Below are 122,142 nucleotides of genomic sequence, written 5' to 3' on the forward strand. Positions count from 1 at the left end.
GCTGGAAGCACAAGCAAAACCTATCAGCTGCAACATGGCAAAGATGACAGTCTAAGTGACGTGGCTCTAGAGAACACAGACATCATGAGGTAGCTGCACAAAAGCCTCTGTATCAGACAGGGTTGAGAGGAGCAAGCTGATCAGGAAAACGAAAATGCCTTGTGACTTGGCAACTGCACTTCGTAACATTTATGCTCTAAACTGTCCGCCTGTTTGCCAAAAATCCATCTAAGAAAAAACACACACTGGCTGTTTTCCCTTCCTGATGATCTGTTCTCTGATGGATATCTGTTGTGGGGAGAGAGATGGCTGCTGGAATGTGAGATCCATTTAAGGAGTGAATTGTGCAAAGAATATGCATTGGAAAGAGCAAACGGAAGCTATGCTCTGAGTATGGGGATGCACTGGTCCCTACTGGTCCTGTGTTTAAAGCAGCAATGGCCAAGGTAGTTTTGTGTTGCATAAACCAAAGCTACTTAAAGCATGAGCATAACTTCAACCACTGGAAGATGTTAGTGCAGTGACTATACCTGTAATGAGTGAGGCTGACTATTAGAGGAAAGAAATAGTTCTCCAGATGAATTTGTCATTTTACCTGTGTGCTGGTTTTGGCTAGGATAGAGTTTATTTCCTTCACCACAGCTAGTATCGGGTTGTGCTTTGTATTTGGGCTGGAAACAGTGTTGATAGCACAGGGATGTTTTAGTTATCACTGAGCAGTGCTCACACAGTCAAGGTCTGTTCTGCTTCTCACAGCACCCCACCAGCGAGTGGGCTGGGGGTGCACAAGAAGCTGGGAGGGGACACAGCTGGGACAGCTGACCCCAACTGACCAAAGGGATATTCCACACCATATGACATCATGCTCAGCATATGAAGCTGGAGGAAGAAGAAGGAAGGGGGGATGTTTGGAGTTATGGCATTTGACTTCCCCAGTAACCATTATGTGTGTTGGAGCCCTCCTGTCCTGGAGATGGCTGAACACCTCCCTGTCCATAGGAAGTGGTGAATGAATGCCTTGTTTGGCTTTGCTTATTTATTAAACTGTCATTATCTCAACACAATAATTTTATCACTTTTACTCTTCTGGTTCTCTCCCTCATTCCTCTGGGGGGAAGTGAGCAGGCAGCTGTGTGGGGCTTAGTTGCCAGCTGGGGTGAAAACCCAACAACCTGTCATATTTTCTCTATTCAAATGTTCTGCCAAACAAAGCATATGAGGATGTCTGCTAGTACTGTTTGAGGACGTGTGGGTTACTCTGCCATCTTAAAAGCCAAAGCCATTAAATGGATAATGTCTGTTTATTGTGCAGAAAAACAGGGTAGTTCATTGAGGAAAATACCTGGAATTCTGTGCCTTGCAATGCAGCAGTCTTAGCTTCAGACAAGAAATAACTGACTAGACATGATCATGTAATTCTAAATTTCCTTTTTTCTTCTTTTTATTTAAAAAATTTTATGGAAACTTGTTGGCACAGCTTTTCAGTCTGTAATGCATACCACCTCTAATGAGCACAACTGCAGTGGGCTGTAAATAAAGAATCACATTTGGAAAATAAATGCAAACAGACACACTCTTCCTTCCTCCCTTAAAACCACAAAGTAGAACTGGACCCCAAAGCCACTGCCATTCCCATTGATTCATCTGCAAGTGGCTTTGTGTTGATGGCAATAAACACAGCAGCACTGGATGGAGATGAAAGCATGCGTATTAAAAGAAGTGGATGTGCGCAGCTCCTCAATAAACAGAGAGGGCATGCTGTTTGCCTCACAATTTTTTCTCCTAAGGCATATTCAACTCTCAGGTTTTTTGAAAGCCTCTTTCTTGTGTTTAACTGCCATGTTGGTGGACTCCTCCTTAGGTGTAGTGATGGAGCTGTATCTTTTCCAGCATTGCAGGGTTCTTTTATGATACCAAAAAGATGTTTTTGTTGCCACGGCATATTTTTTTCAAGTAATTGTAAATAGTTACATCTATTATTTAAAATTAAATCCCTCAGAAAACCATGAATAAAAGGATTACAGAAATTTATTGATGCTTTTTCACTATATGTAGATATAGATCCATCACTAAAATCAGATTTAAAGATTATATTAATTCTGAGTCGTCACACTGTGACACTTTCAAGATTGTTTATTAGATGCTGCCTTAAAATATCCTTTATTTAAACTGCCTCCTGTTGATAATATGCAGGAGCTACAGCATCAAAATTGCTGAGTATTTTTTGAAATCCTGACTTTAAAACATCTGTTTTTCTTTTATTTCTAGAATATCATTAGCCAGTTCTTAAATATTAATACCCGTAATGTTCAGGGTTTTTTAAAGCATGTATCCAATTGATTTGTCCTGTTACTAATATTGTAATTAATCAAGAGACACAGTTGTAGAAGATTCTGGATATATTTTGATGTCAGCTGTAAAAGGCAACTATAAAGGCAAGATTATTACTGATCAAGTAAGTGACCTCGACATAGATTCTGTGACAGTGCTACTCAAATAGGAAAGAGTATCAGATTAAAAAGTGTAACCTAGCTCAAGCTAAAATAATTTTTATGATCCTAAGAATATGTAGCTTTACATTTCAGGAAAAAATAGACCAAGAATTGCTTCTTTAATGACTTCTGTCACTTTTGCAAGGTCTGTAAGACTGCTTCGAAGTTGCAAGATAAGAAAGCTGCATTGCTTCATTCATATTCATTAAGAGACAAAAATGAAAGCAAGCAAGGTAAGTAAGTGGAAATATAGGCACTTACAGTCACATGCAGCCTGGGTAAGAGACTGAAGGTCTACCACGGGTTGGGAACCCAAATTCGGCACTGCAGCACACATAATTCAAGTCCCTGGTACAACACTGCTCCAACTGGCAGTGGCCACCAGCTCAGAGTGTCTGGAATTTCAGTACACATAATAAAATTTACCTATTGCCCATCTCCTCATTCAAGTTTTTTCCAAACTGCTTGGATACATCTGTGCTGCTAATTGTGTGACAATCTTTGGTGTCCCGTTTTCAAGTCTACCATATTCAAGTGTCTTAATTTACAACAGTACAGGATGGCAAGCCAATATAGGATCACATAGTTAACATAACCTCACTTGCACCTACTCACATTACAAGAAATTTAGGAGACTTTGTTCAAGATTGTTAAAACACAGTAGGTAGATTATTCTTCCTTTTCAAACGCATTTAATAGGAAAGGCAAGCTTCATTCTGCAGGTAGGCACAGGTGTCAGTTAAAAATTTGTGTAAATAGTATTTTAACTAAACTTCTTCTAATTAACTCCATGCAAATAAGGACCTTGTGCCAAAAAAAACTAAATGTAGCTGACAAAGTTTCCATAGACAATCTGCATTTACCATAATATGATCAGATTTTCACTCATACAGAGCCCCTGCTGCTCTACCTCGTTACAGATCCTCAAACATCCCTGAAAATGACGCTGCACTTCTCTAGGTGGGTGAATACAAATGTGGTCACGTAAACTGATACACCTTGTATGTCCTAATACTCGAGGACATTTCACTACCTACAAAGCCCATAAAATTGCATTTACCAGTATTTTCTAACTTATTGTTACATAATTAGGAGGATGAATTTTCCTTTTAGCTTGAATCTCATATGTATCAAACTGACAGTAAAGTCTTCTGACAAACCAAAGCCTAACAGAAAGCATTGAACTTTCTTCACACAGGTAACCACCACGAACTATAAATATCCATAAAAGGGACTTAGAGAATAATGATAGTGTTGGTATACTGATACTAAGATGTGAGTGAAAATACACAGGCACTTTCAGTGCATATTCAGAATTAAAATACCAGAGGCATCTTCCTCCAGAAAGTAACAGCTGTAAGTTGTTTTAGATCTTGGAGGGATTAACTGAATTTCATCCATTAATGTCTAAAGAAAATGTTAACTTTTTTTTTTTTTTAATGTTCCATCTAACTTAACATGTGTTACTTATCTGTTTCTCTTCCACGAACCTCATTCTCCGAGTGCTGAGATCCACGTCCCAACCACTGGAACCAGAAACCTACAACAACTGTTTAGTCACAAGCTCTTCTCTACAATTGTATGCTTCGTTTTACCTACAGATATGAAAGGGCTTGGAAAGTCTCAGCTCTCTTGTAGAATTGCAGCAATGCTCGGGTACAAATGTGCTCTCAGCTACCAGAGAGGGTGTTAAAACAAGAGAAAAATGGTTGAGTTCTCTTCCACCACTGCTAACTGAAAAAACACTGCTCCTTTTCTTAAAGGCTGCAGATGTAGATGTCAAGCAGTGGACATGGTGAAACAGTAGAAGCTACTTCACACTGATCTATGCTAAGGGATACATAGAAAAACCATATGTAGTAGACATCAGCTTTCCTCCTCTATTTAAGAGAAATATTCTGCACCATCAGAGCTGTCAGAACTTCCAGGGGCATGGGACAAGCCAGCTGCCAGAGGACCCAAGAAAGTAAGCAAACTGAGCAAAAGCAATGGGGCCAGTCCCCATGTCACAGAGGTATTCTGTTGAAGAATTTATTGGAGGCTTAAACTTTCAGGAGGGTTGAAGTCAAGCTGGAAAAGCCAGTCATGGTTGTGTTTTAGAGCCAGGTCTTATCAGGACATTGGGTAGTGATTAAGGAGAAGGGCTGGGCCAGTGGTTAATCCTATGGAAAGATCAAGGTAAGGTTAAGACCTGGAATAAGTTTATGGAAAACTATTATCCAAAAGTTTGTTATCCCAGGCAATAGTGAAGAAATCCTAAAAAACTTGCCTCTTGGATACTGAGACCATAGGGGCTATGCCACCACTTGTACCGCAAGTATATATGCATTGTACGTAAGAAGTACATGCATTATACCAACCTTCATTTCCTTATTACCAGTCAAATCCCTCACACTGTTATTCATACATAAACCCACATGCAATAATAGGCACAATAGGACATATTTATACAATTTGGAAATCTTTATCTGAAGATACCCAAGAGATCAAGTGATGGCTTTCTCTATACACTTCAATGTAACTAAAACAGGACTTGCTTGATTAAAAACAACTAGGTTGTGCAATCACTTGGCTCCATTGCTTTTGAAACACAGGATGCTGAGCTACATGAGGGGCAGGATGATTTTAAGCTCCAACTTGTCAAATTAAGGAACATCATTTGCTGTTACAAGAGCACCTTCTACTGCCTGTGTAATAGCATTGTGTTAGGAATGCTGCGTCTTAAAGGACAGGTCTCTCTGAACCTTCAGTCTCATCAGTGCCTTCCTAAGAACTTTTGAAGGATGATCTCATGTACATTGTGGCAAAGAACTTTATGTAGATTTCAAAGTACATTGATTCTTTGAGCTTCAATTCAAAATCCCTTATATTTCCCTTCTTACACTCTCTGATCCATACAGATGCTTTTGCCACTTTGTCATAAATCTATGACTTACGTAGGTGGAATTTCTATGTCACATTTCAGTTCACCAAGTATGGTTGTTAGTACTATTTCCAGTTTGGTGGAGTGGGGTATCACAAACCACATAGCAATAAAGCAGTAGTTTTAATTGCAATATATTTCCAAAAATTTAGGCATATGAATTTTACTTTCTCAAGGAACAGGTGTCCTGCCAAACTGTGCACTAAAGGAACTCTAAACATTTAGCAAAATGCTACTAAAACCATCAGATACATTTTTGCCATCACAGATATTTATTCACCAGAGAAGGCTGGAGCTTTTATTTTTTTCTGGCCCCGTGTCCTCTTGATTAATATTCCCAAGCTAATATTGAGTATCCTCACCTAAATATGTCTTTCAGGGGAAAAAATATCCATTCATGGGCTGCACGTTAACTACTACATTAAGCAATTCAGTTGTAATATGACACCAGAAAGAAGCTCTGACCTTAATAAACCTCACGGACACTACAAAGGATGATTCAGCAATTCAATGCAAAACAATAGGCTACAGAAATTGTCCATTAAATCACTCAGTGGTGACAATCTTTTGTGTCTTGAAAAAGACTTGTGTACATCATGTTATTTCCAGCCTTTCCATGAGTTAGTTACCTATTTCTCCACTAATACCAGGGAACATTGCTACAAAAAACAGCATACTGTATGCACTTGTGCTAATGGTTAACACACTCACTGCTCCCTTAATTACTAAATGATTGCCATTAGGTAAAAGAGAGGTTGTACCCTCTTCAAAATCTATTCAAGTTTTCTACTGTACCTCACAACCCACTTCAATTTCATTCTGATGTATTTCCACCTCTGCTCTTGACATTTCCTCTGCAAGATCTCTCACACACAAAAAACAATTTTCCCCAATTGCACCTGCATTTCCCTTGTAATCTGTTCCTTCAGTGTCCCCTCACCCACACACTGTGACATTTAATCCCCAGGAAATTTAGGGGATGACTTGGTAAATCTACAGAGCCTGGGCTATTTTCTTCCAGCTGACATCACTGAGCAGCAACTATAGGAAGAACAAGAGGATGCTGACATTTCGAAGAAGGGCCCATCATCCTGAATTGGTAGAAGAATTTATGGGTCACTTCTTGAAGAGAGACTTCCACTTACTGGAAATAATACTTTTAAAGACACTTAATTCCAAACGTTTCTTAAAAAAATCCCACTCAATTTCAGATCCCCCTCTCTGCCAGTTTATATGTAGATAACATACTTTTTTTTTTAAAGGAGAAATTTAAGGAATCTTGAAAAGTCTAACCCAGGACTCTGTTCCAAACAGTTCATATTTCAGACACGCTATGCAAAAAACAGCCTACACAAAAACTCAAAGAGCTCAGAACCTAATATGCATGGCCACCTGCAAACAAGCAAAGAGATTTTTGTTCTCTTAGATAACCAGCCTGGGACTGGCACTGCAATATATCTACCTAATTCTGGTTTTATTCTGTCTTCTTTGAAGGAAAGGCTCCCAGGAACTGTTCCATGAGTATTCTCTCTAAAGATGTGCATAAGCACTTAGAGTTTATTGTACTGTTCAATTAAGAAGCAACAAGATAACTTTGTGTATATATTGCTGTCATCCCTTTGCATGACTGTCTCAGCGCACCTAAGCACTGAGTGAGAAGGCCAATGAAATCATTTTCACAGATGAATATTCAGTAGAAATCTTAGCATCTCATTTTTGCATAATATTTTCCCTAACAAAAATTCAGCTCAGTTTAGCTTTTCTCCCTTTTCTAAGACTGTCTGGATAATATCAAATGTTTGCAGTTAGGATAATTCTGCTCTTGTGTGAGTGAATTCATTTTGACTTCCATGCTAGACTTGGCACCATTTGGGGGTACATACCACTGAGGACAGGTGAAATTTCAATAATAACTCTTGTATCCTTGGTTGTGTTATAAAGATAATATATGGAATCCAAGCAGACGAAGCAAAAGTGTGCTGAGGTAAACTGTATTTTATAGAGACTGAACTTTTTTATTACTGAGCGTGTATCTTAAATCCTATAGACAACACTAGTTTTATCACTTTTTACATCATGAATCATACAGAATAGTGATTTGTTTTTATAACACTTATATCCTTTGCCAACTTCTACAGTTATTTTATAAGAGTCCGGATATAACAAGAGGTTTACAGAACATTTGTGGGACAAAAAATTTGAGGAATTACTGCTGTTTGTTTATTTCTTTAAAATGAACTGCAGTATAAAGCTAGTTACACTGTGCTTAAAATATTTTGCCATATGCTTTTAATAAGTAGTGCCACTGCATTGGTATGAAATGGATGAGGGTGACCATCTGGGGCCATTTCCCACACAAAGGGAAATAGCTAAATAATTTTGTTATTTAACATGACTGCCATAATTAGCCAAGATGTAACATAGTCATATAATTAATCCAAATATAGACTTTCTGAGATTTCTAACAGTTTGGCTGGCTGTTCATAAAAATTGTTTCATTCCCCCCTCCCAAAAGCAGTTTAGCAATATGGGCTCATGGCTGCTCCACTCAGTCTATTTTTGCCCCCGTGTGTTTGTGCATTGTGTGTTGACAACTGTAGCATGTTTGTACTACAAACTGTGCTTTGAATGAGAGCTTAAATCTGTTCAGGTTTTCTAATGTGAAAGGAATGTTGGCACAGCTAGAGAGAAAAAGAAATCTTTTCAAAAATCTTCCTGCATGAAGAAAGAAACGTTTTCTCCGCAGTAAATGTGATGTGAATAGAACAGGACTAATTGTTTTCCTCTTGTTCTAGCTCTTACATTGTGAACCGGGTGTGACCATATTTAACTGCAGCGTCTATTCAAATTGGTAGCAAATAATTAAGCACTAAATAATAGTTTTATTTGGGAAGGAACTTTTGTGCAGCCCTTGTTGTAGATTTCGACACGTACTCCTCGAGTGGAACATTTATTCAGTCATTATGCCTCAAAAGACATAATATCTTTAGAAATACACACACACATACACGTTGAGCAGAGAACTCAAAGGTAGATACCCTACGTGACAGACGTGATAACAATCTTTCACAGCAGGTCACTGCAAGGAGAAATTTTTTTCTTCTGTCTTTGGTGGAAACAAGAAGTCACAAGCTTAAACTGAAATGGAAGCTATTTAGGATAGGCAGTCCTTTCTAAAACTAAGGAAAACGTAAAAGTGTAATAGATTGCCTAGAAAACTATGGAGCCTGCATCATGCATATCTCTAAGGACACACCATGAAGGTACCTGTCAGGAATGATCAAAATGCTGTTGATCTCACCTTGGACAGGGGGATGGAATGCCTAATGACCGTCTGCACATTTAGGTGCGTGGGAGTCATGGAGGGTAGAAGCAATAGTAAGGACAGTCATCCAGAAAGAGCCCAAAGCTGTCCTCCTCTGTGCCACAGTGGTGATAGACCTGCACCCCAACCATCAGGAGGGGAAGGCTGAGGTACCTATTCTGGAGGGATGCAACTCAGGCCTTTGGCAGGTAGTTTTGGGCAAGAGTTGCTGATCAGAAAATAAAACACTTCCTTGAATCTCTTGTATGAGCTGGAAGACAAGGCAGTGTATTAGTAATATCCCCACATATCTGTCCTGTCCTTATGTTCTTGTTCCGGCATCCACTCTTGTCCACAGCCGGAGAGAGGGATTTGATCCAGGGAGCTGACAGTGCCTTTAAGCAAGGCCAGGGGCCTTAATTGGCTGTTTGTCTAAACAGCGCTTCATTTCTAGAAGTCTTTTCAAGATAGCTGCTACTAATCAATAACCAAATATTTGAGAATGTTGGCTTCAGGTACAGGATATTGAGACAGAGTTGGAAAAGGGCTGAAAGGGTGACAAACCATGTATAATTTTCTACTTTTAGTTAAATCATTAATATTTATTACCTGTATTGCTGATATTTTTAAAAAATCACTCATATTCCAACATCAGTGTTTCATTAAAATAAAATTTGAAAAAACTATTTTTAGTTAAACATCATGTTAGTGAAATGTCATAAGGTCAAAAGAGACATGCAGAAAAAAACAAAACATTTCTGTTCATGTCATGGACTGTCCGAAACAATGAAGTTCTGTTATTCCACATTTTCTTATTAAGTTCTTTCAGTGTCCTTAAAAATAAATAAAAATCTGCATCTTATTTGGTAATCCAAAACGTACATCAAGCTGCTTGGTACACTAAAATGCTGTTGCTGGCTATTTGACACGAAGACTGCCTATTCCTTCCTTCATTATTCATCCACTCACTCTTCCCAGCAGCCAGACTGGCTGACCCCCCAAAATCTTCAGCCTCTTGCCCCTTGTTATGGCAACCAGCTGCTACCTCCAGCATCCACTGCTGTCCCCAGAAAACAAGTCCTTAGCTGAATTCAGCTGTTCTTCTCAACATCTTGCTGCCAACTGAAGATTTCTTGTCTTTAGCTCATCAGGCTTCATGAGATAAACTCCCTATTTTTTCCTGACCTTTTCTCTTCCTTCTTCCCCTCCATTACAAGATACTACATTTGCACTAAAAACAGACTTTTGAGTAACTTTGTTACTTCTTCTGGTTTTATCTCAGTAAAATCCTCTTAAACCTACAGAAAAGTCCAATTTTTTGTACTTCTGTCTTATGAAAATATAACAGAGACACGTTCAATAAAATGTCAACTTCTTAAAAAGTTTAGTGAATTTCTCAATGCAGCTTATGTTGCATGCAAACAGTTCAAGGGGAGGATTTATAAAGTTATATATAGTGTATGAAGAAAGATGATTCTTCTCGCTAAAAAGGCTTTTGCCATGACAACAGTCCTTATAAAGTAATTTCACTTCGATGCTTTGCTTCTCTTGGGAAAACTGCTCCTTTGCTTGCCCTGTCCACATCTGCACAAAGCTAGAAATTACACTGGAAATAAAGCATTTATAGCTGTTTTATTTCTGTTCCTGGAGGGTTTTTTGTCTCTCAGACTGGCAGACCTGGGAATTCTGGGAAGACTTTGAGATCAATTGTTTACAGGAAAAAGAAAACGCCTTACATCTTTCACTGATTATCTTTCTAGTCGGTTAAAATACAGCAATTTCACAGCTTCTCATGCAATTTTCGTTAGCCAGAACAGTGCTGGTAGGAAATGCAGGGCCTAGGCTGGAAGAAAACTGAAATGAGAAAGTCACAAAGGATGGAAGATGATGGAGGATGCTATGCAATTTTAAATTAAATAAGAACTTGTCACCTTAGCAAAACCATCTACAAACGTGTCAGTAATGACTAAGTGTCAAGAACACAATGGAGTTTTCTGGGGTTGGGATTTTTTTTCCCCATTCTAATGTGTTTCCCATTGTCTCTGAGGGAAGAGAAGCCACCTTCAAAAGACCTGCAGGAAGCCTGTCACTGTCCCAGGTGGAACAGGGGCTCCACAGTGAGGCAAATCATGTCAGGCCTGGCCTTCTGCCTGCTGCCAGCATGATGCAGAGCCAGGCTGACATTATTCAGCCTGCTGATGGCTGGGGAATTAGTTTTTCCCTACTCCCCCTGACAGATTAAATGCCACAGCAGTAGTTTTTCCTTGTTTAAATTTCATGCAGGTGGCTGTTTAGGTTCACACTTCAGTATTGTAAAACAGAAAGTTCAAAAGAGTTGGAGATTTCAAAATACATTTCAAATAACTAAAGAATAGTTCTGTGACCTTCAGAACTATTGAATTGTCTTTCGAATTGGTCTGTGCCTAGTGGGTGACTGAGTTCGAAATCTACGATGTTTCAAGCTTTGTTCTTTTGAATATTGCAATGAGATTCATTATTTCCTGGTTTGGGGGCATTTATGTGGCCTTTCTTGTGGACACTCTAGCGTCAGGCTGCCCTGGGATGTTGGTTGAGGTGTTAAAAAGACACATGTACGAGGTTCTTAGCAACGTGGTTTAGAGGTGCACTTTGCAGTGCTAGGTTAACGGTTGGACTCGATGATCTTAAAGGTCTTTTCCAACCAAAATGGTTGTATGACTCTATGTTCTCTACACCTCGTTTAGGTTACATAGCTTCTGTTCTACAGGATGGTGGTCTGCACTATAATAATTATCCTTCTCTGCCTCTAAAGCCATTAATTTGCAAAGGAAAGTGTTTTGCTTGAATAAATCCTAGAGACATTAACCTGCATGGCTAAAGTATTCTACAATGTCTTTCTACTCAAACTCCTGGCTTCTTGTTTGTTCATTATTGGAAGGAAAAGGAAGTTCAATTAGATTCAAATTTAACAGTAAGACCTTTGACACCAGACGTATTTACGTCTGATTTCAGTCTTCAGTTTTGTGTTGTTTCTTTGTTAGTTTTTTTTGTCAGAACTGACATTTCAAACAGCTGATGAAAGGAGCATCATCTTCCCTAATTTTTTGCCTATTTGTTCCTGTATCTGGAAGTCTGATGAAGTTCTTAGTGCTAGGAAAGGCAACTCTGGTTGATATACTGCCATCAGGTGTATAAAGGTCACATTCCTAGTGCAGACAGAGAAGGAAAAGGGTCTTCAGGAAAGAACATTAACTTTAGCATTAACTAGCAAAATCTCCTATAACTCCATACATGGCTATTTGTAGGGTCTTAGGCAATTCACATCTTTCTGCCTCGTAATCTTCATCTATAAACTGTAGCTCAGTGCAAGAGTTAACTATGTGACAGGTGGGAAGGGAAAAATAATTGATGAGCAAAAACCTCCCCACTCATATCTTCATAAAAGCAGTGTTCTGATTTGCACCATTTCTAGTGAAAGGAAAACGAATGGTATTTTGAAGAATTACATCAAGGGAAAATATTGTATTTGGCATTTAAATTCAAAGCTGATAGCTGGTTAAAAATGCCTAAAACAGATAGCCAATGCTAAATGCTATGATTTTTCATATGTTGTAATATTCTTCAATAATTGCCCCAAGACTCACGCAAAGAAAACAGCATACAACGAAAGCTGTTGCTGATACTTTCATCAAAGTCATATGATTTGCCTGATATTTTAAATTTTCAAAGCTATTTTTCCTTTGTTTTCTGTTGCAGGAGTTGTTGAAGTACCACTTACATATTCACCACAGATACTGAGGTTTGTACATGGGCTATGTAAGTAATAACAATTAAGGTGCAGTAAATATCCTGAGGATTAATGACCAGCTGGGGGAGATGAAGGTCAGCAGCACAGCCAAGGATCATTAACCCAACCTGGTCATTAATCTTGAGAATTTGCCTCATGCCAAGGTCAGCATTGTTATTTTAAGCTGGAAATTAGAAAAACATGGCCATATTAATTTTTATTTGATAGGCTTAACTGTAACATCTAATATATTTTAGAAAAAAGTAATTTTGTTTGGGAGAGTTACATTAGCTCATCAGACCACCAGCCCACCTTTCAGTGTTTGATTAGTTTTGCTTTCTCTAACATATGAACGGGACTTTGACAGGCATAAAAGATTAATAACATTTTTCTTCCATGTGCAATTGCTGTGGACCTATTAAGTAGTGGCCTTGTTTAGGTACCTATTTACAAGTTTTGATTTCCATCCTAAATTTTATCTCTCATTAAATATGTTTGACTGAACCTGTGTTCAAGTTATTAGAGGTTTGAAAGCGATGTTTCAAAATATTGTTTTTGTTAAGTGAGGGTATTACAGATAACTAGAGGGTATCTACAATTTGGGGAACATTTACTCCCTTTAGAAAGCAACACTCTCTTTAGAAGAAAAATAAAACGGCAATTTGGATATTCACATTTGCACTTATGGTCATCTAGTATGCAAATTAATCCATTTCGTAGCTATTCATCCTATTTCCATGGAAATACACATATGCTTGTGGGGTTTTTAGAAGACCAAGGACATGTAGTGAGCAATCCAGACACTTTAGATATGAACTTGATTAGCCTGTAAAGTGCAGGCCTCAAAGATTCAGCAAGATAAATCAAGGTTGAAGAAATGCTGATACAAGCTTATGCAGCAGAAAAATGAGGAAGAAAGGCAAGTGTACGTGGCCAACCCCTGTCTGAAAAAAACAGGATGCCATGGGGGGAGTTGGTGGTCGCAGACCAAAAAGGACTGAGCTAGCAGAAATGGTTTAAGGGTACGCGAACAGCTCATTAACAGTGCATGCAACCAATCAGATTTTAGCTATTGCATAATAAGGGAGCCAATAACATATATAAGTCTGATGATTCTGCTAATAACGTGACTACTGTCTGATCATATTGATCGTGTGACTAGTCCGTGACTTCCGCGTTGACATATGCTGGGCTTAAACGACTTTAGAATCTCCTTGATTAAGAAGGATCCAGCCCTCAGCTCAACTGCATGGTTCATGGGGGCACACTCATCCCCTCTCCCCCATCCTTTCCTGAATGAAGAACCCAAAAACATAAGTGCTGTCAGCCCTTGTGTCTAGGTACCAAAGGTGCGCCAGAAGACCAAACGTCCCCCAACTCTTCTGGCACATTCCAGTTTGTCACTGGTACAGGTGACAGTTGAAAACTCATACAGACTCGGCAAAAGGAAAACAAACTGGAACTTATCTTCTACAATACAAGAAATATTTAGATCTAAAGCAAATAACATTTTCCTTGTTTCAAGGTGGAGCTTGTCTTTTGTATTATAATGTTTCTTGCTAAGAGATTTGCCCCTGTGAGTTCCTCCTCAACTTCTCAGCCTTTGCAGCTTTAAATCTCCACTCTTTCCTTTCTCTCTTTGCTCCCAGCTGGGGATTTGCTGCTTAAATGGATCAAATGGATCTTTGAGTTCAGTCCTCCAAGTTTGCAAGCAACTGTGCAATGGATGCAGATCTACAGAGTTTTGACTACATTTGATCCAACTCACCGCAGATCGCAAAATATTTTCCAACATTTCTGACAAACTTTAGTTCTACACTAAGAGACCAAAGGGAGAGCGTAATGTGCTACACAAAGAGAGCAGGAGTGACAAGGATCCACTGCAGCAATTTTACTTGCTCAGCTATATCCTGTATCCAGCTGAGGTCAATCTGCAATGCCTTGAGTGTGGCTCACCAACCAGGCACCTTGAAGATTTTAATACAATTCTAAATCACCTCATTTATTCTTACTGACACATGTTATGTCTCAACATATTTTTAGTATTTCCTTTAAAATATATTAACAGGTGTGCATGTGAAAAATGGACAGCTTAAGGAGGTTGTTGTTGCTGGACAATGACTCAGTTTGAGTGCAGTCCAATGAAAATGTTACATTATGTAGCCGTACAAGCCAAAAAAAAAAAAAGATCCCCAAATCTCAAATTCTGATTGCAAATTGCAAATCAGCCTAACTCAGCCAGAAATAAGATAATCTTCAGTCCCCTTCTCAAAATATATTTAGTTTCTTCTTTCAGTCAGGCTTTTTTGGTATCTTCTCCTTCTACTTTTCTTTAAAAACACTAGGAAACATATTTAAAGAAAAATCTTAATGTAAGGTTATTTGAAAACCTGCATAACCCATGAAATACAGGATTGCTTCATTACTTATTAAGTGCCAGCAAATGTGCTTTGCTATGGAAAGCCATAGCAAATATGGACTCTCATCTATAGTCCACAGCATTAAGGTAGACTATTTTGGTGGTAGTCTTATCTTAGCTGTCTTGTACTGTGACAAAGTTCTTCATTATGGGCCTACTATTTATTTTTTTTTAGACTGAACAACGTATGATTTCAGAAATTATTCTATTCAAATAGCCTTACATGAATACCCATGCCAAGAACAATGTATACTTATCAATCATCTGCAATATCTACAGCTATAGACAACATATATTTTGCATAGCATTAGTGTATTTTTCCTAAGTCTGTCAAGATGCTTTGTTTACATAACCATCAAGAAAATCCTCTGAGGTGTCTGATGATATGTTCTATCCAGTACCCGCTAAGCTTGCTATAATACATCAACGCCCACTGTTTTGGTAGACAGCTGCCTAAACCCCCTGGCTTTTGAGGCATGACTGCAATGGTATATCAAATGTCATTATGAAAGACATTTCAAGGTTGTTTTGAAATGAAAATCCTTTTTAATATCTCTTTATTAGATTTTCATACTAAAATACACACAGGGAAAACTGCCATCCAAAACATAACTACATACAGAGTTTATTTAGTTTCTTAATAGTCACTCTATCCTTTACTGACTATATGAACACATTAAAATTGTCCAGAAAATAGGATAAGAACAAGCTAGCAAAATGTCCATAATATATCCAAACAAAAATGAGAAAGAGAGACATAATATTTACAAATGCAAGAACCAAGCCTGCCTGAGTATCAGTGTCAGTGTAATCGGTATCAGCAGTGTCAGTCTTCCCCAGGGTGGGTGGGTGTTTTCCCTGACATTTTTACAAGCAGGTTGTATAATAAAGGACTCCCAAGCAAGTTTTCAGATGACAACCAGTTTTGGGGCACCCCAATAGAAGAAAGACATCAAATTACTAGACTCTGTCCAGAGGAGGGTGACCAAGATGGTGAAGGGTCTTGAGGGCAAAACTTAAGAGTAGCATCTGAGGTCATGTGGCTTTATCAGCTTGGAGGAGGCTGAGGGGGGACCTCATCACAGTCTACAGCTTCCTCAAGGTGGGCAGTGGAGGGAAAGGTGCTCATCTCCTCTCTGGTGACCAGTAATAGGACACAAGGAAATGGTATGAAGCTGCGTGAGGAGAAGGTCAGATTGGACATTAGGAAAATTTTCTTCACTGGGAGGGTGGTCACTCACTACAACAGGCTCCCCACAGCAACAAGCCTGTCAAAGTTCAGGGAGCACCATATGATTTATTTTTTATAGAGTTCTGCAAGGAGCAGGGAGTTGGACTCAATGATCTTTATGGGTCCCTTCCAATTTGAGATATTCTAGAATTCTGTGATTCTATGCCCTGGCAGAAGGACAAGAACCAATGGGCACAAGTTGAAAGAAGAGGGGTTCAGGCTGGATATAAAGAAAAAGATTCTTGCCCTGCAGACAGTCAAGCAGTGGAAACATGGAGGTTGTGCAGGCTCTGTCTTTGGAATGTTCCACGACCTGCCTGGAGAAAGCCCCAAGGATCCCAGAGCTGGCCCTGCTTTGGGCAGGGGGTTGGACCAGGGACCTCCTGAAGCCCCTTCCTGCCTGAGTGACTTCTTGATCCTGTAGTTAGAAGCCTTTTAATCGAAATAATAAGACAGAAAAAAAATCAGCTCAAACCTTTTCACAATGTTTGGTTGTTCTTAGGGAACAGTCCTTATAAAGATGACTCCATTCCAAATGAATCACTTTGCTTAGTGAGTTTCTCCTGGTACTCCTGGTATAACCTGCTTCAGCAAGTCAACAGAAAATGACATTTTTTTTACTAACAGCTCTCAGTAATCACTCTTAATGTAGCGTAACCCCATCAGAATTAAACCTCAGTGCATAATGTTTGAATAACTTTACCATTTCAGAAATCCTATTCTAAATTCCCATTTGTGAACAGCTGCTTTTTATTTGAAGCAAAAGGGTTCGTGAATTTACTGCCTGTTCCTTAAATAGTTTCAAACTGTTGGTTTCATTTACATATTTTGAAAATTAGTTCTATTACTTAATTATATACTATGAAAAAATATATTTCTTGCCTTTAAGTTTTATGGGTTCCTGAGAACTCAAAGTTCCAATGTATTCAGCTCATACAATGTAGTTTTCAGCATCTACTGCTTTAAAAGCTTCAATCACATTTTATTCTTCTCTTCCCTTCTCTAGCATCTAATCTATTCTCCAGAAAGTCAGTTTTTCCCTGGCTTCAACAGCTTTCCCTCATCCATTTATGAGCTTCTTTACGAAACTGATACACGATTATATATGTATATAAACATATATATACATCATCTTGTAACATACATTAGATATATGCAGTACCATTTTGATATTGCATTATATATATATATGTATGCTTATTAAAATATTTTTATTTTTATTTTCTCTCCTATTCTGACCTAAGCTATTCCTATGCTACTGTTGCATTTGTTAAACAGAAGTTCACTTATTTGCCATTACAGTAATCAATTTTCTGAAGAGTGACAACAAATTTACTCTGAAATTTACACGGGAAATTGTAATTGTTCTGTCCAGTTTGTCTGTCTTTTCTTGTAATGAACACTAGTGTAGCTATGACTCTGCTGAAGCAAATAAAGTTAAATTCATTTAAAATGGGTAAAGACTTAATCTGCTGTATTGATACCTACTCGGTTGCCTATGATAAGATTGGTATTAAAGTTTTCTCTAACTGACTAATTCAGATACCGACTGACTGTAGCGTTACTGCTTCTCTATGAAGTCCTGTACAATGATGTCAGAACTATTTCGGATAATTTGAGCAATCTGTCAACCTGTTTTTATCCCGGAAATGGAGCACATTTTCTTTGATTTCTTTGCTAAACCTTCTCTAAACCAAAATGGAAGGTGTTATTTCTGGCTGGTTCATAGACTCCAATGTTGTATCAGACGAAGAGAGAAAGATTTAGCAACCAAAGAGCTTTCTTCGGGAGACGCAGAAAAAAACTGGCCCTCCTAGGATAACTTCTGAATTTATTCAGTCACTTCTGCTTAGCTGTTCAGTAAGTTCTATTTCACTATAGTGCCACTGGTCTGACACATATAGAAACTGTGCATCGTTCATGTAATGAAAATGTCAGTTCAGCCCAAGTTCTGAAACAGGAGACTTTTTGTCCTTTTTAGAATGTGTTTGCTGAACATGTGTCCTAGATTTCTTTTTCTATTGTATGCAGCCTCGAGAGAGATGTCCTTCTATCCAGTATATTTTTTTCCTGTGTCACATTGCTCCCTGCAGACACATACATTTCATTAATAATGTAATTAAAAAACAACAGAAGTCTCTGTATTACATATGCGTACATTCAAAACAGCTGTTTCTTTAGTAAATTCCTTTATGTGATCCTACTGAGCCTGACTATACTACAATTCTGTTATTTTTAAGTGATTCCAAATCAATCCCTTACACCTGCCTGTAGGTGAAGGTTCCACCTGAAGCGTGCAATGAATACAGCCACATTTTCGACTCAACTAGTTGCTGACAGACTAACATGAAGATCAAAGTAATCCACATCATTTTTAACCTTTTTAAAAAGGATTCCTGATCCCTTATAATTGTCAAGAAGGAATATTGCATTGTGACTGCATGTCATTTTCCTGTTTTCTCTCTTTCTCTGTGAATTCTTCATTTAAAGTCTTTGGAGACAAAATAGGACTGTACACTCAAAAGTAGCAGTCATGATAGAGACTTCTCTTCAGTATTTGGGCAGTCAGGAAGCAAGAGAATCTCTTCTCTTACTAGTTTGTCATAAACCAATGCAATAAAACCTTTTTTGTCTTATTTACCTCTAAAAACTAACAGTTTATAATGGCAAAAAAAGCAGAAATGCCCTGAAAACAGGTGAAGGAGCCAATCTGCCCTCAGGCACATTGTTGTAGGTTCTTGAGTAAATCAGACATCATTCCTACTCACTGCAGAAGGCAATGTTGGTAACCGAGTTACAATAAGAAAGCTCTGCTGCAACTCTGCTGCTTGAGGTGTTGCAAAATGTAAACCAAAGGGCTTGATAATTTGTGGCTTAAAAATCCTGATTCAATTTCTTTGCATGAGCAATAGGTTTCTCCTATATTTCTGGCCTACATCCAGTTAGAAAAACTATACATGACTCCTTACCTAAACATTCTCTTTCTGCTTAGCTGATTGTGGTATTATTCATTTTCTCTCCTGAAGTGTTGAAATACTTTTGTACGCTATTAAAAAGTTCCTTGTCTTCTCCCTGAGGTAGCTACATTTCAGTGATGAGTGATGTAATTCCTTCAACAGAACAGTTGGTAATTGGTTTGTAAAGTTTAGCATGCACTCTGGGATCTTTTCAGGAAGGGCTATAAACAACTATCCATCATTCTTACTCTCTAATATGTCATTCCTGGATTTTTCCTTAGCAGGTCTAAAAATTCCACAGCTGTGATTAAACGTTACCATGCCACGGTGTATTGAAGCAATGTTGTGATGTAAGTGCAAGAATTCTCATCAGTCAGTAGGCAAGAAAGGAAGTAAAAAAAAAAAAAGATTGAAGCTATTCACCTTAGAAATAACAAAAGAAAGAGCAGCATGTAAAAAACAGCCTTCACTCATCTGATAGCATCTATGGAGAACAGGGAGTAGAAAAGTTTTCTTGGAGTATAAACTCCAAGGTTTGGCTTTTGGTATGGTTAGGGAACTCAATCATATTATTAGAGAGGGAAATGTAATTGGGAAATGTGACACTTGGAAAAAGAAGTTAATTGTTCAAAGAATAGAAATGAGTAAGGTCCAAGTGTTCATCACATCAATAGTAGCTGATCATAGTTTTTCACTTACAGTCAGGGAAGTAGTAAAAAGATGATACTACTTTTGACTTTGCTAAGTAATGAGTATGGTGCTTCAAAGATGTCAAGGAAAATAACCTTACATGATCGACCATATGGCATGGTCCATTCGGTGATGGACTCGTGACGGTTCATTTACCGTGATCTCGAAGCGCAAAATTAAGGCAACCAAAATGCCAAGGGGTTATAATTCAACCAAACAGTGTTACTTTATTATTTTGCCCGTAAAGCGGTGTGCAATAGAGAGAGAGAGTAGAGAAAAAGGGGAAAGGAAAAAGAAAAAGGGAAAGAAAAGAAAGAGGTGGGAATGAGGATTTGATTACCACCAGACAAGTTCCAAAGGCGTCCCTCTGGTCTCTGGTCCCGTAGAGTCCTGCCGGTCTTGCATCATGATCCAAGATCCTCTGGTGGGAAGATCTTAACGATGTCCATTTGGGAGTCATCTTTTATGCTTCTTCACGCCCCCTCACTCCCATTGTTTGAGGCCAATCTCCGCCTTCGTTTTGCAATTCAGGCTTAACTCGCAGGGCCGACAAATCTCCACTCCGCATGCCAGGACCCATCCACACACGCATGGTCTCACATTCAGGGGTCTCTTTCTGGTCCATTGGGTGACCTCAGGTCCCTTGGCAAGCTTCTGAGCATGCTCTTCTTCATCGGCCTTTGTTTCAGGGAGGAGGTGGGGGGCAGGTGTGACTGAGGTAGCAGGTGAGAATCCATCTTCTGGACAGCAGTTATTGTCCCCAGGTTGGAGAGACCCGTATAACAATTCCTTTTAGGAGACAGGGGCTAGTTTGGCTGAGGCAGCAGGAGAAGTCCATACAGCAGCCATTGCTACCGGTAGCCCGCCGGCTTGGAGAGACCTGTGCAACACAATTCTTCTCCTCAGGCCTCTCTCCAAGTCATTGTCCATCTGTTCTTTCTGTCAGGGCCTCAGTTCTCGTAGTCCCTGATGACGATGTTTCAGGCAAATGCTGTTCCATCTTCAGACCAGCTCTTACACCATAGAATAATTAAATATAATTAAACAAAGGATAAACAAAAGTAGATCTCTAACGAAAACTCCCTACTCTAAAATGACAAGCTTTAATAATTAAGATAATAATTGAATGAAATAAATCAAACTATGGAAGGGATTTCAGGATGTGAATGTGAAAGAGGTCTTAATTGCTTCAGGTCAAAAGGGGATGAAAATATTTGATTGTAGTTAAAGGTGGCAGCATGGAAATTAATGTGTGTGGGAACAGGGTTCAAACCTAATTGGTTAAATAACTGTCTCACTGAGACATTATGAATATGCAGAGTGTCAAAAAGTAATAGAAAAAAAGCCTGATCAGTGAAAAAGCTATGTCTTAGAAGCTATAAAATATAATGTAAAATAAGAATTGTTAAAATCAAACATAGAGCAAAAAGGTTTGCACACATGTTCAAAAAGACAAGAAGGGAAGCAGCAGAACCTCCATACCGTTAAGCTGGGATAATGACTAAGAACAACAGACAGATGATGATTTTGGCCATGATGGCAAAGGCATTACATCTTGCTACATTACTGCAGCATCTGTCTCCGTTTTTAAACAAGAAAAATGAAGCACAGTGAATCTACTTAGACTCCCATGCAGCTTTTGATGTGATGTTACATGGAAAAGTATGAACTAAGGTGGAGATAATGGAATTGGCAGAGGGAACAGGAGGTGAACAAGAAACTGAATAAAGGTTAGATAGTCATACATCATATTGAAATACAATAGTATCAGGTTAAAAGCCACTAATGGTGACTTCCTGAAACATCAGTCTTGGGGCTGATTTTATTTAGTTTTTATCAATATCCTTGTCATCACTCTGATGACAGCATAAAGTCAGGAGACATGACACAGGGGGAACAAAATGATCAGAACATGAGAAACAGGCATGCAAAGTGGACTAGTAAAAGTAATAAAACACTACCGAATTCTCACTTTACAGTCAGTTATTTGGAAACCATTGAGGAAAAACTGAGGAAAAACAACCGATTACAAAATGGTAAGAAAACATTTCTACAAGGAAAACGCAACCGTTCCAGGGCAGATAATGAAGCCAGTAAATACTGTAAAGCATCAGTAAGGCGTTACCTGGAGTATTTCGTACAAGTCACATTCAGGGTGAAGTCAGACTTGAATCCATATTCAGAAAGTCTAAAAGAGTGGTAAGAGAAATGAAAATAATGTCTTATGACAGGACACTTTTAAAAGCACATATTATTTAGTCAAACAAAACAAAGGCTGATAAAACCCCTTCTTTGTCTACAAACCCATCACGCAAAAACTATGAAAAGAACCGCTTAAGCTTACAGACTTGCCAGACGAATTAGTATAAAACCTATCACCACTGCATTTAGGTTGGGAATTTCAAAGTTTCAAATCATTAGAGCAGTGCAGTGTTAAAATTGCTTTTCATTAGAAATACTGATGACAAGAATCCGAGCTACTTTAAGGAAGATACTTCCTCAGTTTAAGAAAGAGATTATATGATGTTGTTGCCTGCTGGACTACATAGATAAAGAGATTACTTTCAGACCTCTCTTAGCAGTTCTGTCTTTGCACTGATCCTAGTGGTCCAACTTCCTCAAATGCACCGAAAACAGAGGTATTCATGGGTGCAGCACAAGCACCCATGTCTTTTGGGATGTAGAGGGTCAGATGCAGTCGTGACATGTTTGAGAAGTTTGAGAAGTTTACAATGGAGACCTCTGAGGGCTGAGAGGCAACCAGGAAGTTATGGGTTAAGCGTCGCTGTATGAGAGGAATGGTACTGAATTCCAAATGGGATAGAGCCATACAGCTTAGTCAGTGTAAACAAATGGTTATGATTCCTGTCAAGAACAATTTTTCATCTCCATAAAGCCTAGTCTAATAACATGGCACAGGCACCACTGAAAACGGGAATATTAGCTTTCCAACAATTTCCCAAAATTGAAATAGAATCTGTTTTGGCAAAAACAATACAATCGTCTACCAAGAAAAACACTTTAGGTAGTTATATAAGCAATAAAAATAAATGTTTTATAAAATTCACTTAGAAGGACTTATAAGTATTAAAAAACCCAATAATAATTAAGCAGATTTCACAAAGTATGAAACTGCCAAAAATCACAACCAATACAGCTGAAGATGGTGAAGTCATTTCTTCTACTGCACTCCAAAGCCTGACCACCTGTAGAGATTAGAAAAATATATCCAAAGAATTAATTCTCCTAATATGGACACAGTGCAAAATTCTGTCTCTTAACATGACTTCATTTTGCCAAAGTAATGGAATTTTATGCAAGCTTAATATGTTTTACAAGTACTTGCTCCTCTGGCACAGCAGCAAATCATTGGGAAGGCAGATAAAATGAAGGAGTATCTACTGGGATTCCATTTGCATTTAAAAAAACTGGTATGGTCTCCAGACAGGCTATTGCTCACTGCTGCCCACTGAAGCAGCTTATTGTGCTCCACTGATGATTAAGGTAATTTAGGAAGAGCAGACAGATTAATGTTCACCTCTGTCAGAATCTGCCATTCTGACACAAATGTGATAATCTTACTCTGCATCAGCCAAGGGACTTCCAGTAAAGGAAGTCATTAGTACCATATCACAGGGTGAGATCTTGTTTAGTCTGTTTGCGAACACCATGCTTAAAGACAGAATAGCTCCTATCAGAACAGGTTCATGGAAGAGCATGTTCAGGACATAAATTAGGAGGCAACAACAGTTAATTTTGTTGACAAAATGGAGGTGGACAGAGGATATGACAACATTTCATATGGGGGAATAAATCAAGAGGAGAACACATTTTAAACTAAAAGGTAATACAAGATCAGGTCAAAGAACAAATTCACTCTGGAATTTGAAGTTTTCTGAACTTATGAGTTTCTAGAATTCCGTTACAAGCTAGACAGTGGAGCAAGGATAAACCTCGATGGTTTCATTCCTGTGATGGGACAAAAATGATCCTTTAGTTAAAACTTCATATTTAGATCTCTGATTATTAGTTTCTGGATATCTGTTTCCACTGGCTTACCCCAAAATACCAGACATAAAGGAGGACACTTGCTTACTACTGGCTGATCATAAATCTTTTCATGTACTTCTCGTATATTAATTATGATTCCCCATAATTTCCGTTGGTTACATGAAAAAGCATTGGCTTTGAGGTTAAAAAGTAGCATGTTGATTTTACTTGGAAATGTCAAAAGAGGGTCACAGTATGGGCAGATGTAAAGCAGGATGCACCAATACTGAATTTTCAGCTACATCTTCCTGATACCTGACTGGTGAGCTGGTGTCCAGCACTTGGGCCAAGTAACAGCACTCACCACCTCTGCTGGGAGAATGGAATTGTCCCCTGCTATAAGAATCCCAGAGATTCAGCATCTGCTGATCTTCTTTTTTTTGTTTTTTAATATATATGTATTTTTATGTGTGTGGATCTCCAGTGTGCAGACATAGGCCTTCCTCTGAGAAAATTCACCTGAACAAATTTCTTGCTACTGCAAGGACTGAGTATATTGATAACATTATTTTTTCCTCAAGGGTATGTGGAATAGATGAACTATGAACTTTCAGGACAAAGTATCTATTTCACAGTTCTTTGCAATGGAGGGTAAAGGAGACCCTCCCATAAAGCACTTTCTGTGTGTTCCTATATTCCTATGCAAAGCTGGCCCAAGGTGGATACGGAACTAAACAGAATAAACCTAGTAAAAAATGAGTTAGCTGCATTTATGAATTATGAGCTGCTCGAAAATCAAGTTCTTCTGCATGAATGGAAGACACCCTCTGTTTTACAGAAGTTACATAGAGCTGCAAGTGAAAAATGGAAATTGGATATCTTTCCTTTGTTCCAGAGCCAAAAATGGAGACTAGCAAACAAAACCCACCTAAACCCTTAAATCTACTTAAGATAATAAAGCTTAATCTACTGGATTAGTCATGTTCTTTTTGTTTGGTTGTTTTCATATTTTCCCAAAACTGATGATCTCCAAAATTATTGCAAAAATAATGTTTTAAGATTCAGGCCTGTTTATTAGCATCGCCCTTTTCCTTTATTGACCTAGGCATTCATCTCACTCTCAGCGAGTGTTCAGTGCATTAATAATTGAACACTGACGTTTCTCTCTCCTACATCTAAAATAAATGTTTGCTCACTTGTGTTTTGTTGTGTAGAGCAAATTATTAATCTGATCTATACCCTGAAATTTCCACTCAGTTCTTGGTTTTGCAGAGCCTCGTTTTTCTTTGAATTCTGGAGCTCATAGGGTTGGAGCTAAGGATCTATTGAGTGTTGCTGGCAAAGAATCATATGTACGTATTGTTTCATAACTGGAAAAAAAGAACTTCATTTAAGTTGAATATCAATGTAACTCTTTTTCCTGTGTGCTTCGCTGTAGAATTTCCATGTACAAACTTCCTCAACACCTGTTTTGTTTGGCTTCCTGCTAACTTGCTGGCCACACAAACCTGGTACGTCGTAATTAAAGCAATTATTTTGGGAACGAAAGGCAAAAGTAATAAGTAGTAAGCTCCTCTCGCATCAGTCTTCATGGATGGCCAGGTCACCTGATGTGGGGATCCCTATGCACACTGACAGTGACTTAGTGAAGATTTTTAGTGTTGGGGATCAGTTGAATCAGTATGGTGAAACCTGACGTTGGAGTTTCATGAGAACGGCAGTTTTCACGGAAAGTCAACGCCGTAGCTTCACTTACACCCACGCCAAAACTCCACCGCTACCACCCACAGCCGCCAACGGCCGTTAGACCCGCGCTAGGGGCGGGGCCAAGCCGGCGCCCTCCCACTGACGATGTCTGTGGCACGGGAGCCCCGCCCAGGCACCAGCCTGACTCTCGCGACGTCAGCGCGCCGGCCGCGCAGCGCCCTTGAGTCAGGCCAGGCCGGATGGGCCCGCCTGCGCATGCGCGCCGCGGAGAGGAGCGGAACGGAACGCGGACGGGATGGCGGCCTCTGCGCTGCCGACCCCGCGGTACGACCACGTGGGGCCGGAAGGGCCCTTCGGCGATGTGTACGAGCCAGCCGAGGACACCTTCCTGCTGCTGGATGCCTTGGAGCAGGACGCGGACCCGCTGCGGGAGGCTCGGTAGGCGCGTCGGGGAGGAGAGGGGCGGGAGCTGTCCTCGGGGGCGGCCAATTGGGGGGGAGGGGGCGGGGCCATCGCGTGCCGCCGGCGGAGGGAGGGCGGTGCTAGCGGCTCCCGTGCGGGGCGGGGAGCGGGAGCAGCCGCAGACGCGTCGCTCGGGCCCGGGGTGTTCGAACGCCGGGAAGGGGCCGTCGAGCCCCGCAGCCGCTTGTCCCCAGGGTGTATTGCTCACAGCTGCTCATCGGGTCGCAGCCCATGCGAGGAAGTGGTGACGTCTTCCCGCTGTGAGCAGAGCGGGGGGTAGAACGGGGCATCCTGGGGTGAAGGGGGGTGGTTAGTAGGTCGAGAGATGTTCTCCTTCCCCTGGTGAGACCGCATCTGGAATAATGTGTCCAGTTCTGGGCCCCTCAGTTCAAGAAGGACAGGGAACTGCTGGAGAGAGTCCAGCACAGGGCAACAAAGATGATTAAGGGAGTGGAGCATCTCCTTTATGAGGAAAGGCTGAGGGAGCTGGGTCTCTTGAGCTTGGAGAAGAGGAGGCTGAGGGGTGACCTTATTAATGTTTATAAATATGTAAAGGGTGAGTGTCATGAGGATGGAGCCAGACTCTTCTCAGTGACAGCCAATGATAGGACAAGGGGCAATGGGTACAAACTGGAACACAGGAGGTTCCACTTAAATATGAGAAGAAACTTCTCCTTAGTGAGGGTGGCAGACACTGGAACAGGCTGCACAGGGAGGTTGTGGAGTCTCCTTCTCTGGAGACATTCAAAACCTGCCTGGACACATTCTTGTGTAACCTCATCTCAGTATTCCTGCTCCAGCAGGGGGATTGGACTAGGTGATTTTTTGAGGTCCCTTCCAATCCTTAACATTCTCTGATTCTGTTATTTTGGTGGCAGCTGCACGTATTTGCGGTAAAATGTCAAGGCTGCAGAATCTGTAGGATTTGTATATCTGCTCAGGTTGCTGCCCAGTGCCAGTCATCTCCACAGCTGAAATGTGTCCGCACAACTGTAACCGGTATACTTGGTGTTTCAAAAACATGGAAAAGCAGAATATATTTCAAATAAGGTCCATCTTTTTGAAACACGCTGTAGAAATCACCGAAGGAGTCATATCTTATGAGTGATTATTTTAAAACTGCCTCCCACTGCTGTTTGTCCAGGGCTGGCTGAAACTCCCCTGAGGTACTCTGTGTTTAAGACTTGCTTTCGTTGGTGTGGCTTCACAGTGATCTTCTGTAACTTCTGTTGGAGTTCAGTCCTGCTGCAATAAATGTGTAATAAATGCTTTAGAACTGTAGCCTGTACTGTTGAGATTGTGTAGTTAATGGAAACTTTAATGTTAGACGGGGGAAAATACATGTGTTTTCCAAACTGGCTTGTGATAACCAGGAACTGTGTATGGGCACAAGTAGGCCTGGCAGCTGTTATGAAACAGGCAATGTAATGTGGGCTTTGAAGGTCGTATGATCAGCAAGCATTTCAGCATTTTTGGAAGAGGGGCAGCAGGTTTCATAACACTGTCTTGACTAATTCTGCATCTGTTGCAGGTGCTCTTACATGTTACAAATAAAAGTGATCCAGAGTTTTCTCTCTTTAGAGTTGAGATCTGCCTTGAAATAGGTTGTGGATCTGGTGTGGTTTCAACTTTTCTAGCTTCTTCCATTATTGGATCCAGTGCACTGTACATGTAAGTATAGCAGAACCTCCTTAAACTTTGCATGTGATGATAAAGAATACATAGTTCTCACATATATACTTTTCCACATTTTAAAAGCTAGTCTTTCCACAAAGAAATCATAGAATCATTTCGTTTGGAAGAGACCCTCAGGATCATCAAGTCCAACCATAACCTAACTCTAGCACTAAACCATGTCCCTAAGAACCTCATCTACGCGTCTTTTAAACACCTCCAGGGATGGTGACTCCACCACTTCCCTGGGCAGCCTGTTCCAATGCCTGACAACCCTTTCCATGAAGAATATTTTCCTAATATCCAATCTAAACCTCGCTTTATGCAACTTGAGGTAATTTCCTCTTGTCCTATCACTTATTAATTGGGAGAAGAAACAAACACCCTCCATGCTACAATCTCCTTTTGGGTAGTTGTAGACTCAATTCTACAGATATGAAAATCATAGCAAAGAGAGCCTAAACTATTTCCTTCAGGTTCTGTAACAATTTAGTGGTGCAACTAGAATTCCATTTTCCCACTTCTTAAAGAAATTGCTAAGCTTACACTTTTGTTTGCTGGGTTGAAGCCTAAATTTTAGCCATTGGCTAGCCTTACTGAGGTCTGATGACATAATGCGAGTTACCTGAATGTTGGTAGTAACTGAATTTTATTAGACTTGTATGCATATTTATTTATGCAGAGCATTGAAAAAGAGATCCTGTACTTCACCTTTGAGACAGTCATTAAAACTTCCAGTATAGTGTCGTTTAGCTGCTGATACATTGTTTTTATTGTACTGGCTTTTTTTTTTTTTTTTTTAATTTACTTGCAAAGCAAAGAATGCTGGAAAAGATATTTTCATTGAACATGAATTAGTTTGAAGCTCACAGGGTTAAACTTGTAGATACAGTAGGCAGCAATTTATATTTCATAATATTTTGGTTGTAGATGTACAGATATCAACCCGATGGCAGCTTACTGTACACTGGAGACAGCTCTGCTTAACAACGTTCACCTTCAGCCAGTCATTACTGACTTGGTAAGGTAGATGTTTCAATGATATCTTCTTTATAGTTTTTGTAATTTTTAATACTTATTAGAGATACTGAAAATTAACCATGAAGTCCAGAACAAACATTGTCTTAATAAGCATGGATGAAAAAAAGGTAACAACAAAATGTCAAAGTGCTTCTAAAAGAGGGAAAAACGAACTACTTAAGCTCTAAAATTCAAATTTAAGCTTTAAAAATACACAGAATAGTTTTAAAAATAAATTATTTATAGATAGTTTGGAAAATGCTGCACAAGGAACTCTACAATGACCTGACATTATCATAACCCTTGGTCTAATGCTCTACAGTTCTTGGTTCTCAGCTCTTTCTGATTAGGAGCTGTGTATGTTGTTACTTTTTGTTTTTTACAAAATTTGATAGGGAGAAAAGCTAAGTTTCTCATATCTTTAGCACAATCTTTGTTTAAAATACCATGATTATATGTGTTTATAAAAGATGAAGATCAGCAACAATAGATGTGATCTAAAATGAGTGAACAGCTGCTCATACTTGAGAACTAAACTTCAGTTGTCACAAATTGGTCATTTTGGGTAACAAATGTTAACCGGTGATAAATTCAAAATTCTTTCATATCTAACCTGAATTCTGAACTGAACAAGAATAAAGTACTGTCTTTGTGTCTGCATATGTGTCTCTTGTTCTTCTACATCCCATATATAAAACAATCTTAAGATTATTGAAATTGTTCTGCTACGCACAGGTCCTTCTCAATGCTGCTCTTGCACATAGAATGTAAAATTTAGTATTCTTGAGTCAGTCTGAAATGCTTGGAATATCCAGCACTATGTAATTGTATTTTTACAAAATGTTTGCATTCTTTCTGTCTAAAAAATGAAAAATTATAAAAGGGTCATCACCTTAATCTATAGGTCGAAGGTCTGTCTCCAAGATTAAATGGGAAGGTTGATCTACTGGTATTTAATCCACCATACGTGGTAACACCTTCTGAAGAGGTAGGCAAAGTTTTAAATGCACAATAAAAATGGTATTTCTCTGTCAGAGGACAGATGCCAGGGTTTTTTTTTAAGGATGTTGTAGGACCAGCACTGTTGTAACACTGTTACAGTGAAAATTATTTACTAGAGTAGCCTGTAAAGACTATGGGGGAATAAGGACTACTAGCTGCTGTTTCTCGATACCCAGTTTCTCCATCAAGTATAAACCATGTAAGGCTTCTGTTAGGCATGCTAAGGTATTCTTATAGGAGACTTTCAATGGAAAATGCATTTGTTTCCTGCAAAATAAATAGCCTCTGGGGCAGTCAACATGGCTTCACCAAGGGGAAGTTGTGCTTGACCAACCTCATCGCCTTTTATGAGGACATAAGGAGGTGGAGAGATGATGGCAGAGCAGTAGATGTCGTCTACCTTGATTTCAGTAAAGCATTTGACACAGTCTCCCACAGCATCTTCACAGCATTTGACATTTGGTCTAGATGATCGAGTAGTGAGGTGGACTATGATCTGGCTGAAGGAAAGAAGCCAGAGAGTTGTGGCCAATGGGGCAGAATCTAGTTGGAGGCCTGTATTTAGAGGAGTGCCTCAATGGTCAGTGCTGGGACCAGTACTATTCAATATATTCATCAACAACTTGGGTGAGGCAATAGAGTGCACTGTCAGCAAGTTTGCTGATGACACTAAGCTGGGAGGAGTGGCTGACTTGTCAGAAGGCTGTGCTGCCATCCAGCGGGACCTGGACAGGCTGGAGAGTTGGGCAGGGAAAAATTGAATGAAATATAACAAGGGCAAGTGTAGAGTCTTGCATCTGGGCAGGAACAACCCCAGGTTCCAGTATAAGTTGGGGAATGACCTGTTGGAGAGCAACGTAGGGGAAAGTGACCTGGGGATCCTGGTGGACAGCAGGATGACCGTGAGCCAGCACTGTGCCCTTGTGGCCAGGAAGGCCAGTGGCATCCTAGGGTGTATTAGAAGGGGGTGGTTAGCAGGTCAAGGGAGGTTCTCCTGCCCTTCTACTCTGCCCTGGTGAGACTGCATCTGCAATATTGTGTCCAGTTCTGGGCCCCTCAGTTCAAGAAGGACAGGGAACTGCTGGAGAGAGTCCAGTGCAGAGCAACAAAGATGACTAAGGGAGTGGAGCATAAAACATAAAACATTACAAGAAAATATATACAAAGCATGTGACAAAATATAGTTCTTTTAATTTAGTTTAAGAATGGAACTTGAAACAGAAGGAAGATGTTCATCATGTGGGAAATAGTTTTGAAGTAATTTTGCTGCGTGAACTAATCTGCTGAATCAAAGTCATCAGATTTCTAATGGCAGACACCTAAAACTAGATGTTATGGTGATGTTTCTCTTATAAGTACCACTGACGCCTCTGCTATTCTGTGTTAAGACAATCTTTGCTTTCATTCTTCCTAGGTAGAAAGCCACGGTATAGAGGCATCCTGGGCTGGTGGTAAAAAGGGCAGAGAAGTAATGGATAGAGTTTTTCCATTAGTACCAGACCTACTTTCAGCAGGAGGATTATTCTATTTGGTCACAATTAAAGAAAATAATCCAGGTGATCATTTTCCTTGGACCCTTAAATATGCCAGATCACATTTAACATGGTATTGATCAAAATGTTGATTGTAGCAGTGCTTCTAGGTTATTAGACTTCAGTAAAGAAGTAATGCATAACATCAGCTGAATCCAACATGTGGTGACAGCAGCCAGTTGAAGATTGACAGCATTTACTGAAATTCATGTAGGTGTCCTAGGTCATTACTTAGAAATCCTGTAGCTGGCCAGGGCGTATCTGCAGGCTTCATACAAACTGTGGCATCCCTGTGGACTCTTCTGCTTCTCATCTTTCAAGTTTGTGTGGGTGTCTAATCTGCAGAGGGACTTTTACATAACCTGATGCTTTTTGGATTTTTTTCTCTGAATTCATGCCTTGTGCAGCCAGTGTGTGGTGAGGTAGACCAAAAATATAAGCAAATTTACCAAAACTAAGAACTCCCTACAGTCATTTGGAAAACGGTAATTTGCAGGTCCTGAGTCCAGCAGCTCTGCAAGACTGAAAGGTGACTGTAAATCTTCTCAACTAAGTAATGAAGCAAAACCAACCCTTTCTCATTAAAGTGAATGGTGGTGTAAACTTAAAGGGAAAAAGCTTTTAGTTAGAAGTGTTATGTCTTTGCTTTTGACATGCATAGAGAAAAGATTGGGACTTGCTGCTTCTGATCTAATGCTTAATGGCTATACATTATCAAGTAGTTTCAAGAAGATTGTTTTTTCACGTGTGATTGATTAGGCAGCTTTTGGGAGAAGGCACTACAAACTTCAGCTTCTCCTACAAATCAGCTTTATAACTGAATGGTTAATTGCTATTAATAATAACTACACACAGAACTTAAGTTAGTAAATTGTAAACTTTATTTGTCCCTGCTGGAAGACTGCTTTGCATTAAAAGTACGGTCTGAAAGAATAAGAAGACACAGTTTATAATCTTTGCTTTACCACTTATATTTGCCAGATGCATGAGCACCACCTTTTGTAGCTGACTTCTGTATAAACTCAGTTATAACATTGTACTTTCAATTACAGATGAAATTCTGGACACAATGAAGAAATGTGGCTTAGAAGGCACACGGGTACTTTCCAGGCAAGCAGGACAAGAGATACTTACCATCCTCAAATTCAAGAAGTCTTGATAACTGCTCTTAACCTTCCAGATACTAGCCATGGAGAAAGTTGAACACAGAGTCGTCAAATGAATTGTTAATCCAGGATTTTCACCCTCTTAAGGTGTATCCTCACTTCTTGATTACTGCAGTGAAACTGATCAAGACTCTGTATTTATTTTTATTCTGGGTGTTAACCTGCTGTTACCTGCTGTCAGAGGTGCAGTTGTCCTCTGACTATCCACAGGACTGTTGAGGGGGAACTGTGAAATGCCACACCTTGTTGCATTTGCACTTAAGCACTGAAGACTTTTTCTTCTATAAACAGGTATTTGTATATTTTTTTCATTGTGGCTTATTAAAAATGAGGTACTTGATATAATTCATCTGTTTCAAGAGATAGTCTATACCTGTACAGAGTTTAAATGAATATTTGGAAGCAGTGTTACTCATTGTGACGTAGTATTGGGCACTTTTGCACAATTACTCTCTAATGCAGAATTACAGAGTTTGTTTCTGTAGTAAGGACAAAGGCAAGCTCTTACTCTGTGGTCTTCTGGGCAAAATACTGTAGTGATTGTGCTCCCTTTTATGCCATTTTACAAGGAGGGTACTACGATGGAGATCACAGAATGTTAAGGATTGGAAGGGAGCTCGAAAGATCATCTACTCCAGTCCCCCTGCCGGAGCAGGAACACCTAGATGAGGTTACACAGGAAGGTGTCCAGGCAGGTTTTGAATGCCTCCAGAGACAGAAACCCCACAGCCTCCCTGGGCAGCCTGTTCCAGTGTTCTGTTACCCTCAATGAGAAGTTTCTTCTCAACTTTCCCCTCAGTCTCTTCTTCTCCGAGCTCAAGAGACCCAGCTCCCTCAGCCTTTCCTCATAAAGGAGATGCTCCATTCCCTTAATCATCTTTGTTGCCCTGCGCTGGACTCTCTCCAGCAGTTCCCTGTCCTTCTTGAACTGAGAGGCCCAGAACTGGACACAATATTGCAGATGCAGTCTCACCAGGGCAGAGTAGAGAGAGAGGACAACCTCCCTTGACCTGCTAACCACCCCCGTTTCTAATACACTCCAGGATGCCACTGGCCTTCCTGGCCACAAGGGCACAGTGCTGGCTCATGGTCGTCCTGCTGTCCACCAGGACCCCCAGGTCCCTTTCCCCTACGCTGCTCTCTAATAGGTTGTTCCCCAACTTATACTGGAACCTGGGGTTGTTCCTGCCCAGATGCAAGACTCTACTCTTGCCCTTGTTATATTTCACTAAATTATAGAATCACAGAGATGTGGATTAGATGAAGAGTTCTTATCCATGAAATGATATTATGGAGGAAAAAAAAAGCATACGGTATTAAGAAGGCTAGGTAGCTGAAAACAATTACTGTGAGTAGAGAAGTGGAACAGAAGTCCTCTCTCAAAAGTGCTATCCAATAGAGGAAGCGATTTCCTGACCCCCACACCCTGATGAAGATCTTTCCTCTGCAGCTTCCTTCCCCTCCCACTGCCCACAGAAGGGTCTATTACAGCATTGCCCCAGCGGCATTAGGAGATATGCAGTGGGCAGAGTCCTATGAGGAAGATGTTTTGCTCACATGTAGCAGAAAGGTAGAGACGATTCGGGTATGTATGCAGCACCACTAGTGCTGTCTGGGAGAACTGCTTTCAAAGAACTGACCTTTAACGGTTTGTGTAAACAGAAACTTTACCTGATGTTATGATAAATGGTTAGCTGGTTCTCCTATGGCGACTCAGGTCCAAGGATTTTTTTGTTAAGATGCTGAGGCATTGAAAAGACTATGCCATTTCAGACTTCAGAACTAAACTTACAGCACTGTACTTACCCAGCTTGTACAAACATTACAAGTTCTTCCATGTTTTCATCTGACCACCCAAAAAATTTCTCCAGGAGACTGAAAACAGGAGGCTTTGGACATGCAGAATAACGCATAAGAAGGGTAGGAACTGTTCGCCGAACATGTGACTGCAAACCTGGCTAGACCATTTGAGGTATTTTTACCACAATGGAATGAGCAGCTGCTTTTGACTGATACAGGTCAAAAGTCAACTTACAGTGCTCTGGCATAAAAGTTGTTCCTTATACCATCCTGAAGAAGATGTAAAAAGGACTGGATAACAGGAAGCGTGCAGTCTGACATATCATAAGAGTCACCATTCCCCAGCTTAGAAGACTACTGAAGAGCAACACTGCAATACAACAACTCAAACACAGCTAATAGATCCCTTTCAGTAACTTTTCTGTCAAATTGTTTTTATAAACATAAGCATGAATGTGAACACACACAGGAGGAGGATTTAGCAGGAAGACTCTCAGTCAGTGTTAAGGATGCTACTCAACATTTATGCTATATACAATAAATTCTGGTACTTGAAACTACCGAGTCTAAAAAAATGTGTTTCATTGACCAAAGTGAGGCAAGACTCAGGACTTTGTTGATTCTTCCTTTTGGAATAACTGCTCCCCCAGACCCCTGGGCACTGCTCTGTCAGCAAGTACCAGTGTCAAAAGATATGTTTGCTGCTGCTTTGCAAGTGCCCACACTTCTTTGTTCCAGCAGAACCAAGACAAGCTCTCCACAACTCTGTTCCAGGTAGACAGTTTGCAAGTTAGTGCCTGCTGGAAGATTTTAAGATGTCTCTTTACAAGTAATACCTGGTTAACCACAACTAGTCTTCAAATTATTTACTGAACTTGCAAAAAAAATCGTTTAGAACAACCAGCCTTGTCTGAAACAAAGTGCAGCAATAGAGATATTCCTGGAGGTTTAGTATCGGTAATTATGAAAACAGTACACCTTGCTCCTTAATCTGTGTTTTCAGTTAAGACCTTTTCAATACCACTTCTAAATTCTTTCCATTTTCTCTCAAAAAATGTCAGGAAATTTCTCTTCTGGAAGGCCAGTGCTATCAGTTAATGCAGACTTATCAACACCTAAAATAATTTCTAGAGCTGTCACCTTGAAAGAGACCAACTTTGAAAAAAAAAAAAAAGAATCTAAAAAAACCAACCAAACAAACAAAAAAACCCAAACACACACACACACAAACAAACAAATAAAACAAAGCCAGCTATCGAGGTACAGCCAATTGAGTACACTATAAACTTGGCATCTGGGAATTTATAGTATTGATTTCTGAGAGTTTATCACACACAGACAGCAATCCAGAGACTACAGAGATTGATCAAAGTAATTTATTCCTCTCATTTTATTGACTTCTCAAATTTGCCACAAATGCCACCCAAGTTGGAATATATTAGTATGCTACTGCTGTTAAAAAAAAGCCTGAAAAAATGTATTGTTTAAGACAATATTATATTCTGATGCATCTGTCACGTTCAGAGTCATTATTATGGGGCAGTGGAAAGACAGCGTACATTCAGCGATAGGTAATTTGCCACCCAATTAAAATATTAACTGAAGTAATGAAAAGAATTGATCAGTGTGTACACTTTCTCTTAATTTAAAAGCCAATGGTCACTAAATAGGTAGTGCTTGTCATGCAGGAATGATTGTACTCATTCTACTTACTTGGGCTTCCAAGTTTTCATGTTTTTAGGGTGCTGGATGTCTGAGGTTTTTTGGGAAAACAAGACTATTAAAGGTGAAAGCTCACCTTATAAACATGTTAAAGTATACTATGTTTAAATTTTATGCCTTAACAGAAGGTTATCACCCTAGTTCCATGCCTTAATGTCTAACAGCAACAACATTTTTTCCCATAAGAAGAACTATTATGAATGCACTATAATAAAAAAACCTGAGACTTTGCACCACCTATGTTAAATTCACCTGTTACATTAAGAGGCAGGATCTGGGTTAAGTGCATAACACCATGTTAGAATATAACTAAAATAAGAGGTTTTCATCAGCTATGCTGTGGATTAAACACCACTTTTCTGACATAACTCTGCATTATTTCTGAATTTTTAACATATCTGAATACCTTAAAAATATACAAATGAAAATAAATTATTCTTCTATATTTATTTATATCAAAGAAGAATCTTCAAACTTACAAAAAACAGTCCAGAGGTAAGTATGTGTCGTCATCCTACTAGCCAAGAATTTAAAGTAACTGACATTATTCCAAGTTAGCTTCTTTCAACATACAGTTTATTGCCTCCTCTTAATTTATTACTTAGCCCACAGGAAGAAGAAAGACCGTTTTATTTCAGAAAAATGTCTCTCGACAGAGTGGACAGGTGGATTTGTTGCTGGATGTGAACCATTTGTACTGAAAGAGAAATACAACTGTTTAATACGTGGATGCAAGCTGCATATCAAAGAATGCTGGTTTATCACCAGTAACGAACATTATTTGCCAATGAATACAACTATCAAAATATTAACTATGCTTAAAAAAAGGTAAAAACACACCTTTCCACTTGTATATGTATGCATGTATATATATGCATATGTATATACACATATTACACACACACACATAATACTGCAGTTTTATTCTAAAAAACCTGACACAAATGAACTCTTGTCTAGTCTCATTTTAGAATAAAAAGATAATGGTTTTAGAGCAGCAATATTTCCTCTATTGTCTGGCCATACAGATGCCAACCTGTTCCAGTATACTCTGTAACCATACAACCAATGCCTATGATGACTTGGATTTAGTTAAATGTTAACTATCCAGATCAGCATAGTTTACTAAAGAGTGTGCTGCATAAATTTAAATTTAACCTTTTATATTCCCATAGCTGAGGTGTTAGCAACAGCATCTTGTTGCTATACCCTAGGTACATGCAATGGTTTATGTCTTAGTGAACACAAACCAGAGAGTTATTATCTGTGAAGTGTAGCAACCCCTCTCTTATTACATGCCCTTACAGCTTAGTAAAAATCCATACAAATAATGTATTAGTTCAGTTAATCCCAGGTACTCCAATGACGTAATGGAGAATTGGTGGTATTACAATAGAAATTCCTGGTTCAACCTATAAATGGATACTTTGCCTATTAAAAACCAAAACATCTAGGTACTTACCAAGCAAGCTGAATGAAACTTTTTCTTGCATGTTCTGCAAGCTTTTTTGGGAAGAGAGTAGTTGGAACTATGAATGACTGAATAACAGATCATGCAATCTTCAACGCCCTCAAAACGTTTATCCACGTTGTTTTTCCACAAAGATAAGCCTTCCATAATACTTCCATTCTAACAGAGGGAAAAGAGCTGTTAATACCGTAGAATTCCTTCAGAATATTCTTACTGTTAATATGTAAGCACATGAAGGAAACAAACCCAAAGACTATAATCTGAGATAATACACAATATATGCAATGAGCAAGTTATGAACCCAACATAGGAAATACAGACAATACTCTATAGAAATGCAAGCATTCATCACAACAAAAAGAATGCACTTAGAAGCACTTAAAAGAGGATTTAAAAATTTTCAGTCACTGTTTTTTTTTTTTGTTCTAACCACAGATGATGCAATTTCAGCAACCACCAATCTTAGAGAATTTAATGTACTGGGTTTCTTTGGTCTTTGGTTTTTTTTTCAAATTATAGTTGAGATGGTATTGCCATATGGGGCAAACACTGGCCCATGTCTTAAAAGATATCTAAATTTTCAGCTTTGACTATGGATTTAGCAGGACTTGTTAGGCAGATAATTCTACCTCTCTGTTTCAGCATCTGGAGAAAAGCAGATGGTAAGAGTCACCAATCCTGTGAAGTCCTTTGAGATCTAAATAATATTACATTACTAGGTATACTTTATTATCAGGACTGTTACATTTTCAAAACTACAGGCTTTCTCTAAACTCACCTGATGTGTAAGATACGTGCTTAACTGTAGCATCCAATTACGCCATTGCTGTACAGCCACACCAACCCTCTTTCCACTCTCCACTGTTATGGATCCCAGTGGGTAATTTGATGGAAGCTGTATTATTAGTTCAATAAATATGTCATCAACTGAATAGGTAGCAATCACTTCCCGTGTGGCGGACCGAGCTTTTACCTATGAAAAAAATGCACTTATTAAAAAGCTCCACAGAGAGATACCATCTCTAGTCTCTTTATATATATAAGCCATAAATACTTTACCACAGACATTAAATAGTTTTCTTAGACCAGGAAACATTTTCTCAAAGAAAATAAAAACCCACTCATATCTTGGCAAACCAAAAAAAAAAAATTACCAGCCATTTTTCAATCTATTGATTGATATGTTTTTTAATAAACCAAAAAGAAGTATATTGATAGCAGCACCTTGCACTGACCTCCTCAACTACTCCAACACAGTAAACCTCATTCTTTTCTATTTTTTTCCAAAGAGAGCATTAATAAACTTCAATTTAATGCATCAATACCAAGCTAAATGATGTTTTCATCAGTCGTTTAGAACAAAAAAACCAAAGTCACATAAAACACCGTAGTACAATCTAGTTCTGAAAAGTAACATTTCTTGAACCGTTTGCAAAAACACTGAAGTGAATCAAGAAAAGGACATAAGGTCTTACTAACCGTCATGCTGTTAAATAACTGCGTGCTAGTCTGAACAGCAGATATTTCCTGTGCTGAAAGCACATTGCTGACATATTTGCTTGTGAATTTATCTACAATGTTGAAGACTCGTTTCTCGCAGCTGTTCCACCAGAGCCTGACCATGGCCGGCAAGTCTTTCAGTGTTGTACAGTACACGGAGCAGGCCAAGTGTGGAATCTGGGATGACAGGACTCCTGTCCCTGGGAGGTAAAGGAAGGATGTTGAAACACATCAGTCACATATGTTGGTTCGTCCACACCATGCACAGAAATTTTGTTACCAACATGACTGTGGTAACCAGAATTTCACGTACATGCTCCTTCTATATTTGCTACTGTACTTAGCACTGGTCAGGCCACACCTTGAATACTGTGTTCAGTTTTGGGCCCCTCATCATAACAAAGACACTGAGGTGCTGGAAATTGTTCAGAGAAGGGTGACGAAGCTGGTGAGGGGTCTGGAGCACAAGTCTGATGAGGAGCAGCTGAGGGAACTGGGGCTGTTCAGCCTGGAGAAAAGGATGCTGATGGGAGACCTTATCGCTGTCTACAACTACCTGAAAGGAGGCTGTAGCATGGAGGGTGTTGGTCTCTTCTCCCAAGTAGCAAGTGATAGGACAAGAGGAAATGGCCTCAAGTTGAGCCAGGAGGTTTAGATTGGATATTAGGAAAAATTTCTTCACAAAAAGGGTTGTCAGGCATTGGAACAGGCTGCCCAGGGAAGTGGTGGAGTCACCATCCTTGGAGGTGCTTAAAACACGTGTGGATGAGGTTCTGAGGGACATGGTTTAGTGCTAGAGTTAGGTTATGGTTGGACTCGATGATCTTAAGTATCTCTTCCAATCAAAATTATTCTACCATTCTATACTGTAAGCATCTGCTTGATTCTGCCTTTCTACATCAGTCTGGTTTCTTTGTTGCTCAGGCTAACACTTCATAACTGGGAATTCATCTTCTAATTTAGAGATGAACTCCAGATGGGCAAGCAGAAGTCAATAATTTCATATTCTAGAAATGACAAAAAGGTCACTTCAGAGTGAACAAACAATACGATGTTTCAAACATATTTGAGGTTTGCAGCATTCCATAGAAATGCATAAAGAGATAAGGGAAGTCTTTGTCTTGGGATGTCATGTTAGTCATTCTTTCTTACTGTCATCTAGATAAATTGTGCTACAACATAGTGATGTTCAAGCAAAAAATTAAGACATGAAAACTCAGTATCTTTGCTTACATCTATACAGATACATAAAATAACAGTTTCAATGAAGTAACTTTCAAAACTAATTCTCATTTTCACATTTCTCAGCTAAAAAAACTAACGTTCTCTTATCACAACTGATTAAATCTTAGTCTTCTGAACAGCATGGCAAAAACAACACACAATTTAATTTCTCAAACATTAAAAAAATACATCTTAAGGTATTTTTAATTTATTTATAAAAATAAAAAACAGAAATTCCATTTACAATTTAAAAAGTATCTAGAAGCAATGGAGAAGTCCCAGAGTACATCACACATATTTAGTATTTTGAAATCTCTGCATACATTCAGGATTCCAATAGTAGCCATGTATTACTTCTGTCCTAAGTGGATAATCTAAGCATTTCCTGGGATTTTTTTCCTTGATTTTCTAATAAACATCTCAGTTTTCGTTAAGCTTCAAATGAGGAGTGTTAGCCAAAGATTTTCTAAATCTCTATTTTAAGCACAAAAGCATATTTAAACTTCAGCTACATCAAAGCTCTCTCAAATGCACAAATACAATTTTTACTAACCTTTAACATCTAAATGTAGCTCTTCAGTAAAGAAAGTTTTTGTGTCCTTATTTGGAACTTCTGAAGTTGGCCCAGACAAGCCAGGGTTTTCAGGCATAAGCCTGAACAAGTGATAAAGCAGCTTATTCAAGCTTTTAGTTTTTCTGAAGTATTGTGAGTAGAGAACTCGCAGCTGATAGTGTTAAAAAACAAAACAAACAAAAATATACAGGTGAGACTTAACAAATATAGCTTACTCTGTAAATAGTATCTTTCCGTAGGGAGGAAAGGCAAGACTGTGATTCAGAACAAGTGAATAATTATTTAGTTCTCTGCACCATTTTTAATGATAAGGTGTTAAAATGTAACAAGCTTGTTTGAAAATGCCAGAAAAGATCATGTATTAATCCTAATTCTTTGTACTCTAACATTACCATCCTTGACTATTGCAGTGCAGAAACCTAAGTCTACTGATGCTTTCAGAATTTCACTAATTCCACAAAAATCAGAGGTAGGAAGATACATAACTAAAAGAATACAAAGGCTGGATGAAACTTCAAGATTCAAACCAAATAAGCACATTAAGAAATTCAGTTAAAAGGAAAAGACTCTGAACATATACCTGAGAAGAAGCTGCTTTGAAGAAAGCTAAGGTTAACTTCCAAGTGAGAAGATATCCTAGAACAAGGCAGAACTCATCACTCAGGGGATGAATTACTGCAGATTCTCCAACTGGAATGCATTCCAGGATGTCTTCTAGCAAGCGTTCTTGAGTGGCCAGGACAGACATAAGAACTGCTGGAGGTGATCTACGGAAAAATGTTATCTGGCATGGTAAACTCAAATCTTGAGCAAAGCATTAACTGCATTTATATTCACAGCTTTCCAGAAACCTGAGTAAAGTCAGGAATGTATAACATAAAAGGGGTGTTTTATTACAGGAAAAGTTACTTTCAGATCCACACATTAGTACTAGATGTAATTTTTTTTTTTTCCCTGAAATGGACAGTTTGTGTTTTTACCTCTTGCAAGACAAATATAAACTGAATCCTGCACTTAATCTGAAAGTGGTCTGTGGATGAGCTGATGTAACCAGCATCATGGTCAGCTGGTTTGCTTGCTTGTTTCGAAGCAACTGAACAATGGATCGCCTCATCACTGAATGTGTTGGGTTTGGGCTTTGGCATTGGATTAAAAAGCCTTTTGCAGCTCCATAGCAAGGAAAGGTATTAATCATTGGGCTAAGGTTAAATCATTTACCACAGGCTCTCTTCAAAACATTGACTTTATCAGATTTAAACTATAAAACACTCAGGTCACTTCTGGAGGTTAAAGAAACTGAAGTTACCTGTGCAGCTGAACACATGCTAAATAGATCAGACCAGTAAAATTCTGTAAAGATTTTACAATGTAGAGCATATATGTTACACTTTAGCAACTGTACCAAGAAAGCAGTTGCAAATATTGTTTCCAGTTTTAGCACAGAGGCAGACTTAGCCAATTATATTGAGTATTTTCAAAATTTATGGCCCTATTGTCATAGCCACATATTTTTTTTTCTTTTAACATCTCATTTTAACTCATCTGCTGCAAATCTCAACTCTTGTAACACATTTTAAAAATACTGAAAAACAACCATTAAAAAAAAAAAAAAGTGAGGAAAAAATACACACAATGCCAATTCCTCCTCTTCATCTCCATAAGATTTGAGATCTTCATCATCAAATTTAGGCAATTCAGGCATTAATCTATAGAAACATGGAAAAGAAATCAGATTCAATTTTAACTGTTTTAAATATATGCAATGCATACTTCTTTGCTCAATGTCAACATTAATGATAGGCAATAAAACAACGGTAATTATTCCTTAATAACAACACAGAATCTTTAAAAGACGTGTCACCATTGCAAATTTGGTTTCTGAATGACAACTGTAGCTTCGCTCTGTTTTTTTCCAGGCCTTTTCCACTTCCCAAATCATGATAAAATAAACTTTTCTATCTCCAAATAAATCTATTGCAAGATTATGCCTCAGTATAAGTGAAAGGGTAACTTATGCTTAAGCCATCTGCCTCACTATCTGCATTTTGAGCAGACAAATGCACATACTATTTGTCAAATTCTGCATTCTCTCTTTTGGTATTAGAGATATTCAAAAAGTCCACAAGAATACTACACATTTTTAGTCAGTTCCTTCATTTTCTTATCTAAATTAGTAAAAATAAAAAAGTTATACTATTTAATGATTCTGTCAGACCCAGATCCAACCTGAAATATTTCAGTTTACATTTTAGGATTCTCTGAGCATTTAAATAGAGGCTAAATATAAAATGCTTTGTAGTTATGGTACTGATATCTATGTAACTGTGGTACAGAAAATAAAATTGTATCTTCATGTACTGCAGTAACGCAGTATATATATATTCTACCTTTACAATTAAATTTAGCATTTCAAATACAGAACAGAAATTAACCACTTAAGGATTTTTCTCTCATAACAGAACATGATTTTGCTAAACACATCTATAAATGGATGTTCTACAGCACACTTAATAATAATAGGCAGTTGCAGGGGAGGTGGGGGAAGTGGAAAATTTGTTGATTCTTACTTATACAACATATGGTAGACAGAAATCTGTACAGGTCTAGCTGGGAAAAGCAACATTGGACATAACGTATTTAGTAGAGTCTGAAGTTCATCTGGAAGATTTGTTTTCTGGCCTGCAACAAACTTTGCTGGCAATTTATGGTTTAACAACTGGTCCTTCGAGATGTACGTTAGAGCTTCACCCAAAGACGTTAACACAGAGTTCTGAAAGGAGCCTTCAGATGCATTTTTGGTTTCTCCTATTTAAAAGGGAGAAAGACAAGTTGTGATACAGAATGTATGGGTGTTATCGTAAACATGCATTACTAGAAACAACTCAGACTCCTCTTATCAGAATCCATCTAATCTTAAATCACAATGTTAAGTGCAATGTTATTTTATTAATTAGCATATAAGTGTCCAAAAAAGTGAGGTTTTATAAGCCATAATATTCCTATATTTATATATATATTTATAAGCCATAGTATTCCTATAAGACATATATAAGACATACATTCCTATAAATTCAAAATATGACCCATCAAGTTCTATTTCAGAATAGCTTGACAGCTATTACCCTCCTTGCCATATACTTGCCTGTGACTTTCACCAACAAAGGTAAGAGCAAATTGTGAATTCCCTCAGAAAAGAACTCCTTCCATTCACTGATCAAGTTCTCAGGAAGGTTGGCAGTAGTTTCAGGAGCTGCCACTTCAAAGAAAGCGCTAAGGGCAGATGCCAAGTCACAACTGACACAAGCAAAAATCTGCACAAGTGGGACATGATAAAGCGAACGGTTTTCACTTGTAGTCTAGGAACAAAAAGAATAAGAGGGAGATTTCTTAACTATAAGTTTGTTTTAAAGTATCACATTCCCTGTCTACACCAGAAAGCGTAATTTCAAAGACTAATCAATTGCAAAAACCATTTTTAAATGATTTGGCAGCAAAATGACAAGTTTAAGAATATAACCTGTATTTTAGTAAAACTTGCTGCAAATTATTTCCAAGTCTCCTCAGCATTTAGAATTCTGGATTCCTTCCCTTATATGACCTTTATAATGGCAGAAATAAACTGCCACCAAGTGGACTCAAACAGAAATGTAGCTTATCTGAAACACTTGTGCAGCCAAGCCAGCCAAAATTGACATTTGAAGCACTCTCACTTTTCTCTCCCAAACACAGAAGCCATACCAATACCATGCTTGTATTTCCAAACTGCAGAAGGAAATTGGTGACACACTATTGTAAACTGGAAATTATTGAAGTGGCAATCAGAAGAGTATTTACTCTTCCCCAACATAGCTCCTTCTTTTTATTCTTATGAGTTTTCTCCCAAAAGAAATATCAGTAAATATTAAAAAATATTCCCAAGCACTTAATCTATGTTGTAAGTTTTTCACACGACTTTGTTGGTTTGTGGGTTTTCTGCTGTTGTTGTTTTGGATTGGTTTTGTTTGTTTTTATTTAAAAAAATATAGTTTTGAGGGACATACAGTATAGGTAAGATTAATCCTGAGACCAAGAAAGGCCACATGGAAGTTCCCAGCCTGCCCTTCAAACAGTGCAGTGACAAAGGGCAATACAATTATTAAAAAAAAAAAAAGCTAGTGGTTGAGAGATTCTATCTTTATTTGATTAATAAAGTAGTCAGCTGTTTGCTCTGACTTGTTAGAACATAATTTTGATGTTTCATGTGATTATTTAGATATTGAAATACAGATGCTGCTTTTCATTCAGTTGATTTTTTCTATGTCATATTAGACTTCGGTCTTAAAGGGATATTATTTTTCAACACAGAGACCTATAGCAGACACATTTCAAAATTATTCTCCAATTAACTAATGACATCACTAAACATTGTAACATATTACTTAAAGGGGGAGGTAATTTCATATCTATACACAAAAAGAAACCAGAGACACAGTATTACTTATGCTTTTAAGCCACACATGACCTATGTCAAACTTCAGTGAAAAAGGATTTTGTGCAATTCTTTTTAACATTGTGTCAAATGTTTGCTAAACTGAGAGCACTATGTCCCTGCATATCCAGAGAATAATATAAAAGGTAAGGACATCAAAAGTGGAGATGCAACATTAGCACTCACACAGTAGGTAAAGTTAATTTTTTTTTTTTACTTTGACATTTGATAGAAATGCTTTTTAAAATAAGTTATCTTTGCAATGCTGAGTACCCAGCTATTAATATTCATAACTACTCTAAAGTACTAGAAAGTTAACACACATATTAGACAAAACAAAGTCAAATTTGTTAAGACCATTGTGTTCTAAACTCTAAGTAAGAATGGTTAGGAGCACTCTGATTTCCATTCATCTTGGAAATCCTCATGCATTTTTGTTCAAATTTAATTGCTGTGTGGCACAGCTTCTACAAGGTTTTACTCTACCATCCTGATACTCAACTCTTCCACTTTGTAAACAGATGTGTGAACTTCTAACATAGAGCTTTCAAAGATTTAGGATGAAATGTCAATCAGGAAGATTATAAAAACGTAGTTATTCTGTAGTCTATTTTTTTAGCTGCTCCCCATCCCCTGCATCAGTCCAGTAGGTTCAGGAGGATCCTGTTGGAAGCTGCAGTGCCATGATTAGCAACAGTATCTCCCGTATTACCTCTAACCAAGCCAGCATGGAGCACAGGATAAAGTCCCATTCATTATCGGCCAAAGGAGCCGTGTGATACTTCAGCAGCAAGGGAAGGAAACGCATCACCTCGATGTTGAAAGCAAGCAACTGAGCATTCGTTTCTTTCAGACTGCTGCAATAAAAATACAACTACAGCTTACATATCTTCATGGTGTAGACATGAGTATTTATATTCTCGCTTTCACTCCTCCTCTTAGGACAAATTAGTTGTGCACCAGGCTCTGCCCTGTGTGCTTTTGATACTCTTGTCTTTCACAGTTAGAATAGTACATTAGCTGCCAAGTCTAAATAAGTCAATCAACAGGTACAAAACAGATTATCAGAGCTACTTGCTCATTTGCAACTTAATTCCTAAAATTGGACAATTTACATATTCACTCAAGTAATACACTTAGATAAATTATGAAATTTAGCAATTTTAATTAATTCAATGCAAGAAAAATAATCAGTTCTTTTTAAAAATGGTAACTTAAAATACAAGCCCTCAAGTGTCCGAATAGTGTACATTATTTCAAGACTTTGTTGCCTGGATTTTTCTCACTATACTCAAGACAAATGAACCTCAGTATATTTCCACTCCTTGCTGGAAGCTTTCCAAGTTACATTTTCAGGTCCAGAATTCTAAAAACCAGACACCTAAGTCTGGTATCCAAGTTTTTGTTCTGCTACCTAAACAAGCAATCAGAATTTGGAACTCAATATCCAGCAACACCTACAAAGGATGGTCAGTTCTGAATGCTTTTGAAAACAGTTGGCATCCAGGTGCACTATAAAAGCTCCAAGTTTCCCAGATTCCAACCGCCTGGATAATTTTCTTCAGTATGAGTTACTGGATATTTAAAGACAAGTATATTAAACCAAGAGATACAGTTCTACAAAGGCTTATAAAAGTACCATTAGAGCAGTGGATGGTGGTTATAATTCAAAATCAATTTGTAAGTTAACAACCACTTTGTATTTTTTAAACTGTTGATCTAGAAATTTTAAGTCAAATTATCCCAAAGATGCACCCACCAGCTAAAGAGAAAGCTGTCCTCGTTATCATTTTTCCAAGACATTATGATATTTAGAATTCCAGGCAGTACATCATCAGCAACAATAGTTCTGTCATTCAAGCAGGAGTTCAAAATGGAAAGACACCCAAATGGCCCTGTAACATAACAATAATATCATCCTCAATACATCTTAATTATCAAGATAAAACAAACATTAGAATGTGTGTCAGTTGACTGGACAGTTTTATCTGAACGTTAAGATCACAAGATAGATTGGACAATACCTCACCTTTTTTGTTTGAACACTTAATCCAGAAATGCTATTGCTAATTCAAAAATACCATACCCAACACAAACTTCAAAAAAACCCAAAACAAAACAAAAACCCTTGAACCAGTTAAAAACTCCTGTAAGATTGTTGGTTTATACAATTAACAAAAAAAAGGAAAATACCTGCTCAGATTTAAATCTATTCATGCTACTAGAACATATGGTAAGCAATAATTTGGACAGATGATTAAGTAAATGTAGTTGTGAATTCCAAGATTGTTGCAAGACTGTTAATTTTTATTTTCAGAGTGAAGTACTACCATTGCATTAGTACTGTTTTCCATTTTTAAGGAAAAATGTATTCCTTGGAAAACACTTCTTCCAAGTATGATAACAAAAAACTGAGCTAAAGTACCATTTATGCACAGCAAAACCAACCAAACAAAAAACTCACTTCACTTAAGCAGTAGCACAATGATTTACAAGAACTTTATCAGCATTTTGTTGACCTGAAAAAAAAATTAAAACCTGAATAGTAAAACCACAACCTACACCACACTTAATGGGAAAATCTGGGTATATATTGTCCATTCAGGAACACCTAGGAAAATGAGAAGCAGCAGAAAGGAAAATGCAGACCAGTGTTACAAACGAGCGCACTCCACAGCAGAAGAGGGGTGAGCATTCTTTTTTGCATTTTCTGTTTAAAGTTTCACAGACACATTCAGTTGGTTCACTAGTTTGCTCAGAAAGCCAGGTAGGCCTAAGTCCAAAGAGTAAGGAGTTAGGGAAACTACCACAGTGGAAAGAGTCAGGATTCCTCTCAATTGCTGCACAACATTAACAACGCGAATTTTCACACTTTGAGGACATCCATTTGAAGAACTCATCTGAAAACCTGGACACTGCCAAGGCATATAACTTCACAGTTTAAAATCCAAGATATTTTTTTCAAGATAAGTAAGCACAGTTCTTTTAAAAAATAGAAAAACAGAAAAATCAACTTTCAAGCTTTAATATAGACCGATCAATACAAACAGGCACAAGAAAGCACGAAAGCAGTACTTAGAGAAAAAGCTCTTTAAGTGATGTCTAATTCAAACATGTAGAAGGACTGTGTATAACTACTTCCAAAAAGTTTTCTTGAAAAGTAACAAGTCTGTGAAAACGGAAAGGTCTGCTAAGGAATGTTCAAAACAATATTGCAACACATCTCAATCACCTCTAAGTAAAGTTTAAAAAACTGCTAAAAGTGTATGTACAATATTTCTGATTCAGCACACTATATCTCATGCACTGGAAGAACTACTCAAAAATTATATATAAACTGTGAAAGAGTTCTTGCTAAAACATCTTGAGACAATCATGGCACTACCAGTTGACAACAGTAATATTCTGCATGCTGTATAAAGCCTAAATGACTAATTGAAAGCTTCAATATTTACAGACGTGTTTAAATCAGATAGACCAAACAAAGAGTAATATAAAAATTCTTTTAACAATATCAGCCTGAGTCCTTTAGTTCTAATTTTGAACCAGGCAGTATAGCTTATACTTCCATAAGGCAGAAAACTACTATGCCAAACAGTCTGCAAGGAATATGCAAAATGAGAAGACATTTCTTTCTAGGAAAAATGATATCATTATAGTTCAAACGTTTTATCTAAAAGCAAAATTATTGCAAAATAATATTATTAAATTCTAATGAATTGGACTGAGGTAAGAACGTACCATCAGTATTGGAAAGCTCTGTCTGTGGGCACGTCAAAAGTTTGCTCACACAGTGTAAGACAAGTGTTTTGTTTTCTTCTACAGTCAAAAGAGGTGATAGACACTGAAGTGTATGCAATCTGCCCTCTGTTAACGGCGGAAACCTATTCGCACAAGCAAAAAAAAAAACAAGAATGAGACAAACCCAAAACTTTACCTGCTAAACAAAATGTCAATTGGTTCATAATGATCTAGTATCCTATGATGTAATCCCCCACACTAAACTAAGCTCCACTTGTACATACCACATCCATCTACTACCAAATTTTCAGTCTTCAGATGTCACTCATCAGAATCAGTATCATGTAACATCATTAACATTTGCAACATAAACTAAAAGGTTATAGGCAGCAGTGTTAAGATACCTTTCTGTTGTCTCAAAAGGTTTCTTCAACTCAGAGGATCCAATTTTTTCCACACTAATCACTTTAGCCATGGTTAATGACCAGAGTCTTCCATGTTCCTCTGATCTTCAAAGAAGAAGACAGACCCTGGTTAATACATATAGATGCACAGTTGACAACAAAAGCATTTGGATGAAGTTTGAATCAATATACATAGGGAAATATGGTGGCCCTTAATACTCTTTACAATGCGAAATATGAAGACAGAGTTAAGGCTTGTTTTACTTGTTCTTACATACCTATCTAATATGGTTTGCTGAAGGCTGGTTGTATTACTAAGTGTACTGAACTTCTCATATGTGATGTGCATTTCTTCTAACATATGAAGATATTCCAGAAGCAGATAAGGAGGATTCTCCAATTCTTCAATCCATTGTAATGAGTACAACAGCTCTGCAACTAATTAAACAAAAAGTCATTGTTTACAAACAGCTGCTGAATATATTCAGTGCATTAGCAAGAAGTTTCAGGTCAAGGTTGTTTGGGTGTTTTTAAAGTATGTTTTTAACATATTTAAAAGATGCCATTTACACGTAATCCCAGGTGCTTCAAAGCATTAACTGGATATTCGCCATTGCATCATAAAATACAAGAAGAGAAAAGGCTGCAAAAATCTACTCTAGATGTTGAGGAAATTTTAAAGCAAATCAAGGATGACAAAAACTCTAACAGCTCTCTATTATTTTTTCAATTTTTTTTTAAATACAAGGCAATCAAGATCTAAGTCCAGAAAGAAAAAAAAAAAAAAAACAAAACACCAAATTGATGCTAAAAGTTAGCATATGGTTTCCTCATTAACTTACAAGGATCCACCCTGAACAATTACGCTTCTCATCATGGTGAGACCTTCAGAGATAGAATTGTTAATTTGATAATGCTGGCTCTCATTTGAACATTCCATAAATAAAAAGAAACAAGATTCTACCTGGTGGAATTAACAAAAACTGCTGCCTCAAAATATCTTTACACCATGACTAAACACCCAGGGTATTTATTTCATGGCATGGATACAGTTCCTATTGCCTGCTCATGCCAAACCATCATGTGTTTTGGCAATGAACAACTTCGAAAGTCATTGTAAATTCAAACTTCTCCAAATTCAAAGTTCTGTTGAGACAGCATGTATATAATCACAAAAGGTCCTAGAAATATAAACACTATGCTTATGCATACTTATACTTTTAAAGGTGAACTCAAGAGAAGAAAAGGAAACCAAAATAATATAAAAGAATGATTTCTCATACCTATATGCCAAACCTTCACTACTTATTTCCTAATTCATTATCAGTTCAGGTTACAACTACTATAAAATCAAATTCCTTTAAGTTTTACCATTGTAACTTACTTATATTGTCAATTTTCTTTCTCTCTGTATCAACATTTCCGTGGACTAAGCCATTTTCCAATACAAGTAGCACCATTTTACTTAATAAGGCTGAAGTACACAGATGGCCTGGAAGTTTAGTTGTGCCACACAGCTTGACACATGATCCCAAAGGTTCACAATTCATACTAAGTCGTCCTTCCAAAAGAGGTTTGCGTATCCACTGTAATATGTGTACAAAAAGAGTATGAACAAATGACATTTTAATGGTGCATAGAAGAGCTATGATCTGTTTAACCTTGAAAATTCAGAATTACTAAAAAATAACTATGAAATATATGAATTAACACCAGAAGCACAAGGGTTAGGATGACACACTCCAGCATATTAAAAAAAAAAACAAACACACAGCAGTAACTTGAAGCTGCATTGCTGACTCAGAAATAAATACGTATCTATAGAACTCCATATATTTTACAGAAAATACTGGGGTTACTGAAGGTTGGTGGTTGGACAGGAAATGTATGCCCTTCCCTACTTCCACGCTATGTATATTAGCTTTCTGCTGATAGTCAGTACACCATGTTTCTCTGCAGATATTTCTGCCTTTCACAAAATTAATCTTACAGAAGAACTAACTTAAAAACACCTTCATGATGCACACTCTGTCAGACAAAATTCCTGTATTGTAAAGTAAGTTCTTAGTGTTCCATGCAGTAAAGGGTATTTTCATAGATTTTTGTTTTCTTTAGTAGTACTGGATGGAGCCATAAATATACAGATTTTGTCCTCTGCCATGGACAGAGGCTGAAAAGAACCTTTACACAGACATACGTGTATTCATAACAGCAGTGCCATGTCAAAATAAAGAACGTTTATCATCCTGAGGGACAGAGACATGAGGTAAACTACCATGTGCAATTCCATTAGTGTTTTCATACCTCAGTGGAGAGAGACTCGTGCAATTTCCCCCACTCAGTTTTGTTTGGTGTGATGTGCTCAACATAAGCTCCCACAAGATATCCAGACTGTCCATCCTCTTCCATAAGCTTAGACAACAAATCACTAACTGCAGAGATCAAAACCTGAAGGCTTAAAAGAGGAAAAAAAACACTGGAAACAAGTTTCTATCAATGTAAAATAAAGCAGTTTGCTTTTACTGGACAGTGCCAATGCTATATACCTTGTATCAATGCTATATACATGCTATACCAATGGCATTTTAAATCATGGTCTATGCCACAGTTCTCACCTCTGGCAGGCTGAAAAAACCCTCAGTAACACAGATGCCAATTAAATCAAGAAAAGTATAGCACTGATCCTACCTTGTTTTGGAGAACAATGTATTACGAAACGGACATACACATTACAATTACCTTTTAACATCCAAAGAGGAAGACTGAATTTGATTCTTGACCCACAGTGCAGATTTATGCAAAAAGATACTCTGTTTCTGCATACTCCGAAGCTGACGCACAAGTGAACTTACACCAGACATCCAAGTGTGTTTTAATTTACATACAAGTAAATCTATTGTAGGAAAAAAAAAAAAAAAGACAAGCAAAACCATCCCAAACAGGTAAACTAAAATTGCAACCTGCAGTAACAAACACGTGTAAAGGTCCTAGAGTAGGAAAAGCATTCTCTTTTCCATGTGGTTACATGCAAGAACTATTAAGAGCAAATATACACATTTCTTATTGTAGAGCAATTTTAAATTAACTCTGACACACAGGTAATATTTTGAGGGTAAAAGTGATGTTCCTGTTATCTACTACAACATGTTCATATGATCTTCAAAACCAGAGATTTCTCTAGTACTGAAATACTGAACATTCACACCATCAATACTCATTTGCAAAGCAGCAAGGGATTTCAGGTTAGTCTTGTCCACTTCTATGACAATACTGCAACATTTCCTTTGTATCTATGTCAGTAAATGCATATACCAATTTAACACTCTCAAATTCTGCACTCAAAGAACATAAATCAGTATCTCAGTCTGAAAAATGAGATGCTGGTGGAGACAGAAATGGATCATAATTTGCCAGAGCAACTTGACCAATATAAATGGCTTCGGAATAAATATTTGTATCTTCAATGAAGTGATCGCACGCATTTGTTCATAGGAACCACACACTGTAGAATGAGCAAAAAAATGCTCATTCTTTGTAGTTCACAGACCTTAAATAATTTTTGTAACACTCTAGAAAGTGTGGAATATCACAGCTATAAAGATAGGTGAAGCACAGGGATACTAACATCAAAAAAGTTGAAAATCCTTGTAAAGATGTACAGGACTTGATGTGTGGTAGTAACTACCAGCATTGTAAATTACAGTACAAAATTTGATGTCAGTTACAGCTGGAAGTGCTCATTGTGAACTCTATATTCTACTAGATACTTGAATCTGTTTCATGAAAAAGAAGAATCTAGATTTAACTTCAACCAAACTTTTTTGTAGTTGATGATTGTTTTTCAAAATTACCTGTTAAGTGTGTAGCATCCTGCCTCTGAGCACACAATTGGAAGATGGTAAGCAGCAAGTCTTCAGAGGATGGCATCAGTAAACACCCTTTAACTGAGCTGAAAAAGCTTGAAGCTACGTCACAGATGAAAGATACTGATGGTTCAGTATTTCCAGCTTCAGAAAGATCCTTAGCTTTCGACAGAGCTGCTTGAAGTTTATCAATAATCCTTTCAACAAAAGTTTCACCAATCAAAGATTCTATTGGGGAGAGAAAAAAGACAGCATGCTTTGATTAGATTATAAACATCATTCAAATACATCATATTCATATGTACTAATTTGTTTTTATTTATTAATTTTGAATGCAAAATAAAGTGCAAAGCAGTTTCAGTGTAATGCATACCTAAACTCTGTAGAATAAGAACGAAAAGTTTTTAAGGTAAATTTCAGATATTTTACAGCACAACAGCTAACAAATCAAATTTACTTAAATTTTTCTGAAGTTTTCCAGACTCACAAATCTGAATCTGTTCTTTAAACACTGAATTTTGTTTAGCAAAGCAGATCAAACAAACTGCAATGTCACTGCTGCAAGTCAGTATTTACAAAGTTAAACTGAATACCGTTAATTGGCTCAGAAAAAAAAAAAAAGAAAGAAAAAAAAAGCCAACCACACAACACAAACCCAGAAACATAAGAAAGCCTACATGTCACAAATTAAGTATTCTGGAAGATCTGAAATTCCTTTCAGCCTTCTACAAAGCGTAAGTGAGGTATTTACACTTCATGAACTCCAAAGAATAAATATGCTTACCATTTTTTATGTGTTGTGACAACACTAAACTCAGGAGGGTCCACCTTTCTGAAGAGGATGATTCCGATGAAGCTGCTATAGGTTTTAAACCCAGGTGACAGAGATCATCTGCCAGCATTACAAGTTTTTCTCCAAGTGCATCTCCTTTCAGCCAGTCAGAGACTAAGGAAAGTTTTGGTGTGCTTGAGCATGCCTGAATCACAAGAAAATAATTCTAATAATCTTTTGAGGGTTTTAACTTTTATTACTAACTAAACATAAGATTAATACGTCAAACTTGCACACACAGAGTAGGAACCATATAATCTGTCATAAACAAGAAGTCTCTAGGTGTTTACATCTGCAACAATCCTGCCAACTTTCTTGTTGGTCAGGGACAGCAACTTATGGCTAGGTCAGACCTCTACGCTAGAGTGAAAGAAGTCACCTTCTGAAAGCTCTTTTTCCTTTTCTCCAACTATAGAGCCCAGGGAATGCCTACATTGGAGTTACAAAGACAACTTCTGGATAACCAGGTTGATTCGAAATAAAATCTATTTACAACATAAAATCTTTTACAGCATCTGAATTTCTCTAAAAAGAAATGCAAGGTCACAAACCAGAAAAACATTATTTTGGTGATAAGCCATCATAAGTTATGAAATCATAAAAACGGAGGATTCCTAAAATATACAGTATATGTGAGGAAAGATATTACAGTCAATGCACTGGATCATAAATCAAGTGCTGGGAGTTCTTGTCCAAAAATCTGTAATAAAACTTTATATTTCAACCCAGGCAATCACTTAAATGTCAATGTCTCAGCATCCCACGTGAAAAAATGCCATACTATCTTTTCTTTGTAAGCATGATGTAAGGGCAATGATAGAAATAATCATTTAAATTATTGGTTTGATACCCAATTCCATTCCCTCCAGCTTAGAAAGGATGACCAGAAACAAATCAGGAATCCCCCTGTCTCAAAGGGCAATCTGACCAAAAATTGAACGGACAAAGATGCCTTTGTTTTGGTATCATTATTTCATTTCTAAGACTGTCTCCAGATTGAAATGCAGTTAAAACAAACAAGACTCTGAAACTATTATTACAAGATTTCAAACAATGGAAATTATTACTACTTAAATTTTTAAAAAGTCATTGAGAGACATGTAACTCTCAAAGCTAATGAAACATTCAAAGCTACGCAAAACAAGAACAGAGAAGTCTTAAGAAGCACCTTTTGAATTAACTGGAGAAAAATAATCCATTGCAGATCCATCTGAAAAGAAAAACAAAATTCCACAATATTTAACAAATTCTTTGCTGAATAGGAAGAATTTAATATCATTTTAAGTGTTTGGTTTACAACTTTCTTACTGAAACAACAACTTCTGCTTAACCCCTGCAGAAAATAAAGTTACTGATTATACTATTTTTGGCTTCCAAGTCTTTACCACACAGATCATCAATAAGGGACTATAAGAAAAGCCACTGATGACTAGTATGAAAGCACAGCATATAAAAAAGAACAGAGAAATTCTGATGTACTTTTTTTTAAAAGACTTATACCACATGCAAATGGTCATATGTCATAACCTTTCACCCCAATGCTGACATGTCAACCTTTCCTAAATCTACCTTCCTTACACTGAACATTCAAGTTCACATAGAATGTCTTCCATTCCACAATCCCAAAATAAAATGATTAACCAACCACAGCCCACAAGAAGAGTACTCACTCTGATAAAAACTAGTAACAAAATGTACAAGAGTCATACCTTCGTTAAATCATCAAGAATGATTTTCCTTTCATCATTACTGTTGCAACAATTAAGCACACTGTACAAAATATCAACCAGAAAATGGGTGTCTTTCCTCCAGTCTTCTTTCAACCAAGTTATTAAATTCATATGCAGAAATTGTACAGATGGACTTTCACAAGTTTCAGTTTCATTTTGGAATTCAGCTTGAGCAGAGCTTGTATCATTTCCCTGCTCTAAAAGTACTTGAAAAACTCTGTTTGAAGAAAATGAGTTGAGCAGGGCAGAGAGAAATTTCAAATGCTGTTCTGACTTCTGTTCATTGACATACACAATACTCAGTTCAGCAAGGCTGCAGACTAAGTTCTCTAAAGGTTCTTTCCTTAGAAGTGAACTATGTTGCAAATCAGCCTGTATTTCAGAGTCACTCTTTCTCACTTCTGTGAGCTTTCCATTCTCTGTGTCCCTTTCAGATTCATCCTCATCTGTAAATCTGATTTTTAGAGATTTTCTGTTGTTTGGTTTTGTAGGACTCTTTGGATTCCGAAGAATTTCTAGCATTCCAGATAGAGCAAACAATGATTTCTCATCAGCATCCAACGTATCAACATGAAGTACACACATTTTTAAAAGACGGTCCCAAAAATCTGACAACAGTTTCTGGAAAACTTCATCTGTGCCATCATCATTGGAGATTTCTGCTTTAGCTTCCCAGGAGCTCAGCGTTTCTGCTATTTGATAAAATAATGGTCCATTCTGTAACCTGGGCTCCTTAAGTACAGCATCAGTAAGAGGAATTAGCTATAAAGACAAAAAGATTATTAAAGAAGAGTGATCTAACTAGATGATTGTTTTATTCTTTATAATACCACGAAATTTTATAATTTTGAAGAATGTTCTGGAAGCAATTTCAAAGACATCAGAATTACTCATGCTTGAACACAATAAAAATATATAGGGCGAGGCGCTTCGTTTTTTTTTATATACAATTTGAATTGCATAGTAAAAGCCATGATTTTATAGGAAGGAAAAACAGAATGTCCTGGTTTCAGCTGGGATGGAGTTAATTTTCTTTCTAGTAGCTGGTATAATGCTGTGGTTTGGATTTAGCATGGAAGAAAGCTGGAAATACACTGAAGTTCTGGTTGTTGTGGGTAGTCAAGGACTTTTCAGCTTCCCACACTCTGCCAGGTGCACAGGAAGCTGGGAAGGAGCAAAGCCGGGACAGCTGACCTCAAATGGCCAAAGGGATATTCCTCATCATATGACATCATGCTCAGTACATAAACTGGAGTTGGCCGGGGGAGCAAATGCCGCCGCTCGGGAATGGATGTGGTATTAGTGGTGTGGGTGGTAAGCAACTGCACTGTATGTCACTTGTTTTGTACATTCTATTATTATCATTATTTCTTCCTTTGCTATCCTATTGAACTGCCCTTATCACAACCTACTGTGTTGTTGTTGTTTTTTTCTCCCTCCCACTTTTGATTCTCTCCCCCATCCCACTTGGTAAGGGGGAAGGGTGCCTCAATGGCTGCATGGTACTAGTTGTTGGCTGGTGTTAACCCATGACATTGACTAACTTCAGTAAGATTATTTTTTCTATAAAATCTAGTGAAACTTTCAACAGAGAAGTACATTGTCACAGAACTTCATTTTTCTTGAACTCTGAATTATTAAATGTACCCACAACTATATTAAGTGTTTCTAATAAATACCTGGTCATATATAAGCATTTGATGAATTTGTATTAGGTCATCATCTTCATCTATTTTCTGTAGTATGGCAAAGCGCAGACATTCCATAAATGCAGTTATAATTGCAGAACTTTCTGAAGGGCTGGTTATTGCTCGCTCACTAGACAACCTATTGAAAGGCAACATCAGAGGGGGGCACACTCAGTCATCCATGCTTCTGAGAAACCCATTATGTACATGATGAATGTCACCTTGGTTATGTGGTTATGGTGTTCTTATCCAGACAACACCAATATGAGAATACAGAATCACAGAATCATTCATAAAAGTCAGATCAAAACATATTCAATAGGACATATTTAAAGAGTCAAAATATTAAATTTGGGCATTTAATATAACTTATATTGAAATAACTTTTTCATCTAGTTTTAGCATTCATTAAAATAAAATCTATATAAATACAGGAAACATATCCAGTGAAGCATACTGCCTAGTGTTTCCGCTCCTTGTTAAAACTCCTTTGCAATTTTCTACACAGACCACAGACGTTTAGAGAAGTCACTTTCTGTCACTACAGAAAAAAAACTAAACCAAAAAGCCACCAAAGGACAGTTTCATCATAGCCAGTTTGAGTCTAAGCAACTCCAATTTGTTTGCTTTTTAATGACAATTAGACCATACAAATACTACAACCCTTTTACTACTTGTAAATGAATTCTATACACTTTTTAAAACCAATCCATACAAAACTCTCTTCTCCAAGAGCTCTGCTAATGGCCATGTCAACGTCAATTGATAATTTATTTTTGTTTGAATAGTTAAAGTTTAGTTTTTCATAAAATAACGTATATATGCTTTTAAGTACACAATGCACATGCATCTATTTAAATCAGATTTGGTAGAAAGTTGGGTTTGATGTATTTAAAAGGCAAAAAACTACAGCAGATTCGATTATTCAAAAATCAATATTCCAAGAATTAAAGTTCTTGCATATAAGAAATTTCACAATTATAATGCTAATCCACAATAACCTCTGTAATAATTAAAGACTGGTGAGAAAAGCCCGATATCTTCAAAGCTACTCTTAATTTTAAATTAATTTCCCATTTTGAAACTTATGGAATAAACACAAAGCTTTGGCAAAGAACGATAAGAATGCTTTAGGTAAGGAAGATGTAATAAAACAAAAAAAAGGCTGAAGGTTTAAGACAGGGACAGCCACAAAGGACTGACTCTACTTTTGGATACTTAAAAGTATTTTTTAAATATTATTTTCAAATAACATAGTGAAAACAGTCTTTTCTGAAATAAGCAACTAATGTGTATTCAAATGCCTTCAAGCCAAATATGTTATCTTTAAATAATTAAAGAAGATTACTTCTCTTATTTCCAAATGTAAAAGAGACTGTTTTAAAAACAAACAAAAAAAAGGTGGTTCATACCCTTGAATTATAGAGCTGAAAAAAGTTCTGAAATATTCCAGCTTTGGTCCTGCAATGCCAGGAGGTACCTTGCTAATGAACGGCAAGAGATTTGGGTATATCACAGCAGCTAGTCCTCGTCCGCCTTCTCGAAGCACTGTCCATAACTTTGGTAGAACTCCCTTTTTGGCATTTACATGACTCCAACAGTCCTACAGAAAAATATACGTTTACTGTAAATTAAATGAGCATATGTTGACTTGGAAGAACTCCCAAGCTAGACATTTAATTTACCTCCCTATATTGTAGCTGAAAAAAGTTACTGTAAAATTTAAATTCACTTGCCAGTATTTTTAAAAATCACTTTCTCCTTATTTCAGCTTGTGAATTTAAGAGGCTAATGTGACGAAACTGTTTCTGTATTGTTTAAAATCAATGTACTTTCCTTGTTAGCAAACTGCAATTGAAGGCTTCTCTTTAATAATGCTTTAAGGATGCCTCATTTTTGTGAGTGGTCTTGTATTTAATTCTGAGTTCTTATTAGCAAGAATAAGCAATGATTTCAAAATTCTAACTTCAGACACATCACTAACTTCAAAACTTCCCTCAAAAATTTTCTGATGGTTACAAAATACCTTGGCATTTTCAACCCACACCCCAAAGTTTTTCGTCGTCTGATCTCATTTATCATAGTTCCAGGTAACTATACTTATAGCAAGCTGAACAAAGACTTTTTTTCCCCATAAATTTTTACAGTTTATACCAGGAGTTTCAAAATAGATCTGCATCATTAAACCCTCAAAGCATCCCGGTCTATGGCAACACCACTCATCCTGCTAAGAAATTGAAAGCCAGTATTTCACTTAACTTTAAAAAACAAACACACACAAACACCAAAACAAAACAAAAGCATTAAGTCAGAAGAAGAAAGCAAACCAAAAATGCATTGAGGGTAATTTTTATAACTGTCTTTAACCAAGAAAAAGGTTGTAAGTATTATTTTACTTATTAGTAACGACTTTTAATCAAAGGGATTCAGGCTAACTTAATTAAACTTATAAACCAACTCTGATTTTCAGACATGCCAGACTTATACTTGAAAGTTACACTGAGGAAGGAGCAGGTAGAATTGATAAGTTCGTATTACGAATCATAGAGAAAACCCAGTCAAGGTGTTCTTCCAAATTCTACAAAGAGAACAATGGCACTTGTGAAAACTTAAATTTGAGTAAAATATCTGCCCCTTCCTTAGATTTCCCACATTACCTCAATAGTGGCAATAGTATAAAGTACAGCTTCCCAAAGAGCAGGACACACCACTGCATCACTGTCATCAATGCTGAGAAGAACAGCAGGACAAACTCTTGGTGCTTCATTTTTCACCAGCTCAGGCAAGTACTGGCAAAAGGCAGAAGCCACCTCAAAGAAAGCTGAGCGAACCTGACATAGGCCACAGAAAAACAAAATTTGAGTCTAATGACAACACTGTGTCACTACTTGTAGTTTATAACATTCCTTTTAAAGTCACCGTAACTTTCAACAATCAGTATTCTATTACATCAGCAAAGGTTTAAATATTATTAAAAATAAAGAAAAATAAAGAAATTATTTGATAAGCCTGCTTGATATTTTAAAGTAATTTATTTGGTGTAAAATGCTTATAAAAAATATTTCAATATACTTCTCAAAAGACGTTTCCCCAAAAGCGCCTTAAAAGTTTAAGAAAATAACACCAGAATCAATTCATCCCTCTATGCACTATTTGTCTTAGCAGATCAAAGACCAATAAAATAGTTTAAAAAAAAGAAAATCCAAGAAGCACTAAGAACTCTGTCAAAGTTTGTCCCTTTTAATAACAATGGTAGATTGCCAAGAAGCAGGTGATGGTGACACAGAAACAACAAATTAGTTTATTGGGCAAATTTTAGAGCCATATTGTCTATTTAAGGCTTAGAAATTTGAAGGCTGTTACAAACACATTTCAGTGAAGTACAGTTAATTCTTGCAGAATACAAGTAATTAATACTTCTTAGGTTCAGTGTATTATCTTTAACTAAAAACAACCAAAATAAAGAAGAAATAAGAAAGTTACCTGTGGCATGCTGTGTTTGCTGTATTTCCAAAATTTATTTTGGGACAGAAGTGACATTAACTTTTCCTCCAATGAATGCATCTCTTTCTTTGGCAACATGCTAAGCAACATTTTTAAAGCTAACAAGGAACAGGTCAGAATCCGGAAAAATTTGGCTTCCCTTTCTTCCTCTGGTACAGTTCTCAGAAAACAAAACAAAACAAATTAAAGTGAATCATAAATAAATCAGTGGGTTTATCAAGCTCTTCTAAACTGTCTAAATGTATGTCTTCAGTTTTTCTGTGTTGTTCTTTTTATTTCAGATGCCAGCAATGTAAATATGTAAACTTTCCGTAAGTTCTAACACTACCAAGTTATACTAAAAGCTGTTAAAAAAGAGAGAGTATCAAGTCATCTCCCAACTATTCAAAAATGCTACTCCTAAAAGAGCTGAAACAAGAATTAGACAACTGATAACACTTTCAAAAGCATATATACTTTAGTTTCAAAGCAAGTTGCTGGGATCTGGACTCAAGTAACTATTCTGCCTCTCAAAACAAAGTCAAATCCACTACCTCCAGGGATAGAGAACCTAGTACAAAGACTTAAACCATATACATTAAAGTACACTGACATACTGGGGGTCACTGAGTGTATCAGGTGTTTCTTTCAGAAGGTGATCTTGAAGTACCTAAGAGGAAAAAAACACATACATACACATTAAAATCTAATATTTATATGTGAATAATATAGTCTATACATTATTCAGAAACAGCTCTACAATGAAATTCACAACCTCTGAGTCAAGTGTTTTAAACACATTTTAGACACACTAGTGAACAAAAATATAATTTAACTGGGTCTCCCTGAATGTAGCAACTGTAGCACTGTTTGAATCAAGACTGCATAATATTTTGTAAGCTGCAGTCATATGACAACAGGCTTCTGGTAAAAAGAAGCTAAACTGAGACAAAACAAAATGGTTAAGCTTGCATCTGATGGGCCACCAATGCAAACTTTCACTTTTTTAAATTCAGTCAATTCAGTTTTGTATACGACAGGCAGAAGGGCATTAACCTTGGTCAGAACTAAAGTTGCAGAGTATCTCTGAAACACTGCTCAGCAGTCTTAAATCCTCTACCACTGCAAATAAACTATTCCAGCATCATTCTTCCATCTGCCAACAACATTATGTGATGACTGAGCATCATTACATAGAAATGCGTACAAGAAAATTCACTTCATATTCAGTCCTCTGGTTCCAGTCATTCTAACCCCAAGTAAAAAAAAAAAAATAATAACAGAAGATGTGTCTTTGCCTCAATCTTCTCTCCTCATTAGCAGGAGCAAAGTTTCAGGTCAGAAAGAAATCTAACCAGAAGAACAGATTGGGGCAGGATGAGTTTATAATTTGTAATAAAAGTTGACATATACTCAACACAAAGCCGTAAAGAAGTACATAAAAAAACTCACATTAAGAATTTCATCTTTACAGAATGCTAAGGCTTCAGGTTGTTTGCTTGAAATAAAAGCTTTTTCAAAAGCTACTTTTGCAGCAGAAGCAGCAGGGGAGTAAATGTCACATTGAGCAATCAGCCAGTATCCCATGATACTTTTTAAGTAAGGAGCCAAGTGTTTCTTTACTTTAAGAATCAGTTGTTCAAAAGATTGCTGAGTTGCTTCTCGAACACGGCGATCATGATCCTGTTAAAGGTAAAAAAAAAAAAAAAAAAAGAGAAAAAAAGAAAAAGGTTAATTGGTTTAAGAAACGTACCTTTGATGCCAGGTACTTCAAAGCAGAAGTGATGAGGAAAAAAAAAAAAGCTGTCTCTCAGCCATTTTTGCAATAAATCAGGCTACATAGACTTGAAAATACACAACAATGACCAAAAAAAGTATTTCTACCCCTAGAAAAGTGGAGAGTCCTAACTTAGCAGCATCATGTGCCTGATGTGTTGTACATTCAAAATTGTAACTTTTTCCTGATACACCTATCTACAGTTCTATTTCCATGTAATACAAACATTTAACAGAAAGACAAGAGACAAGACAAACAGGAAATGCTGAAGCCACTTTTTGGATTAAAACAACCACAAGCCTACAAAAACTGTGCATCATTATCTATTATTTGTGTATGAATTGACATCGTGATGACTTTCTATGCTCTTGCCTCCCAAAAGAAATTACTCTAATGAATCAGAAAAGTTATTCTTTTTGTCCTATATCATGTTTCCAACAGTAGACGGTCCAGATATTTCAGAGATATATTGAATGTATCACAAAATTATGAACTATCTGGCTATGCACAATGTTTCAAAGTTTGGTGCGTTATTGAGTGGTTTGTTTTGTTTTGTTTTTTAATATTACGTCTGGCCAGATAGTAGTCCTAGGTCAAAAAGATTTATAATGATGTTAAGTGAACAGTACATTCTCTTTAGCTGTTCTGCAATTTACATAAAAGAACTTCCAATGAGAAAATATACCTTGTCATCTCTTTAACACAAAGGTCTAACAAATGCCTATCTCCATCCAGCAAATAGAGCCCAGGCATCAACATTCAAGATTCCACCCACGGCCAATACTGAAACATCTCCACAATAAAGAACAATACTTTCCTTCAACTTCATGCTTTTCCTAAAACAAGTCAGTAATTCCAACAGTTAGAAATATCAAGAAAGACTGCCTTAGAGGTTTTCACAGGAACTATCCAGAGAAGTTTTTAATTTAGATACTTACTAGTGAGATTTTACAATAAATTCTTGGCCAGTAAGGAAGAACACCTTTAACAACTTCCACTTCTCTTTCCTTGCACATTGTCCCAAACTCTTGCATAGCCTAAAATCAAGATATCAAGAGCATGATTTAAGAAGTCAGATAGATATGTTCTGTAATTTACCGGCCTCTATCAGACATTGCAACATTCTTTTTCAAAAATCAATTCATTTCTTGCAATTAAGCATCTATAGAGTTAATTTATGAAAGCTCTGTCAGCACTGCATGATGGACCTTTTAATAAGTGCTCTAAGATACATCCTGAATTGCAGTTCCAGCAAATTTAGCAACATGAAATCAGCTACCTTGATATATTCCTGTCCCATCCTTATGAAAAATGTACCAATTTCTGACAAAAGAGTATTATAGAGAACAAAGGATACACCTACTTTTAATTTTGTTGTGATATCCCTTTTAGAAAGTTTTCGCAACACCATCCGAAAATCAGCATCCATAAGGCTGTCTATTTCTTCTGCTCCTTGAACTGCAGGAACATATCCTAGATCACTCTGAGACGTTCCAAAGCCAATAAATCCAGGCACTGTTCCACGTTCTTTGGCAAGGAGCTCTGCAGCTTGACCACTGCTAGAAGGCTGACAAAAAATGTGGACAGAAATCAATTATCTATTTCAGTTATTTTATTTTGCACACATCATGCATTTCAAACAATGATCCTATTTATATTGTGTAATTAACCTTCTATTTAAAATGAGGTTTCACAAAAAAGGCTTCCTATGCTTTAAACATAGAAGTTTGATCTAAAAAATTATTCTTCCCTTTAGAATCAGCATTCCTTTCTACCACAATGATTTTAATTCATGAATGCTTGTGGAAAGTTATATTGTTTTTATACATACACAAAAAAGTGTAACAGAAAAGTCCTCTGTAAGTGAATAAATTCTTTAAAAAACACGCTCCTTCACTACTTCTGCTTTCACTGGTTCTTCTCACGTTATTGCATATGGACCAATACAGCTCCCAAGGAATACTCTTTGATTCATTGGAAAAAACACACACGAGAAAAGGATGCTACCAGCAACAAAGGAGCCAAGAAGGATTTAGAGGAATGGCACAACAGAGTATATGTGTAGCACAGTATGATACTATCCCATTAGTGTTACAGTGAGTGTTTTGGAGTTCAGCATCTCTTCTAGTTTGCCCCAGTTAAGTCAACACCTCGCACATCATAACAGTGACTCACATTTATGTCAAGCACACTCTTTTAAGACTACTCCAAAACAAACTGATGTTTTAATGTTCTCTGTGATACATTATAGTCCAAACACCTTTTATTTCCTAATGACAGTCGCAGTTTTGTGAGCTTTGTGTTTGGGCTTTTTTAAAGTAATGACAATTTGCTGAAGTTCATCATACTCTTCTGATTTTCTTGAGGTACATAAGCCACATTTTACCTGACTACTATATCTACATATTAAGTCACTTTTTCTGTAGGTGAAACCTCAACTATAAGGATATCCTTCTTTGTGTTCCCTCGTCTTCTGTAAACGCATGAGAGGGAGAAGATTCATAGGAATTACGTAATTCACCCACACTTCTCCCACCCTGAGCAAGTGTCACACATGACAGATGTTACCCCACTTCAGACACGGTGGCAAGATACAAACAGCAGACAGGTGCACCCTAAAGGCTCCCCACAGAAAAATACACTAAACGCACCCACCGTTATCTCGATGAACTTACACCAGCGGTGATTTTGCTGTTACACCCCCGTACTCTTGCCCCTCTCAGGAGAACGCGCATCAACGCCCCAGGCAGTTGCAGCCACACGCCCCTAAACCATGGGCCCAAGCCATGAGTCGCCCCCGACCCGCGGCGGCTGCCCCAGCTACTGCAACCGGGCCCGAAGACAGCACCACCTCCCAGCGGAGTACGGGCTTCGGCGGCCCACAGCTCCCTTCCCAATGCACCGGGAGGGGAAGGGCCGCCTTAACCCCCCTGTCGGTGCCGGAAGCCCCCGCCCCGAGGTCCAGGCCCGGGCCTCGCCGCCCTTCGCGGCCAAGCCGCCTGCCGTTCCCGCCGGAGCCACCGGCGGAGGCCGCGCGGTACCCGCGGCCCACGGGCGCGGCGGTCCCGCGGGGCGCGCTCACCTGCAGGTTGCCCTTGGTTCGCTGCTTGTTCTTGCCCCCCATGGCGGTGGTGTCGGCGCTGAGCACCGGCCGAGAGCGCACAGCCGCGCAGCCGGGGCGGGGGAGCGTGGCGTTTCCGGAGGGCGGGGCTGGGCGCGCCGCGCCGACGTCAACCCCACGGAAGTCGGTGGGTTCCGCCGCGCTGCCCAGTCCGCGGGTGACGCCGGTTCCTAGGGGACGCGGCACGCAGGGGCCCGGCTCCTCGGAGCGCCTCTGGGAAAGGTGACCCGGTGCCGGCGGGGAACTTGTGGGCGGTTTCAGTAATCGCCAGCGTGCTGTCGTGAAATGTGACGTTGGTGGAATGTAGCTGAAATATCCTTAAAACTTTGTGCTCACCGATAGAGTGTAGAAGTGCGGAGACTTGCAGCACATACTGGGGCCTTTATGAACCCACGGTATTCTACACTTGCAAGGATTTAGGATTTGGCAAACCTTCAAATAAGAGGCAAATTTGCACTTGTCAGATGAAATCACTGTGGAGTATCACTACAAAACATGTCCAAGTCCACACCAGAGATTTGAACATTAGGAATTTTACCAGATGTACCGAGAAGTATTTAATCAACATCAGAGGCAACCAATGTCTGCTTTTTATTACATTATTTAGATACGGAATCCATGACCAAAGAAACAAATTAGCATTCATTTATACAAATTTGCTGAAACCAGCCTCAAAAGCTTATCCTAGAATCATAGAACAGTTTGGGTTGGAAGGGACCTTCAAAGGCTGCAGTATAATGCACTTTAAATCAGTGCACTGCAAAGTTGTGAACTCAGCAGGGTAAGGTAAGGATCGTTGTACTGGAGTGTACTGAAAGGGAGCCCAGTCCTTGGTAAGCTTTTGCTTTTATAAGAGATGAGTAAACAGACTACAGGAGTCCTCAGCTACAGCTGTCGTAGAGCCACCACAGTATCTCTCTCATCTGCATACACACTGTTACCTGCAGAAAATTCTTACACCTTAGAGTAGTCGTCCTAGTTCACCCTATTTGTGTGAACAAGGCTTTTGTGAACCTGCTCCCTCCTTTTTTTTTTTTTTTTAAGTAAAACATTGATCTCATGGCTTAATAGACTTTCAGCTAGAAAGCAGATTGTTACAAAAAAGTCTTAATGTAGCATATGTAAACAGTAACAATGTAAATATCACATTTCCTCTCCTCAGAGACCCACCCTTCATTTTTGTCTCTTCTTATTCATATATTCATTCACCATAATTCTATCTATTCGTTCATCTATAATTCTGTAACTGCCCAGCAGGTTATCAAACATATTTTCTTTCATTACAATTATGCATGTACCCTAAATGTCCTTAAAACCAGAAAGTGTAACAAAGCATTCATTTAGTCATTGTTATTATTCAAGATTTCAGTGGATATTTGTTTTCATTGAAAACAGGAGTCATCACATAAACCACAAATTATTAATTCCCTTTCTGATCAACTGTTACAGAACAGCTAAGGAATTTATTACAAGGATTAATTTACAAATGCAGGCACTTGGATCTGTGGTCATCTTCAATGTCCTCAATGCCCTTCAACCCCAAAGTACATTTGAAAAATGTCAGCACATCCTTTTTCTTCTAAAAAATGATATAGCTGCCCCAAATCCATATGATTTCCTCTGGCACCATGTGCATCAAAAGATTTTTCTTCCAAAGTGGAAAACTTTCTATGTTTCTGAATGTCAGCATGTCCTCCACCTTCCAAAGAAACATCTTCTCTGTGACGAATGAGAATTCTTTTCCACGTTAATCTTTTCACTCTGAAAGCAATTGGAGAAATACGAATGTATAAAATAAAGACTGTTTTAAAAAACACCATGACATAGCTATTATCTCAAAAGCCAATAAATTCCATTTGTACATATATGTTCACAGAGCTAATGGTTCCCTAGCTGCTCATAGAAAAACTACTCACACATAAACGCTCCTATACGCAGGAGCTTGTTTATGTGTATACTTCCCCAGGATTCAAAAGCCTTAATGCTATGCCTCACAAAATAATTGATGATGATGTGGTTTCAATTACAGTGCTCAGAAACATAAATGCTGGGAGCAGAATAAAACACAAATGTAAAGCGATATAACAGCACACATATCTAACACAACTGGGGTGCTGCAGCCCATTGCTATACAAGTGAAACACAGAGGAAAATGAAACAGAAAGAAATGTGCACCATGCGGTACCTGTAGCTTTAACTGCTGTAACCAACAGCACACTGGATATTCAGAGTTGTAAATACATTAGAATAAACAAAAATACTTTGCAGACTCCTACAGGTTGGAAAGTGGTTGGATTTCCCACCTTCTAGTTACATGAACAATATAAAAAAATGTAATATTTTGACTACTGATGGCATTTAAGTACTAAGAAAAACCAACCTTGACCAGAATTCTTCACAACTAGTTTGTAGACCTTCTACACAAACAACACCTGGTTTCCCTGGCATGCAAAAACCTGACAGAGAGAGTTCCTTGGCCCAGTCAATAATATTCTTTCTTTTTTGCTTGTTGTAAATGTGATGACTATAGATCCACAATCGAGTGAACGTGATGTCTTCTGACTGCACAGCATTTGATGTTGTCACTGAGGAAGATGAAAGTTCTTTGTCAATGTAAGCAGCTGCATGGTCTTTAACCCATTCCCTTGCACTCAACATGCAGGGCTCACCACTGCAGTTTTGCATCAAATACGTTTTCAGATCAGAGTTCAGGTGAATCTGCTGAGATCGGCTTAATAATGATGACCTAAAAAAAATATAAATGCACTTGTAATATGCTTAAAATGTAATGGTTTTCAAGCAGTTTTACTTCAAGCTGCCAAAACATCAGGCCATATTTAGATGGTATGCACTTGCTATTGATAATTAAAGTCATATTAGTTATGAAAAGGTCTTAATTAGTATTTAATTGGTGTGCTAGTTCTTGAGTTCATACGTAGTATTACCAATCTGTAAATTAAAATCAAGAAAAAGGTACTTGAAATGTAAGTATGGTAGCTGAACAAACTTCCTGTAACATGTGAGGCCATTTCTTTAAACAGAAACATTTGAATAAAAAAAACAAAACAAAACAAAACTAGAGAAGCCTGGGAGTAACAGAATTTTGACAAGGGAAGAATAAGACCATTGACTAACTTTTCATTTCTTTAGTTAGTGTTAAGCCTTGTCAAAATGGACAACAGTCTGTCTTCTTGAGCATGAGACCTATGAACAGTATCTACATGTAACCCCTCTGCTCAGAAGTTGGCACTCCTCCATGCTTGTCCTATCTTTCTCATTTATTTGCTGAGGACACCTCAGAAATCACAACCTTGGAGACTTGTTTTACTTCAAGACTCTAGTCCATCTGGCTTAATTTCACAGTAAAATATCAAAAAAAACCTGCTTTTTCTTATTATAACTGTATTTATGTAGTACATGATAGCTTCTAGATGTTTTTATTAGCAGTACTTTTAATGCCATACCTCACAGTAATTTCTGGTAGAACAGTTGGATATTTTAACGGTAAGGCACACGTCATAGAGAATTCCACCTAAAAACAAATGAGCAAATGTTCAGTTCAAGTAAACCCTAAAATCCCTTAGGATAAAAAAAAAACAGAAAAAAAGGTGTTTACAATACCATAGAAGCATTAGAGATCTCTGGCTTTACATTCAGTATAAACTGAACTTTTGAAGATGGCATCTCTGCAGATTCATTTTCAACATAGTGCTTTAGTTCTGCCACAGCCAGCTGGTCAGTCACAATGAACTCATCCTCATAAGGAAACATGCTCGAGAGTAAATCTAATTCCGAAATTTGTATCTCAGCTTCTTCTTGGTTAGCCATTCCTGTTGTTTCCTAGGCATAGAAGAAATTAGGGAAGAAAAACAGGGTTTGAATAAGGGACAAAGTTCGGTAACTACCCCACGTAAATTATATTAACCCTTATCATAGAATCATTTTGGTTGGAAGAGGCCCTTAAGGTCATAAAGTCCAACCATAACCTAACTCTGGCACTAAACCATGTCCCTAAGAACCTCATCTACATGTCTTTTAAACACCTCCAGGGATGGTGACTCCACCACTTCCCTGGGCAGGCTGTTCCAATGCCTGACAACTCTTTCCATGAAGAAGTTTTTCCTAATATCCAATCTAAAACTCCTCCGGCACAACTTGAAGCCATTTCCTCTTGTCCTGTCACTTGCTACCTGGGAGAAGAGACCAACTCCCTCCATGCTACAACCTCCTTTCAGGTAATTGCAGAGAGTGATAAGGTCTCCCCTCAGTCTCCTTTTCTCCATGCTAAACAGCTCCAGTTCCCTCAGCCACTCTTCATCAGACTTGTGCTCCAAGCCCCTCACCAGCCTTATAACCAAGCTCATCAAAACCGGCTCATATATGCTGGGCAGTCCAGAGGATGAAGATACTTCGTGACAGTCCATGTGTTTTCAATTGATCTGCGAGGGGACAGGACACGGTGCTGTCACCGAGTAAACTTCTCTCTCGCAGGGCTGCACGCCTGGGGCGCAGCAGCCGCTGCCGCTTTGCCGGCCGCGAAGGTGGAAACCCCACTCCCCCGCCGAGCAAGCCAGGCTCCGGCCGGAGGCAGCTCCCGGCACCGGGTGCCCACCGGCACCGCCACTGGACGCAGGGGGCGGCACGAAGTACGGGCGCATGCGCGGCCAAGTCCTCACCCTCGTTCCCCTCACCATGCCCCTCCCCCAGCCGTGTGCTCACGGCCCCACAATGCAACGCGCCGGAAGCGCGCATGGCGGCCGGTGACTGTTGTCCAGCCGCTTGGGGATGAGGTGAAGTTGCTGGGCTGCCCCGAGACGGAGCCATGTGCCGCCAAGCTATTCGCCCCGCGGCAGCGGCAGGTGAGGAATGAAAGCCCCCGGTTCGGCTGTCGCGCTCCTACCGCTGCGGCCGCCCTCCTTACCCTGGCCCGTGACTCACTCCTCTGCTGCTCCACACTCTCTGTTCCGGCCGGACGCCTGGCTTTTCTTATTGGCTGTAGCGCCTGTCAGTGAAGGTGCGGGAGGCGGGTGTGGGCCAATCGGAAGCAGGCGAGGCGGTGCAGCGCCGGGGAGTGCGCGGCGGCAGGGCCGCGGCGGCGCCGGGGAACACGTGGGCGGCCCGACCCTACCTGTGGGACGGGCTGAGTGGGGCGGCCCGAGGGGCGACGGAGGGACGAACCGAGCGCCCAGCCGTCTGTGCCGAGTCCCCGGGGCGCACCTGCTCCCTGACGCTGACCTCGGGACGGGGAGTGCCGGCTCCCCGCTGGTGACAGGTGGCCGACGGGGCCTGGCGCGGTGTTTTCCCAGGCGCGTGTCTCTGGGGGCATTTTCCCCAGTACTCCGTGCGACGCAGGTGCAGTTTGGGTCGTTTCGAGACCCCTCTTTCAAACAAAAAAAAAAGCCGTCGCTGTATCACTTTAGTTATTGGGCTCTGTAGCGCGTTTCTTCATGTAGGCTGTTGTGTGGAAGAGTCTGGTGAAGGGCCCGTCAGACAAGTCTGCCCGGAGACAGTGTGAGTTAAACCAAGAGCTACAGGTGTTTGTGCTGTCCCGTCTTCCTGGCAAGAGCAAAGTCAGTTTGGAAAGGATTTTAAGGGTTTAGAGTTGTTCATGCAAGATCAAATGTTGCAGCTCTTTGCGGAAAAATGTATGGTAGAGGGAGTTTGTTGGATGAACTGTCATTTCTTTTTCTGAACAAAGTGCTAAGTTGCAAAAGATGATAATTCTATTTTTAATGAAGTGGCTGTCATTTAATAATTGGGTAATCTTTCCAAAAAGAGATGCTTTGAAAACGTTTTGGAGACAAAAAGCCCTCAGTGGATATCATGTCTAAACTCTTCCTAGCTTAGTTTCTCTCTGATTCTCTTGGGCCAGCTTCGTTTTCTGTCTGTGACAGCTCCAAGCAGGCAGCTGTTCTCTATGGCTGGTGTGTTGCTGAGTATGAGCTGAGAAGTGGTTTTGACAGGGCGGATGTTATAAGTCAGATTTGGTGCTATTTCAACGTGTTTATGTGACGGGTGGACAGCCGGGTTAGGCCAGCCTGCAAAGACTGCAGAGATTTGATTTTGAACCGTTTTAGCTTTCATGTTTTCACAGTATAGCATATATTGATTTTTAGGTTTACCTGAGCTTTTTGAATGACCTTTTGTGAGAGAAGACACAGGGCCTTACAGGGGCTACAGACTACAGGTTACAAATGTCCTGCCATGTGTGCAGTAGCCAACTTTTTGAAGGCAAGCACTTGGCTTAGGACTCTGTACTGGCAGATGACCCTTGTCTAGAACAGTCTACATATATACCAAATAACAGACCCCATCTGAATTATTTGCTTGGTATGTAGGGAAGGCAACGATAAATCTCACCCAGTGAAGAAACTGAAAAATTGGAGCTCCTATTGTCTATATATTTTCAAATATGTTGGAGTATTTGCCTGTGTCAGACTTCATCAAGTCTACAGGAATTTGCAGTAAAGTGAAAAATTGTAACTGCAAAGAAGTTGAAGATTTAATTGGGGCAAATCCAATTTTTTTGAGGTAAAATCTCTGTGTTATTAGATAGTTAAAGTCCAAGTCCTAGAATTGTATAGGATTTTTGGTGCTTGACTTTCCCATCTTGTTCTTTTGTGCAATCTTTTTTTATTTAAGGTTTTAAATCATTTGGTATTTATAATTCACACAGTGATCTTGCCTCTACAACAGATGCAAATGTTTTGTGTTAAAGTATAAATAATTTTCTTTTGAAAATGTAAAATTAAAACAAGTTAATTCATCTCAAGGGGCATCTTGGCCATAGAAATAATTTATTGTTCAGCAGTGAACCAGTAAACCAAAAATCTACTTTCTAATTTAGTGTTTTTCTTTGCTAGGTCACTGTTCCATGTAAGAAAAATTACAGACTACAAATATGGGAAAGAAACGGATCAAAGGCAAAACTGCACAGTCTGATGAGTCTCTGGATACGCTGGGTATGTCTCCTCAGAGAAGTGTGTGGTCATAATGTTTCTTTTAACCTCATAGAGGTCTCGAAAACTCATTAACATTAGAAGGCCTTTACACTAGTCACTGGCTTTGAAGTTGCATTTACAAAGTGTGGGTTTGTATAATTGAAATGGAAGTCTACCAAGAAACATTAGTGTCACTACTTTTCTAGGTACGCTAGAAAATAATAATAATCCCATCTTGAAAACTAGGATTTTTTGCTTTTCAAGAAGCTCAGACACACAGTTCTTTACTCCTACACAGATCATATTGAATTGTATAAAATTCCTCAGAACATAAAGTATTTGTAGAGTCAGCTGCTTACTTGTCATAGGTTTAAGTAACATTTTCGTAATGAAGAATTTTTTGCAGAAGATTCTTGTTTCGGCAAAAAAAGTTGGGATTAAAATATTTCTGTGAAACCATTTGTCTTTACACTAGTAACTAACTTGGTACTGACCCTGGACACCTCAGCTTTCTAGTCATAGTGCTTTTTTGGTTAAAACTTCTTTCTCTTCCTTGCCTTCTATTCCTTTAGAGGAAATCCCAAATTGTTAATGTTCTCCTTCTAGCTGTACTGGATCTCACCCCCATGTTGATGTTTTATTTGTTGTCTTCTTTACCCTGGTTATTCTAGCTCTTGTTTTTGCTTGTTCTGTGAAGTATTCTTTTCTACCACCTTGTCTCTCAGGTCACAGACTATGTCTTGCCCACATTTTTTGTTGATCCCGACTGTAGGAATGAGTTGAGCTGTGCTAATTTAGCTGGGAGAGATAGCACTTACAGTTTTAGGCACAAGGCTCAGTGCAGTGGCCTGTTGTCCTGGTCTTGTAGTAGCTTCTCTGTCCTATGGCTTTTTAGCTTCCTTTTTTTTTTTTTTGTTTCTTCCCTGGAGTCAGGATCAATGTCAAAGTTAAAATGTTTTTCATTTTTTATTTGGAAGAACTTGAATCAATTTACACATATACATTGTCTGTCAATCACAAATTTCTCTGTACATGACTTAAGCTTACGGGCAGCTTCTCTTCACTCAAGTGACAGTGTAACCAACAGCTTTAAAAATTAAACAAAGAAGAAATAAGATAATTAAATGTGTGTTAGTAGCTCTTAACAACAGATGCCTGTTCTCAGTGTAACTGTTCTTAGCAGAGTTTGATTAAATAGAATTCACACTAGGCCCAGAAGATGCAACTCCAAGTAGGGTGTCATATTATAGTGCAAAGTGATAATGGTATAGAATCACAGAACAGTTTGGGTTGGAAGGGACCGTAAAGATCATCTAGTTCCAAACCCTCTGCCATGGGCAGGGACACCTTCCATTAGACCAGGTTGCTCAAATCCCCATCCAGCCTGGACTTGAACACTTCCAGGGACTGGGCATCCACAGCTTCTCTGGGCAACTTTTTCCAGTGCCTCACCACCACCTTCATGGTGAAGAATTTCTTCCTTATATCTAATCTAAATCTACCCTTTTTGCAGTTTATAGCCATTATCCCGTGTCCTATCACTACATGCCCTTGTAAAATGTCCCTCTCCAGCTTTCTTGTTAGCCCCCTTTAGGTACTGGAAGGCTGCTCTGTGATCTTCCTGGAGCCTTCTGTTCTCGAGGCTGAACAACCGCAACTCTCTCAGGCTGTCCTCATAGAAGGACTCAAAGCTTAAGCCTTCTGATCACCTTCGTGGCCTCCTCTGGACTTGCTCTAACAGGTTCACATCCTTCTGATTTTGGAGGCCCCAGAAATGGACAGAGTAGTGCAGGTGGGGTCTCACCAGGGCAGAGCAGAAGGGGAGAATCACCTCCCTTGACCTGCTGGTCATGCTACTTCTGATATAGCCCAGGATACAGTTGGCTTTCTGAGCTGCAAACACACATTGCCAGGTCGTGTTGAGTTTCTCGATCTGTTCTGTGCCCAGCCAGAATTTGTGCTTGGGATTGCCCTGACTCACGTGCAGGACCTTGCACTTGGCCTTGTTGAACTTCATGAGATTTACACAGTCCCCGCTCTTCAAGCCTGTCAAGGTCTCTCTGGATGGTATCCCTTCCCTCCAGCATGTTGGCTACACCACACAGCGTGGTGCCACCAGCAAACTTGCTGAGGGTGCTCTCGGTCCCCATGTCCACGTTGCTGACAAAGATGTTAAACAGCGCTTGTGCCAATACTGACCCCTGGGGAACGCCACTTGTCACTAGTTTCCAGATACACATCAATCCATTGATCACAACTCTGAGTGCAACCATCCAGCCAATTCCTTATCCATCAAATCCATGTCTCTCCCATTTAGAGACAAGTGTGTTATGCGCAACAGTGTCAGATGCTTTGCAGAAGTACAGATAGGTGACATGATTTGCTTTTCTCTTGTTCACCAATGCTGTAACCCTGTTGTAGGTGGCCACCAAGCTTGGTCAAGCATGATTTGCCCTTAGGGAAGCCATGTTGACTGTCACCAGTCACCTGATTTTCCATGTGCCTTAGCGTAGTTTACAGGAGAATCTGCTCCATGATCTTGTTGTGCACAGAGGTGAGATAGGCTGGCCTGTAGTTCCCCAGGTTTTCTTTTTTTTTCGATTTGGAAAATGGGGGCTATAGGTAGGGTGGTTGTGTTATTCTTCTTTACCATAGTCTTCTACATAGTTTCAGTAAAGCAGCTCAGCTGGAAGCGTAACCTCCATAATTTCCACTTTCATAGGCCAGCCAGGTGCTGGGAAGCATGGCACTGGGCTGTGGCTGCTCCCTGGCAGGTTGGGAATCATAATGCCACAATAATAGAAGCCCACAGCCTGACACAGTAGGTAGGTTTGTACCCAAAGGTTTTGTCAGCTCCTCTGACTAGATGTAGATTTGAGTGATACTTTTTTTTTCTTAATTTATTTTATTCTTTTAGTTATGCAGTAGTTTAGGATGCATCAACAATATCCCCAGACTGTGAGCAGTGACAACAAAGGCTTTTTTCTGATACATCTGCTGAATTGTCAATGTTTCTTTGGCTCTAGAAAGGCTATCCTAGCTTCTGAATTGCTGCCTCTGTCTTTGAAGTTTAGAGACATTTGCACTTGCTATGATACCAACATCCATCTTGTGCTTTTTATTTTGTAGAACCTGTGTGCAAACATATTCGTAAAGGATTGGAGCAAGGTCATCTGAAAAAGGCACTACTGAATGTGGTGGAATGGCATGTTTGTCAGGACTGCAAGGCAGATAATAAGACAGAAGAGAAATCTGAGGAGGAGACCGATGAAAGCCCTTCAATATGGTTATGTTTAAAATGTGGCCACAGGGTATCTTGTGTTTTGTTGTTAACTTGTCTTAATATCTTTCAGTGCCTCATAATACAGTGGGAAAAAAAAGGTTCTAGTTAAACTCTTTATTTTTAAAGGTGGTGCTACATAAATGATTTGACATACTTTAGTGTGATTAAAAATGTCTGCTCTGAATTGCAAATGAAGTACTTAGAAGCTTGGCACAAAAGCATTTAGCAGACTTAAGGCTAAGTCACCATCTTGAGGACTTATTTTCCTAGAAAGTCCAAATTATTTTGCTAAGAAAATTTCAATTAATGCTTCTAATTTGTGATTTTTTTTTTTTTTTTGCAATAAGATCTTGTGCTAGCATTACTTTATTTCACTTAGAACTCTGCATGCTGAAGTGGTTTATGGTTTTGTTCTGTATTGTTCTCCAAGTTGTTCAAACCAGAATTCGTAAATTAGGTGTTCAGTCCCTGAGCAACTTTATCGTTATTCTGCACCCAGTAAGTTACTTCTCTTTCTGCAGAAATAAGTGTTTTGAAGTAGAGAACCATCTGTTCATCTTAATTAGTTTAACATAATTAATCAGTTTTTATTTTAATACTTTTTTTGTACTCTGACTTTATATATGTTTCATTGATAGTCAACTGGATTTTGTGACGCTTCTGGTTATCAACATTATAGGGCTGTGGCAGAAATTCTCCAGAAGGCCATGCTTTAAAGCATTATACAACACCAAGATCAGATCCCCATTGTTTGGTTCTCAGTTTGGACAACTGGAGTGTGTGGTGAGTTTGTCAGGCAACAGTTATAAGACATATCTAGAGGGTAACAGAGGCTGACAGAGAATTTGTTTTCTTCTCTTTGTGATTTCTAGGGCTTCTCTGTAGAAATTATTAAAGCATTTCCACACACAAAGTTCCCACAGTCTTTGCTGAGATTTGCTGAATAAATTTTACCTGTAAAATATATAACTAGAAAATGTTCATAATTGAAGTTGAAATTGACCAACTAATATATGCTGTTGACTTCATATTTTACTGCTTTTGCTGAGGCTACTGACATGTAGAAATGTATGTCATTATGTAGCTCTAAATCTTAACTTCCATCCTCGGGGAAGCTACTTTCTGATGCGCAGTTAGTGACAAAATTAATTACTTTAATTTTCCCAATAAATATGACTTATTACTATATATATAGTTAAGCAGCACAGCAGTAGACTTACACAATGCTACTGCATCGCTGAATACAAATTCCATCTGCTTGGTAGTATTTCCTTCTCTTAAAAGGAATTCTGAAAGGAATATTCTCAAAACTAATAGCTTGTTACTATATAAGGAGGAACTTCGATTTTTCCAAACTGTGCCGTACAGAAATACTGTGCCTTACATAAGGAGTTTTCATTTTGCTTTGTAATCTTTTTTTTTTTACTTGTCATTATGTTAATTTTATAAAACATTATATCTTGATCATATTTAGCACTCTTATATGCAGCGATCAGTATTTTTATTGAACTCTAGAATGGAAATGGACTTTAATAGCATTTTTACTAATGAACTAGTGAACTTATTTTTGGAGAATTTAAACAAGTTTCAAAATGGTTATTTTAAATAGCTTTATTTTCTCAGTTGTAAAACTTAAATAGTTTGCAAATCAAAGTACTTGAAAATGAGAGGAAATTGTCCAAGCAAGACATTTTGCTTCCATCTGTAATTTCTTAGTTGTACAAACTTGCACAAGAAATTATTCAGAAGTTTATATATTGGGTATAAATTATTTTTTTAAATCAAACCTACAATCAAGAACTGTATTTCACAGTGGGCTTGGTACATAAAAGCAGAAACCTTTTTTATCAGAATTTATTAATGCTATGAATGCATGAATAGATCTCTTTGTAGTGTGCATGCAAATGTAGTTGAAATTGGAGTTGAATAGTACCTGTAAATGATTAAAAGAAAAGGTGTTGAACATGGAGAGAAGGGGGAGAGTTCAAATACGTCATTTAGTTCTACTCTTCTGGCATTACAACAATTGCTATTGTACATGTTTTTAGTACTGGTATGACTTACCTGTTGAATCTAGTTAATGTTTTTCCTTCACTGGTCAAATAACCATCATTGAAAAAACCTTATTTCCAATCCTTTGATTCCTTCAAGTCTTCCTATAAAATTTTTTGATGAGTGAAAGGTTATGATAAAAATTGCCCATGGAAGTAACTGTCCTTCATTAATCCAGCAGTGAGAATGCCTGTTTTTATAATTAATCAGACAGACAATAAACGCCTACTCAGGGATCCAAAGGTTGAGCCATTTTTTTCAATGAGACGTGAAGAAACATGAAAATTGCAGCTAATTCCAGGGATGCTAGAGATTTAGGGAAGCACTTTGTTGCAGACTTCTGCTACTTTTTATATCAGAAAATAGAGTCTGACTTATAGTAATCCTGAAATCTGCTAAATGCATTTGTGCCTAAGAACTGCAATGAATGTGTTTCAAAGTGCAGAAGTATTTGCATTCTCTTCAGTACCTTTTGTCACCTCTTTGAAGAGGTGATTGGGCAGAACTATGAAATCGGATTTTCCAGCTCTCCTGCTGAATGTCTTCCAGTAGAACTGTACTCTTACTTTAAGCTTTGTCACTGGAGCTTCTCTCACAATTTTGTTTAAAATGGATTAGTGACCTAACCACACACTTCTTTGATTATAAAGAGTCAAATAGATAGGTCTCAGTAACAGAAGAGCAAATAAAAGTGTGCAGGACTAATGGACGATGCTGATTTGTTTCTTATCTAGTTTAAATGTAATGAAGTACTTGCTTGGCTAGAATACTCAGAATATTTTTCCATGCTATAACATTCTAAGTCATGTCCTTTAGGGTGTGGTATCTTAGTTTTTAGATTTCAGCGAAATTTTCCCTGCATTTATTTTTTTGCAGGCTAGGTTTATAAGCACATCTTTTAAGGATCCAATTTATATTTATAAATCGCAGCCTCCAGTCACTGAAACAATTTAGTAAAGATAATTTTTAAACTTATTTTGTTGAGCAGAAATACATAGAACTCTTCTCTAGGACTTCTGAATCTTAAAATGAATCTCATAATTTTTAACTTTATGTAACGAATTGCATCAAACTAGCAAATAGTTTAGGATTTTTTAACAATAGAAAAAATAGAATTAATTGTTTTTCTTTTTGGGGGGCGGAGACAGGTGCTACATATGTGATAATGAAGTCTTCTATAACACTTCAACCCGATTGGGTCAGACTGTGGATTATGTTAGAAAACAAGTTTGTGCTGACTCATCACGTACAGGTAAGTAACTGTAGTACAGGTAGAGTAAATCAGAAAGGCCCTTAAATATAGGAGACAGTACAGTAAATCAAGAGCATACACTAAATTAGATTTAACTTTTGAAGCACCCTAAGGTAAATCAGGAAAAAAAAAAAAAAGAGGAAATTAGCTTTTTCTTTGTCAGAATTCTGCTAGCGTAAGTAACATCCTAGCCCATGGACCTAATCAGACCAGGATTTTGCTCAGTGTCCCCAAAACTTTTACAGACTAGAAACATATGAATAGAAGAAAAAAATTACTATTTTTATGTGATTTTTTTTTTTTTAAGTGTGATGTTTGATTATTCTGTAAGAAATTGACTTTCAGTACTTAGTTCTGTGTTTATTCATCAGCACTGCTCAGTCCATCTTGAGATCTGAAGGAAAACTGTCATTGCTTAAGGAGAATTCGATTTCCTTTTTTTAAAAGTACTTTTGTAGGTATTTGTGAATTTATCAGCTGTTGCAGCAGATTTCCTAATGGAAGGAGTATACAAGAGGATTTATCTGCTGGGTCTGTACATTTAGTATAGGTAGCTGGAGTGCATTCAGAACTCTCTAAAATAATGTGTTCATCCTGTAGTCTTGTCTGCAAAATGTAGTTGTTTAAAGGGAAACAAACCCAGCAAAACCCCCAGTTTCCACAACGACAAAACTGGTTTTGAACAAGCCGTTTCCACTAGCAAACTTGGAAAAATTTGCGTATCAGAATAAATGCTGTAACTCACAGCTTTGAAAAATTCCAACACCATCCTATCCTTGGGTGAAATCACAGCCGCCTTGGGAAGCAGATCACAACCATCCAGCAGTGCCAAGTGGCTGTCTCTGACTATTTCTTCAAGAAGCAGTTGAAGTTTTCCCACAAGGACCAGAATCTTTGAGTGGTTTTCATCAGTCTTTACCAGATACATAGTTTCTCTACATCTAATATTTGAACTTCGTATCAGCTGTTAGAATTTTCTTCTCAGGTTTGAACTACAAAATGGACAAATACCTGGGTGCAGTTGCAGCCTGTTTCAAGTGTTCCATCTGTTGTTGTCCATTCATGGTTTCTTGTCCCTCTGCGAAGACTGTATTGCTTCATTTCCTTCCTTTCTCTGAGCTGGCATTACTTAAAGTTAATCTTGGCTCCCAGCCCTATTTATCAGAAACTTTATCAATAGTAGACTGCCAAACTGGCAGAACCAGTGTGGATGTTATTATGAAAATTACCTGGAAATCCCATATGGTTTTATTGAACAGGTCATTGAAATTTTGAGCTATACACCAAAGTAGTTTTTGAGAAAAATGTGTCTTGAGAAATATAAACTTCCCAGTTTCATCTGTTTAGGTTTGTGACATGAACATGAGAATGCTTTGGCAGTGAGAGTCCTGTGCATTTCATCTCAGACAATAGTGCCATGTCAAAAGGGACATTATCTCAGATGCCATCTTGCATAAAGCTCTAGATTTTGCAACAGGACTGAAATTTCAGATAATGCATGCAGAGACTGTTAGCTTGAATGACTTGTGGGCCAAGTGGCATGTTTAAATTGTATGCTTATCTGAAATGGCATTTCAGGGGTTTCTTGAAAATCTTTTTTGTTTGTTTTTGTTTCTTTTTAAACTTCTGTTACTTAGGCAGTTTAAGAACCTAAGCCAGTAGTGTTACATTTGTGCAATTGCGTAATTAATTATCATATGTTTAAGTTCTAAACATTGTAAATTGCTGCTGCCTGTAACTTTTTCCTATCCCATTTTCTCCTACTGGCTTAATATGTGGTATGATTTTTTTACTCTTTCGGTAGAAAAACAACAAGAGAACAAAGAATTAGAAAACAAGAAAGTAGAAAAAGACAGCAAAAATGAGCAAGAAAAAGAAATCTCGCTTAAAGAAGAGAATTCTCGTTCAAGTGCTGACTTGGAAGTGACTGTGAAAGGACTTAGTAACTTGGGGAATACATGTTTCTTTAATGCAGTGATGCAGGTATGGTAGTTATTGCTGCTCTTAATTTATTTTTTTCAATAGCAAGAGGAAAAAAAACAACAAAACCCCAAAACAACAAACAAAACACAAAAACCCACAACAATAACCCACAACAACCCCACTCCCAGTATTGTACAATGTCACATTTGGAATGTGATTTTTATCTGCCAAGAATGATAAGTTCATTCTAAAAACAGTGACTTGTCCCAGAGAAATATGAAGAAATGGAGCTGCAGGTTGAGACTTACTCTAAGGGAAGATATAGCAAACTGCCCTGACTTTGAGGGACAGCATCTTTCACTGATATAGATTAAGCACGCCAACTTCCTAGTTTAGTAAAAAAAAATAAAGTAGTCGGGCTCATCACCCTTAGTGACTTCTTAGAATGTATGAGATTAGTATACGAAGACCATGGGTGTTTACTGAAACAAAAATGTCTCAGCAACAAGAAATCAAATAAAAGTAAATATTAACAGATTGACCATATTGCATTTCCATCTTGTTTGTCTTGCTCAGCTCAGAAGTGTTTGGATAGAATAAACTTGCTCTTCCATGTGTATTTAAAATCGCCTGTAATCTCGTGCTCTTTGGCTCTTGATACTGAAGCTTTACTCAAACAAAATTCCCATTGTACTTGCAGATTTTATTAAAACATTTGATTTTATTGTGTTTATCATGTTTTAAAACAAGCAAATATGCACTCTGAATTTTACCTTTTGATTTTAGAAACAGACACTAGTAAATAGACTGTTGAAAGATCAGTCTGTAGAAGAAAAGTACATTCAGGGTTTCTGCAATCTGAAGCAGTATGTATAGAGGACACTTGGAAGTCCCATTATCTATATGGAATGTACTTTTAAATGCTGTTAGAATTTCTTGAGTGGTAGTTACCACTCCAGTTCTGTGTTTGGAAAAAATAAATTGCTGCTAATTTGGTTGCTACAAATTCCGTGACTAGTGGAACTCATCTGTCTTTTGTCTTGTTCCCCAGTTACCAATCTTTTTCCTTTATGTTCTGCAGAATTTATCACAAACTCCAGTCCTGAAGGAGCTGCTTAAAGAAGCTAAAATGCCTGGCACAACAGTTAAAATCGAGTCACCCGAGTTATTCATGGTATATATGCTTCGACCTCCATGGTGTTTCTCCCCACCTTCCAATCTGTTAAAGAAACAAGCAGTCCTCGTCTCTGGATTTTAAAGTTGTTTCAGCTAAATGCTAACAAGATTGAGTTGTAAGATCAGTGGGAACTTTGCTGTTGACTCACATAGGGCTGCTTCTGAAGTCCGCAGAGGTCTTTCAAAGTGAAAGAGCAGTGATTTTAATAAAGTATTAGTATTTACATTATTAATAAGTTATTTAAAGGCTGAAAATGTGTAACTTTTGCTATAGCATCACTTTTCTAAATGCAAAATAGGAAACTAGAGGATATCTACAGAGCTGACTTAAATAATGCGCCTATCATTACAGTTAGGAATTTGATAGGAAAGAAGGGTTGTGCATTTTAAGATACTGTGGTATTTTCCTAATAAAAGCAAGAAATCCAGAGTTGCAACTAAATAATAATTAATGAATGATTCTTAGCCCACTGTTTTGGTATTGTCTCATGGGAAACCATGTGTTGATTGTTTTTGTCAGGTTAACTTATTGCCATTTTGGAATTTTGTGTGTGCTAGTTTATAACGACGTTTTCAAGACCTGCAGTGTTTAGATAAGGAAAAACTTACTCCAGAGTCACCAAATTAAGGCAAAACAATTTTATTGCTTGTTTTCCTTTCTTTTTTTTTTTTTTTTTTTAACAGGAACCCCAGCTGATAAAACTGGATCAGCCAGGTCCTTTGACATTAGCCATGTATCAGTTCCTGACAGAAATGCAAGAGACAAAAAAAGGGGTAGTTACTCCTAAGGAACTTTTTGCTCAGGTTTGTAAAAAGTGAGTATCTATACAACTGCATCTCATAGTGGGTGTGAAAAAAATTGTTAGTTGTTTAAAAATAAGATCAGTTTTCTCCCTTTTTTTTCGAGCTCATATCACAGCATATAAAATTTATATAATAGTTAACAAGTTTAGAAAGGAGATAAAGAGCAAAATATAAATGAAATAAAATGTAAGCTATTCAGTGATATATCCTGATTAGATAACTTCATATCTTTAGAAAATACCATCTTAGACAGTTACTGCTTTTATATACATACACACTTGAGATGGTCCTTTTGTGTCTGGTATGAATTATTTTTACTTTGTCTATCTCTAAGTTTAGTTACACCTTGCAATTATTGTTTCATTTAACAGAGCAATACGATTTAAAGGCTACCAGCAGCAAGACAGCCATGAACTGCTTCGTTACTTACTTGACGGAATGAGAGCGGAAGAAATCCAAGTGAGTGCTAATTTCATAGTTGTGCACAGGTTTCTTCTTCACACCCCAGACCAAGATTTTTCCCCCTGCTGAGGGCAGAAAGAACGTTCTTTCTGCAAGTCGACCCCTGTGGAGCGGTTCGTGCTGCCCATAGGTGAGCAACAGAGCTGTAGAACTGGGCAGCCTCTAAGCAATGGGGTTGTGAAGGAGCAACCACAGGTACTACTATTTTCATTTAACAAAACTATTCAAAAAGAGAAGTTTGTAGCCTATATCTCTTACATATATTGTACATGTCATTTAGGTTTCTCAGGTAATGATATTGCATCTCTTTCTGGAAAGCAGCGTGCTGATGATTCTCTGTACTTTTCTAATGAAATCAAATAGAAAGGTTCAATTTTATTTGCTCTAAAGGTCCTTGGTTAATTCAACACTTCTAATATAAATGTCTGTTGACCTTTAGAAATAGATTGACTTGTCCAAAACTACTACAGAAAATGTGGGTTTGGAGTATGTGTAGTGACCCTAAAGAATGTCCTTTTTGTCTTAATTTCTGAAATGCCTAGGAACTCACTTATGGAAATTTCCCAATTTTAATTTGGGAAAGTATTTAGTGTTCAGACTGATTTTCTTACATACTACTTGCAACATTATGGTTGCAAGCTTGTTTCTCGGTTGGTTATTTTTTTTAATATCTGCAGGAATTATTTTGTGTCTCTGCAGGCATTTGTGTTTGTATTGATTCTCTCAGTTGGCAAATATTCAACTTTTCCCACCATCTGAAACATTTTGTAAAATGAACTAGTTAGTTGAAATAACGTAGGAAATTTTATAGTCTGTATTTGTTTTAAAAATTTTAGCAAATAAGTGTTGGAATACTGAAGGCGCTGACTGACTCTAACAAACAAAATGAAGAAGAACTTAAAAAGAAAATTAAAGGTAAAATACATGTTGTGATAAAGTCTTCTGTTTCATCAAACACTAACAGTATCAAATAAAAAAGCTACCTGTTTAATTGTGCAACTTCATACCATCTCCTGAATATGTGTGTATCTAGATGATAATGCTCAATAATGTTAGTCTATTTATTTAAATGTCTTACTGAACTTGGCGTTTCCTTCTTGACAGTATAAGACAGAGTTGATTCTGTAGACACTATACATTAAAATGTGTTTGGGTGGTGTCTAATCATTCTAATATTATGCAAGAAGTTAAAATATTAGCATGTGAATGTAAAGATTTATTCAGTCCTAATAGTCCATTGCTACTTAAGAGTGGTATTTAAAAAAAAGACAGTGAACAGAAGACTTTTTAAACTTTTCAGCATGAGTTAGGTTTGGAGATGAAGGCAAGTTTAAAGACAGGCTATGTGCTACACTGAAAATATGAATTGAAGAAATTTGGTTTGTTTCTAGGGCACCCATAAAGACAAAAGTTGGTGCTTGGTTTTTAGGTTCAGGCAGCTGTTTAAGTCCTGAGAGAAAAAAGCAACTCTTACTGGGGTGCAGTACTTCTGAGGAAAGAGGAAAATGTGTTAGAGTTGAGAAAGCAGTAAAGATCTTGGTTCAATCAAACTATCTTCTGCAAATGCGTTTTCACCCCCATTCCTTTGATACACTAAATAAATTTAATTTAAGAATCTTGCTGTACTTCCCGAGGAAAGTAGAACAGGCCAGCATGTTCCATCATAGATCTCACATACTGTATTCTCTTCGTTTTTTGTTTGGTATGCCATAACTAAATTGATTGCCAGTATATTATATGTAATGTTATTAACTTTACTATATACTTTGTCAATTCTCAGAATATGAAAAGAAAAAGGGAATACAAAGTTTCGTAGATCGACTCTTTGGTGGAGAATTAACCAGTACGATTATGTGTGAGGAATGCAGAACTGTAAGTAAACTGCCTGCTTTGAATAGCCCAGGGTATAATTTTATGTAATCTGCAAGAGAATCTTTAAGTAATTATATGTAGAAATAAGTGAAATTGGAGAGGTTTGCTTCAGTTAGTACACTTCTAAGAGTTGATTAGCTGCATGCTTTTCAAAGAGGGACGTGGTTTGGCTGAAATCTTTCTTCCCTTATGTTATAAAGCTAATCTTTCAGTCCCTTTCCAGAAGAAGAGGTCAGGAATAGCAAGCTGCCTCTGCCAGAAGAATTTGCGCACAGATTCCTGATCAACACCTTCCAGTGCTATAAGTTGTAGAGGGGATGAATTGTTCTGCTAGTGGCAGTACACTGCCGGGGGCCCTTTTTCGTCAGATGATGAGGTCTTTCCCTTTCCTACGCTGGAATGACTGTGGGATTGTCAGGAGAACAGTTAAGCACAAAGGCACTATTGGGATAATGCATCCTGAGAAGTAATTAAGGGTATTAGTGTGGGGGCTAGCAGATGAATGTTGTGAGAGATTGCAGATTACAATCTCATAGGCCCCAAGTTTGGTTCTCACATTCCAGGCCATTAGGAATCTGAAATGTGTAAAAGCATTTCTTGCTTATATCTGTGGTAACGACTGCTTGATTGTGGTCATGGATAGCTGTTTGTGAAGGTAGATAGGCTGTGTTTTATATTTATATGCACAAGTGAAAGCACACGTTGAATGCAAACAAGGCTACATACAGATAAGCCTATTGAGAGCAAGCCCACCACTTCCAAACAAAATTAAATTGGACTCTAAAATGTTCGTTTAAAGGTATCCTTGGTCCATGAGTCTTTCCTTGATTTGTCACTTCCTGTACTAGAGGATCAGGTAAGAAACTGTACATTTGCTTTTTTGGCTTATTTTTTGTTTCCTTATATGAAATCAACTTTGTTATATAATCACTAGGAAATGAATTTATACATCTTTCTAAATGTCTCTTTTAAAAGTTAAAATTATAAATTTGCCCAGAAAGAGAATAAGATTTTAATGGGAGTCATTCCTGAACATTGTGGCTCATGAACTGTCTATGGAAAATCACTGATAGTCTGTTGGTGATCTTGCTGCTTTGTCAGTAAACATTTCTAATGGAGAGGTTAGTTTAGGGAATAATGTAGTATGTTCCAGTGTTGTCTCACTTGTAGAAGACTGAGTTGCAAAGAGCAATGTTTCCCAGTTCATCTTCACTGTTGTAAAACCAAAGGGTAGTATGTGAATACTTATTTGGTCAATTTTGATTTATGTAATTGCTCTTAGACACTCAAAATCCTTGATTTGCTTTGTGTTTCATGTTGATAATCTGTATGAGTAATATTTCAGATAGGTTATGTAGCATTACTTACACAAAAGCTAATTAGTAAGTATTGAAATGAAACTGCCCAACCAAAGGGATCATATGTCTTCTACAATGAACAAATTTCATTTTAGCAGAAGCAAACAAATTCTGTGACAGGCAGTTCAACTGAAAAACTCTTCAGTTGTGTAAAACGTTACTCTTCAGTGCACTTCATGAGATCTACATCTGTTAGAACCAAAGGTAAAGTTGTCCCTTTATGGATTCAGAATTTGGCCCTTGATAGCCTTTTGCATACTGTTTAATTCTGCAAGTTGTCATTTCATGTGGACTTCCTCTGGAGTGAGACACCTCTCTTGTAAATGTTAGGGTGGCATAAATGAGTTAGTTGTATGTTACAGTCACTTAAATGTTGTATCTTGAGCTGAAAACTCAGATAACATCTCATCTTTACAGTCTTATTTGGTGTACTATTTTGTTATTCAGGATAGTAATACCTCTACTTCTCTGGTTGATTTGTGGCTTTTTTTTTTTTTTGTAGAAAGTAAAAATTACAAATGAGAGAAACTTTAAAAAAAGCAAAGAAAAGGAATCAGAAGATGAAGAAGATAAAAACAATGATTGTTATCTTAAGCAGAGAGATGAGCCCCCTGGTACAAGTAAGCACCTTCAGAAAAAAGCAAAGAAACAGGCCAAAAAGCAAGCCAAGGTTGGTTTTAATAAGTATTTCATTTTTATTAATGAAAGTGCTTGCAACTTGTGGTAAAACATTCTTTTTGCTTCCTCGATTTAGGTGGAGGATAAGGAGACAGCTTAGAATTTCTCCTCACTCAAATGCACAACTGGGAAGTCAACTGTAATTTCTTAAAAGCAAAGATCTAGATTCATATTCTGTTAAGAGTTGCTGTGCTAGGAATAAGCTAATATCCAGAGGAATGTGAAATTTATGTTGCCTGTCTGAAATAGCATTAATTTGTGTCAGACAACTGTTCTCCAGTCATTAATTCACAGGCCATTAGAATACAAACATAAGAAAAGATCAGGACGATATAAAGGGAATAATTATTTGTATTTTGAAGATACTCCATGACAAGTAACAGTGGCAACTACATCTGAGTGAGGATAAACTCAGTATTGGTTGAACTGATCACAGATTATTCTCTCCTCTCCTGCCTGTTGCAGCTATAGCATGCTACAAAAATTTTGTTAAAAGAAATGGTAAGAAATGTGAAATATCATTTAAACTTGCTTTGCTTTTTGAATTCATATACACTATTTATTCCAATTCACAGAGCCAGCGCCGCCAGCAAAAACTTCAAGGAAAGGTGCTTCACTTGACAGATATCTGTGCAACTCAACAGGCAGAAAAAGATACCGAGTATAACCAAGAATCAGAGACAGAAATCAACTCTGAAACTCTTGATATGAAGCAAGAAGAGGAATCATCAAATGATTGCAAAGATAACTGCTTAACTCAAAAAGACTTGAGTATACAGGGAAGTAGTACAGAAGTTCAGAGCGCGCATGAAAATACAGGAAAGTCAGAACAAGAGTGTGTAGAAGATGAGTCTCCTGTGGATCTCCCTATGGAAAGCTTAGATTCTCCTATAACAATTGTCAATGGACTTGACAACCTATCTTTGAAAGATGAGGAGGATGAAAATGAAGATGAAGAAGAACTTGCTACCGACTTTTCAAAACTACACTTGGGTGCCAGTGCTGAATCTGATATAAGTACTTTAGATGAACTTCCAGCTGTTCCTGTCAAGACATGTGAAGTATCATCTGAAGATCCAGAAACAGCATTTTGTACTCTTGCAAACAGGGAAGAACTGAACCTGGAAGAAGGTTCAGTCCATCACTGTTTGTATCAATTTACCCGCAATGAAAAACTTACTGAGACCAATAAACTACTCTGTGATGTATGTACACAAAGATGTAATGGACCAAAGAACAACGTAAAAAGTATGAAAAATTATATTTTCAAAGAAAACTTCAAATATGTCCCTATCTGCTACTTGGGTGGGTAAGGTGGGGGGGAATGTCCCTAAAATGGTATTCGTATAATTTGAATCAGTTGAACTAGTATTCAGTGGGGAGGTTATGAGAATCCACAGATTAATGCAAGTAAGTTTGTGTGGAACGGTAGGCTCAGAAGCTTGTGTACAGAATACTGCAGGACTGAAAAGGAAGAGTGAGCAAAGAGGAGTGGCTTTGAGTTTGGGGGGAAGGGGAAAGGCATTTCCATCTAAAAATTCATTATGTGGATGAATGTAGGGAGTGACAGGTGACTTTTCCATTCTTTCCTCAGATGAGAAAATTTTGCTGTAACAGTCATAGGGAAATCATGTTGGTGTTTGCTCAAAAGGCCAAGATAAGCTTCATGCAATTTCTGATTATGAGAGTAGTGGAGAACAAGCAAGAATTCATCCTGCTTGTGCTGATGCTGCTCAGACATGATGTGAGGAGTTGCTTCTGTGATATGGGATCTGCAAGGTGGCAGCTGTTGTACAGTTCATCATGTTAAAGGGGAATTGTTCTAAGTAGTGAAAATAAATAAGTTATTGTTTTAACGTTTATGTAAAAGTTAATCAATGGTGGCTTTTCTTTTCTGCAGGTGAAAATAAGTGTATTTATACTAATGCCAAAAAGCAGATGCTAATCTCTCTTGCTCCTCCTATTTTAACTCTTCACTTAAAGAGGTTTCAGCAGGTAAGTGCCAGACTGATACTGCAAGAACGTGTATGTATATAGTATCAGTTTAATATGTACATGTGCACATAGTACTAGCTTAATTTAGAAGTAATGTTAGCATATTTTCATTTCCAATAAGCCTGTTGTGTTTTGGTGGGGTTTTTTGTGTTGTGTTTTGTTTTGTTTTTCCAAGGTTTGGAAGGCATTGGTGTTCAGGGTTAGCTTTTGTGATCTTTGAGGAGTTGGGGTGTGTTTTCCTGTAATAAAATTTCATTAGTTATCTGGAAAACACTGTTTTATGAGCCATTTGCAATATATCCCCTCACTATGTGTTATAGCTCACTGTTTTAAGCAGTATCTTAGCATTAATTGTTTCCTGCTAGTACATCAGTTTATGGACTCTTACATTTCAGTACAGATAGACAGGATCCCTTACTAGAAAAATGTAACAAATCAGGCAATAGAATTGGAAAAGATGGGACTCTGAGCCTTACTGAGGGAAGAAGAGAAGACTCAATGGAGGTCAATGCAACTTAAGTCTTATTTATAGACACCAAGTAAAGTGGCTTACCTTTTCTCCAAGTTGTAGGAAAAAAATTAATTTAGGGCTTTAGCTTTTCAAGAAAGAAAGAGGAAAGGAATGGGGATGGCAAGAACTATTGCCTCTTCTAAATTTAAACAGTTCGGTATTTTGGTCAAAATACTTGAAAAATAAGGGAGGTAACTTTAAGTAGATGAAAAGCAATTCCACAGTGAAAATGGAAATGTGTAGCCTGGTCCAAGAGACTATAACATGATTGGGGAAATAATATTTGTCATCTTCTCCTTTTGTTTTTTTTTTTCCAGTTTGATACTGGAAGATTATTTGAATAAGGTGGAAGTAGAAGTTGTTACATCAGTTTTGACAGTATAAAATTAGATCCTCAGGCATACTACAGTATCTGGGAAGCAAGAGATGTCTTCATAGTTACATGTGTACATACAGCTGATTTTTTTTTCTCCTTTTGGTACCATTAAGTTACCATAAGAGTGAGTTGAAGAGCCGTCTTAATTTGTGCTCCCGTGCAGTATGTGGGGACAAGGAGGTAATGCTGGGCAATCTTGAGCATTGGAGGAACAAAAAGTTGCTTTTTCCCAATTTTGTGTAATGTTAAACTAATTTAGTATCATTGAAACATTAACCTGAAACACTTAGTAACTAAGCATGCTTTTAATGTGCTACACTTTAACATTATGGGGTTTTCCTCTACTTTGTTTAAGGCTGGATTTAATCTACGAAAAGTTAACAGGCATATCAAGTTTCCAGAAGTGATAGACCTGGCTCCTTTCTGTACAACTAAATGTAAAGTAAGTAGGAAAACAATCAGATTCTCCTTTCCCATGTTCTAATGTGCTTTCACAATTAAACTGCTTAGCAGAATCTTTGTAGAACACTTGCCAAGCTTCAGTTATTTTGTGTGATAATGAACGTTTATTTACAAGTGCAACTTGTGTACTTCCACTGATCGTAGTGGTAGTGCTTGCATGAATCTGTAACCAGCTGCCCTTTCAGCAGCAAACAGATCAAAGCAAAGCGAAGAGTTTACATTCGAGCCTTGTTTACAACTCAATACCTGACTGTCCTGTCCCACCAGGTGAAATAAGGGATGAGTTAGCTCTGAATACACTGTGATACAAAGTGATGACAGTCACCCAAAAGATTCAATTCAATCACGAATTTACTAAAAACACTTAGTGGAATTACAGCAAATAAATAGTGACTTGGAAAAAGTTGGTAACTGTGTCATAAACTTAGCAAGACTTCAAAACTCACACGATATTACTCTTACATGCCCAGAGTAAAGTTAGAAAGAAAGGGAGAGAGGAACAAGAGAGAGATAGGTTGAGAGATCAGAAAAAGAGGTAAGATCTCACCACTCCATTGTTCTCTGTAGCTGTCTTGGTGGTGGGTGCGCAACTTTGTTAATGCTGCGCAGTGCACGCACATACACACACACAAAACACAGCCTAAAAAGTGTCCCAAGTGAGGAAGTTCTATAACCCAGTCCATTTGCACGTGAGATGGGGGACGGGTGGTTTGTCTCCTCCCTCGGCGCGCTCTTCACGCTCATTAAGAAAATTGTTCCAGAAATGACTTGGTAGTTGAAAAATTAGAGCAATGGTCACAGTGCTGACCAGAAGCGAGTTATTTTGTCTGTTTTAGGAGTAGCTGGCAATTTGTGATTTTTTTTTCCTAGCAGTTGATTGTCCACCAGATGACCCATCTTGGTCATTCCAATTAACTATGAGACCTTGGTAGACTTCCAACACTGTTGTTAAAAAATTTATGCCTCCGTTTGTCAAAGACCTCAAGAAGAAAATATAAAATGTCTGTCTTCACAGCCACCTATCTTTTCCTGTGAAAAGTTGCAAAAAACAGCTGTTTAAGGCATAACACATACTGTTAAATGAGTCCTTTGTTTTGCAAAGGATGGAGGGGGGGCACTTCAAGGCCATCACACTGACTGTCATACCTAAACTTTTGCTTTTATAGAACGTGCCTGAAGGAAATACAAAAGTACTGTACTCTCTTTATGGAGTTGTTGAACATAGCGGAACAATGAGATCTGGGCACTACACTGCTTATGCTAAAATGAGAAGTATGAACAACCATCTCTCTGATCTTGTCCTTCGAGGACAGTGTCCTCAAGGTAAATAATTAGAAATATTTTACGAATTATTTCTTACCATAGAACAGTAACACGATTGATTGCTTCAATTCTTTGTAATAACTTTTACTCTGAAATTCTTCCTTTCACAGCTTTAGAAACTGAACCAGTAAAAGGACAGTGGTTCCACATCAGCGATACCCATGTGCAAGCTGTGTCTGCATCGAAAGTGCTGAGCTCGCAAGCCTATCTCCTTTTCTATGAGCGACTGCTGTAACTCGTCTGAGAAGCCGCCTTGTGTGTGCAGCCGTCTTCAGGTGGTCTGAAAGAAGGCAGAGACTTGCACATCACCTTGTTAACTGTTGCAGCCACTGTATCCAACTACGGGAATATACTTTGTGCTTCTTAGACACACTGACAAGTGGTTAACTTATACTTTTTCCAGTGTTTTCTCTACTTTTAAATAAAAGTATTTTCAGAGTTACAGCTTTGAGGTTCTATTGAGTAATTTGTGTTGGCACAGACGAGTGACCTCTACTTTTAGTTTCCTGCAAGTGCTATACATCTTAGTCAGCAAATCTTTCACTTGGAAGGGACCAGCTGTAATTTTGAACTGTAGTTATCTCGGCCATCATCTGTTCCACATGTATTTTACAACTGGGTTCTGAGCATAAGAAGCTGTTTCTTCCTGCACATCTTAGAGCTGAGACAAATCCAGCATCAGGCCTCTTTCCATTGTTGGTTTATGTCCAATAGAGGAGCCCTCACTTTCCAAACTCTCTAGGAATTCTTATGCTAGTAGTTTGGCAAGCCTGAGAGCTCAGACTGTTATCCTGTTTGCTGTGGGCTGCTCCAGCTTTGATTTTTGATGCTGGACGGGTGAAAAAAAAACAAGTCTCACAGTGATGTGTAAGTTCTCCACAGGCTAGGCCTCACATAAATAAAATCTTGGCTTCTCCATGCTAGAGCAGCAGCTGCTTACATTCAGTGCATTTTTCACAACAAACTTGCTAAGAAAATGGGAGTCTTACGTATTCTTGTTATCCTCACAGTCAGCAGCAGTTGTGCAGCTGACTATATCGGTATGCCAATCCTTCTGAAAACTTGCTGACCTTATTTTTCAGCTACAGCAGCAACTGACTATAAAGCTGGCATTAGTGTAGCTGTTGTATGGCAGCCTTATTTAGGCATAAGATATAGTTCCAGACTTGATTTAGCCTTCCACTCCCTCCTTCCACTCCCTTCTGGCTGTGAAACAGAGTAGCACTGGCAAGAGTAATAAAAGGATTAATTATTGAAGTGGCTTGAATGTCAAGTGCAGTTCTCCTTTCAAGCTGCGCTGAGACACACAAGCTGTTTACTTTCCGAGAAGAATCTTAACAGGGGGCTTCAGTTGAAAGATTCCAGCAGCCTGCATCATGCGAGCTCTCACAGCTCAGCATTTATTTTTAAGGCCATTAGAATGAGATCCAGTTTGTCGCTGCCATTTTGAGAGTGTGGAGACTCTTAAAAGGGTGAGGGTGAAATAGATGTAACAAAAATGAGCGTAGGCATGGGCCACAGACCTGCTGCTGTACTTATTTCACTGCAAATTTGACTTTTTACACTCCAATATTGTGTAAGGAATATGATTATAGATTATGCCTCCCTGAAGTTACGAGCTCCCTGCAGTGGGGTTCATAGTCAGGCTCCCTCATCCACTGCACTGGGTGTAGGTGTCAAGATGGTGGGGTGGGCTGCAGGGGCCTCTGTGAGGAGTGGCCAGGCATGTGCTGGACAGAGCTGATTCCAGTGGACCCACACCTTAGTGCTGAGCCTCACAGCCAAGACATAGCACCTTGAGGAAAGCCTAAGAAAGAACAAAATGCTGCCCAGCAGTGAGGGGAAAAGTGTGAGCAACAGCTCTGCAACCACCCAGGTGGGAGGAGAAGCTGCAGGGATCCCCTGGAGAAACCATGTTGTTTGTCCCCTGCAGCTCATGGAGAAAACTATGCCAGACTGCACTGCAGCTGTGGAGGCCCCCAGGCCAGAGCAGATGGACATGGGCCTTGGAGGAAGCTGTAGCCTCTAGAGAGGAACCCAGAATGGAACAGGTCTCCCTGCCAAAAACTGCAGCCCACAGAGTACCACACAGGAGCAGTTCTTCCTGAAGGACTGTAACCTATGCAGAGGATCCTCATACTGAAGCAGCTCATGGACTGTACCCTGTGGGAGAAGGAAGGGAAAAGTGTCCACAGGGAGGAGCAGCCGCAAGGAGCTGTCATGGACTAACCACAACCTCCATGCCCATCCTCTAGCAACACGCAGAGTGGGGAGTGAAGGGGTACAGCTGGGCCTGGGAAGAAGGGGAGGTGAACAGAAAGGTGGTTTTTGTTTCTTGTTTTGGTTCTTGTTTCTCACCCTCCAACTCTTATTTTTAAATGGTAATAATTTTATTTTTTTTTCCCCCACATTGAGTCTGTTTTTCCTGGGACAGTAATTGCAAAGTGATCTCTTCGTCCTTATCTCAACCCATCAGCTTTTTCAACTTATGTTCTGGCTCTGTCTTGGTGAGGAGGGAGCATGGGGCAGCCAGCCAATGTCAGCCCACCACACTCACCCACCTGCACATTCACATACTGGGAACACCCACGTCATGCTTAGTCTGAATAAAATGACAGTTAACATTTTAACAGTGAGTACATTTATTGAAGTGTTTGAAGTTCTGCAGTCCATTGGACACCATTCATAACTTAAAGGCAACAGAACGTTGTGACAGGCTCCAACTGGAATATTAAAAAACCCACATAATTGTATCATTTAAGAAGTACAGTTACATTATTCAATCATTTTGGTCTTCATCCCAGTCTTTCTTTCCTGATGGAGGTTTAGGACCACCAGCTGGTTTTGCCATAATGATCTTGAAGATAATAGGGAAGTAGAAAAAGATAAGGTTAGAATCAGACTATTACTGCACCTCTTGTTGAAAACCGTATGATGCTTTCAGCATTCACTAATTTCATGCAGTTTCCCTACTCTGAATCTAAGCCAGTGAATATTATTACTCATCTAGTTAAGACATTCACAAATTATTTTGTTCTTGAAAATGGCAGAAGGTGAGCCCTGATACACAAAAAAGGCCTTTTACCTCACTTTTGCATGCAAATTAGGGCTTCAATTAGTCTACAGAAAGTGAGTGCTTAAATATGCTAATGAGTGACTGGCTTACAGGATGCACACTACAGGAAGCAGAAGAATTCACAGAGCTATTGTTCTGAATTACTGAGTCTAAATATCACACTTTAAAAGCATGAAGTCCACTAGTCCTATCCTGTTAAAGTCTCATTTTCTGCACTTGCTATAGTGACAAGTGTAAACCTAAAACTGCACTTGCCATCAACAAAAATTTGGTTTTAGGAGCAGAATTCATTTGCAAAGGCACAAAACCAAAATGTAACAATCAGCAAACATAAGATAGCAGTGTTAAGTGTCCCAAGGAAAGATACAGTCTGCCATGTGCTTGTCAATAATTAGCTCATGCATGCACTCACACACAGGTACCTCTCTGCTAGAGAACAGAGCTTACTGCACACTATTTTTCAGGTTCATCTTTCCAGTCATCCTTATCCCAATGTCCTTGTTGCTTAGGGGCTTTTGGACCGCCTGCTGTTTTTGCCATAATAATCTACAGAAATTTTACATGCAAATACATTTTTGCTAAAGTTCCACAAAAATATATAAAGAATTTTGTCATTAATATTCCAATCTCTATTTTTCCTAAAAGTTGGATTTTCATGTAAAAACAATACATGAGAAGGTGTCTTGTGTTAAATATTGTTCCTACAAAATTTAGGATAACTTTCTGGATCTAAGTATCAATTGCTCATAACGCTCCTATGGAGGCAGTAACATCCCAAATTACAAGTTCTTGAAGAAACTACTTCCTGGCTTTCAGAAACAAACTACATTTTCAAGTATCATATTTTTATGCCTTGCTTTCCGCGAAGATTCACATATTTTACATTAGTGTTCTGCACCCAAATTACAAGTGTAAACTTACCTGATCTACCCTTAGGACAGTTACTGCTGCATTTGTAGCTAGCTTGATTCCCCAGGACTTTCCAAGGTACGTGTCTAATACACCAGCTTCCAACATATCCTTCACAGCAGCAGCTTCAGCCTATCAGACAGGGAGAAAAACATTATTCAAAACTCTCTCAGGCTTCTACCTAGCAAGTTATTGGGCTTTTAAGGCCAGGTTTAAAACAAATTATCACTTTTATGACCTCCTCTTTTCTGTTCAGAAAACCTTCATTCCTTATCCATTAACAGGAAGACAAAGTAAGTAGCTACTAAAACTTATTCTCCATCACTTAGTTCAGAATCTCACTTATAAGGCCACTATACTACATGGAAAGTAACTGCTTGCTGATGAAAAAAAACACTTCAGCATTACAATTCTAAGAAGTTATTCTTCTAGGCTGTGCAACACAGAGCTTCAACGGTTTAAATTACTCTATAAATATTTCACAACGATAGAAGTATGATTAAATATAACCCTTACTGCAGATTACCAAATAACATGAAAGACTACTTACCTCAATATCAAATCCAACATTTTTGTTCCCTTCCTGATGCACAGCATAAAGTTTGGAGATGACCTCATTAGCCTTTACTCCAGAGTTTTCTGCCAGTGCTCGAGGAATGGCTTCAAAGGCCTCAGCAAACTTCTTGATGGCATACTGGTCGAGCCCAGGACAAGTCTGAAGTGAAATTGAAAACCATGTCAGCATTTCAAAAACCACACAATAGGGAAGTATTTTTGTCCATATTTTTAATTGATTTATAAGCATTAATACATACATACAGGTACAAAATGTGTATATTTTTGTAAGTCACATGTATGTTTAAGTACATACATGTGTGTGTGTGTGTATAAAAACAGAAAGTCCAAAAGCCCATTTCCTGTACCTCTCCATAAGATGTGATCTGCTTGGCTAACTCGATCTCTGTTGCACCACCTCCAGGAACAAGACGTTTATCCTGTGAACAGACCAGCCCAAAAAGCAAAGTTTTGCTTAAAGCATTGTATTCATTTCTACTTTTTAGAATTTATATATTCTATCAAGAACACAAAAGAACTTTATCCCACATAGACTTATTAAGAATCTGCTTCAGAACCAACATGCATTATAAGAGAAAATTACCAGAGTTTACTCATTCATTTCAAATGTCTTTGAAGAAAAACAGCTTCTTTTGTAAAAAGCAGAATAATAATGCAGGGGGGTTTGTGTCTGGGGTTTTTTGGTGTTTTTTAAAAAAAGTAACTTCAACTCTGCTTAACCATAATAGAATATCTAGTTTTTTTCATATTTTCCATTAACTGGTTGGGATATATGCAGTAATCCAACCAACTGCACACTAAGTTTAATATGTCAACATGTATCAGAAGATCTTGGCTTTATTCTGGCAGGTGAGGTTTTTTTGTTGTTGTGGTTTATTAACGTCTTGCCTGAAACTGACCTGTAGCTCAATTTTGATAACTGAAGTGTTCTGGTTACTTACCCTTGTGAGTACTTTGAAAGTATTGACACCATCATCCACTGCTCTCTCAATGTCATCCATCAGATTGTCTGTAGATCCACGAATGAGTATAGTAGAAATGGCACCATCCTCCTTTTCTGGTTAGACAGACATGTGCATTACTGAATTAAGTTTGTAACATGGAACATTGTACTTCTAAAACAGTAGCATTAGGAGTTCTACAGAACATACATACCATGCTTAAACACAACAACTTGTGTATCCCCAACCTCTGATAAATACACACTATTGCAGTGACCCATTTCTTCTAGAGTAGGGGGAGTCTGGAAAAAAAAACAAGAGCTAAGATGTGAACCTGCTCATCACTTCTCCCCCTTTTGCTCTTCATTTGAAAAGTCCATACCAGTCTGGGTAGGGCTGTTGCACCAACAGTTTTGCACAGTCTTCTCAGATCCCACTTTGAGTTCAACCTTTAAAAACAAGTTACCAGAACATGTTAACACACACAAGTAGGTCTTAACTTTGCAGAATTTTGTGAACTAATGACAACTATCAAAATTTACGGCATCAACTTATAAAATCCACTCATCTATTTTTTTCAAGTTATAATTACCCTTTTCAGGGATGCTATGCAAAGACTATTTTCTAAGAATTTACAAACAAGAAAAATAGTTCAAATACACGGAAATTATCAAACTTCATCTTCTAGTGCATAAGACTTAAATTGATCTTTACAGAAGCTCTGTAAAAATCCTTCTTTGTTATATAAGAGATTACAGTATAATGTTTCATTTCCAGAAGTTCAAACCATTTGGACACCATCAATAAAGTTACACCTTTCAACAAAAGACCACTTATTTGTGAGATGTGAGACACGCTGCTAGTAATTTGGCTTTATGCTGTGCAGAATGTATTTCATGCACATACAAAAATGGTTTAGTTATAGATAAGAAGATTTAAGGCCCACAATAATGACAGAAAAGTATTAAGGATTAGTTATTCCATCCATTAATACAGTAGTGATGCATGGAGGTGCACGTCATAATTACTAAAGTACCACATGAGGACTGTGACCAGGAGAGACCATCATGGTAAAGTCTTATATGCCTTCGAGGCCACATTCCTCTTTACTAGATCCACAAAATTTGATACTCTTGATTTCAGTTGTGCTATAAAAGCACTTAAATGAGAATGACAGTACCATATAAACAAGTTACTCCCCAATTAGCTGTCATACAGAAGTAAAATACTATCAAAAACCATAAGCTATAAAACAATCAAATTGCAGCTAAGGTTCAGATACATTAGAAAAACAAATAGCCTGCAATATTTTGTTTCTGATTTATTTGAGAGGCAAGAGACAATACGGTAAATACATTCCATAAACCTGGTAGATCCAATGTTTTTATGTTCTTCTAGTACTTACCTGACTAACATAAGATTGTATTTGTTGGCATAATGAAGTGCCATGTCTGCCACTTTGCCACCTGTCACTACTACATTTGCACCACTATCAGCAATAGCTTTGACTTGCAAATCCATTAGGTTTTCTTCTCCCTTGCTGAAATTCATCAGTTCTTCAGCATTCTTTATAAGCACGGTACCCTAGTAAAACATATACATCATTATCGATTCAGTTTTAACTACAGGCTGAAAAGTTTTTGACAAACCATTTTGTCTTCCAACCTACGCAAGTCATCCCAACCTCAAGTCATCCTGTTTTACAATACTGCCACCCTTCCCAGGCAATGGTGTAAAACAAGTCAAAAATAGGGCAATTCTAGTATTTCTAGACAACCTTGACATTTAAACAGTCTAGCACCTAGTTTGGTTCTAATAACCCAACAAAACTGACAACTCCCTACTCCCAATAACTTTGTAAAGCAAAATTAGGTTCAGACATTTTCTATGAACTTTTTTAAACTAATGAACTCAATATTAACAAAAATATCTCAATCACCAAGTGTCAAGAATATTTATAGTTAAGTCTAAAAATAAGAGCACATCAGCATAAATAGATATCTAACTCATTTTGAGCTTTTACATACCTTAGTTTCAGTTATCATGCCATCAAAAGGGCAGGAATACACAGCTATTTTTGCATCTTTGACAGAAGTAACATCTCCTTCAGTTTCTTTTTTAAAAACCATGCCATGCAGTACTGAGGAAGCAGAGATACCAGCACCCTGAAAGGAAAGAAATGGAATGAGGCAAAGTTGTATTATTGATCTTTTATTGTCAGAAAGCTGCACCACCCTTTATGAAAAGCGATCTTTACGTTGATTTGAATGCAGCAACCTAAGTTTTCATTGCAGCCCAAAGAAACAAGACTTAAGCTGACTTAGAAACATCAAACATGGTATTACATGTTCCCATTTTAAGATTAGTTGGTGGTCTAGCTTATGGCCTGTGACATTCATTTTCTTGCTCAATTTATTACATATTTATTAGCAGGGTAAAAACACAGGGAAATTCATAGTAGATATAAGCTTGCTCCAGTCCTACATACCACACTGAGACGTAATGCCATTGACAAAAAGAATACAAGATTAGATCACTACATTTCCGCCAGTCTGCATCGTAGCCTAATCTTGTGAGTACTTCTACAGTAAAAATGCAATCAAAATCCCTGTGTATAATTAAGTTAATGTATTTAACTAAGTATAAACTTTCAATGTTAATTAATTTCATTTCTGAAAGCTGCTACTGGGCACAAAAAAGGAGCATAAAGACCCATTTCCAAAACTTATTATGCGTGTCGTAACACAACAGAGATTAGAACAGAAAATGCACTTTTTAAGTTCAAAGATATAAAAACTTTCATTAAACTGTTTAACTTAACAATACAGTAAAGCTAGCTACTTCCAACTTACCACAATTTTGCACACTCTGATGTTATCAACATTGAAATGACCAGAATCAGGAAGAATAGAAACTGTGGAAAACAAAAAGAATCTGTGTTGCTTAACAAATAAAGTAGAACAATGAAACCATAAATAATGCCTAGTTTTTCTGAAGTACTACGATTCAGTGGTTTGAAATGCCTGCCTAAGTTTAAGGCAATTAAAATCTGATAATAACCAACATCAAAAGAAACAGAAATTTTCCATTTACAACATAGTAATCAGAAAGTAACATCTATTTTGGCTGCTCAGTTAAATTAAGTCCAAATACTCATTTTCACACACACATTCAAAAGTTGAGTAAACACTTAAACTAAAGGTGAAAGTTTCTTCTTTGACATCTAAAGGGAGAAAGTAACAACACAACTACAGTCTTGCTTCCATTGTTCTGTGGTTGAGAATAGTAACAGCTTGTCTGAAGCCTAATACATCTTCCTAATGATGAAAAAGAAGACAGATTTCTACTTTAAGATGACTAAACAGCTATTTCTATAAGCATATAGTACAAAACACAGACCTTTTCTGAGCCACAATGCCAATGAAGAGTTCAACACAAGAAAGAAGATAGTACTAATTTCAGAGGATAAGGTATTTCATCCAATTCAACCTGATAAACTAACCATAGCTTTTATCTTATGCGAAGACACTATTAATGACGATACGCAAACTTCCTCAGGTTTTTTAGATATATGCACACATCTGTTCTTGTCCACTTACCACAGGCCTGAGCAATAAGCTTTGCTAAAAACTGTTCATTGCCATATTGTTTGCTCATCACTGAAGTGTGCAACAAAGATGCCACCTCTTCAACATCTCGAAGGTTCTTTGCAGAACAGCACACCAAATCTGGCAGAATTTCTAGGGCTTTCTTGCAAGCCTTTTCATAGCCTTCAATCACCTGTGTGGCAAACAATAAATATTCACTACATCACTATGCATTCATACTGCTTCTACCTCCTTTTCAAAGGGCCATAAACATTACCAAATGCAAAACCTTACAAGGGAAGCAATCACAAGCAGCAAAACATATACCATCCTTTATACACCTCTATAATAAAAATTAGTTCAGAAGGAAGCAGACGATTCACAGTATTATGATCCTAGAATTCTGACCAACAGAAATCTGATTCAAGCCGTGTGAATTCTAAATAACAATATAACTTGCCTCTGAGACTGATAACCCCATCCTCAGAAGGTCTTCTGCCATCTCCAGAAGAACTCCAGCAAAAACAAGGACAAAGTTTGTTCCATCTCCAACTTCTTGCTCTTGCATGTGGGAAGCCATCACAAGCATTTTTGCAGCAGGATGCTGGACCTTTACAAGAAGTTACACATCTTAGTTACTAACATCCCACCTAGACTACAGCTCCAGGTTTTTTCGTGATCCAGCATAAGCTCCCTCATTCAAACTGTATCTAAAGATACTAAGAATGTGTGAAATAGCAAAATAAAACAGCGCAGACTATCTTAATTGGCTGACTTCCCTGATAAGCCAAAGTACAAACATACGGAAGAAAATATCTAAGAATGGAACATTTCCCCTACAACATGAATTAGACATCCCTGACATTGGTTCTATTCTATTTTTACAGGATGCAGTAGCTTCACAATCAAGGTCTGCAACAGGAAAGTAGCCTGAAGTTTAGATCTTCAAGCTGAATTCATATGTGTAACATGTCAAGTAGATGTCTAAATTACATTTTAATTCTAGGGTTTTTATCTGCTTAAAGGTCACACTGCTTTCCCATTCTTTCGAGGAAATGCAATAAAAGTACTGTATTCTTAAATAAAATTAGAGCAGATGTCATTTTGTCCCAGAAAGTAACATGCGCAACTCATTAGACTAAGTAACTAGTCTGATTATTTTTTGAAAACAGAACTGAGACTTCCACGGTTATTCTACTTACAAACACTAACATAACGCATTAAGTAAGGAAATACTTAATACTTATACCATTTCTATCAGTAAGTATAGAATTCAGTAAAATATCATTTATGTTGTGATACAAATATGAATTTGATAATAAGAGAAAAAGGTAGAACAGGTCAGTCTTTCCACAATTTTACTGTATTCACAGCAGGATGCTGCTACATCCTCAGTTTCTTAAATCCAATTAACATATTCTAAGCAGATAGGAGAACATGGCAACCACCAGCCCTGGGAGATTAACGCAACAGCTATTTCATTCAGAGTTTTCCAAACACTGTATTGTCTAGACATAACTTCTTCTAAATCTACACTGGTTTAAGAGGAAAAAAGTAGGCAATTATTAAGCATCTCCTGCAACTACTTAATGCTGCTTTACAGAAGAGTTCTATTCCTCACTGTGGATTATGGCCCATTGACTTTACTTAAATCCAGGGAAAAATGTAAATGACTTACAAAATCATATATGTAAATCATCTGGCAGGGTGACATGTATTTCCTTATTAACATTCAGAATCATAGCAGCCCATGAACAGAAACACTAGCTCATGACTGACATCTTCTGAAGCAAGAAAACTTACCTCCAGCTCTCTCAAGATGGTAGCAGCATCATTTGTAACAAAAAGCTTCTCCAAATGATTGATAACCATTTTGTTCATTCCTAACAGGGAAAGAACAAATAAAATTATTCATTAGGTAAACGTAATTCTTTACACAGATACTGCTTCATAACTTTCAGGTATATCTTACAAATTAAAACATTAGCCCCACTTATAATTTAAGTGTGGGGGACTCTGGTGGGTCCGTGGATTTCCTGACGGAGGGCTTGGGAACAGAAATTAACCTTGAAGATATTAAGGCCTACCCATGAGAAAGATGGGAGTAAAGGAGCATCCGGAGAAGTTAAGGACGTATTCGTGAGAGAGAAGGGAGTAGAAGAGTAACATGGATGATAGCAAAATTAGCCAGAGATGTTACTGCTGTAACTTGTAACAAATAGTGAAGAGACACATGAATTGGTAAAACTGTATAAAAATGTACTTGTGGCAATAAATGGCATCTACTACTTTCATCCTGGAAGAACTTGGTCTATGTCATTTGTCCATCTCAACCACGACATTTAAGAACCTAAAAGATTTTTGTGAAATAACACTTGGAAATGTGTTACATTAAGGACAAATCAACAGTTTCTAAATAGGCAGTTTTCTCTTCAGAAATATTAGTACATCATTTAATTAATCAACAGTGGAAAACACCTTTTGCTTTGGTATATCTGACCGGACATGGTATGGTTATGTTCATTAAGACTATCTACCAAGATATTGTCTTGAATTTTTGTAGGTTGTCCATATAGCAGTAAGACAGCAAAAAAAACATAGTAACTGGTACAAAAACCTGACAAAGGCAAGTATATTGTGCATAGCTTAAGAGCTTTCCAAGCAAAGTCTGATCTGTGTGGCCACAAAGACTACAGTTAGATTCCTAGAGCAAGTCCTATGTGTTTGCTCAAGAAACAAACAATCATTGTTTTGTTGAGGTAGGTTTAGCCTTCAAACATAACATTTTGCTCAAAAATACTACAATACTTCTAAGATTTATTTACCATTTGGTCCATAAGCTGTACGGGTGGTTTGAGCAAGTTCTTTGCATGCCTGGATGTTCCTATAGACAGCTTCTTCTAGTCCTGAATAATGCTAAAAAAAAAAGAAATGATCTGCTCAGAATTAAGCTTTCTAGCAAAAAAAAAGGCACGAACTTGTCATTTCTCATCAAAGCAGCAATGACCTATTTAGTTTGTGACAGTTCTTGATTAATTTAGATTGATAATTCACTTAAAAGTTTATCAGAAACCAAACCTTACCCACAGACAGTAAGAACTACTGTGTACTCAACTAGGCAGCTCAGCAGGCACACTAAGTTTCTGAACAGTGACTCCATTTTCACTACAGTTTATGTCTCTTAAGTCTTTCAAAATGAGTTAGTTGCATGTCAAAGGGAAACAGAAAATAATTTAACACAAAAATAATTTAATTCAGTTCTACATTCAAACGTGTGGTTGCAAAGTTCAGAACCAGGATGACTCAGAAAATATTTGTGTTTGAGAAGCTGATCTGCCTGGCTTCAGTTTGGAAACCTTAAGGAGGGATCCCTAGAAAGGGCCTTAAGAGCAGAGTAGAACGTACTATGTTGGCTGTAAGAGAAGGGACAAAGGTACTAGTAATATTTCCTTTCTAAACAGAAAACTAAGAACTCAGAATACCGGCTGCCTCCTCTTTTTTAATAACAGACATCTTTTGATATTCTGGCCTTTATTTCTCTATTAGAAACCAGCACCTAAGCCACTTTGTTTCCCTGCTCTCCCCCTGCCCTTCACATATGCCATTCTTTGTCCTCAGCGCCGACTCTGAAATGAAAAATAGAGGGCTGAGTTGCTAACTTCACTTTCCTATTCATTAAGAAACTGCAACCAGAAATTTTCTTTTTATTTTCCCTCACAATGAAAAGAAAATCCTGCTTGCTTTCTGCCTGCTTATTCAAAGAAAGCTTCTGCTTTATCAGGCACAGTCCTTGAGTACTACCAAGATCTCTGATACATTAACGTTAAATACAATGAAAAAGCATTTATGGAAAGGGAATATATGGAAAATTTCACGTTACTCTACAATACTGACGAAGGTGCTTTTCTTACGGGCAGTGTAACAGGGAAAAAAGGCTCCCGAAACACAAGGCCGTTCCGACGCCGCCGCTACAGCCGAGGCGCGGTTCGGCCACACAGCCCGCCAGAGCTCACCACCGCCCGGGCTGCTGGCCGGCACACACGGCCCCAGCTCGCCAGGCAGCGGGAACCCACCGAGCGTCCCCGAGGTGGCGGGACGGTGGAGCGGGAGCCGGGGGGGCAGGGCAGGGATGCCGCAGCCGGCAGAGCTTTCTCGAAGGGCCGCGTGCGCCGGGCGCCGCCTTCCTACCTCCGCCCTCCTACCTCCGCCGCCCCGTGCCCGCGCGCCGAGCGGCGGCGCGAGGCGGGTCCCCGCCCCCGCAACGGCCGCCGAGGGGACGGAAGGCGGGAGGGAAGCGCGGAGCCCCCTCAGGCCCCCGCCCCGCGGGACGCATGGAGCTGCCGGGCGCTGCCGGGCCCCGCCGGCCTTCCAGAACCTTCCCCGCGCCGCCACGATAAGACTCCCCCGCCCCATCCTCCTGAGTGAACAGCGCCCGCCCGCCCGGCGCCGCCCTCACCTTCGCCCCCTCCTTGAGCATCTGGGCGAAGCCCGGGGCTTTAGGGACGTGCAGCGCCATCTGAGCTCCGCTCCTGCCGGGCACCGCAGCGCGACGGGGGACGACGGGAGAGAAGGATCGCGCAGGCGCGCTGGGGCAGCCGGGCTGCTCGCAGGCACGACGAGTTGCGCCCAAGGATTGTCGATAGTGGGGCGGAGGGCCGTGAGGAGGCGGGGACGCGGTTGCTGCTTCTCCCCAGAGCTGACGGTGTGTGGCGCTCGGCTCCGGTCGAGCCCGCTCCTCAATCGGAAGGGTTTCCTGAAAGCTACATTACGCCTGACGTGTCTCCTGGCAGGCCCGACTCAGCCCGCCAGAACGCCAGGTGAAGGCTTCTGAGCGCCTAAAAGAGAATGGAGCTCGGTAGAACGGGCAGCATGTAGAGGCTGGTGACTCGAGAGATGACTGGCTTACTTTGTGGCTGTGCGTTTTCCTTTGGGTAAAGAAAACCAACCCAAGTCGATGGTTCACCTCACTTTTCCAGTACTTGTGTAACATCTATGTCATTTATTAAAAGGAAAAGAGCCCAGCTCATGTTTTTCTGAAATAAGTAAGGCACCACTGCTTAATTCATTGTGCTGCTGGTAACTCACCACCTCTTTTTGTCAGTAGTGCCGAGTGGTGGTGTCCTTTCCTAGGAAATATTGTCCATGTATTAAAGTGATGTGTGGTATCATGGTGGCTGATGTTGGCTCCTCCAGTCTCTCTTTCACTGCAGAGTTCAGCATACTGTCTCCCAGGCATTTTTCGGAATACGTGTAGAGATACTTGTCAAAGAAACAGCTAAGAGCCTTCATTGACACTGGTCATAAAACTTTGCAAACTCCAGCTGAGTATTTGGCTTAGTACATACCTGACTTGTTCAAATGGCATCAAAATGTATTGATAGGAAAACTAAATACAAGCAAATCCTTCTCATTCAGGGTAATCCCAAGTAATATGCATGCTACAAGACATGCTGAAGAGTACTGTGGAGGCTCACCTAGACATCTCTACAAGTAGCTGATGTCCACTTAGGAGGCAGTGGAGCTCCTTCTATATGGAGCTGCTTTAGGTTTGATTTGAGTTTTATTTACTTTGCTGATGTGCCACACAAAATCAATTGTACTGTTTCAAGAACTTCAAGGCATAAGAAATAATACTGCTGTGCCTGAGCCTATAACCCAACGGAGACTGTTGCTCCACCTCTGCATCACAAATAGGCCACCTGCAAGGTTAATTAAATTACTTGATATGTGCTGGGTAAGCAACATGAAGAGGACACACTTGAGTTAGTTTTGCCCTCCTGTAGTTCTTAAAATTCAGCAGGTTTTAACCTATAACACATCATGGCAGTGTAGAAAAAAGTGGTGATAGAAAACAAAACTACATAAAGCACCCTATGGGTGAACTTCAAAAAATCTGTATGCAGTTTTGCTAGAAGTACTTAGAGGTAGATACCAGTTGAAGCAGAAGAGGTAAGCTCTTCGGTCCTGACTATCATGGCCAAGGAGTGTGAGCACTGCCAAAAGGAAGTGCTGGGGTTTGTCATAGTGGGCATAACCCCGTTTATCCCTCTTTTCTCTCTTCCAATGTATCTGCACCACAGTGCAACCAGGAAAGAAGGAAATGTCTGTCCTGTTCTACAGCCAAGATACAGGAAACTGTAGTTTATAAGTGACTTCTGTAATCTATTGTAAGCCATGGAGATCAGAGGAAGTACCTACTCGTAAATCGATGCAGAAGACTTTTCATAGTCATGAGCATGAAGTCATGTGCATTATATCAATAGTTGAATTCATTCTCATCAGAGACAGTCATTTTAGGGCAGAGAGGAAAGATGGTTCAAGTGGTTAGATTGCTCATTAGTAACTGGAGGATTTTTCAGTTCTTTGAGACTAATACCCTGCAAGACTTCAGGCAAATCGCTAGTGATTCATCAGCATTAAAAAGTTTTGTCACTTTTTTACCATATATTTTACATTCTCGGTGCCATCATCTGGGTGTAGGTACCTCATTGTTGCAGGACTTAACCTGAATACATTTTTTTCCAGGCAGGGAATAAAATGGTTAAATATGAAATTGCTTCCTGGAAAATTTGCAGTCTTCAGCCAGAAGGACAGCCCCTCCTTTCCTGGGGATTATTGCTAACCTGGGCTTAAATTAGGAGGCCTGAAACAGTACTGATTTGTATTAAAAAATGTTTCCAAGCTCATTGGCGTACATTGGTATTATTATCTTTCCTCAATTTTCACCAAGACAAATATCAGAGCAATCAAGGTAGTAGTGTGTAGGATGCTAAAGAAATGGGATTTTACTATTAAAAACACTTCTCAAGCTTACATTAATTGTAACCACTCCATAACAAGAAAGACTGAATATTTATCTCTTCATAACTTCTGAACTCTGTTCTCTGACTTTCCAGGGGTGGCCTATGTTAACTCAGAAATTAAATCAAGGGTTATTACTGCCTGGAAATGTGGCATGTTAACCTTGTGAGCATTCATCTTACTAAGAAGCTGATATTCCCTTTCTGAGTCTTCAGTAATTAAAATGCTGTTATATAATTAGTCTCTCAAGTGATTCTATATAGGAAACGTAGCTTCTACAATGTTGCACCTACAGCAAAAAGCAAAGTCAGTTCATGCCAGCCAACAGTAACTATTGCAGCATTGCATGGCGTTTCTTGTTAGGTCAACTCTGCTCAAGTAAAATAAGTAAGTTGGAGGTGAAAGATTCAGCTCTTCTTATTCAGTACTTCAGCTGTCCAGTTCACTCCAGTTTAGGCTTACTTCCTAAGTGTTGCTTTTGCTTGAAGAAGTAAACTTACCCATCTTTGTTTCTACTCATAATGTTGCAGACTTAGAAAGTCAGTGTTGCTCAATGATTCCATTTTCCAGGTCTACAATTTTTAGCAAGGACAATATCCACAAAGGCAGCCCATCTCTGTCTGAATGTTTCACCTCTGCATTCTCCTTCCGATTCTCTCAAATCCCCTCTTGCCAACCATTTGTGCACCCATCTGATGAATCAGATAAGGGAACTGATCTGCATTAAGACTAACCCAGAAGACTCCTGGACAGCTGTCGAGGGTTTAGATTGTGGGGTGACAATAAAACCCTGGCAGATGTATTGTTAACCTCCTCTCCCCCCTCCACTTCCCCCTTTTGCCCCTCCCTCTCCCCGCTTCCCACTCAGGACAGGCGATCGGGAGGGAGAGAAGGACAGAGAGAAGAGAGTTGGAAAAATTAAAGATGTTTTACTAATGCTACTAATAAGAATAGAGAAAATAATACAAAATATACAAAACCAGTCTTGAAAGTCTCAGCAACTGCAGAGCCAGCACCCAAAGTCCTGGATTAGACTCTGTAGCCAACCGGAGCTGGATTCAGTCTCTCACTAGGCCTCAGTTCACAGGGACAACTAGCAAGGTCCTCTCCTAATGTCGGCCATAAGCAGAAGGGAAAAGGAAAAAAGGGACGAGATCCTCATGATCTCCCACTTTTATATGAAGTATTCACGTGAATGGAATGTTATACACCGTTGGTCAGTCTCTTGGTCACCGGTTTCTCGTTGCCCCTCTCGCGAGATGTCCATCCGTGCTTATCAATAAGTTTGCATTCCATTGCTAGGTTTACCAAAACATGTGTCTGGTTCTCCAGGAAAATGCAGCTAATATGAAGGCTTTAGCTGACAGGCAAAATTCACTAAAAGAGAAACTTGTTTTTTAACAAAACCAGGACAACAGCTTTCAGCTTTCCTGCTCACTGCATGGCTGCGCAAAGCCTTGGGCTGGCACAAGGAAAGATGGATCCTTTCTGCAGCAATGCTGCCTTATACTGTCTTCAAATATTTCTGGAACTGCTCTGTTGGTACAGTGCTTTTATTGAAGGTTATGCTAGCTACTGTTTTAAAAGCCAGAATTCCAATAAAGATAAGATATATATGTACGTTTATGATTATGAATATATGCACTATACATATATATTAACCTGTATTAAACTATCACAAAACCACCTCTCTGTTACAATCAGGAGTTGGTTGCGACTTACTGTCTAATCACGACTTTGACTTGGCCTTGATCTTTTTTTAGCTACTCATCTATACCATTTATATTCTGCACAGACATTGCCATGCTAAAAGACCATCCAAAGGTCAGAGGGTTGGCTATTGGCAGTTGGTTGCCCTTTCACCAGCCAAAATCTATTACTGTACACGTGGAAATCCCCAGCTTATCTGTAGACACATGTTTGTGAAATTTTTGGATGGTAAAATTTTAACAAGATCTTGGGAAGTTCATCAAAAGGACAGAATGTTAATTTCTACTTGCTTATCCAGCAGTGGGAACCTGAGCAACTGGAAAACAAGGGACAGGAAAGTATTTGCTGAATTTGTTGTAATGACATCTGACTGTGATTTTCCAGTGACACTGACATCTCACCAATGAAAAAATGTGAGTGGCATGTTGAGGGAAGCCCGAGGACCATACCTAGTTTGCTTATCAGGGTTATACCTGAAACAGAGAACTGTGAACTACATAGGGCTGAAGATTCAGGGTCAACATAATTATCTTAGTAACAGCAGCAGCAGTCACATCAGCTTTTCCCAGACTGTGCTTATCTCACTTGTGACATAATGAGAAGGAGCACTCTAATCAACTAGAGTACTTCTAATAACTAAGTACTCTTTAGGTCATAGGTCCACAGCTCCTGGGTTAAACACTACCGTCATCCTGGGCTTATCTTGCTTGCTGGTGCAGAGGTTTGTGAGCCAGAGAGGAAAGCAAGATTTCCTTATCATTTGTGTATTCTTACCTCAGTGTATGTGCTTTCTGGTGTAGATAATCCAGTTAGCTCAAGTCACTGGAAAGCATGCCTGGGGATTTAAGAGGAGTGTTGCCTTTGCATGGGATCAGTAGATTAAATTGTTTGAAAATGTTGACATATTAAAATAGTGATTACAGTCCCCAGCTGAGTTCAGGATCCAGTATGTTTGATCCAATCTGCACAAGTGGCAAGAATTCAGAGGTTCCTCTAAGCAAACAAGATTGGAAAGGATGATCGCCTCTAAAAGGAATTGATGCTGTTTGTATTGATTTTGTATTCCAGGTACAATGAAGGTATGAAATCGTGCTGTGAAACTGGTCCAGTACACACAAAAATACAATTCAAGAGCCTCTGCTTCATGAGAGAAAGCAAAATTGTTGACGTCTTTCTGGTTTTGATGTCTTAAGAAAGCAAGCATCATTGGGCAAAAATTACATGTCTTCTAGATGGTGAGGTCTGTTTTGCATGAGGAGGTCAAATCCAGGATCAGATATGGGCTAGAGAAACATCTCTCTTCAGTTTTCCAAGTGGTCATATGGGTACCTTTTTCCAGTGAAGTGCACAGAAGCATGGAAATACCTAGAAATACAAGCCACCCTCTATTGAAAGTTTGGCTGTTCTTGTTAGGCTGGGAAGAATTTATCAGTACCTATGTGGATGTGGAAACTTGGAGAATATGAAACTGAGGAGTGAGGGAAATAGGAATTTTAAGTTCTAATTAGACACGATAGGAAATAGTGGAAGAGGATAGTGGGGTCAGCATTGAATAGATGAAGGCTTCTGCAGAAATAGCACACAAATGAAGTCATGAGGAGTAAAATAAATAACAACTGTCTGCAGACTCCTGGAAACAAGCTACTGCTACACTTGATTTGCTCTTCATTTAGCTCTGCAGAAACTAAATAGAAAAATGTGTAGCTAAAAGGTAGCATTCAGAGATCAAGGCAACAACTTATGTTGGTTGGCACCTGGGCCACTGAGACCTGTGGTCTTCTTTCTTCGCTGTGTCATGCCGTGAATTGGATGCCCAATCTGGAACTTTTTAAGGATGGTCTAAAACAGTACTAGATCTTCAGGAAAAAAGACAGAGATTTTTCCCATTTTAAATACTTTATTTCTCATACTGTCCCCATTCTTATTTGGGGATTAATTTTACGGTTCTTAATCGTGTGTTGTCTGAATATACCTGTGGAGAAGTCCATTAATTCTCCAGAACTCAGGTCAGTGGGAGCCTCCTGGTTCACATGCCTCTGAATTGGGCCCTTCTTGCTGCCAGCATAGAGTGTGACCCACCAGCATGACCTGGGTAACTTCTGTGTGTCCCAGTATTTCTTGGATACTCTGCCAGCCCTGTCTGCCAGCTACTCAGAAACTGGCCTGCATCCATGCTTGGTTGTGAATCAAAATAATTCCAAAGATACCTTTGCAGCCCTCATTTCTGCACTGCATGGTCTTCCTGGCTGTAACTAAGAATCATAGCTTGCACAGTAATGCATAGTCTTTCCTACATGATTCTTGAAGTGTTTAAAGAAATGTTCAATGAATAAATGTTGTGCCCTTCTGCAAAACAGGAGATACTGTACCACGTTGTACAAATAAAGGAGTCACGCCATAGTGCAGTAAGGGCCAAAGGCCACGGAATGGATTCATGCCAAAAGTTGGGGCTATTGCACAGGACTTGTTCCCAGTATTGCATGCGAAATCCCAGAAGTGTGATCTTGTGTATGACCTGTAGACACATCACCTATCACCTAAAAAAACTGTCAAGTTGAAGAATATACCATCTCTATCTAAGTTCCACAGTAAAGAAAAAAGCAACAGGTATAAATTAATAAAATACTTAGGGACAGATAGCATAGTACCACAGAAGCAGTGCAACAGAGTTTACATAAAAAGAATAAGCATAGAACATTTTCTAATAGACAACTTCAAAATAGGTAATTGTGAATGTACTCATGTTGTAATATGTCCAACAAAAGAAAAGTTAATGCCCTGGAGGTTTATTTAATAATGTACATCTAATTAGCAGGAAGTCATGTTTGTACTGTGCTATGATGATAGCTAAAGCTACCAAAATACTGCATTACTTTGTTCACTCAGATTTGCATGTATTTGATAAGTACTTGATCTACGGACACTTTGCATACTACACAATAAATGGGTGAAAAGAGAATGAGCAGTGGATGTGGTCTGCCTTGACTTCAGTAAAGCCTTTGACACAGTCCCTCACAGCATCCTCACAGCTAAATTGAGGAGGTGTGGTCTAGACAATAGAGTAGTGAGGTGGGTTGCAAACTGGCTTAAAGAGAGAAGCCAGAGAGTGGTGGTCAATGGTGCGGAGTCCAGTTGGAGGCCAGTATCTAGTGGAGTGCCTCAGGGGTCAGTACTGGGGCCAATATTATTCAATATATTCATTAATGATTTAGACGAGGGAATTGAGTGTACTATCGGCAAGTTTGCTGATGACACTAAGCTGGGAGGAGTGGCTGACACGCCAGAAGGCTGTGCTGCCATCCAGCGGGACCTGGACAGGCTGGAGAGTTGGGCGGGGGATAACCTGATGGAATTTAACAAGGGAAAGTGTAGAGTCCTGCATCTGGGCAGGAACAACCCCAGGTTCCAGTATAGGTTAGGGAATGACCTATTAGAGAGCAGTGTAGGGGAAAGGGACCTGGGGGTCCTGGTGGACAACAGGATGACCATGAGCCAGCACTGTGCCCTTGTGGCCAGGAAGGCTAATGGCATCCTTGGGTGTATTACAAGGGGGGTGGTCAGTAGATCGAGAGAGGTCCTCCTTCCCCTCTACTCCGCCCTGGTGAGACCCCATCTGGAATATTGTGTCCAGTTCTGGGCCCCTCAGTTCAAGAAGGACAGGGAACTGCTGGAGAGGGTCCAGCGTAGGGCAACAAAGATGATTAAGGGAGTGGAGCATCTCCCTTATGAAGAAAGGCTGAGGGAGCTGGGGCTCTTTAGTTTGGAGAAGAGGAGACTGAGGGGTGACCTTATTAATGTTTATAAATGTATAAAGGGTGAGTGCCACGAGGATGGAGTCAGGCTCTTCTCAGTGGCAAACAGTGATAGGACAAGGGGCAATGGGATCAAGCTGGAACACAAGAGGTTCCACTTAAATTTGAGAAAGAACTTCTCAGTGAGGGTAACAGAGCACTGGAACAGGCTACCCAGGGAGGTTGTGGAGTCTCCTTCCCTGGAGACATTCAAAGCCTGCCTGGACACCTTCCTGTGTGACCTCACCTAGGCATTCCTGCTCTGGCAGGGGGATTGGACTAGATGATCTTTTGAGGTCCCTTCCAATCCCAAACATACTGTGATACTGTGATACTGTGAACTAGGCTGAAGGAAGCAACAGGATGTTAGCAGATATTGAAGTTCCAAGGTGAAGGTGGCAACACCAAATCCCTGATTCAGCAGTATCAGTAGTTTTCCTTGTTGGCTATCAACCAGATTTAATTCCAAATTCTGTATTGGGGTTAAGATTCTTGAAAGAGTAAAGAAATCTCTGCCTTTTTTGTATTTCAAGGATAATTGTCCCAGCTGTTTTTCGTGGTCAGTATTGCTTATCTTACCAAATCTGCAGGCTAGATGTTCATTGCTTAGCAAAGAATAGATTTTATCTGTGATGCATTAGAGCGTCTTCATTTCTAGGATTTTATTTTTTTAACATAGTGCAATGAAGTGAATATCTAAATGCTTTTTATGCATTTTTATGGTACAGGTTCTGAGTTCTATTGACTAAAATATGGGCTTCAGTAAGCCATGTGTGAGATTCACAACAGATTCTCTGCTCATCACTCTCTTGCATGAAATTGGTCCAAAACATATACTACAACATCACACCAGTTATTTTGATCCACTAACAGATGTCGTTGTTGTCAGCCAGCTGGTGAAGAGACAGCAGAAGACACTAAACTGGTGTGTGAAGTGGGACAATATGTGGCAGCAAGCGATACCACCACTCTCTTACTTCGAACATCAGCATGTCGTGGCTTTAGCAGGGAATCATCCATGTTCCCAACACTTGCAGAAACTCTGAGAAAGCAATTGTCTTGTTTGATCACTTGCAAAGGCTTTGGATAGGTTGACCCAGAAGACACCGCCTTTGCAGAAAGGTGGGGTGGAAGGCAGAGTGTACAGGATTCCAAACCATACTGCTATGGTTTTGCTTCATTTGAACTTAATTAGCTTTATTAATAAAAGAAGGCATTTGACAAAGCAATTAGACTTGCTTTGTGCTTGAACTCAGAAAAACACAGTGGAGTGTGGTTCAGAAAGATATCTTTGGGAAAGATGGGAAACCAAAAGCAGTAATTCAGCAGCGTGTGATTCCGTTTACGATGCTTCTGAAAACACCAGTGTAATTCCCTTTGCTCTCATCAGCAGTTTGATGCCTGCTTTCCAAGCCTGCAGAGTCCCTGAAGTTTGAACTTTCACACCTACTGGGGTACTTCATTGTGCCTCCATGCCTCTAATCCTTTGTGATAAAGTCTAACCAGCAATTTGGTTTGGATCTTGAATTCCTGTTACTGCTGGCATGTACAGGAGAACTACAAAAGAAAATGCCCTGTTTTGATGTGACTTATAAAGGATTATGAATTTGAGAGCTAATAATTGACTTAACATACTAGGATCACAGTCCAAGCTGAAGCAGTGAAATACAGATGGTGTGCTTTTAAGGGTGCCATGTACGATATTTTTACTGAAAAAAAAATACTTAATGATTTTACCCACTGATGATGTAGGTTAAGTTACTAGTAATGGTGTGGCTTATTCAGTTAGTCTATGGTCAGACTTAGTAGTTATAATAAATTATCCTACGACTGTCTACAGCAGGAAAATAAGAGAACTCTTAGAACAAGTGGGATTACAGGGTTTTTCCTCTTGTACGATATGTGGTTCCAAAAGGTTCCAGATGCCCCAGAAGCCCTCTTGTAGACTTCTCAACAGCTCTAAAGAAAAGGTTGTTTTCAGTTGTGCATCGGTCTCTAGTTGCCTGCATTAAAGTATTCCAGATATGTGTTCTCAGTATTTCTCCCTGAAATCCCGGAGAAAAGAGCGCATCCTCTAAATAGAATCTTACAGTCCCATAGGAACCTACTGCTTTAACTTTTTGTGTCTGTTTCTTGATGTTAGGAGGCTTAAATGAGGTTATGGTGAAATCCATGAGTGGCAGCATGAAGATGAACAGCAAAAACCTTGTAATATTTGTATATTCAGAACTTTTAAAAAGGAGGTTCATCAGCAAGTGAAATTAGAAAATGTTTTCTCAGTTTTCACTATTTCATAGTAATTATGTCAAATTATGGCTTGTAAAAATCTTTCAAGAGAACAAATATTTGAAACAGCTTTCTTTTTTTTCTTTCATTTTTAAATTCAAGAGCAGTCTGTCATGTCTATGTGCTATGTTTTTTGTAACTTTTGAAAGCAATGCTTTTAAATTGAAATGTCATCAACCATAAGCTGTGGTAGTACAAACTATCCACTTCTAGTTAAACAACACAACATCACAAGTGGATTTAACATTGCAAGAATTGTGGGTTTTATTAATAGTTACTTTTTAAATTTTAAATTACTGTCATTTTATTTATGGCTGTAAAACTGTAGAAACTAAGTGAATGGATCGGGAATAATTTTCATTTTTGATATTTCTGTCATAAAATTCTAATTTTGCACTGTGTTTGAAGACTTGTAATACTCAAGTGGTAGAGAAGTTGATGATTTAAACTGTAACCTGAAATGTACAATTTTACCCAAAAAATGCATGTGCTACCCGACCTGTCTGACAGCTTTCCTTATTATGCCATTGATAGCTACTTGAGACTGCAGTCTTGTGTTTGATAACATTTCATCTGAAATGAGAGGAGAGGAGAGGAGAGGAGAGGAGAGGAGAGGAGAGGAGAGGAGAGGAGAGGAGAGGAGAGGAGAGGAGAGGAGAGGAGAGGAGAGGAGAGGAGAGGAGGAGGAAAAGAAAAAAGAAAAGAAAAGAAAAAGAAATTTAAAAATATTCAGTACAGTTTTACTTGGGGATTTCATTTTGTTCTTGGATTATTGTGGATGATCACATGAAGAAAATCATGGATGTCTAGGATGTCATTAGGGGCTTGCATGAATATGGAATGGGGAATCAAGGGGTTTTTTTTGTCAAGACTTACTGTAGCAAAGGCAGTTTCTTAGAGTGATTAATGACTTTTACATTAAAATGCCATACCTGTGAACTGTCAATATCAAGACAGTCAATAATTTTCAAATGGTGCAGCATTATACTGCCCTGATCCAGATCTCCTTGTATCATCTTCAAAGGCTTTTTTGACATGAGATGGATGAATTTCTCAGATGTGTCCTCTAAGGGGCAGCATTGAAGAGCAGGTCTCTCTGTAAACGGATGATTCTGTTTGTGATACGGAGTAGGTGTAATAAGTGACTAACAAATCGGTGCTTATTCTCTGTTGTCTGGAATTACGGGTTTTGAAAGGTAACCAATATGTTTGGGAGTCATTATTGCCAATCTGTCAAAAATCCTGTAGCAGACTTGTTTCAGGTTAAGCGATAAAGCCATTGGAATTCTCCCTTGTGGAGCACACAAAATCATACAACAAAGTTAGGGGTTTTTGTTGTTGTTGTTGTTGTTGGTTTTTTTAGTGAGATACTGATGGCAGAGCCTATTTGCATTTCTTTCTTGTGAGAAATATCAATATTATGTCGTTTCTAGAAGCAATATGTTGTCTTGACTAATGCTAATTAGATAATGTCAAGTCTTTCCTGTCAGTGTTGTACTTAAACAGTATAGTGTGGGTGACTTAATATGGGAATATTCTGAAGAATTTATATCATTGGCTTAGTCTTGTACATTAGATCACAAGATTATCTGCTTTTTCCTTATTAAACTCCTGTGATAAGTAGAAGACTGTGGCATTAAGAATGACAAAATGGTAGTGCTTACTCCTTCACTTGCAGTCAGCCGCAGGGGCATGGGTAATCATTTAGGAAGAACAAAGTTCAAGTGCTCTTTCCCCCTCTGAAAAAGAAGCAGTTTGCCGTCCTTGCCCAGCTTTGTCTTGCCAGTGTCCCAATAGAAAACTGGTAGAGTCTTGTTTTCTGGGCAGGATTTGCCCCTAGGTAAATCTTTCCTTTCCCTTTCCTTTCCTTTCCTTTCCTTTCCTTTCCTTTCCTTTCCTTTCCTTTCCTTTCCTTTCCTTTCCTTTCCTTTCCTTTCCTTTCCTTTCCTTTCCTTTCCTTTCCTTTCCTTTCCTTTCCTTTCCTTTCCTTTCCTTTCCTTTCCTTTCCTTTCCTCTTTCCTTTCCTTTCCTCTCCTTTCCTTTCCTTTCCTTTCCTTTCCTTTCCTTTCCTTTCCTTTCCTTTCCTTTCCTTTCCTTTCCTTTCCTTTCCTTTCCTTTCCTTTCCTTTCCTTTCCTTTCCTTTCCTTTCCTTTCCTTTCCTTTCCTTTCCTTTCCTTTCCTTTCCTTTCCTTTCCTTTCCTTTCCTTTCCTTTCCTTTCGTTTTCTTTTTTCTCCTTTCTTTTGCTAGTTTGCCTTTATAGAGAGATAATATCTTTCATTGGAACAATCAATTTTGGCTGAATTTGTGTTCATGGGGGAAAGTGGCATGAGCATCCATCGTTAAAGACCGTATCAGAGATGCACAATGCTTCCAAAACAACTGTAAACAGGGAGGCAAGTCATAAGTCTGGCAGTCTTTGACTTTATAGCCATAATGATTTCTTGTTTAATGTAGTTTATTCTACAAAACAAGATAAATTCATGTACATACATCCTGTCACTGTGTGATAGTCATGCGCCTGATACATCTACGGCACTGCTGAACTGTCTGCTCTGCTCTAGCTTGTTATAATATACATTTTCTCTTCAGGGAGGGAAGAAAGATAGATATCTAGAGGAGGTGTGAGGACTTCCTGGACTACTATGAGATGCATTTACTAATACTTTTTTTTGCAGTAAATGTTCTAAACTACACTATTCTACCTGTGTTAAAATACTACCTAGGCCAGGAGACTAGAGGTAGTATCTAAGAACAGTAACGAAGTACTCTGTTGGCTGCTCTTGTTATCATGACTTGGGATGTTAGGTGGTGAGTGAGGTGCAACAAGACTAAATAGTGTATATTTGATCTATACCTTTCCATTATCTGAAAGACAAGAAAGAAGTATTCTTCTCTGCTTCTGGATTTCTGGCTGGGAAAATTGTGATTTAACTACATCATATCGGATGTCCTCATCTCACCCAGGATAACTGCTGCTGTAGTAAAAACCACTTCTCTACCCAGTTCCATGCAGGCTTGAAATGGTTATTCTTATGGCCTGTAAGAAAGGCCAATAAAGAAATTATACTTTTGTGGCTGGTGTGAGGGCATTTATTCAACAACCATGCAGGCAAATGGAATATACCATTTGGCTTTTAATATTTGGCTGATTCTGAGCCATGCGATCCAAGTGATGTTGGAAATTCTGCAGGGAGTATGGAGTTAAAGGACATGCCTCACCAATGTTTATGCTTTCAAAATCAGTTCTCTACAGCATGGAGCAGATTCACCCTGAACAGCCCCAACATCAGTAAAGGAGACCAAATCCTTCCCACAGTGAGATTTTTTACAAATTTTCCTGCAGAAATAAGTTCATCAGAAATTGTCAAAAATGAGATTCTGTTTGTACTCAAAGGAATCTATAAAATGAAGATTTTACTCTGTGTGCAGTTTTTATTTTTCTAAAATTTCTTCTTGGAACATCTTCCATATGCTAGAATATTTAAAGCGTATTTTTAAATAGTGACTGGCAATCTGTGAAACACCATTTTAGCATGAATGAGGTCATACGCAACTGAAATACTACTTATACTAGGAAACTGGGATGAATTGAAAGTAGCACAGCTAAAAAAGGGAACGCCACAGGTGTTTTATTAGATAGCAGGTATTGGCTTTTTTTTTTACATCTGTGGAATAACTGATACTTCATCCTAAAAATGGTTACAAATTTGCATGTTTCTGCTACTGAATATCATTAAGTCCCAGTGTTCTTATTTTAGAGCATGTTCCTTTAAGGTATTTTTGATTAATAAAACATTATATCCTCTTCTAGCATATCACCAGTTTCATAATGTGATACAGGATTGAAATAATTTTGCTTGAATACCAGGCATCTGATGACTAGGAATATGCTGGGAAGAAAACAGGGTAGGCTATGCTCCTGCACAGAACACCTGGAGTTATCAGCACTCTGTAATTTTCACAGAGATGACTGTAAGGTGTGTGTGCAGCCTGCTATAAAGAGGTATTTTTTGTGTTGTAATAAATGAGAGAGTAAGATTTCAGTCACCTACTTAGTGATTAAGAGAAGTGGGATTTATCTCTATCCAAAATTTACAATGCCTTTGACTGTTAATTTGAGCAAGTCATGGAAGTGAAGCACCCTGGACTTCAGTTTCCCCATTGTTTAAAACTGAGATCTTCCCTAGTTTATTGTTATAAAGTACTTTAGAGAACCTTTTAAAATGTCCTGCTCAAATCCATATTATTGGGAGCCTTAGCACCATAGCCCCAGTAATAAATAGATTATAAAACAGTGACAGTCAAATCATTTATCCTGATGCTTCATATTTAATTTTCTGTGTACAGAATGCTATAATCTCACATTTAAAAAATACGCTACCTTCTATAAAGTAGTAGTTTCAGGTGATTAATCTTTGTGTAAAGCACAGAACCAATGTTTAAATGCAAATCAGGGGCCTTTTGGTTTGTGCAGTTTTGGAATCTTAGCACATGAATTGCAGCTTCCAGATGCAGCACACGCCTTAGAAGAGGAATGTGCATATTAAGTGAAGTACAGGTGATTCCACCTTCTTTACTAAAATGTGTGTAATAGACAGATTTAAACAGAAACACTGATGTTTAAAAACATGTATGCAATGGATATAAAACATAGAATTATTATGAAATTCATTTGCAAATGCAGATACTATTTAAACTGAGTACAACTGAAGTGTCAGTCTGGAAATATGGAGTGTCAGAGGCACCTGGAAAAACCATCCCTAGGCTATTCAGATGTAATTTCTGTCCAAGATCCTTGCTATCATGGCTACAGAAGATTTTGTACATCTTAAGATTTTACATAGATGGACTTTTTAAAGCTTTACTGTAATGGCATGTAATGAAGGCACTCATAACATCTAAATACCCTCTGTCCATACAAAGCAGAAGAGGTTCTCACGATTTGGGAGGAACCCTGGCTCCATTGAAACTGCTGCAGAATATTTTTAGTGACTTCACTGGAGCTAGGATTTTCTGTATCTTCAAACAAATACTTTCACAGTGATTAGCCCTAGAGATCAATATCAACTGCTGATGGTATTGAGTTGTAGAATGTTATTTGCAATAATGGTTGTGATAGAGACAAATACCTCCCTCTCGTCTTCTAAAGGAGACATAGAGGGAGAAATCATCAGTTTTTTCAGAAACACATCAAGAGAATTATAATTTATAGAACGTCCTGAGTTGGAAGGGACTCACGAGGATCACCGAGTCCAGCTCCTGTCCCTGCATATGACAACCCCACAGTTCACATCATGTGTCTGAGGACGTTGTCCAGTCTCTTCTTGAACACTGTCAGGCTTGGGGCCGTGACACCTCCCTGGGGAGCCTGTTCCAGTGCTCCACCACCCTCTGGGGGAAGAACCTTTTCCTCATGTCCAACCTAAACCTCCCCTGGCACATCTTCTTGCCATTCCCTTGGGTTCTGTCACTGGTCACCAGAGAGAAGAGATCAGTGCCTGCCCCTCCTGCTTCCCTTGTGAGGAAGCTGTAGCCGCCATGAGGTCTCCCCTCAGTCTCCTCTTCTCCAGGCTGAACAAGAGGAAAGAAAAAGGTCAGCGTAGTCCTGCTTTTCGCTAACTCTTTGGGCAGGAGGTCATAGTCTGCTCTGAAATCACATTGCAGCTAAAAAAATGGCCCCACCAGATACCTACCTAATGGTGTAGCTGTCCGATACCCTCACCGGTCATTGCTGGGGGAAAGGCAGTGTGGGTAGAATATCTTTGCAGTTTAGTCATTTCAAAGTATGAAAAAGGTCTTTTGAGGCCACAAGGGCAACTACTGGCTTCCTGAGATTTGCACTGATTAGAACAATCCTGGGCTAGAGCCAGGAGAGGGTGAGGAAGGATGAAAGTTTGACTTCAGACCTTCATGTCTCCATTTGTCCTGCAACCGCTCCGTATCTCAGCTGAGCCAAGAGAATCTAGCAATGTGCCTATACAGGAGATTTGTGTTAGATAAGCATTTTCCATTTAGAATTAAAAAATATAAAATACACCTTTTTGAAATATAAAAGGAGGATAACCCCCTTTTCAAGCACAGAACAATAAAGATATTCTGTATAATCATTCTGTAATTGTTCTCGGCTTTTCCTCCATTTGTTCTAATGACTGTGATAGCAGTCAAAGAAGTCACGTAGGCAGTACATATACATGACACAGCTACAGAAAATAAAAGTTTAAGCCGAAGAAATGAATCTCTCTTGTGATACTTCAAGATTTATC

At 38.6% G+C, this 122,142-nt stretch overlaps 5 protein-coding genes across 16 annotated transcripts; 2 read left to right on the forward strand and 3 right to left on the reverse strand.

The window, feature by feature from the left end:
• The first annotated feature begins 25,690 nt into the window (after positions 1–25,690).
• Positions 25,691–34,177, forward strand: HEMK2 (HemK methyltransferase 2, ETF1 glutamine and histone H4 lysine). 3 transcript variants are annotated; one of them, XM_065862637.2, is made up of 6 exons: positions 25,695–25,917; positions 27,523–27,612; positions 28,546–28,636; positions 29,540–29,623; positions 31,052–31,193; positions 32,222–34,177. In XM_065862637.2, exons 1-6 carry the CDS (start codon positions 25,775–25,777, stop codon positions 32,326–32,328), a joined length of 657 nt encoding a protein of 218 aa, XP_065718709.1. In that variant the 5' UTR covers positions 25,695–25,774; the 3' UTR covers positions 32,329–34,177. The 3 variants fall into 3 exon arrangements, with proteins under 3 accessions (XP_065718710.1, XP_065718711.1, XP_065718709.1); XM_065862638.2 differs by lacking the exon at positions 29,540–29,623 and having other exon boundaries at positions 25,691–25,917; XM_065862639.2 differs by lacking the exon at positions 27,523–27,612 and having other exon boundaries at positions 25,693–25,917.
• A 1,318-nt stretch (positions 34,178–35,495) lies between these two features.
• On the reverse strand, positions 35,496–65,943 carry LTN1 (listerin E3 ubiquitin protein ligase 1). 2 transcript variants are annotated; one of them, XM_065862633.2, is made up of 30 exons: positions 65,695–65,943; positions 63,976–64,179; positions 63,551–63,649; positions 62,288–62,518; positions 61,453–61,505; positions 60,836–61,016; positions 60,010–60,183; positions 58,765–58,955; positions 57,344–57,491; positions 55,644–56,426; positions 55,103–55,144; positions 53,887–54,079; positions 53,091–53,330; positions 51,979–52,132; positions 51,544–51,694; positions 50,624–50,825; positions 49,518–49,677; positions 49,240–49,344; positions 48,836–48,978; positions 46,854–46,989; positions 45,807–45,951; positions 43,769–43,982; positions 43,194–43,431; positions 42,258–42,332; positions 41,207–41,393; positions 40,606–40,777; positions 38,808–39,028; positions 38,107–38,301; positions 37,320–37,487; positions 35,496–36,554 (listed from the first exon to the last, which is right to left on the reverse strand). In XM_065862633.2, the coding sequence occupies exons 1-30, from the start codon at positions 65,734–65,736 to the stop codon at positions 36,492–36,494; spliced, it is 5,310 nt and encodes a 1,769-aa protein (XP_065718705.1). In that variant the 5' UTR covers positions 65,737–65,943; the 3' UTR covers positions 35,496–36,491. The 2 variants fall into 2 exon arrangements, with proteins under 2 accessions (XP_065718705.1, XP_071666337.1); XM_071810236.1 differs by lacking the exons at positions 63,551–63,649; positions 63,976–64,179; positions 65,695–65,943 and adding an exon at positions 63,298–63,315.
• CCT8 (chaperonin containing TCP1 subunit 8) lies at positions 49,056–105,901 on the reverse strand. 4 transcript variants are annotated; one of them, XM_071810254.1, is made up of 16 exons: positions 105,747–105,901; positions 104,116–104,206; positions 103,094–103,173; positions 101,751–101,900; positions 101,303–101,483; positions 100,556–100,617; positions 99,731–99,868; positions 99,109–99,287; positions 98,086–98,152; positions 97,918–98,005; positions 97,704–97,819; positions 97,110–97,181; positions 96,737–96,901; positions 96,199–96,318; positions 95,725–95,823; positions 49,056–49,065 (listed from the first exon to the last, which is right to left on the reverse strand). In XM_071810254.1, exons 1-15 carry the CDS (start codon positions 105,804–105,806, stop codon positions 95,731–95,733), a joined length of 1,662 nt encoding a protein of 553 aa, XP_071666355.1. In that variant the 5' UTR covers positions 105,807–105,901; the 3' UTR covers positions 49,056–49,065; positions 95,725–95,730. The 4 variants fall into 4 exon arrangements, with proteins under 4 accessions (XP_071666355.1, XP_065718692.1, XP_065718691.1 ...); XM_065862620.2 differs by lacking the exon at positions 49,056–49,065 and adding an exon at positions 94,826–95,058 and having other exon boundaries at positions 95,700–95,823; XM_065862619.2 differs by lacking the exon at positions 49,056–49,065 and adding an exon at positions 94,826–95,058 and having other exon boundaries at positions 105,747–105,900.
• Positions 66,301–70,726, reverse strand: RWDD2B (RWD domain containing 2B). 5 transcript variants are annotated; one of them, XM_065862628.2, is made up of 6 exons: positions 70,077–70,387; positions 69,355–69,573; positions 69,198–69,265; positions 68,403–68,479; positions 68,114–68,318; positions 66,301–67,494 (listed from the first exon to the last, which is right to left on the reverse strand). In XM_065862628.2, the coding sequence occupies exons 1-6, from the start codon at positions 70,155–70,157 to the stop codon at positions 67,257–67,259; spliced, it is 888 nt and encodes a 295-aa protein (XP_065718700.1). In that variant the 5' UTR covers positions 70,158–70,387; the 3' UTR covers positions 66,301–67,256. The 5 variants fall into 5 exon arrangements, with proteins under 5 accessions (XP_065718700.1, XP_065718701.1, XP_071666373.1 ...); XM_065862629.2 differs by lacking the exon at positions 70,077–70,387 and adding an exon at positions 70,655–70,726 and having other exon boundaries at positions 68,114–68,479; XM_071810272.1 differs by lacking the exon at positions 70,077–70,387 and adding an exon at positions 70,672–70,695 and having other exon boundaries at positions 68,114–68,479.
• On the forward strand, positions 70,443–92,645 carry USP16 (ubiquitin specific peptidase 16). 2 transcript variants are annotated; one of them, XM_065862622.2, is made up of 18 exons: positions 70,443–70,592; positions 72,597–72,695; positions 75,804–75,985; positions 76,637–76,740; positions 79,158–79,261; positions 81,066–81,244; positions 82,266–82,358; positions 83,045–83,175; positions 83,536–83,623; positions 84,463–84,541; positions 85,407–85,498; positions 86,298–86,354; positions 87,359–87,526; positions 88,110–88,782; positions 89,435–89,529; positions 90,772–90,858; positions 92,045–92,201; positions 92,312–92,645. In XM_065862622.2, the coding sequence occupies exons 2-18, from the start codon at positions 72,635–72,637 to the stop codon at positions 92,434–92,436; spliced, it is 2,475 nt and encodes an 824-aa protein (XP_065718694.1). In that variant the 5' UTR covers positions 70,443–70,592; positions 72,597–72,634; the 3' UTR covers positions 92,437–92,645. The 2 variants fall into 2 exon arrangements, with proteins under 2 accessions (XP_065718694.1, XP_065718695.1); XM_065862623.2 differs by lacking the exon at positions 70,443–70,592 and adding an exon at positions 70,846–71,244.
• Positions 105,902–122,142: the final 16,241 nt, after the last annotated feature.

This window comes from Patagioenas fasciata, chromosome 1 (genome assembly GCF_037038585.1).
Source record: "Patagioenas fasciata isolate bPatFas1 chromosome 1, bPatFas1.hap1, whole genome shotgun sequence".
In the NCBI taxonomy this organism is placed as follows: Eukaryota; Metazoa; Chordata; class Aves; order Columbiformes; family Columbidae; genus Patagioenas; species Patagioenas fasciata.

Bases quoted from the DNA above. Each gene is read 5' to 3' on its own strand.
- LTN1 (XM_065862633.2), bottom strand. From the start codon at position 65,736: ATGGGGGGCAAGAACAAGCAGCGAACCAAGGGCAACCTGCAG. The intron at 39,029-40,605 runs GTTAGTAAAAAT...TTTACCTCCCAG, and splicing joins GCTACATTTAGATGTTAAAG to GGACAGGAGTCCTGTCATCC. The intron at 38,302-38,807 runs GTTAGTAAGACC...TTTTTTTCATAG, and splicing joins AGTTATTTAACAGCATGACG to GTAAAAGCTCGGTCCGCCAC.
- RWDD2B (XM_065862627.2), bottom strand. From the start codon at position 70,157: ATGGACTGTCACGAAGTATCTTCATCCTCTGGACTGCCCAGCATATAT. The intron at 68,480-69,197 runs GTATGGCATTAA...TATTTTTTTTAG, and splicing joins CTACCAGAAATTACTGTGAG to GTCATCATTATTAAGCCGAT. The intron at 67,495-68,113 runs GTTGGTTTTTCT...AATTGCTTTCAG, and splicing joins TGTGAAGAATTCTGGTCAAG to AGTGAAAAGATTAACGTGGA.
- USP16 (XM_065862622.2), top strand. From the start codon at position 72,635: ATGGGAAAGAAACGGATCAAAGGCAAAACTGCACAGTCTGATGAGTCT. The intron at 76,741-79,157 runs GTGAGTTTGTCA...GGGCGGAGACAG, and splicing joins TTGGACAACTGGAGTGTGTG to GTGCTACATATGTGATAATG. The intron at 79,262-81,065 runs GTAAGTAACTGT...CTCTTTCGGTAG, and splicing joins TGCTGACTCATCACGTACAG to AAAAACAACAAGAGAACAAA.
- HEMK2 (XM_065862637.2), top strand. From the start codon at position 25,775: ATGGCGGCCTCTGCGCTGCCGACCCCGCGGTACGACCACGTGGGGCCG. The intron at 28,637-29,539 runs GTAAGGTAGATG...CTTAATCTATAG, and splicing joins AGCCAGTCATTACTGACTTG to GTCGAAGGTCTGTCTCCAAG. The intron at 29,624-31,051 runs GTAGGCAAAGTT...CATTCTTCCTAG, and splicing joins TGGTAACACCTTCTGAAGAG to GTAGAAAGCCACGGTATAGA.
- CCT8 (XM_071810254.1), bottom strand. From the start codon at position 105,806: ATGGCGCTGCACGTCCCTAAAGCCCCGGGCTTCGCCCAGATGCTCAAG. The intron at 99,869-100,555 runs GTAAGTTGGAAG...CTTTCCTTTCAG, and splicing joins TCAGAGTGTGCAAAATTGTG to GGTGCTGGTATCTCTGCTTC. The intron at 98,153-99,108 runs GTAAGTACTAGA...TTGTTTTTAAAG, and splicing joins TACAATCTTATGTTAGTCAG to GTTGAACTCAAAGTGGGATC.